This window comes from Rhineura floridana, chromosome 3 (assembly GCF_030035675.1).
Source record: "Rhineura floridana isolate rRhiFlo1 chromosome 3, rRhiFlo1.hap2, whole genome shotgun sequence".
Classification (NCBI taxonomy): domain Eukaryota; kingdom Metazoa; phylum Chordata; class Lepidosauria; order Squamata; family Rhineuridae; genus Rhineura; species Rhineura floridana.
Genome location: NC_084482.1, coordinates 207,019,698 through 207,138,724, shown reverse-complemented (window position 1 = coordinate 207,138,724; position 119,027 = coordinate 207,019,698). Strand labels below are relative to the sequence as shown.

Genomic DNA, 119,027 nt, shown 5'->3' with positions numbered 1-119,027 from the left:
AAAGTGACTCTTAAAACTTATTGCTTGTCCGGCTCATTGCTTCAACTGGCATCTAGCCTGTCACTATACTGTTCTGCATCCTGGGCATCTGCTTGCGCCAGATCCAACATCCAACATTAAGGTCATTTTATTATTCTACCTTGGGTTGGAGAAGGCATGGAAGGGCCTTTCAACAAACAAGCTTCTAAAACCACAATATGCTTTTTTAAAAATTCCTTGATGAAAATAGGGTTAAAATGGAGAAGGGCCATAGCTCAGTGGCAGAGCATCTGCTTTCCATGCGGAAGATCCCAAGTTGAATTCCTGGCATCTCCACGTAGGGCTGGGTGAGACTCCTGCCTGAAACCCTGGAGAGCAGCTGCCAGTCAGTGTAGACAATACTGAGCAAGATGGACCGAGGGTCTGACTCATTATAAGACAGTTTCCTGTCTTCCTATCTATTCTTCCTATTTTGTTGTTATGTGCCTCCAAGTCGACCACAACTTATGGCGACCCTATGAATCAGTGACCTCCAACAGCATCTGCCATACTTGCTTAATTTCTTTAATATACTGAGAAAGAGTTGTCTCAAAATAAATAAAGTTCCCTGTAGTAGTCTCATCTGACAAAGGCAGGCTTGCCTATGAAGTCTATGACCAAAAAAAGCCTATCAGCCATGTAGGGTGCTTTGTCAGAGACTTGATAAAACGACTTTGCAGTTTATATGAAATTACAAAAATGAAGGTTGTGAAATACTTGCAGGCCTCAGTACTTGGCTGGTGAGTGTTGTATGGGGGGGGGGAGGGAGATGATGATCTTGTGGAAGGCCAGTGAGGTAATTTGGGGCTAAGGGAGCGTGGAACCGGGTTGGTTAATCTATGTGTGCTGGTAAATCAAATGGGAAGGGATCTGTCCATGAGGGCTGAGAGGGTGAAAGGTTTTTTTTTAATTGCTGTCTGAGTCAGTTATGCAGGCCCCAATGAGTGTCAGTGGTATAACTAGGGTTGCCAGATTCCTGGCCTGAGACTTATCCTGTATGTTTAGGAGAACAGAAAGTCAGCCAAGTGCAGGTGTTCTTGCAACACCGTAATGGGAAAAACCACAAGGTAGAATTCTCCCTGCCCCCTGCACAAGATACAGAAGACCTCTTGGAGGCTGGGCCTGGCAACCAAGAGGTCTTCTGTATCTTTAAAAGTTGTGCAGGGGGAAGGGAGAATTCCACCTTGTAGTTTTTCTCATTACAGTGTTGCAAGAACACCTGCACTTGGCTGACTTTCTCTTCTCCTAAAGATGCAGGATCAGTCTGAAGCCAGGAACCTGGCAACCTTAGGTATAACCTTAGAAGGGGGTATGGCTGTGGTAGGTGTGGCATGACTCACGAAGGGACCTGCATTTCTCAGTTTGCCACTACACCACTGGTGGGCAGAGGACAATGTTGAATGAAGTGTTTAAAGTAAGAACCTAGTCAGCTTCTGGACATGGAACAGGGGAGCAGCCATCCTGTAGTAGTCAGAGTGTGTCGGATTAGGGGCCTGGGAGAGCTGGGTTCCAATCCCCACTCAGCTGTGAAGATTGCCAGGCAACCTTGGCCCAGTTACTATCCACCTAGCCTAACTCATCGGGTTGTTGTGATGATAATAAAGGGAGGACAGCCATGTTTGCCACCTTGAGCTCTTTAGAGGAAAAGCGGGATATAAATGAATAAAATTAAGAACAGGTTCAAGTGAGAAGAAAAGGAATTTAGCTGCTCAACAGTGAGAAAGGCTGCTGGGAAGGTGGAGGTGACTCATTCTTAAGCTGAGGTTGAATGTCCACCTGAAAGGGATGTTGTAGCAGCTGATTTCCAGCATTAGCAGATTGGGCTAGATGATCGTTGAGGTCTTTGCCAACTCGTGATTCTACGGGAAGGTGGCTTAGCAAGAGGTTGTGACCGATGTGCCTGATACCTGCTCCTTCTAAGGATTTCAAACACAGGATTTTAAGGAGCCTGTCGAGTGCAACCTTAGGCCCAAATATAGAGGCTTTTCCCCTTGCAGAATATCATCAAACTGGGAAGAGTATTTACTAGAGCTTGCAGTCCAGCGACATCTGGAGGGCATCAGGTTCCCCAGCCCTGATTTACAGTGCAATAAAGGACAACACCCTTTGAGAAATGTTTTAACATTTTATTGTTGATTTTAAAAAAAATCCCACACACACTCATTGTCTTGGCAGGCAAATTTGTAAAGAGAGAACGATGTGCAAAGAACAGTTTGCTGCCTTCTTAAATAAATATGAGGTGCATTGAACAGTACATGGTGCTTTAAAAAGGCATGAAAAGTGAGGCCACTATATTTTTATGTATAAGGTGACTATTCCCAAACAAATGCACCTAGAATACTGTTCCCTGTTGGCAATTTAATTGCCTGATGAAGAATCAACAGGATATTTTCAAAAGTGTGTTGTTATCCTCAGTATCTATTCTGCTTTGATTCCAGCTTCCTGAACACACCTGTATAATTTCCAAGATGTATAATCAAGCTTGATTTATCATAACAGCTTTCGCTAAACTGAGCATTTTGAGGAATTCTCAGATGGCTAATAACAGGGTAAAAGTTATGATTTCTCCCTTGTGTGCATTTTTTTATGTGAAGTAAGATGGTCGCTCCGACTGAAGCTCTTTCCACACTCCAAGCATTTATATGGCTTCTCCCCTGTGTGCATTCTCTGATGTATAGTAAGACGGTAACTCCGGCTGAAATTCTTTCCACACTCCAAACATTTATAAGGTTTTTCTCCAGTGTGAATTCTCTGATGTGAGGTAAGGTCTGTGCTCTGACTAAAACTCTTCCCACACTCAACACACATATAAGGTTTCTCCCCTGTGTGTGTCCTTTGATGTAAAGTAAGATGGTCACTCCGGCTGAAGCACTTTCCACACTCTGAGCAGTTGTAAGGTTTCTCTCCTGTGTGGGTTCTTTTATGTGCAGTGAGGTTCGAGACTTGAATGAAGCTCTTTCCACATTCTGAACACTTATAGGGTTTCTCTCCTGTGTGGACTCTCTGATGTGCCTTGAGGCTTGATTTGCAACTGAAGCATTTGCCACACACGGCACACTTATTTGATCTCTTTCCCTTCTGTTGGCTCAGGAATTCATGGAAATTGCCAACCTGAATGGCAACAGATTTATTCCTCCTCTTCTCATTTGGTTCCAAATTTCTTCTCTGCTGCCTGTTTGGTCCACTCTGATCACCAGCATTCTCTTCTTCCTCTTGATGCAGAAGTGTTTGCGAAGGTATCCCGTCTGGTTCCTCCTCATCCTCGCAGTCCCACTCAGCTCCTGCTGGAATAAAGACAGAGACTTAGCAAGAGCCCAAAGGGAGAGACTCTAATTAACAGAGAAAATCATTAACAAATCGATCAGGATGGGACAGTTGTGAGCCTCCAAAGGTTTGGATTATAACTTACATCATGCCTGCCATTGGCAAAAGCAACTGGGGATGACGGGAACATCTTTTGGAGGGTCTCAAGTTCCTCATTCCTGAAGCGGCCTTTTCAGTGATGGTGCCACAGTTGTGGAATCCCGTCCGCATGGAGATCTTAGAGCCTTCTAGTTTACAGCTTTTTGGCAGGCTCTTAAGTCACCATGAGAGCCACTGTGTTGCAGTGGCTTGAGTGGACCCAGGAGTGTAGGGTTCAAACCCTGCTCAGCCATGAAGCTCACTGGGTAGACTATGAGCCAGCCACCATCTCTCTCAGCCCAACCTACCTCACAGGGTTGTTGTGAGGCTACAATCAGAAGAGGGAGAACCATGTTTATATACCACCTTGAGCTGCTTGGAAGAAAGGTGGGATAGAAATGTAATAATAAAATAAAATAAATAAATGTTTGTTCACATAGGCATTTGGAATAGAAATACTTATTTTTGCCTGATTCTTTTATGCCTTTCAGTGTTAGTTTGTTGACAAGTGGGACCTGCAACAAAATGTTGCAGCATGAAGTGCTCTCTGTTCAGGATTCCAGTCACTCCCCTCCCCTCCATTCCCCATTTCTGCCAGCTTATTTTTCTGTTGTTTCCACAAATAAACAAGCTGTCTAAGGGAACAACTGTATGGCAGGAGTTACCCTGTCCTCCTGGTCTGGATGTTGTCACTAGGGTTGCTCCTAGAACTGATCTGTGAAGGTGAAAGTGTTTCAGGGTGGGAAACCACTCTTTATCTTGGCAAAACAGCCAGAACCACCACTGACTTGTTGTAACTTGAAGAACTGGTGTTTGAGCTTGCTTTTTCCTCCTTCCTCTCATTCCTTTTTCCTCATGTGTTGTGTCTTTTTTAGACTCTGAGGGTAGGGACCATCCTAGAACTGATTTTTGTAAGCTGCTTTGAGAGTCATTTTTAGCTAAAGGGGGGTACAAATGCTGTAAATAAACTATCACCATTCCATGGCTGCTGAACATGTTCAGTTCTCAATGGCCTGTTTTTTTTGGGGGGAGGGGGGGTTCAACCCCCAAGATTGGTCACATTGCTCTGACATCACAGAATGTTTACTGAGCATTCAAACTGCTCAGGAATTCTATAAAGAAATGAATTTCTTTATGAAACCGGGACAATGCCCAAGGGAAGAAATTACAGTAATACCTCAATTAATACAGTAATACCTCAATTACAGTAATACCGTAATACCTCAATTAACCAATCCTCCAGGAACCAAGCTCCTTTTAAGAAAGACTTTTTTCAATGTAAAACTGACCATCTTTGCTTTGCTATGGATAAACTTTGAAGCCTGTGCCTTTGCTTTGTTATGGTGAAACTGACAAGCATTTGTGTTTGCTTTAAAGAGATCTCTTGCTTTCTCCCGGGGCAGGGGAGGGAAGGATCCAATAGATTAGGCGAGGGAGGGGGAGCACCCTTTAAAGCCCCTGCTGAAGCTGCCCCCACCATCTACGAGCGAGTGTAGGAACCTATCCCTGTTCTTTCCATGTTATTCCTACCTCTGGTACCAAAGTTTCTGTTAAAGAATTAATGTCCAGGAACGCATCGACTTTGTTAACTGAGGTACTACTGTATTGGGATTTTTGGCAATTCTTTCACCCCACCCCACCCCACCCCACCCACCTCCGGCCTCCCCATTTTGCTTAGAAACAGGGGATTCTAAGGACTGAGCAGCCTCTGAGCTCTCCAAAGAGAGAGAAGGAGCCACAGCAGAGGTCAGCCAAGGAAGCAGCTTCAGAGCACTGCAGAAATCAGGCACAAACAAGGCTTGTCCCTCCTTACCCAACAAGTTGGCCGCCTCCTCATATTCTTGCTTGGTCTCTCTGCACACCTGCCTCTGCTCGACCTCAGGTGGAGCCCATCCTGCCTCAGAGGAACCCAGAGCTGCCTTCTCAAGTACCATCTGTAACAGCAGAGAGGAACCCTTTAAGAACAGAACAACATGAAAAGGGTAAGTACTAGGTATAAGGGCTTAATTCTACCCCCCCCTGTACTTCAGTCCCAAAGGGGGACAAATTAGGGTTGAGTTTCCCTAAGAAATAAAATTCTCCAGTGTCTGTTATTTATTTAGGCAAAATAGCACCATCCGCACACAAAAGGAGGGTTTGTGAGTTCATGCCTCTCCTGGAATCTAAGTTTTGGGAAAGGGCCGTAGCTCAGTGATAGAGCACCTGCTTTGCATGCAGAAGATCCCGGGTTCAATCCCCAGCAGCTCCAAGTAAGGCTGGGAAAGATTCTCTGCCTCCAACCTTGCTACTGCCAGTCAGTGCAGACAAGATTGAGCTAGAAAAATGATCTGACCCTGTTTAAGGCAGTTTCCAATGTAGCTCAGTGGCAGAGCATCTGTCTTGCATGCAGAAGGACCCAGGTTCAATCCCCATCATCTCTGGGTGGGGCTGGGAAGGACCCCTGCCTGGAACCCTGGAGAGCTGCTGCCGGTCAGTGTAGACGATACTGAGCTAGATGGACCAATGGACTGATTCAGTATACGGCAGCTTCCTAGGGTCCTGCGAGTGGAGGGGGCAGCCCCAAAACAGCAGAATTAGGACTAAGTAGAATGCTGATTGACTGTTGGACAGGGAGAACCGGAAAACCATAGGGGAAGGGAAACGGAATGGAGTAGCATTGAGGAGAGCACAGCTGACTGGCTTGCTGAAGCAGTGAACAGGAGGCTTGCAGAAATACAATAAATCTTTTTTGGGGGGGGGATATTGATGGGGAGGTAACCCCAGACACAGCCCAACGAGGACTAAGCACGCTCAGTGGCCACATCATGTTGTCTGACTGGAGAACAGAACACCAGCTGGAGGGGAAATGGAACGGAACGGCTGGCAGCAGGCAACACTCACGGAGGTTGCAAAGCAGGGCCTGTGAAGGGTGTGACATGCGGACAAGGGGTGCGGCTGGAGAGGAGGTATGGCCTGGGAAGGATCCCGATGGTCAGCTAGAGGGGCCAGGAGGACTGCATTCGGTCCCTGGGGGCCTAAGGCCCCCCACCTCCTGGCCTATGGAATGCCCTCACCTCTTCAATCCCCTAACGAAAAGGTGCCAGTTTCCAGCAGTGCCTACCTGTTCAAGGGCAAAAGATCCCTCAGCATGAGTGTCAAGTGTTGGAATGTATGAGGTTCAACTCCAACTTGGTGGGTTGAGGCTGCATGGGGTTAAAAAGGGTAGCTAGGGAGGAGACCTCCTGGTTGCCAGGCTATACCTGTCCTTTGATCCTTGCCGTCTCTCCCCCTCCTGCTAGACTGATATGCAAAGGATGTTGATCCCAGTTCCTTCCCGCCTTCCCAGTTCCTTCTTCTCTCTCGAGAGGGGAGCAGACATCTTTCCTTCATCTCTTCCTCTCAACCAGCATGAGAGCTGCACTGGGACCAGTGCAGACTGCTCCAACATAGCTAGTTTGCTAGATATAGAGAGCTATTGCTAGTCGGGCGGTATATAAATTTAATAAATAAAATAAAAATAAAATAAATAAATATAGGACTCTTTCCTATCAAGCATGTACTTCCAGAATAAAGTAGTTCTTTCTTATTTTACAGCTTAACATCTCTGTCTGACTAATTTACAGGGAAGGTAGAATCTTAGCAAAGATTCAAACACACACACGTAAGCTTCCTCAATACTCTCCGCTCTGCTATGCAACTCAATAGAATTCCGACATCAAGTTGCCCATTTGCTGCCCATTTGCTACCAGGCCAAGTTCAAGGTTCTAGTTTTGGTGTACAATGCCCTATACAGCTTGGGACCAGGATACCTGAAAGACTGTCTTACCCCTTATATACCCAGTCGATCACTGCGCTCTGCAGGTGAGGGCCTCCTGCAGATACCATCGTATCAGGAGGTCCGTTCTGCACAACTTAGGAAACAGGCCTTTAGTGTGGCGGCACCTACCCTGTGGAATTCCCTCCCCTTAAATATTAGACAGGCACCATCTCTGTTATCTTTTCAGCACCTTTTGAAGACATTCCTCTTTCAACAAGCCTTTTAAGTAGCGACCTTATCCCAGTATGCATCTGTGTTGGAATTGCTTTTTAATATGTTCTTAAACCTTTTTTAAAATGTGTTTAATCTTAGAAGATGTTTTGAAAGCTTTTTTAAGAAATGTTTTTAAAGATGTTTTGTTTTTATGTGTTTTAAAGTTTGTTTTTATGATGTTTTAAAGTTTTTAGTGCTTTTGTTTGCCGCCCTCGGCTCCTACTGGGAGGAAGGGAGGGATATAAATAAATAAATAAATAAGTTGGATGTACGAATGGCCATAGAGTCCAGTGCAGGCTGGTCTATGAGGGCGAATGGGGCACGGCCGCACCAACCTCAGTCTGCCCTCACTTGCCCTGCCTTACTGCTTGCAACCAGCTCAGGGGGTGGCCCTGGCCATCAGCTCCTTTCTCCTCCTCAAGTTTCAGTGTTTCCCCTTGCAGAACTCAGCAGGGAGGAGGAGGATGGAGACAAAGCTAGAATTAGTGGCTCTGCCTCTCAATAGGTCTGCCTTCACCTACTGTTTGGGCTCCCCGCCTTCCGCTCCACCAGACCCAAGGGCCACTGCTATAAGCCTTGTACAGGGCAGGGGACACACACACAGAAAATAACAAGGAAAACTCCCTCAGAACTACATAGCCAGTCAGAGCATGTGTTAACTCACTAAAGATCATGCCATTCTGCCTGGTTGCTAAGCAACACCTCCACCACCACCCTCTTGATTGGCTGCCTTATTGATAACAACATTAACCCTTAAGTTACACACTGAATGATCTCTGCTGTTGCATTGTCCACACCATTAACTTCAATGGGTCTCCTCTGAGTAGGACTAGCACTGAATACAACCCTATGATTCAAGAGGAGGCATGAGATTCAGCCCATTGTGGCCCGTGGCTTCCTTTCCCTGTTGTGAAGAGATCTCAACCTCTTGAGCCTGGCAACGAACCCATTCAAAAGGCCTCACCTGGTTTGCTTGCCTCTTGGCTTCTCGTTGTCTCAGCAGGAAATCCTCGGCCAGGGCTACTGCCTGGGAGCAAGTCTCCGGGCCGTGCTCCCTCACCCAGCACTGGATCTCCGGTGGCAAGATGGCCAGGAACTGCTCCAGGATCAGCAGCTCCAGGATCTGCTCCTTGGAGTGCCTCTCCACCTTCAGCCATCGTCGGCAGAGTTCCTGGAGCCGCCTGTAAGCCCCTCTCGGCTCCTCGGCCTCCTGGTAGCAGAAACGCCGGAAGCGTTGGCGATTCTTCTCCCTCTTCACAGCGTCCCCACGCAAGATGGCTGCCTTCACCTTCCCATAATCCTCTCTGTCTCTGGCCTCCAAGCTGATAAAGGCCTGCTCGGCCTCCCCGCAGAGGGCTGGCAAGAGACGGGCTGTCCAGTCTTCCTGGGGCCACCGGCAGGATTTGGCCACTTGCTCGAAGGAGGCCAGGAAGGCCTTGGCATCATCCCACGGGGTGGGCTCTTCTGGCAGGGGTGGGTTTGCCCAGTGTGCTTCGGGGGATTCCACTGTCTTCAGGAACTCCCGCCACTGGGCTTCCCACAGCTGAAGTGAGCCCTCTCCTGGTTCCTGCTTAACCTGTTCCCTTGGCCTCCTTTTCAGATATTCCCCAATACTCCCAGCCTGGAGGACATGAAGGGCTTTTCCTTTTTCTTCTGCTCTCTTCCCTAAGGCAGAGCCCATAAGGTCTTGCTCCTCCATTTTCATACTTGGCAATCTAGAAAAATGGAGCGTGATCTAGACTCAGGTGCTGAGAATCTGCCTGCGGGAAGCGACTGAAAAAGGGGAAAGTTGAATGAACACAAAGAAAAATATTCAGCATCTCGGAAGGCAAGAGGGCATATGAGCTTCTCCCCCTCGTTTTATCCTCACAACAACCCCGTAAGGTAGGTTAGGCTGAAATTATGGCTGTCCATTGGTCACCCCACCAATTGGTCCCAAGGCCACCCCGCTGAGCTTCACTGAGTGGGGTTTGGAATGCTGGTCTTCCGGGTCCTGGTCCCTCTAACCCAGCCTTTCCAAACCTTTGAGTCTCCAGATGTTGTTGGACTACAATTCCCATAACCACAGCCAGCATGACCAATTATGGGAACTGTAGTCCAACAACATCTGGGGACCCAAACATTGGAAAAGGCTGCTCTAACCACTGAGCATGATCAGTGGCCATAGAATGGTTGTTGCAGAGGAAACTACAGAAACCCAAGAAGGGAGTAGAGAAGCCTTTCACAACCAGTGTGCCTCCAGATGTTGCTGGACTACAATTCCCATCTTTCTTGACCATTGGCAATGTTGGCTGAGGCTGATGGGAGTTGCGGTCCAGCAACATCTGGAGGCACACTGGTTGGGAAAGGCTGGAGTAGAGGAATAGAATAGAGTATCCAAGAGGGAGTGGCTGCTGGAACCCTGAAGAGAAGCACTTCAGGCTGCAACATTTTGTTGCAGGTCACACTTGCAAATTAGGAACAGCAAAACTGTCAGTCAGTCTTCTGCGGTGATCATTATTCCACATGGGATGGATCTGGGGTGTGTCTGTCTCAGAAAGAAGCGAGAGCATCCGAGGGGAGCTGCCTCCCGCTAGGCTAGAAGCTGCTTTCCGTAGCGCACTCTCCCTCCCCGATGGAATGCAACCCCCTTTGCCTTGAGACAGAGGTGGGAGTCAGTCCCTGGCCCTCCGGCCCTCTCATTCTGGCCCTCGGAACCCTCCCCAAGCTACAACCCACGGAGATCAGGGAGGGGTGTGGGAGTGCGTGTAGAAACTAGCCCACTCTGTACAAAAGGCGACATTTAGTAGCCCACTTTTGCCTCCGGCCCCGCCCACCACTGGCACGTGTGGCCCCGAGCAGCTTACCCAGAAGGGCATGTGGCCCTCAGGGAAAGAAACTGCAGGGGGTGCGGGCTCTTCCTCTGCCCAGTTAGCCAGGAGCTGGATGAGAAAGACCCTCCTGGAACAAGGCTCCAAAAAAGAGGGGAAGGGGGTGATGGGGGGTTCTCTCTGCACCGGTGTTCTTCCTGCCCACCCGCCTCCTGGAAGCCGCCTCTTCCTGTCCGGCTCACCTGCCCTCCAGGCTGTCTGCAACTGCAGAGGAAGCCAACCACGCCAGAGCATCCCCGCGCCCGCGCGCCTTTCCCCCTTTCCTTCCTCGGCAGGAAAAGGGCTCTTGCTCGCCTTGGCATCTCTTTCCCGCTCTCTCTCTAGGAACGCCAAGCTCGGTCGGCTTAACCCTTTCGAGGAAGCCCCTTTCAGGGTTTTGCGAAATTGTGGACGGGAGGAAGAGGGCTGAGCGGCAAAGCATCCGCCTAGGTTTTTTGTCTCCCCTTTTTGCACGCAATCATACAGTCCCCCTCCGGCACCATCCTTTGAAAAGGAGCACGTAGGAAGGGGCGTAGGAACAGAGGAGGCTGCCTTCTGCTGAGGCGGGCCCTAGCGCAGGGTTGCCCACACGACTGGCAGCAGCTCTCCAAGATTTCAGGCGGGAGTCTCTCCCAGCCCTACTTAGAGAAACGCGGGGACTGAACTTGGGACCTTCTGCTCCACCACTGGGCTATGGCCCTTCCCTTGCTGCTGCTTCTCAGCAAACGGTAACTTAGAGGTAGTCTGCCCCGGAACATGCAGGCTCCATATAAACATCAAGGTAATATCTCTGTTTAGCCCTTACCCTAAAAAAAGAGTGGCAGTCCTATAGGAACATAGGAACCTGCCTTGGTCCCCCTAGCTTAGTATTGTCTACACTGACTGGCAGCAGCTCTCCAAGACTTCAGGCAGGGAGTCTCTCCCAACCCTACCTGGAGATGCTAGGGACCTTCTGCATGCAAGGCAGATGTTCTACCGCTGAATGAAAGATGTGCACAATCGGCATGAGATTTCACTGTCACCCAGCAGTGCTGATTGGTGCTCACTGGGACTGGTAGAGCAGAAGGTAAGGAACCCCCACCTACCTACCTGCCTTCCATGATCCAGCCCAGAGGATGGCACTGACTGTCAGCTTCCTGCTCCTCAGTTTCAGTGCTGCCCCTTTTTAGAACTTGGCTGGGAAGAGGGAAGGAGGCAAAACTAGAATTAGCTGGCTCTGGCTCCACCGACTGTTGGGTCTGTGAGTTTTGTCCACAAGCAGCTGCAGTTTCATCTCATCCAGGACCAGTGTGGTGTAGCGGTTAGAGTGGTTAGACTGGGAGATGGGAGACCAAGGTTCAAATCCCCGTTTGGCCATGAAGCTCATTGGATGACCTTGGGCCAGCTGCTGTTTCTCAGCCTAACCTACCCCACAGGGTTGTTGTGAGGATAAAATCAAGAGTGGGGGAACCACGTTTGTACACCACCTTGACCTCCTTGGAGGAAAGGTGGGAGATATAAATGTAATAAATAAGATATGTCTGTGTTTCTTTATAATGGGAAATATTTCCAGAAAAGGAACAGACTCTGGCACCTAAGAACATAAGAAGAGCCTGCTGGATCATTCCCAACAGCCCATCTGGTTCAGCATCCTGTTCTCACAATGGCCAACCAGATGCCCCAATGGGAAGCCAGGATGCAGGATGTGAGTGCAAGAACACCCTCCCCTCCTGAGGTTTCCAGTAACTGGTATTCAGAAGCACACTGCCTTCGACTGTGGAGACAGAGCATAGCCATCACGGCTAGCAGACAACCTGTTTATTGAACATGCATCCTGATTTGTTTCCAGGGAAATTAGACCACGTTGGCTATTTAATGAACATTCACTTTTGATTTGTTTGTGGGGAGGTTAGATGCCATTGCATCAAAGCAAGTGTTATTCCACACTTTCTGGTGCATTTTTCTGTCACTTCCTTTATCGCAAGAAGTGCAGTCTTTTTGGGGAAGTGGGTTTTCTTTATTATTATTTATTTATTATTTGATTTATATCCCGCCCTTCCTCCCAGCAGGAGCCCAGAGCGGCAAAGCGCTAAAAACATGTGAAAACATCATAAAAGCAGACCTTAAAATACATTAAAACAAAACCACTTTAAAAACATTTTTAAAAGCTTTACAAAATATCTTTTAAAAAAGGGTTAAAAAACATAGTTTTTTAAAAAAAACATATTAAAAAGCAATTCCAACACAGCAGCAGACTCTTCACAGTGTCCCCTTGCAAAACGGTTGCCTTCGCCTTCCCATAATCCTCTCTGTCCCTGGCTTCCAGGCTGATAAAGGCCTGCTCGGCCTCCCCGCCCACAGAGGGTTTGTTGCACAAGACCTCCCAATCAACTGTAACTGCGCAACCTGGATTTGCTGGTATGTGATCGAATCCCAACTGCAAAATAGCAACTGTCTTGCAAGCGCCCAGAATCTGTTGCAGTGAAAAACAGCGAAGAGTCAGCTTGTGGCACCTTAAAGATTAAGGAATGTATTATGGCATAAGCTTCTGTGACCCACAGTCCACTTTATCACATGAGTGGAAATATATAATAAAACATACGAGAGGACACATACCCATAAGTTCAGCAGCAAGCAGAGCAAACAGGTTACATTTATTATTAATTGCAGACTGAAAAGCAACGGTACCCAACACTCCCAGTTTGCATCTTCCAAGCATTGCCCCTCCTCCTCGGTTTCTCTCCTGTATTCATTCGTGCTTCTGACATGGTTACCTGTGTAGCTTCCCTGATATATAATTAGGCCTCATTATAATAAAAGTCCCTGCTATAATCTGTTCTAAGCATTTATGCAGCTTCTCTGCTGCAACAATGCCTCAATGTCCCAAGAGGTGGTGGCTATGATTGTTGGGAAAAGTTGAATTTGTCTCATTCAGGGATAGCTGATGCAGTGCCCTCCAGATATTGTTGACTACAACTCCCATCATCACCAGCCATTGATCAGAGATGATCATCCAAAACATCTGGAGCATGCCACTTTGGCTACCCCTGATCTAGTTTCTCCCAGGTAGATATTTTCATGTGATAAGACCTCCCAGTAGGAGGCTTCCCATACTCCAAGGATGTATACCAGGGTTAGCCAATGTGGTGCCCTCCAGATATTTTCGACTGGCTATCCCTGATGTCTACCAAGATGTAAATATTTATATGCTTAAGAAATTTCTACTCCCTGTTTCCCTAAGACAATCTTCATAAGAAAGGGGGTTAAAAACATATTGTTAAAATATATATATTAAAAAGCAATTCCAACAGACCCAGACTGGGATAGATCTCAACTTAAAAGGCTTGTTGAAAGAGGAAGGTCTTCAATAGGTGCTGAAAAGATAGCAGAGGCGGTGCCTGCCTAATATTTAAGGGGAGGGAATTCCAAAGGGTAGGTGCCACCACACTAAAGGTCCGTTTCCTATATTGTGCAGAACGGACCTCCTGATAAGATGGTATCTGCATTCTAAGCATTTATGTGGTCTTCCTCTAGTGTAAATTCTTTCATGATTTATCACCAAAGCTCTTACTGCAGTCTGAACATTTATATGGCATCTGCCCTGTGTGAATTTGTTGATGTGCACGGAGGCTTGCCCTGTACGAGAATCTCTTGCCACATCCTAAGCATTTGTATGGTTTCTCCCGTGTGTATTCTTTGATGGGAAGTAAGACTTGTGCTGTGATTGAAGGTCTTTCCACACTCTATGCATTTATATGGTTTCTCTCCTCTGTGAATTCTCTTGTGCTTAATAAGACTTGTTTGAACACAATAACTCTTGCTACAGTCGGAGCATTTGTATGGCCTCTCCCCTGTGTGAATGCTTTGATGAGAACTAAGGCTTGCCTTGTAACTGAAGCTCTTTTCACACACCAAGCATTTATATGTGAATTCTTTGATGTGTGTGTAATAAGGTGTACCTTCCGTCTAAAGCTTTTTTCACATTCAAAGCATTTATATGGTTTTTCCTTTGTATGTATCCTCCTGTGTTTAATAAGGCTTGACTGATCACATAAGCCCTTTCCACAGTCCTGGCAGTTATACGGTTTCTCTCCTGTGTGGATTCTTTGGTGTGAAGCAAGGCTTTTGCTGTAATTGAAGCCCTTTCCACACACTGAGCATGTATATGGTTTCTCCTGTGTGTGAGTTCTCTTATCTTCTTGTTGGATTGGGATCCTTACTGACACAAGGAATAGATTTCCTGCTCCTCTCCTCTTGTGCCCTAGGTTCATCTGGACTCCACAGTTTCTCGTTTGACTTCTCGAGGTCAGCTATTTCTGATGATATCCGACATGGTTCTCCTTCATTCTCTCTCTTCCAGCCTCCAGCACCAAAGCACCCAAGAAGATCAGATGCAGCTGAAGAGAATTCCTAGTCTGTACGTCCTGCCGCCTCTTCCAGGTTAGGGGGAAATGTGCTAATAGGGGGACCCCCAAGTTCTGGAGCCGGCACTGAGAACAACAAGGAGTGCCTTGGATGAGGAACAAAATTAGGGGTAGGCTGCTTCTGCCCATGGAGGCCCGGATCTTAGCTAGGCACGTTAACATCTGCTGATCCCAAAATGAATGTTGTGTCCCTACTAGAGATGTGAAGGCCTGGAAAAAATGGGGGGAAAGTCTTCCCCTGTTTTTCCTGATTTTTTCCTGGAAAAAAAACAGAAAAATGGGCAGGGGGAATGCAAAGTCCCCCCCCCATTTTTTTCTGATTTTTTCCCCAGGGCCTTCACAAAGACCCAAATGTACTGGACATCCCACACAGGCAGGACACAGGGCAGGGATGGGGAACCGGTGGCCCTCCAGATGTTGGTGGACTCTAGCTCCCATGACTTATGACCATTGGCTATGCTGGCTTAAGTTGATGGAACTGTGGCCTCCTGTGGTCCCATGGGTTAAGGCTCTGCTTTAAACCAGGGGAGAGGAATCTGTAGACTCCCAACTCCCATCAGTCCAGCAACATCTGGAGGGCTACAGGCTCCCCATCACGCCTATAGGCTTTGTCTCCTCTCGGATGAACCTGGGCACATAGCTGTTCAAGCTGCATTATTTGCCACAGAGGCAGAGAAAATCTGTGCAGGCTTTTTGGATAAATCAGGGCCTAGGTACCTGCGGCCCTCCAGATGTTAGACTCCAACTCCTGGAATCCCTTACCATTGGCTACGCTGGCTGGGGCTGATGGGAGATGGAGTCCAGGAACAGCCAGAGGGCCACATCAGATGCCCCTGGATTACAAAGGCAATTCAGTCATTCCACTAAGCAAGAGGAACCATGGGAAGTTACCATCTGGTTTTTGTTTTTTAAACCATGCTCTGTACGCTAAATGTGACTGGGTAGGTTAACTGAACATGCTGTATGTCGGCATTTTAATAATAATAATAATAATAAATAATAAAATTTTATTTCTAGGCTGCCTATCTGGCCGAATTAACGGCCACTCTAGGCGGCGTACATAGACTAAAATATAACATAGAGTAAAATATAACATATAATACTAAACAAAACCCCAGTAGTCTATAGACATCCCGAGCAGCAGGTTCACACACACATACACACACACGGTCTCTGGCCCCTTCAGCAGTTGCTGCTTTTGTAGCTGGAGAGAGACAGGGCCCCACCCTTCCAGGCCAGGTGGAAATCAGCCAGAAATGCAGGGAGCAGGTCTTGCAGAAACTCACACAGGTAGATAGATAGACATTTCCCCTTTTATCTGTATTTGGCTACAAGCCATAAACATTAGGGATGGCCCATAGCTCACTGGTAGAGCGCCTGCTTTCCATACAGAATGTCCCAGGTTTAAATCCCGGCGTCTCCAGGTAGGGCTGGGAATGTCTCCTGTCTGAAATCCTGGAGAGCCACTGCCAGTCAGTGTAGACAATACTGACCTACATGGACCAATAGTGTGATCCCTTATATGGCAGCTATTTAGCATATTTGTTGGACATATCAACTTTTGTCCTGATAGTATTCATTTATTATTATCCACGGGCCCAGCATTTTCCCTATCTCCTTGCCCTGACAAAGCTCCCACGTTGCCCTAGAACAGCTGCTTCCCCAAACTGGCACCCTCCAGATGTTTCCGACTACAACTCCCATCATCTCTGAGCGTTGGCTGATGGGAGTTGTAGGCCAACAACCAGAGCTTGGAAAAGTTACTTTTTTTAAAACTACAACTCCCATCAGCCCCAGCCAGCATGGCCACTGGATTGGGCTGATGGGAGTTGTAGTTCAAAAAAGTAACTTTTCCAAGCTCTGCCAACAACGCCCAGAGGGGACCAGGTTAGGAAAGGCTGATCGAGTTCAGGGATGGGGAATCTGTGGCCTTCTAGATGTTGCAAGACTGCAGTTCCCATCATCCCCGATCTTTGGCTGGGGGGGGGCTATGGGAGTTGTTGTGCAAAACATCTGGAGGGCACCAGGCTTGCAACAGCTGCCCTAGACAGCACTGCAGTGCTGACCATATATTATGCCTTTATTATCAGAACAGGGCTGGAAATCCTCTCCCTGATGTGGAAGGGGGCCGTGCTGAAACCAGATGCCCCCTGATCAAAGTGGTGATGGTGGTGGACTGCACAAGGAGAGAGGCTTATTGGGTGGTGGCGGGGGGGGGTCTTCTCTCCTCCCAGTTTGCTTCTCAAAATGCATCTCACCTCTCCAGGTGCCCAGAATATCCTCCTCTTTCTCTCTTCTCCTTTGTTTGGTCTGCAGAGGAATTCAAAGCCAGATCCCTCCCCTTAGAAGAGAAAAAAAGAGCTTCCAGGATTTTGACAGCCTCTCTCCCCCCACCCTTTATTTTGCTTTGAACACTCCCTCTAGGAAATTCAGCTCTGTCCATTTAACTCTTTGAATCCTTGCAGGCAAGTTCAGAACACTTCTTTGACTTTGTAGGAAGTGCTTTCGTAGGAAGTGCTCAAAAAGTCGGGGCCGGAGAAAGGCACTGCGGATGGAGATTCATTCTCTGACTAGACTTTTTGACTCCCTGATTCCAGTTGCATGGTGAAGTGAAGGCACTCTGTACATGCTCAGGGAACCTGTCCCTTATAAAACACTATTTATTTTGCCATTTGAAGAGAGGTTGAGGATTAAGGTTATTCTTGCTGTTTACTGCTAAATGTTTTTGGCCTTGTTTTATTAGGGCTGTAACATTTGATCAATTATTTCTCCAATGCATTCCTAAACACCTCTACTCAGAAATAAGTCTAATTTAATTAACTGAGACTTATTCTCAGGGAAGTGTGCACAATATTGTAGTCTTACAGTGGTAGAGCATCTGCCTTGCATGCAGAAGGTCGTAGGTTCAATCCCTGACATTCTGGATTGAATGTCTGAAATGCTGGAGTGCTGCTGCCAGCCACTGTAGACCATAGGTGGCCTTCTAGACGTTGTTGGACTTGAACTCCCATCAGCCCCAGCCACTATGGCCCTGGGAGTAAAGCATGATGGGAGTTGTCATCCAACAACATGTGGAGGGCCACAGGTTCCCCCATCCCTGGCTGGACCAATGGCCTGACTCATTATAAGGCAGTCTCTTGTGTTGTTTGTCCTGAATCTCATTGAGCTCAGTGGGTCTTTCTTGTAAACCAACCTTTCCCAACCAGTGTGCCTCCAGATGTTGTTGGACCACAATTCCCATCTTTCCTGACCATTAGCAATGCTGGCTGAGGCTGATGAGAGTTGTGGTCCAACAGCATCTGGAGGCACACTGGTTGGGAAAGGCTGTTCTAAACAGATCACGGATGGGGAACGTGTGGATCTCTGAATACTGCTGGCCTCCAGCTCCCATCATCCTTTGCCATTGGCCATGTTGACTGGGGTTGATGGAAGTTGGAGTCTGGAGGGATACAGATTCCCTGTCCCTGGCGAAGATGTAAAGGAACATAAGGAGCTGCTTATACTGAATCAGACCATTGATCCATCTAGCTCAGCGTTGTCCACATCAGGTGTGGGAAACCCTCAGCTTTCCAGATGCTGCTGAACCTCAACTCTCATCATCCCGGGCCATTGGCCGTTCTTACTGGGGCTGATGGGAGTTGTAGTTCCATAAGATCTGTAGGCAAAAGGTTCTCCACACCGGGCCTCAAAGTAGGGACAGCCCTCTACATCCTTCTTATTGAAGTATGTTGCCCACCAGTCTTCCAGATATTGCCTGACTGTTGCAGCCTGATGGCTTCCTTTGACTTGGAAATTATGGTTCCCTAGGTTTAGCCAAATCGTCTGCGCATTCTCTACTCCAGACTTCAAAAAACAAAAGGAAAAGGAGCTGGGGAATCCCTCCAACCCCTCCCCCCCGTATGTTATTATTATTTATTATATATACCACTTACATGCCTAGTGGGTTCTGAGTGGTTTATCAATTATAAAATCCACACATGACTGAAACACCCAGTTAAACAATTCCATCAAAGCGCTAAATATACGGCATGGGACCACGATATCTGTTGGAACACCTCTCCCAATATGAACCCGCCCGCTCACTGCGTTCTGCTTCGAAGGCCCTCCTCCGGGTTTCAACTCATAGAGAGGCCCGGAGGGTGGTGACAAGATCTAGGGCCTTCTCAGTGGTGGCCCCCGAACTGTGGAACAGTCTCCCTGAGGAGGTACGCTTGGCGCCGACACTGCTATCCTTTCGGCGCCAAGTTAAAACCTTCCTCTTTCCCAATGCATTTTAACTTAAGCTATTGATTTTTCATTTGTTGTAACTGATTTTAGACTGTTTTATTGTTATATGTTTTTATTGTATTATATTGTGTATCTTAGTATTTTTGTTGTTCACCGCCCAGAGAGCTTCTGCTAGTCGGGCGGTATAAAAGTTTAATAAATAATAATAATAAAAATAATAAAAACATCCATAATTAAAATATACAATAAAGCAAGCCAGTTAAAAATCCTAACAAAAGTTTTAAAAAATCATTAGCTCAGGAAGTTAAAGTTTGGCGGAATGCTTGCCTAAACAAGTGTGTCTAATTCCCTTTTAAAGCCATCCAAGTTGATGGCCATTCCTGCCTCTCGTGGGAGCAAATTCCACAGATTAACTATGGGAGGTGTGAAGGACTTTCTGTTGTCTGTCCTGAATCTTTCAACGTTCAGCTTTACTGGATGTCCACAAGTTCTAGTGTTATGAGAGAGGGAGAAAACCTTTTCTCTATCCACTGTCTCCATGCCATGCATAATTTTATATGCTTCTATCATGTCACCTCTGATTTGCCTTTTCCCTAAACTAAAAAGCCCCAAAGGCTGCAACATTTCCTCATAGGGTCGTCGCTCCATCCCCTTGATCATTCTGGTTGCCCTTTTCTCAACCTTAGACAAATACATTCGACATATTCATGGAGGATAAGGCTCTCAGGGGCGAGCAGCCATGATGGCTATGCTCTGCCTCCACAGTCTGAGGTAGTAGATGCTTCTGAATGCCAGTTACAGGAAACCACAGGAGGGAAGAATGCTCTTGCACTCCTGTCCTGCTTGCGGGCTTCCCTATGGGGCACCTGGTTGGCCACTGTGAGAACAGGATGTTGGACTAGATGGGCCACTGCCTGATCCAGCAGGCCCTTCTTCTGTTGTTATGTTCTTAGGTATGTCTGCAAGAGCTGGCAGAATATTTTGGCCAGAGAGCGTGTTCCACAGCACAGATGCCCCCAGTGAAAGAGCCCACCTCTGCGTTACTACAAGCCGATAATTGTCAGGCTGTGGTAAAACTAACTGGGTTCCATTTGTTGCTCTTGGTGTCCTTATGAGGCAGGGGAGAGGAAGACAGTTTTTCAGGTATCCTGGACCAGTCAGCACTGGTGTGATATGTGCCTGATAAGGTAATCCAAGATTTGCTGTGGTAGCTTCCCATCATTTTGGCAAAACATTCCTCAGCTTCGCCACATTCTTTTTTTCTCCAGATAGCCGCAAAGCCAGTGTGGTATAGTGGTTAGAGTGCTGGACTAGAATCTGGGAGACCAGGGTTCAAATCACCGCTTGGCCTTGAAGCTCCCAGGGTAACGTCAGGCTACCCACCCTCTCTCAGCCTACCCCACCTCACAGGATTATTGTGAGACTAAGATGAGGAGGGGAAGAACCATGTGGAGGAAAGAGGAGATATAAATGCAATTCAAAAAAGGAAAATAATTTTCTTTTTATTTAAATAAATTACATTAATCAACACAATCAGGTCTTGGGAACATCAAACTTTATGCTGGTTCTTAAAGAGGATTACCACGATATGAACTGGGGGGCGGGGAACTAATACACATGTATTTTCAAATAAGGCATTTGATTCCTGTGGTTTTTAAAAACTTCAACTGGGACTCAGCCTACCCTCCTCCTGGATGCAGGTAGGGCTGGGAATATTCCCTGCCTGAAAACCTGGAGAGCTGCTGCCAATCGGTGCAGATAATATGGAGCTGGATGGACTAGTGGTCTGACTCAGTATAAGGCAGCTTCCTATGTTCCTATCTGGAGGGCCAAAGGTTCCCCACACCTGATATAGCCAAATGGCACCATCCCTGCACTACAGGGAGGCATCAGGAAGCTTGGGGGAATGCTAAGGTTTGCAGAACCACAAAACATATTTAGGGGGCTCTTACGAGGAAAGAGGGGAAACCCCAAAAATCACAATGACAACTGAGTATGCTCAATAACCACTGCATGTTGACTGCTGGAGGTGGGGAAAGAAAATAAGGGAGGTGAGGATTGGAATGGAGTATCTTGGAAAAGGGCGTGGCTGGTGGCTGGCTGGAACAAGAGCCTTCCACACTGCAGTATTTTCTTACAGGTCCCACTTGTTTTTCCCATGTGGATACTTTTGCACCAATTTAGAAGTGTGCTTTCACTGAAGCCCTTTCCATATGTCTATATATATACAGTTTTATTATTATTTTCTACACGCAAAATAATAAAATACAATGGAATGATTCACAGCAACCCACTAAAACATAATTAAAACCACCAATGAACGACAAAAAAAGTTTAGCAGAGAGTTCCAGCTAGAACAAAACAGCCAATGGAAAGATTCTGCTTCTTCCAGCTACCTTCCTAACTGTAGAAACCAGGGGATTCTCAAAGTTAGCATCTGTTTACCCACGAATATGCATGTGATGCAGCTCTAGTCCATGAGATCTTACATGCCACAATAAATGTATTTCTAAGATGCCACCAGACTGTTTGTAGGATTTGCTGAAAAAACTAAGACGGCCACACCTGTATCAAGCATATGGGCAGGTTCATGGGGGAGTTTCCCCTCGGTGTGGATTCTCTGGTGTAAAGTCAGGTTGGTGCTCTGGCTGAAGCTTTTTCCGCACTCTGAGCAAGTATATGGTTTCTCCCCAGTGTGGATTCTCTTATGCCTAATAAGGCTCGATTGATCGCGGAAGCTCTTGCTACAGTCAGAGCATGTATATGGCCTCTCCCCTGTGTGCATCCTTTGATGTGCACTAAGGCTCCCCCTGTGACTGAAGCTCTTTCCACATTCCAAGCATTTATAGGGTTTCTCCCCTGTGTGGACTCTCTGATGTTGAATAAGACTTGGTTTGTCAGAGAAGCTCTTGCTACAGTCCAAGCATCTGTGTGGCTTCTCCCCTTTGTGAAGCTTCTGATGTCTAAGGAAGTTTGTGCTCTTGTTGAAGCTCTTTCCGCACTCTAAGCATTGGTATGGCTTTTCCCCAGTGTGGATTATTTGGTGTGAAGCAAGGTGAGCGCTCTGAACGAAGCTTTTCCCACATTCTAAGCACTGATACGGTTTCTCCCCTGTGTGGATTATTTGGTGTGAGGTGAGGTGTGCGCTACGACCGAAGCATTTCCCACACTCCAAGCATTTATACAGCTTCTCCCCTTTTTGGATTCTCGGATGCTTAAGACGGCTGGATTGATCACAAAAGCTCTCGCTCGAATCTGAGCATTTATATTGCCCATCACCTGTGGGGATATCTTGATGCGATCTGAGAGCTGTGCTGTGACTCAAGTTCTCTCCACAGTCCAGGTATATATAAGAGCTCTCCCCTTTTTTGAGTGCTTCAGATTCAGTAAGGTATCTGCTCTCAATGAAGTTCTTTCCAAATGTTAAGATCTTATTTGGTTTCTCTTCTGTGTGGATTCCCCAATGATCACTGGGGCATGCATTCCCTCTTTTTTCTGTTTCGTTTTCCCGCTGGGCTGAGATTTCTCCACCTTGATAAGGCATAGACTTAACCCTCCTCTCCTCCACGTGATTTCTTTCCAGGCTCGCTGATCTACCTTGACTCCAAAAATTATCTTTCAACTCTTCATACTCGATTCTTCCTAAGAAATTCCCACATGGTTCCCCTTCATTCTCTTTTTTCCACACATCACCTGTTGGCATTAAGAGATAAACCCAATAAAGGCCCCAAGAGGGAAAAAACAAAGCCGTCGATCAGTCTCCTAAAGCAGGGCTGGGGAACATGTGGACCTCTCACATGTTGCAGTTCTCCAACAATGCTCTCCCCTCTAAGGTTTGTCTGGCGCAAACTCTTATTGTGTTTCAGCACCAACTTAAAACATACTTACAGTAGGGCCCCGCTTTACGGCGCTTCGCTTTACAGATTCGCTAATACAGCGGTCTCAGTTAGACACAATTAGACCAAAGCCCCACTCATACGGCGCTTGTTCCGCTTTTATGGCGGTTTTCGGGCATCGCGCGCCATTCTATTCAATGAGTTCCGCTTTACAGCAGTTTTCACTTTACAGCGGGGGTCCGGAACGTAACCCGCCGTATGAGTGGGGCCCTACTGTATTTGCTCAGGTATTGGGGGGTTATAAACATAAGAAGAGCCTGGCTGCTGGACCAGCCTATCTAGTCCAGCATCCTGTTCTCACAGTGGTCCGTGAGGGGCTTTGGGGAAGCCTCCAACCAGGACCTGAGTGCAGCAGTGCTCTCCCCACCTGTGACCCCCTTCTGACTAGAATTTATGTTATTTAACACAATGTACTGTATATACCTACCACTGACATGAGGCCCCCAGGAGCTTGCCTGGATGGGAATGCGGCCCTCAGACTGAAAAAAGACCCCTCCACTCCTGCCTTTGATGATCAAAGGTTCTGGAAATTCTGAGAGAGAACAGCCCCACAACTGTCAGGAGGGAGGGAACCAAGGCTGGAGTCAGGCTAGGAAGGAGATTTAGAACAATGGTTCCCAATTCCCCCCCCAGAGACCACTTGAAAATGGCTTAATTATTTTTCTGCCCATTGTAGCAATTGTAACGCGCTGTGCTCGGTGCTGTAGGATTTTTAATTGTATTCTTATTGCTTCATCTTATAGTGTATTTATTTATTTATATGTATCATATATTGATATATAATAAATAATAAATTTAACAGTATTACAATTTGCAGTCCATAGAATTCAAGTTGTAATACAATAAAACCCAGAAGCAATAAAAATACAATTAAAGACATAATTGTAGAAGAAGAAAGATAAGAAGCAATAAAAATACAATTAAAAATCATTGTGAACATTTAATGTGGACATGCCGTGGATGAAGCTCGCGGGCCACTGGTCATCCACAGACCGCAGTCTGGGAACTCCTGCTTTAGAACATCCTAGACCTCACACACACAAACAAAGGGCACATGATTCTCCCTTACCTAATAGGCCGGCGTCCCTGTTATCTTCCTGCTTGGTCTCCACACACAGAGGGTTTTGCTCGATATCGGACACAGCCTGGGCTGCTTCAGGGGAACTTGCCTTCGCCTCTTCAAATGTGACCTGCCACAGGAGAGGGGAACCGTTTCAGAGAGCAAAACGGAAGGGTCTCATCCTCAGGACGGGCTCTAGGTTTCTGGGGGTCCTTGGACACAGGCTATCTGTGGGTGCCTTGCCCCCATGCTTTCCTCCTCAAACCACACTCCTCCTCCCTCTTGGCCTCACCCCTTTAAAGTACAACCAATCTTGACCAACATGGAAACAAAAAAACAATACGGCTTTCTGAGCTTTTGACATGATCAGGCACCAGTTCTTCATCAGTGAATGGGCACACCACTCCCACACATCTAAAATGAACCTTTGGGTCTCTCTGCTATAATCTCATTTCACATTTCTTTTTCTGGAGATATAAACGTGACATGTTTGTGCAGGCCAAGTATGTAAATAAACAATATTTGATATTACAGCAGCATCCATGAGCTGGATCGGCTGAGGCCCCCTCTTAGGTGTTGGGCCCTTGGCCAGTGCCCCACCTGGTCTGCTGCTAGAGCCTGGTTGAAAAGAAAAATTCATATTGCAAAGGCCTGCCGTAGCAATACAGTTTTCCAAAGACTGGGCTGGCTGTTCTACACCTTCTATTCCCTGTTCTACACTTTGTACTGAGCAGCCCCTTTGCCACTTATGGGGAGAGGGGAACAAAGGAGGGCTGACTTCTTTGTTTTAAAAATGCATTTAAACATACGTATGTGCACCTCTAAAAAATAAATAAATCAGTACCTAAGTAACTAAGCTTCATGTGTTTAACTTATCAAATCACTGCCAGTTGCTTGGAATCACAAGTGGGAGGAGTAGTGCTGTTACCCTCTTGTCCTGCTTGTGGGCTTCTCATTGGCCATTGTGAGAAAAGGATTTGATTGGCCATTGTGAGAAAAGGATGCTGGACTAGATGGGCCTTTGGCCTGATCCAGCCGCAGGGCTCTTCTTATTTTCTTATGACATAGTATAACAAAATCTACCATACATTTCTTTACTCGAAAATACTACTGCTAAACAATAATAATTCAAAACCGTTAAAAACTGAGAATAGTCTGAACATCTGACAACTATACTGAATAATTTATAAATGAAATGAATTGCAAGGATTAACATCAAACCTAATTTTCATGAAATTAATAAATAAAATTCTAGTTCTCATAGAAATTATCTTCCCCTTCCCCTTCACATACCACCTCATCAGAAGATCTGTTCCGTATGATACAGGAACTGGGCCTTTAGCGTGGTGGCACTTAACCTTTGAACCTCTCTCCTGCTACATACTAGACAGGTGCCATCTCTATTCTCACTCGCTATTCTCACCTTGTAGTGGTGAGTGGGCTTGAGAGTGAACCCTGTGAGCAATGCCATCGGGAGTCATGTACTCCCAGCAGGGTCACCCATGGCAGTAAGGTCAAGGGAGAGGAACCAGACAAAGAATGATCCAAGAATGTCCTCAACGGCAGAACAGGTGGAGGATAGCAATGTGTATGTTACAATGGCTGTGAAGGCAGATGAAGCCTGCAGCAGATAAAAGACTTCCAATTATACACAACTTATACAACAACTTCATAAGCAAATTGGAAAGATCTGGATGAGGGAGGAGATCCCAGAAGACTTTAGGGATGCTGTAATTATCCCTCTTTTTAAGAAGGGTGATAGAACAGATGGTGGGAACTATCGAGGCATCTCTCTTCTTGCTACCACAGGTAAAATCCTTGCAAGGATCCTCGCAAATCACCTCTTACCTATCTCAGAAGATATCCTCCCTGAATTCCAAAATGGTTTATGCCTTTCCAGGGGGACAGTGGACATGATTTTCACTGCACAATAGCTTCAAGAAAAATGCCGGGAGCAAAACCGACCTTTATATGTGTCGTTTATTGATCTGACTAAGGCCTTTGATACTGTGAATCGGACTGCTCTCTGGACCACCCTTCTGAAAATTGGATGCCCCGATAAATTTTTGAATATTTTGCGACTCCTTCATGACAACATGACGATGACAATTTTGGATAACAATGGCTTTCAGAGCGATCCATTCAGAGTCGGATCAGGCATAGTCTGCATACAAAAATTTATAAAAAACCTACAGATAAAAATACTTATTTAAAATATGACAGTTCACACCCAAAGGTATTAAGAGATAATTTACCCCATGGACAGTTTCTTAGAATAAAACGGAACTGCACTACAGAGGAAGATTTTTTATTGCAATCTTCATCCTTAAAAAAACAGCTATGGAATAGAGCACCTGGTTGGCCACTGTGAGAACAGGATGCTGGACTAGATGGGCCACTGGCCTGATCCAGCAGGCTCTTCTTATGTTCTTATGTTCTTAGAGGATATCCATCCCCTATTATTGAGAATAATTTTAAAAAAGCAGTTAATAAGAAATAAGAAACGGGAGGAACTCTTCATAAAATCATCACAAAAAGAATCTAGCCGAGTAAATTGCATATTAACATTTGATCATATCACTAACAAATTAGAAAATAGTATAAGAAAACATTGGCATATAGTGGAACATCTTAAGGGCTGTCAAGAACCTCCAAGGATCTCTTATAAAAGAACGAGGAATCTTAAGGGCATTTTAGTTCATAGTGATTTAAAAGATGTCACTCAACAAAGACCGAGTTTACTCCCAAGTACATCTTCTCCCCAGGGTCATCATCCCTGTGGCCACTGCATTTTTTGTAAAAACACCAACAGAATGACAGTTTTTATTAATCCTGCTAATCAGAAAAAATATCATTTGAGGCACTTTTCCACTTGTAATACAAGTAGAGTTATCTATATTATACAATGTGGATGTAAAAAACTGTACATAGGACAAACTTCAAGAATGGTGAAAATAAGAATAGGAGAACATTGGAGTAATTTAAGGAATAATAGAAGAGGGGCGCCTCTTGTAGATCATCATAATCAGTGCCCTCACTCTATAACAGAATACAAGTTTTGGGTTTTGGAAAAAGTGTTTGGAAGAAGCATAGATAACTTAGTGCGAAGAGAGTTATACTGGATTTTGGAACTAGATACTATGATTCCTAATGGGTTAAATGAGGAATTCAACTTGTTACCTCTACTTTAATTCAGAACGAACATAATGAACTCAAGTCAGGTATGGTGAAGCAATTATCAAACAGGTTCAACTCATTACAAGTTACAGAGTTTTATATTTCTTTGAGTTTGAGTTTTGGTTTGCTTTACAACAATAAAGAATAGACTAGTTTGTCTTAATACTTCACAGAAGAATTTAATTTTGTAAGTATATTTTGAGAATATTGAAACAACATTGATTGTATTATTATTTTATAATTGTTCTACATTCAGATATGCATTTAAGTTGTTTAATTTTCTTGTAATATATAATGAAATCAATATTTGGCTGCAAGATTTCTGTGGCTGGGTCCTCCCAGAAATGTAAATGAGTGTGTCTAAGTTTTAAGTTGTTGTAAAAATAATGAAAGCAATATTTGATTATTATATTTTTGTAAGTGTAACTGTGTTTTTCTAAAAATGAATGTGTATGTTTAAGTTGTTAGTAAGTTTTTTCATTGTTTTGTATTTTAGCCCCTGATGAAGGCTTGACTGCACAGGCTGAAACGCGTTGGGCTTTGATTTATTTTTACAGAAAATTATTTTTATATGCAAGAAATTATTGGTGCCATTGTGCACAGAATAAAAGCCACATTTTTCCAGCATTCTGGTCTTTGACCTCCTTTTTGTACCTTCGGATCAGGCATACACCCGGGATGCGTCATTGCTCCAACCTTAGTTGTTATTTTCATTGCTATGGTTCTACACCTGACTGAGGGGAAACTTCCAAATGGTGTGGAAATCATACATCGAACAGATGGAAAACTTTTAATCTCAGTAGGCTGAAAGCAAAAAGTAAGGTGATTACAAACTCTGTCACAGAACTTCAGTATGCTGATGATAATGTAGTCTCTGCACATTCAGAGAAAGATCTTCAAACTATCCTAAATGTCTCTGCAGAAACATATGGAAAGCTTGGGCTCTTGCTGAATATAAAAAAAACCAAAGTGCTTCATCAGCAGGTGTGAACTAGTCCCTCTGTAGCACCATCAATCCAGCTTAATGGTGTGACGCTGGAGAATGTTGATCACTTTTCTTATCTCGGCAGGCATTTCTCTGTAAAAGCTGTCATTGATGCTGAAATTCAACCTCATCTGAGCTCTGCGAGTGCTGCATTCTCCTGAATGAAGCGTAGTGTTTGAGGATTGGGATATTCACAGGGAGACCAAAATGCTTATTTATAAAGCCATTGCACTACTGACCTTATTGTACACCTGTGAAACAAGGACCATTTATAAATGCTACTCCCAACTTCTTAAAAGATTCCACCAACGCTGCCTCTGGAAAATTCTGCAAATTACTTGGGAAGATAGACGGACTAATGTTAGTGTTTTGGAAGAAGCAAAGACCACCAGTGTTGAAACAACGATCCTTCAACATCAACTTCACTGGACCGTCCATGTTGTTCAAATGCCTGATTACCATCTTCCAAAGCAGCTACTTGACTCCCAACTTAAGGATGGAAAACAGAATATCAGTGGACAGCAAAAGAGGTTTAAAGATGTTCTTAAAGATAATCTAAACAAATGTAACATGAGCATCAAGAACTGGGAAGCCTTGGCCCATGAGCGTCCCAATTGGAGGTTGGCTATTATCAAAGGTGCTATGGACTTTGAAGAGACACGAGTACAGGGCGAAAGGGACAAACGAACTAAGCGGAAGGCACGTCAAGCAAATCCTCATCGCGACCGACTTCCATTTGGAAACCAATGTCCTCACTGTGGGAGGCTGTGTGGATCCAGAATTGGCCTCCACAGTCACTTACGGATTCACCGCTAAAGACCTTATCTTGGAAGACAACCTTACTCTGTCACAAGTGATCCCCAATGAATGAATTCTGCTTTTGGCACCTACTGAGGACCTTTTCATTTCAACTAGCCTTTTATTTGGAGATTTTTATTCCAGTCTATATCTGTATTGGATCTGAAATTGTTTTTATATAAGGAATTGTTTCTAATTGTATCTAAGGAATTGTTTTTTAACTGTTTTTATTGTTGACGTTTTTACTGTGAAATGGCTCCAAGATATTTTATGGGGAACGATTCATAAATGGAATTCATGAAAACAGATTCATAAACACCACTTAGAAATGCTAATGATTACCTGGCATATAAATTTCTTAAAGAATAAATAGAATAAAATAAAATTTAATAGTCGCAATAAGGATTTTGACAGATTGCGACGTACATTCCATATAGGTTCTTGATGATCTGGCCAAATCTTAGAGGGTTTTGTTAAGCAAGTGTTTCTGAGTTCAGGACTATACGTTTTGTAAAATTTCATTCTGAAATGAGCTTATGGGAAGCAGAAGAATGGCATGGGAGGTATTTTCCATTTAACATGGCGGAATGTGAAAAATCCATGCTGGCTATCATATACGGCCACTCTCGTGGCTGTATAATTTATAGACATATCCCAGCAATATGATTAAAGGACACTTAGGAACAACAGCCCCCTCCCCAGCTTGAGATCCCCAGCAACTGGCATTCAGAGGAATTTACTGCCTCCAACAGTGGCTTGTGGCCACTGACAGCTTTTATCTTCCATGAATTTGTCTGATCCCCTTTTAAAACCATCTCAGCCTAAGAACATAAGAAGAGCCTGGCTGCTGTATCAGGCCAAAGGCCCACGTAGTCTAACATCCTGTTTTCACAGTGGCCAAACCAATGCCTCTGTGGAAAGCTCCCAAGCAGGACCCGAGCACGACAGCCCTCTGCCCTCCTGCCATTTCCTGTAACGGGCATTCAGAAACATACTGCCTCCAACAGTGGAGGTAGAGCATAGGTGTCCTGGCTAGTAGCTACTGGTAGCCTTTTTCTCCATGAATCTTCTTTTAAAGCCATTGAACTTGGTGGCCATTGCTGCCTCAGGTGGGAGCAAATTCCATCATTTAACTCTGCGTTGTGTGAAGAAGTACTTTCTTTGGTCTGTCCTGAATCCTGTAACTTTCAGCTTCGTTGGATGTCTACAAGAATCTTAACCCCACTTACGTGGGAGTAAGGCCTGCAAAATCCAATAGAAATAAGAGCATACAAAGAGCCTGGCTGCTGGCCCAGGCCAGTGGCCCATCTAGTCCAGCATCCTGTTCTCACAGTGGCCAACCAGATGCCTCAATGGGTAGTCCACAAGCAGGACCGGAGCGCAACAGCAACTCTCCCCACTTGTGATTCCTAGCAACTGGCATTCAGGGGCATTTATTCAAACACCATCAAGGCCAGCTCCTTCCCTTCTAAACCCCTGCGTCATCCCAATTGCCTGTAATTCTCACAGGAAATGCCCTTACCTGCTTTGCCTGTCTTTTGGCCTCTTGCTGCCTCAGCAGGAAGTCCTCAGCCAAGGCCACCGCCTGGGAGCAATTTTCCGGGCCGCACTCCCTGACCCAGCAGTGGATCTCTGGTGGCAGGACGGTCAGAAACTGCTCCAGGATCAGCAGATCCAGGATCTCCTCCTTAGCACAGCTCTCGACTTTCAGCCACTGTCGGCAGAGTTCCCGGAGTCGGCTGTGAGCCCCCCTCGGCCCTTCGGCCTCCTGGTAGCAGAAGCGCCTGAAGCGCTGACGCTGCTCCTCCTGCCTCATGACATCCGCTCGCAAGATGGCTGCCTTTACTTTCCCATAATCCTCTCTGTCTCCTGCCTCCAGTCTACCAAAGGCCTGCTCGGCCTCGCCACTCAAAGCTGGCAAGAGTCGGGCTGCCCACTCTTCCTTTGGCCACCGACAAGCTTTAGCCACTTGCTCAAAGGAAGCCAGGAAAGCCTTACTGTTGTCCCACGCCTCCTGCGGCAAGCTAGAGGATGCCCGATCTGAGTGAGGGACTTCCACTGTCTTCAGGAACTCTTGCCACTGGGCTTCCCACTGCTGAAGTGAACCCTCATCCGGTTCCTGCTTAATCTCCTCTGCAGGTGTCCTTTGCAGGTATTCCCCGATAGTCCCAGTCTGGAGGACATGAGGGTCTTTTCTTGTCCCCTCGGACGCCTTCCCCAGCACACGGCTGGTCAAGTCTTGCTCCTCCATTTTCATCCTTGGCTGACCTCACAAAAATGGCGTCACACTCAGGAAAATTCTAGAACGGATGGTAAGTTCTAAACAGTCATGCCAAGGTTCTCCCTGAAGAAAAGAAGAGGCAGAAACAGGAAAGAGTGAATGACCCCTAGTCTCATGACCCAGAATCATGATTTCAGGGGTAGGGAGCCTTTTTCCGCCCACACTTCCCTTCTAGACAACCTTCTCAGGGCCACACAGCAGTGGTGGGCGGGGCCAGAGGGAAAAGTGGGTGGAACAAGGACTGTGAATGTGTACAGCACGCTAGTTTCTACACACACTCACGCACCCCTCTCTTCTCCTCCAGCCAGGCAAGTAAAAGGTGTTCCAGTCAGGCAGAAACACTCAAGGTGTGAAGGAGGCCCAGTGAGGGGGTGTGACCTGGGGACAGTTCCAAGGGCCACACTGAGAGCCCTGGAGGGCTGCATTTGGCCCCCTGGCCAGACATTCCCCGCTCCTGAACTATGCGTTTCTAGAAACAATAGAAACCCCCCATGCAAAGCATATGTAAAATATGTAATGTAAATTAGAAACAGGGTTACACAGAGCATTTCTTGCTCTCCATTTTAATTTTTGAGTAGAAACCATATTTGCATTTAATTCTCTCTCCATCCCCGGTGCTTGGTGCTGTACTACACAGGCCTGTGGCCCTCCAGATGTTGTTGGACTCCAATCCGCATCAACGCCGACCAACTGGACTGTGCTTGCTGGGGCTGATGGGAGCTGGAGTCCAACATCATCTGGAATATCGCATCAGGTTCTGCCATCCCTGTCTTGGAAGACGCTGGCAGGGGCCACATTCACCCCATACATTTATTCCACTTTAAACAGCCACAGCTTCCCCCAAAGAATCCTGGGAATTGTAGTTTGTGAAGGGTGCTGAAAGGAGAGACTCCTTATTCCCTTCACAGAGCTTCAATTCCTGGAGTCCTCTAGTAAGAGGGACTAACTGATAAACCACTTTGGGAATTGTAGCTCTGTGAGGGAATAGGTCATCTCCTAACAACTCTCAGCACCCTTCACAGACTACACTTCCCAGGATTCTTTGGGGGAAAGCCATGACTGTTTAAAGTGGAATAATAGTGGAATAAATTTATAATGTGAATGTAGCCAAGATCCTCCCCTCCCTCCTCAACCGCTGGGACCGTAGATTAAGGAACTTCACTTTCTCCCACTATTTGCCTCAATAAGAACATAAGAACATAAGAAGAGCCTGCTGGATCAGGCCAGTGGCCCATCTAGTCCAGCATCCTGTTCTCACAGTGGCCAACCAGGTGCCTGGGGGAAGCCCGCAAGCAGGACCTGAGTGCAAGAACACTCTCCCCTCCTGAGGCTTCCGGCAACTGGTTTTCAGAAGCATGCTGCCTCTGACTAGGGTGGCAGAGCACAGCCATCATGGCTAGTAGCCATTGATAGCCCTGTCCTCCATGAATTTGTCTAATCTTCTTTTAAAGCCATCCAAGCTGGTGGCCATTACTGCATCTTGTGGGAGCAAATTCCATAGTTTAACTATGCGCTGAGTAAAGAAGTGCTTCCTTTTGTCTGTCCTGAATCTTCCAACATTCAGCTTCTTTGAATGTCCACGAGTTCTAGTATTATGAGAGAGAACTTTTCTCTATCCACTTTCTCAATGCCATGCATAATTTTATACACTTCTATCATGTCTCCTCTGACCCGCCTTTTCTCTAAACTAAAAAGCCCCAAATGCTGCAACCTTTCCTCGTAAGGGAGTCGCTCCATCCCCTTGATCGTTCTGGTTGCCCTCTTCTGAACCTTTTCCAACTCTATAATATCCTTTTTGAGATGAGGCGACCAGAACTGTACACAGTATTCCAAATGCGGCCGCACCATAGATTTATACAACGGCATTATGATATCGGCTCTTGCCGTTTCTCTCTCTCATGAACATTTACTTAGAAGTAAACCCTACTGTGCAATAGGGAATATTCAGTCATACCCAGAATAGACCCATTGAAATGAATAGATTTAAATTACTGACTTCTAGAGGAAGGGCTGTAACACAGGCTGAATACAAACCATAAAGCACATTCCCCTCCTATATATATATAAAATAGAATCCTGCGAACTGTAGTTTACACCTTACAAGGCTACAATTTCCAGCACCCTTAACAAACTACTCGGCGGTAGAGTATCTGCTTTGCACGCAAAAGGGTTCAATTCCCAGCATCTCCAGGTACGGCGGGGAACATCCCCCGTCTGAATCCCTCGAGAGCTGCTGTCAGACAGTGTGGCCAATAATGAGCTTTGCTGTTGTTGTTATGTGCCTTCAAGTCAATTACAACTTATGGTGACCCTATGAATCAGCGACCTCCAAGAGCATCTGTCATGAACCACCCTGTTCAGATCTTGTAAGTTCAGGTCTGTGGCTTTCTTTATAGAATCGATCGTTTGGCTTTCCTCTTTTTCTACTCCCTTCTGTTTTTCCCAGCATTATTGTCTTTTCAAGTGAATCTTCTCATGATGTGTCCAAAGTATGATAACCTCAGTTTCATCATTTTGGCTTCTAGTGATAGTTCTGGTTTAATTTGTTCTAACACCCAATTACTTGTCTTTTTCACAGTCTATGGTATGCGCAAAGCTCTCCTCCAACACCACATTTCAAATGAGTTGATTTTTCTCTTACCCGCTTTTTTCACTGTCCAACTTTCACATCCATACATAGAAATCGGGAATACCATGGTCAGAATGATCCTGACTTTAGTGTTCAGTGATATACCTTTGCATTTGAGGCCTTTTCTAGTTCTCTCATAGCTGCCCTACCCAGTCCTAGCCGCCTTCTGATTTCTTGACTATTGTCTCCATTTTGGTTAAGGACTGTGCCGAGGTATTGATAATCCTTGACAAGTTCAGTGTCCTCATTGTCAACTTTAAAGTTACATAAATCTCCTGTTGTCATTACTTTAATCTTCTTGACATTCAGCTGTAGTCCTGCTTTTGTGCTTTCCTCTTTAACTTTCATCAGCATTTGTTTCAAATCATTACTGGTTTCTGCTAGTAGTATGGAATCGTCTGCATATCTTAAATTATTGATATTTCTCCCTCCAATTTTCACACCTTCATCTTAGTCCAATCCCGCTTTCTGTATATGTTCTGCATATAGATTAAACAAACAGGGTGAGCAGCCCTGGCTCCTGCTGGGAGGAAAGGCGGGATATCAATCAAATAATAAAATAAATAAAATACACCCCGTCTCACACCCTTTCCGATGGGGAACCAATCGGTTTCTCCATATTCTGTCTTTACAGTAGCCTCTTGTCCAGAATATAGGTTGTGCATCGGGACAATCAGATGCTGTGGCACCCCCATTTCTTTTAAAGCATTCCATAGTTTTTCATGATCTACACAATCAAAAGCTGTTTGGGGAATAATGAGCTAAATGGAGCAAAAACCGGACTCAGTATAAGGCAGCGTCATATTAGCTCTGTAGTAGAGCATCAGCTTTGCATGCAGAAGCTTCAGTCCCCGATGGCATCGCCAGGCAGGCCTGGGAGAGGCTCCCTGCCTGAAACCCTGGAGAGCTGCTGCCGGCCAGTGTGGACAACGCTGAGCTAGATGTACCATTGTTCTGAAGTCAGGATAAGGCAGCTTCCTATGTCCTCCTTCCCGATTCTCCTCTTTCAGGCAAGTCAACCATTCCCCTTGGATCAGTGCTTACACCCCCACCCCCGTTCAACTCACCCAGATCTCTCCAAGTTCTTCCTCGATACAGATCACAGAACCGCTGCTTGGAAAAACCCCTTGCCCAGCTCTCACCACCCCCGTCTCTTCCCCAATTCTTTATATTGGGGGTGGGGGTGGAAACATGCCTGCATGTTCAAAAGGCAACTTCCGGGGGAGGAGCCAGAGCAGGAAGCGGCCTATGCCACACAGGGCTTTGCGTGTCTGACTTTCTTTAGCTCCGAATCGTCGGGGTCGTCTGTAGGGAATCCCCCTCCTTTGAGGTTTGACATTGCCTATCGGTGGAGGTTCTTCCCAGGCCCGTAGCCGGGGGGGACGAGGCGACCCCCCTTACAATTTTCCTCCCCTTCAATTTCCCCCCCACAAAAATAAATAATTAAATTTATTATAGAAAAAAATGCCCCCTACTTCTTTTGGTTCTCCCCCCAAACTTAGGCTGGCTACAGGTCTAGTTTTTTCCCCCTTCGGAGTTGGAAAAAAATGAGCCTCACCACACCTGTGTTCCTAAGCATGTTGAGTTTGCATGGAATGGCATATAACTTTGTTTTCAGATTCTCTTCTTCCCTGTATATTCCTGGACCACATCTTGCACATTTGTTTTGGTCGTGTTGCGGCATGCCTGAACCTCACTGTACCCGTTTTCAGTTACTTTCCTGGCCTTTGCTGAAACCTGTGTACCTGTCAAGTTTAGTTTCTTGGTTGGTTTGGAATGGATTGATCCCTTGTCCCTTTTCCCTCCAAGAAAAGTTTTTGAAATTATAAATAAATAAATAAATAAAATAAGAGTGCCATTCACCCAGGACAGCATGCAGCGCCCCTTCCCCACCCCCAAAAAGGATATCTTCCCGTTGTCAAGATCTTGAAGGAACCATACCCAGAAGCCAGTGTGCTGAGAGTTTCAGACTAGGACCTGGGAGACCAGGGCCCCATCTGCATTACACAGATCTGTTCAAACAGCAGTATTATACCACTTTAGAGTGTCGAAGAAGCTGAGAGCAATGCCGTCAGGGGTCTAGACCAAGAGGCTGGACTCCTAGCAGGGGCACCCAAGGCGGAATGGTCAAAGATGAGACACCAGATTAAGATGCATCCAAACTCAGAGGAAGGCAATTGTAAACCACCTTTGAATACCTCTTACCATGAAAAGCTTATGAATAGACTATCCAAAATGCAACATGAGATGAGACCCCCCCCCCAAGTCAGAAGGTACCCACTGAGCTACTGGGGAAGAACAACGGACAAGTCCGAGTAGTGCTGTGACTAATGACGCAGCTGGGTCAAAGCCAAAAGGAAGCCCAGAGGCTGATGTGCACAGATGCGAAAGGAGAGTCCGGAGTTTATTTATTTATTATTATTTATTAAAAATATTTATAAGCCGCTCTATTTTCACAGAAACTCAGAGCGACGAACAACATAATAAAACATGTAGATAAAAGCACAAGTACAGCAATAAAATTACAATCTCTATATTTAGAGGTCACAGTAAGCCCAATCCAATACTTAAAAACTCTAATTATTCATTTAAATTAAATGCAATCCGGAACAAAAACGTTTTAACCAGGCGGCGAAATGACAAAAGCGAAGAGGCAGAACGTATGTCCACAGGTAACGAGTTCCAGAGTCTAGGAGCAACAGCTGAGAATGCTCTATCTCTAGTCCCTGAAAGACGAACTAGTGAAACTGGCGGAATTGTAAGAAGAAAATCATTAGCGGATCTCAAGGACGGGGGGTTCGTAAACATACAATCGATCGGACAGATAGACAGGGCCCAAGCCGTGAAGGGCTTTAAAGGACATCACCAGCACCTTGAAGTGGGTCCGGAAGCAAATTGGCAACCAATGAAGTTGCTGTAACAGGGGAGTTGTGTGAACACGAAAACTAGCCCCGGTCAGCAACCTAGCTGTAGCACATTGAACCAATTTTAGCTTCCGAACAGTCTTCAAGGGCAGCCCAAAGTAGAGTGCGTTGCAGTTGTCCATCCGGGATGTAACCAGGGCGTGTGCCACCTTAGTCAATTCAGGCGTCTCCAGAAACGGATGCAGCTGGCGGACCAGCCTTAGCTGGGCGAAGGCGCTTCTGGAGACCGCTGTGACCTGGGCTTCCAGATTCAAGGCAGAGTCCAGGAGCACCCCCAAGCTGCGAACCTGGGTCTTCAGGGGGAGTGTAACCCCATCCAACATAGGTAAATTCCCCGTTGCCAGATTAGTCCCACGATTGACGTAGAGCATTTCTGTCTTATCTGGATTTAATTTCAACTTGTTTGCCTTCATCCAATCCATCACTGCAGACAGACATTGGTTCAGGGGAAGGACTGCTTCCTTGGCATCAGGCGGGAAGGATAAATAAAGCTGAGTGTCATCAGCATATTGGTGATAACGAACTCCATATCCCCGGATGACATCACCCAGCGGCTTTACATAGATATTAAATAACAGTGGAGATAGGACAGAACCCTGTGGAACCCCACAGGTCAAAGGCCAAGGGGGTGAACAGGAATCTCCTAGTCTTACTCTCTGGAACCGGTCCTCCAGGAAGGAGCGAAGCCAGCACAAAACAGTACCCTCCAGTCCTAACCTGGATAGACGGTCCAGAAGGATACCATGGTCGATGGTATCAAAGGCCGCAGAAAGATCCAAGAGAACCAACAGGGACACACTCCCCCTGTCTAGTTCTCTCCGAAGGTCATCAACCAAGGCCGTTTCAGTCCCGTGGCCAGGCCTGAAACCAGATTGGAATGGATCAAGGTAGTCCGTTTCGATTAGAAACCGTTGGAGTTGAGTAGCCACCACATGCTCCACTATTTTACCCAGAAATGGCAGATTGGAGACTGGCCGATAATTGTTCAAATATAAAGGGTCTAGGGAGGGTTTTTTCAATAAAGGTCTTACACATGCCTCTTTAAGGCAACTTGGGAAGAAGCCCTGTTGCAAGGAGGCATTAACTATTCCGCAGACCCAAGTAGCCAAAGTCCCTCTCGCTTGTTTTACAAGCCACGACGGACAAGGGTCAAGTGGGCAAGTGGTAGGTCTCATCTCTCCTAGTAATTTCTCTATATCTGCATATTGAACAAGTTGAAAGGAATCCATCTTAATAGGACAGACAGAAGCCCGAGGTACATCCTTAGAGACTGCATCAAAATTGGCCTCTAAGTCGGAACGGATCTGATCGACCTTGTTTGCAAAGTAAGAAGCAAATTCTTGACAACGAGATGGAGATGCGTCCATATTCGTATCCAGATGATCAGGACTGAGCAGGCCCTTAACCACACAGAAAAGTTCCGCTGGTTGATTAACGGCCATAGAAATAGACGTGGAAAAGAAGGCCTTTTGTGTAGCTCGTCGTGCATCTGAGTAAATTTTGGTAAATGCTTTAACACAGAAGTCGGTCAGATTCGCTCCGAGTTTTCCGCCAACGACGCTCTAGGCCCCTACGAGTACGCTTCATCGCCATCAGTTCATCAGAAAACCAAGGAACCGATTTTGCTCTGTTGCGCCTGAGGGGCCGCTCAGGAACGATTGTATCTAATGCCCTGCTCATCGAGCTGTTCCAAAGGTCGACCAGGGCATCGATAGGGTCGTTTACTTGAACGACAGGAAGCTCCCCAAGAGCGTTCAGGATACCAATCGGATCCATTAATCTCCTGGGGCAGACCATTCTAATAGGCCCCTTCTCCCTGGGGCGATTACGAGTCGCAATTAATCTAAATTTGACCAAGTAATGGTCAGTCCAAGACAACGGCACTATTGAAGGATCCAACACTCCATGGTCATTATCATCCCTTCCCGCATAAAAGACAAGGCCAAGGGTATGACCAGCTGAATGGGTGGGACCCGATATTAATTGGATCATCCCCATGGTTGTCATAGCAGCCATAAAATCACGGGCATCTCCACGAAGTACAGATTCTGCGTGGACGTTGAAGTCACCGAGAACTAAAAGTCTGGGGGACTCCAACAGCAACTCAGCAATCAGCTTCGTACGTACACAACAGGAACATGGAATATGAGACAAGATCTGAACAGGGTGGTTTATAAGAGATGGTATTGGAAGTCACTCATTCATAGGGTCGCCATAAGTCATAACCGACTTGAAGGCATACAACAACAGCTGCACCCATCGTGGGAAAGGTACAGATAAGGGCAAGCAAGGAAAGGTTTGAGGAAAGCTTACAAGGTTTGGGACTGTTTTGTGAGAGGGAACGTGAGGTAGGGTTAGGTTGAGAGAGAAATCAAGTCTGGCCCAGAGGTGACCCACCAAGCCTCACGGAGGAGTTGCAGATTTGGGTCCTACCACGCAATCCTAAGCATGCAGGTGTACTCAGAGGCATCCTGTTGAGGTTAATGGGACTTACTCCCAGGTATTTTATTTTTTTAAATTTCTCACGGCATTTCTATCCCACCTTCAAGGAGCTCAAACGGATATACAAACATGGTTCTCCCTCTCCTGATTTTGTCCTCACAACAACCCTGCGAGGTAGGTTATGCTGAGAGATAGTGACTGGCTCAAGGTCACCCAGTGAGGTTCATGGCTGAGTGAGGAGTCAAACCCCGGTTTCCTGGGTCCCACTCTGACACTCTAACCATTACACCACACTGGCTAGTAAGCATGTGTGTATATATGGTGATTCCTGCCTTACCCTGACAAATACAACTGGCGACCACGAAAATTATCAATAAAAAATAATCAATAAATAGCAAAGGAGAAGGCTAGGTGAGGTTTCCCAGTTGCTTGTGCTCCAGCCACCCTTAATTACTGGGGGGGGGGAAGGGAAGAGATATTCTGTTTTCTGTTGCTGCTGCTTCATCAATCTTTCTCTACTGTGCACTTTCTAGTAAAATCTAGCAATACCTTTTTCAATCTTTTTTGTTAGCACACGGGCAGACGTGCCTTAGAGTCCCTTCCACTCCCAAGTGTAAAGTGTGCTAAGTGCATTTTGAGATTTAGCCTATACAAGTCTACTCAAAAGGAAGCCCTATTGAGTTCAATGGAACTTACTCCCTGGTGTGTATAGCTGGAATGGGGGAGATGTCGATCCATGGGCCAGAACAGCCCAAGGTACCTTTTGAACATAGGAAAGTGCCTTAACACTGAGTTAGACCATTGGTCCATTTGGCTCAGAAGTGTCTACACTGACTGGCAGCAGTTCTCCAGGGTTTCAGATGGGATGTTTCCAGCCCTGCCTGGAGATGCCAGTGGGGACTGAACCTGGGACCTTCTGCATGCAAAACAGATGCTCTACTCCTGAGCTATGGCCCTTCTCCAATGGACTAGGAACACGGGAAGCCGTCTTATACCAAGTCAGACTGTTGGTTCATCTAGCTCAGTATTATTTACACTGACTGGCAGAAACTCTCCAGGGTTTTAGCCAGAGGTATGGAGATGCTGGGGATTGAATCCAGGACCTTCTGCATTCAAAGCAGATATTCTACAACTGAGCTATGGCCCTTTAGATACAATCTACAGCCTCCCCTCCTTGACATTGCCCTCACCCTTTAAGCACAGCAGTTAAGACTGGGAAGAAAAGCTCCTATTGGCACCAATGGAAGCTCCCCCCCCCAAGGCTAACTGCAGTCAGATGGGATGCAGGAGAGGTAGCAGCATGCGGGGAGGGCAGGGAAACCATTACAATGTGATTCTATAGACAATTGTTCTCTGCGTTGCAGCAAGATATAAGTACCAAATTTTCTACCATTTCTTTGCCTTTAATAGCAGCTTGAGCCGTACACACGAGGTGATCATGTATCTCCCTACTGTGAAAAGCTGCTCCTGGGTTTTCAGTTCTCCAGGACAGGAAGGGACACTTACCCAACTAAATATTTTTTAGAACACACCATAAGTCTTCAAGATTTCCTCTTTCCAAACGGAACCATATCCAGGTCAGCACTGCTTTTGGAACTTCTCACCGCTCAGGGAAGCAGGGAGCACATAACATTGGTGACAGGAGTGGGATCGCATTTCCGCAGACAGAAACGGTACGGTTGTGACTGAACCAAAATGGAGGACGGGGGCAGCAATGCTCCAAGGACAGATGAAGTTGATGTTCCAGCGGCAAATGGGAGACCTTGCAGAGTCAAAACTGATGATCTGATGGTGGAGTCCATCCACCCTAGGGGAAAAGATCTTATTTGAATCCCACCTCGTTAAAAAAAGCGCATTTTCTACACACAGAAGCGTAGTCACTGCCTGCTGCTGCTTCCTTGCAAAACACTGCAGATGTGGTTTTGCTCCCAAGGTGATGTCACATGGGGCTGGGTAAACCTAAAGCCCTCCAAATGTTGTCGGATGCCAACTCCCATCAGCCCCCTCTTGCAAGGCCGAATGAATGGTCTGGGATGATGGCAGTTCGAGTCCAGCAACATGCAGAGGGCTGCAGGCTCCCTATCCCTAATTTATCAATCCCCAATTTTTTTATTCTGTTAAAAATATACCCATGTATATTTGCTGCGATTTGATATTTTTTTCTGGGGCCTAGAGAAGGTCCTCAAATGCAAAGATGTATCACTGAACACTAAAGTCAGGATCATCCAGATCATGGTATTCCCGATCTCTGTGTATGGATATGAAAGTTGGACAGTGGAAAAGGCGGATAAGAGAAAAATCAACTCATTTGAAATGTGGTGTTGGAGGAGAGCTTTGCGGATACCATGGAATGCAAAAAAGACAAATAATTGGGTGTTAGAACAAATTAAACCAGAACTGTCGCTACAAGCTAAAATGATGAAACTGAGGTTATCATACTTTGGACACATCATGAGAAGACCTGATTCACTAGAAAAGACAATAATCCTGGGAAAAACAGAAGGGAGTAGAAAAAAAGGAAGGCCAAACAAGAGATGGACTGATTCCATAAAGGAAGCCACGGACCTGAATTTACAAGATCTGAACAGGGTGGTTCATGACAGATGCTCTTGGAGGTTGCTGATTCATAGGGTCGCCATAAGTCGTAATCGACTTGAAGGCACATAACAACAAGAAGAGAAGACTGTAAGCCAAAACATATTGGACATACTATACATCATAATCAATCTTCATTTTGTAGAGGAAGATTAAGGAATATGTGGCCCTCCAGATGTTGCTGACCTACAACTCCATTCATCCCTGCCACCAGCCAGGCTGACTGGGGCTGATGGAAGTTGGAGTCCAACAGCATCTGGAGGGCACCAGGTTGGCAAAGGCTGCTGCATATAGCTACTGCCCACTGTTAAAACAAAAGGCGTCCTCTGATGCTGGCCTCATCTGTTCAATTATCCAGCATTGTAGTCCTGTATATTTTTATTACATTTTTATCCTGCCCTCTCTTCTCGCAACAATCTTGTGAAGTAAGCAATGCCAAGAGGCACTGGTCCAAACTCACTGCTTGAGCCTGGTAGATGAGCAAGAATGTGAGCGTGTGTCTCCCCAGTTTAAGTCTGCTGATCTAGCCAATCCAGCACATCGACTCGCATTTGTGGATCTTGCGTTTCCAGAAATGGTTTAAGATCTAGCTTTTGTAACAGTAAATACAAATACAGTTCTTTAGGGTCTTTTATAAATCTTATAGAGTAGGTACTGATCACTGTAGGTTGATTTACACTGTCTTCATGCCTTAGGAATATTCCTTTCTTCCTTTTCCTTGTGCATTAATAAATCTGACTGACCAACCAACTTTTTTAAGCCTACCTGGATTCTCTTTTGTCTACCAAGCTTCAGTTTAAGAAAGAATCCTGTCTTATAATCTGGCCATTTACATGGCTTGACCCCGTGTGATGTGCAATAAGGTTCTCCTCATCACTAAAACTTTTCCCACAGTCTAAACACGGATACGTTTTTTCTCCCAAGTGGATGCTCTGATGTCTAGTAAGGCTTGATTCAAAAGCAAAGCTTGCCCTGCAGAGTGGGCATTTGTATCTTTCATCTCCCACATGAACTTTCTGGTGCCTGCAGAGACTTGATTTATAGCTGAAACTTTTCCCACAGTCTGAGCACTTAAAAGGTTGCTCCCCTTTGTGGATCTTCTGATGAACAGTCAAATTTGAGCTCCACCTGAAGCTTTTCCCACACTTGATGCATTTATATGGCTTCTTCCCTCGGTGGAGTCTCTGATGCCTCGCAAAGTTTTGGCTGTGGTTGAAGCTCTTCCCGCACTTGAGACACTCATGAGGTTTTTCTCCTGTGTGGATTCTCTGATGGACAATGAGGCTGGTGCTCCAACGGAACCTTTTCCCACAGTCCGGGCATTTATAGGGCTCCTCTCCTGTGTGGATTCTCTGATGTTGAAGGAGGTTTGATTTGCGGCTGAAGCCTTTCCCACACACATTGCAAGTGCTCTGCTTTTTCTCCAGCCTCAGTTGCTGATGGGCCGAGATCTTGTAGAAGGCCCCAAACTGGCTTAACCGGCTAGCAATTGGTTCCTGGTGCCACTTCTCCATTTGATTTTCCTCCTGCCCCTTGAGGTCATCTTGATTCACAACTTCCTCTTCCTTGTCTCCACTCTCACTTACTTCTGACCACACTATGCATGGTTCCCAATCCTTCTCAGTCCCCCACGTATCACCTGCTGGAATAAAATTACAATTAAGCCATGTATAGATGCATATAGGGTGTGTGTGAGAGAGAGACAGACCATATAGTCCACAGGTGGGGAATCTTTTACATTCTGAGGGCCATATTCCCTTATGGGGAACCTTCTGGGGACTGTATGCCAGGAGTGGGTGAGGTCAGAGGGAAAAGTGGGTAGATCAATGCAGATGACTCTTCCCTTTGAACAGTTAGCCTACATTCTAGCCACACATCAGTCGGAGGTTTCTGCACACCCCTATTCTCCTTACAGAGCTATAATTCCCAGAGCTGTTTAACAATCAATTTCTCTTCCCAGGGAGCTCAGAGAAGTGTAGTTCCATGAGGGGAAAAGGGGTTGCCTAACAAACTCTCCATTCGCAAAAACTACAGTTCCCAGAATGATTTGAGCCAATTCATGACTGTGTGTATAATACCGCTTTCAAATGTGTACTGGAGATGAGGGATTTATTTCTCATTTTTTATTTATCAATTGCATTTATACCCCACCTTTCCTTCAAGGATCTCAAGGTGGTGTTCATGGCACTCCCTCTCCACATTTTTATCCTCACAACCACTCTATGAGGTAGGTTAAGTGGCAAGACAATTGCAATCACCTTGATGTGTTTATTCCTTTTTAATGTGTTTTTTTTCCCTTGCTTGTATTAAAATGGAATAGTGGTGTATAAATATATTTATAAATGATAAATAAATAAGGGCTGGGGAACCTGTGGTGCTCTGGATGTTGTTGGACTCCAACTCTCCATCGGCGCCAGCCAGCATGGCCAATAGTTGGGGAAGATGAGAGTTATTGTTCAGCAACATCATCAGCCCTGCTGAAAGGCCAGCTCCAAGAGGCCTTTCCTCCCTCAGATGTCTCCTGGGAGTAGCCATTCCATCAGGCTATAGCAGATGGAGGAAGAGAAGGGAAGCAGGGCTGCTCCATCGGCTCCGCTGAGAGACCAGCAACTTTTCGCTCCTCCTCTCTTTGAAATGATTTTTTTTCTCCATTCCAGCTGGTCATTGAAACATCTTTGAAACTAAGCAGTAGTGTCTGGGTTTGCTTTTTCCTCCTCCCTCTGAATCCCTTTTCCTTTTGTGCCATGCCTTTCAGATTGTAACCCCGAGGGCAGGGACCATCTTATTACCAATCTTTAAGAACACATAAAAAGAGCCTGCTGGATTGACCAGTGGCCCATCTTGTCCAGCATCCTGTTCTCACACCAGCCAGCCAGATGCCCATGGGAAGCCCGCCAGCAGGACATGAGTGCAAGGGCACTGGTTATCAGAAGCAGAGTGCCTCTGAATATGGTGGCAGAGCACAACCATCGTGGCTAATAGGTATTGATAGCTTTATCCTCCATGAATGTGTCTAATCGTCTTTCAAAGCCGTCCAGCTTTGAAAGCCACACTGGGCAGCTTTTTCAGCTGAAGAGGAGAGTACAAACCCTTCAGATAAGGTAAATAAATATTTGAAATGCCACACAACGGATGCTCACCCAGAGAAATGACATCACTCTCCTGTTTGATCTCCCCACTGAGGAGTCTCTGTCCAGATTCAAATGAAGGCTGTTCTTCTTCTTCTCCAGCATCATTGAGGAATTTCAGGGTTCCCTCTTGAGCCAGCCCTGGCCCCTGAAATAGCAGTGAGTGTTCTTATTTCTCAATGGTCTCTGCCTGCTATCAATCAATCATTTATTATTACGGTCAAAGACCAGCACTATAAAATATTAATATTAAAAGGATAAAATGGTAAAACATCAATATTATACACAGAAGGAAACAAACAGCGGCAGCCTGAGATAATATGGCACTAATGGTGTTGAATAAATACATCAATGGGCAGTAGCCCCCCCCCCGGATTATCTATTATTGTTATTTGCCGTCATCACTCTCCTATAGGTAACAGCTGAAGCACAGAGTCTTGCCACATTAACTGTGACCCGCGGGTTCCTATCTGAGTAAATATTCTAAATAAAATGTGTCAGACCTCCCTGGGATTTTTTGAAGAACTGGGTTAATAAGATCAAATCGGGAGTCTCGATAAAAAGGACCGCAACACATGAGCAGCCGTTTCCACATTTCCCATATCACAGGGGCATAAGCGCTCCTGTGCTGGCACCTTACTAAATCTACCTTCTAAAAGCGCAGAAGGTAAAATCACTGAGTCTAGCAAGCGTGAAAGCTTTTCTATACTTAGGAATTGACAAATTTCTCATATAATTTGTTGTTATAAACTTTCTCGCATAATCTCTATAGTTAGAACTGAGTGCAGCCAAACTCAAATGAGTTTGTAAATCAATGTCCATGATTCGCTGGGAGACAGCCTTTTTGGCTTGAGTATACCCTAATGCCATAATAGCGGGAATGGAAAAACCCAAATACGACAATTTCATTGACAATTCTCTTTTCCAACTAGATTGAAAAGTATCTACCAGAGGCAAAGGAGCTAAACCCACTGGGTCTCTGCCTGCTGAGAGTCTATGGCTCTTCACCAAATTTTAAAAAATTAAGGCACTTACATGCTGCCTTTCAGGGAAGAGTTCACAAAAAGATCGTTAAAATAATATAATAGTTTTTAGAGAAGGAAAACGTACAATCCAGTTACAAAAAGAGCTAATTTTTTTTTAATGGGTCCATTTGAAAGCAAACTACACTCAGGCCACAAGTACTTTTTCTAGGAGAGAGTTCCAAAGATATGGTGGGGTCACCATTAAAAAGGCCCTGTCATAAGAACATAACAGCCTGCCTGCTGGATCAGGCCAAAGGCCCATCTAGTCCAGTATCCGGTTCTCACAGCGGCCAACCAGATGCCCCAACCGCAAAGCCACAAGCAGAATTTGAGCGCAACAACGCTACTCTCCCCATTTGGGATTCCCAGCAGCTGGTATTCAAAGGCATACTGGAAGTAGGACACAGCCATTGATAACTTTATGAATTTGTCTAAGCCTCTTTTAGTGTTATTGTCATTATTACATTTATATCCCACCTTTCCCCCAAGGAGCTCAAGGAGGTCAACATGGTTCTCCTCCTCTTCATTTTATCCTCACAACAACCCTGTGAGGTAGGTTTTAGGCAAAAAGTCTGTGATTGCCCTAACCCAGTGAGCTTCGTGGCTGAGTGGGGATATGAACCCTACTCTCGCAGGTCCTAGTCCAACACTCTCTCACCACTACACCGTGCTGCCTCTGTCCCCCAAATTGGTGGCCTTCGATACATCTGTATGGGAGCGAATTCCGTAGTTTTACCAGGCACTTGTAAAGGAGGACTTCTTCGCTCTAGAGGGCAAGCAGGCCTCACAAGCAGAACTGAAAGCCTAGGGAGGGGGGTTCAAACGAGTGCAGGCTGCCCTTCAAGTAACCTGGTCCAGGAATCCACACAGGGCCCACATCAGCCCTCTCTCACCTGTCCCTCCTGCGTGTCTGCCTCTCTTTGCCCCAGCAGGAAACCCTCGGCCAGGGCCACGGCCTGGGAGCAGGTCTCCGGCCCACCATCCCTGACCCAGCTCTGCATTGCCGGCGGTAGAACAGCCAGGAACTGCTCCAGGACCAGCAGCTCCAGGATCTGCCCCTTGGCACGTTTCTCCGGCTTCAGCCACTGGTGGCAAAGGAACCAGAGGCGGTTGCAGGCCTCGCGGGGACCCTCGGCTTCCTCATAGCGGAACCGCCGGAAACTCTGGCACTGGGCCTCTGAGCCGAAGGCACCCTCGCTCGGGGTGCCTTCCTTCACTTGCCCACATGTTCCCCAGTTCCCTGTCTCCGCTGAGGCCGGTCGGGATGACCTAGGAGGTCCAGATGGGAACCTCTGCTCTCCCGTAGCCTGTTGGCCAACGGAAACAACTCTCCCAGAATGGGGAGGGATGATTTTGCCATCCCCCCACAGCATACTCTCAGGCAGCTGCGGATCAGCCTGGCCCAACATGAGCCTCTGTGAGGCCTTCCAGAATGCCTGCCACTGAGCTTCCCAGCACTGCGACAATGTCCTCTCGGCCAGTTCCCGTTTCATCTGTTCCACTGTCCACCTCAGAAACTGTCCAACTGTGCCCGCCTGGTCGCCTTCCGGCTCTTACTCCATACAGGGAGCAGGGGGCTCTTCCTTCTTGGACATCATCCCCATCAGAAGCCACCGTTCTAGCGCAGCCCAGAACTCGAGAGCAGGGGCTGCAGCCATTTCCACCCGCAGGGCTGATCCAAACTCAGCTCTGTCCCTCCTTGGCAAAAATGGGGTAGGGCAGAACGAAGGCAGGGAAGTGGCTTGTCCTCACTTTAATCGGCGTGAATACAACCGGCGCTGATCTGTGGATTCATCAGGGCTCTTTTGACACCATTTTTGGTGTCTCTCTGGCCAAACGGGGCGGTGCAGAAGCAGACAGCAACTTTCTTCAAACACCGAGAAGCCCTGACTTTTTAAAAAAAGAGCAAGAGAGAAAAAACAGTTTGAGTTAGCTCACTGGCAGGCAACCAGCAGCTCTCCACGCCCTAACAGGCACACTCTCACTCAACAGACCAGTCCTCTGAAAGGACTGAGGGAGAGGCAGTGTCAGAGAGACAGAAAGACAGGCTCACGGGGTGTCAGAGAGAAAGAGAGATGGGGTGTCGGAAAGATAGAGAGAGAGAGAGATGGGGTGTCGGAAAGATAGAGAGAGAGAGATGGGGTATCGCATGCACATGCACACAGAGTAATGTAGTGGCAAATTCAGAAGTGCAGGTCCCTGCATGATAATCACATCCACACATCCTCCCCCCCCCTTTTTTTTCTTTTGCTGCTGGGTTGAGAATGAAATCCTTGTCAATGCCTTCTCCCACAACAACAGACGTCCCCAGCAGCCAATCAGCATGAAAGAGGAGAGTGTTAGCTGCTGAAGAGAGTCTTCTCGGGGGCTGACTCGCCTCCTTTCCACTCTGATTGGCTCCAATCAGCAGGAAAGGACAAGGAAGCAAGTTAGGAAACTTCTCAGTGGCTAACACCCTCCTGTTTCATGCTGATTGGGTCATAGGACACTGGAGACACAGGGACCCAGCTCCCAAAAAAGTAAGGGATCTAAGACCTCCCAAGACCCTGGGTGACTACACCCCTGCACACACACAAGGGGTGTCAGAGTGAGAGAGATGGGATGTTAAAGAGACAGCCAGACATACATACACACACACATGCTATCTTGCAAACTCAGCCCACTTTTGGCTCTGGCTTTGTCCACTCCCCACTCAGGCCCCACAACACCATCAGTAGATCAGATTATCCCCCACACAAACCTGGAATGCAGCCCTTGGCAGGAAATATTTTTCCCCACAGCTAGATTAGCTGGATCAGTTTAGAGCCTGCCTTGCTCCAATAATGCTGACGATGATAATATAAAATGACCAATATTATTTAGTTATTTATTTTGAACCTTTTTTCAAAATTCTGCTTTTCAGAACAGGATTCTCAAAAGAATAAACACAGTGGCATTATACACTTCACCAGGAGCTAAAACCAATTAGAAAGCCATTCATATCCTGGGCTGGAGGTGCAGGAAAGAGAGGTTCCTGCTTGATCAGACCCAGCCTAGCATCCCGTCTCCAACAGTGGTCAGCCAGATGCCTCCAAGAAGCCCCTCCAAAAAAAGAGGGCACAACGCCAACAGCCCTCCCCTGTCGCTTGTCCCCAGCATCTGGCATTCAGAGATATACTGCGTCAGCAAATGGAGGCTCTGTTTAGTTGACCATGTCTGATAGACATGTAGCAGGCAAAGCTTTTCCCATCGTTTTTGTCTCCTTGCCGGGAAAGTGCCTCTCTGTATATGTGAAATTTCTACAGGGTCCGGCTGCTATTAAAAGCACAGGGGAAGGATCAAAAGAAAGAAAAGTGACCACCTAGATTAAAAGGGGTGCAACCCTGGCTGGCATCATTTAGAGAGGACAACCCTGTCACTTTTAGAAATGTAGGAAGCTGCCTTATATCAAGCCAGGCCATTGGTCCATCCAGCTCAGTATTGTCCACACTGACTGGCAGCAGCTCTTCAGGGTTTCAGACACGGAGTCTCTCCCAGCCCTATCTGGAGATTGAACCCGGGCCCTTCTGCATGCAAAGCAGATGCTCCACCGCTGACCTACGGCATTTCCCAAAGGACTAGGAACACAGGGAAGTACCTTATACCGAGTCAGAAAATTGGTCCATCCAGCTCAGTATTACCTACACTGACTGGCAGCAGCTCTCCAGGGTTCTAGGCAGGCAGCCTTTCCCAGCCCCGCCTGGAGATACCAAGGACTGAACCGGAGACCTTCCTGCCTGCAAAGCAGATGCTTTAGCCCTTCAGGCAGCACTTTCCTAACACACACCTCATTCCCGGCACTCCACGGAGCAGCCTCCCGGCAAAGGAAAACTCCCAGCCAGAACAGATCGGCTGCAAAGCAGGACAGGAAATGAACGCCAGGTTGCCATTCGTCCGGCCCTCACCCCTCCCCCTCCGTGTTTTCCTAACTTTTTCTTGCCTCTCTAGGAATCTGGCGCAGCTGCCGATTTAACCATTAAAAAACTAAGCGGAGAGAATGCGATCCGTGCCAGTTGCCATGTCCCGCTGCTGCAACAAGCCGGCTTCTAACCAAGCTGTCGAAAAGCAAGCAGCCGCATATCGCCTCCCTGTGTCATCCTGCGTCCGCTTCCCTCTCCCCTGCGTCCGCTGTGCCCCCCGCAGGCAGGCCCTGGCCAATTTTAGATTGTCACCTCCTTGGGGCAGAGACCTGACCTCTTGTGTGTTGTTAAAGTGCCGAAGGCACTGATGGCACAATAGAAACAAATAAACGAGGAGAAATATCTCTATTACTTCCGGAATTTTTTAAAAAAAGATAATGGAAAGGATCCTGGTGAAATTAAAGGCATTTATTTATAGCCTAATTGGCTATAAATAAATGCCTTTAATAAATTCTAAAAGAATTAATTAAATATATTTTGTTCATTTTATTAAATATGATGCTGCGCTTGCTTTCTTATTATTATATGGATTCTTTTATACTATGAAGATAATTTTTTTTTAAGTAGTAGTACCAATAGTCATGATTACTGTTGCTGCTGATATTAACATTTATTATTGTTGTTGTTATTGTTATTATTAACAACAACAATGATGATGATGATGATCTGGCTGGGAGTTTTCGTTTGCCGGGAGGCTGGTGAATGAGGTATGTGTTAGTAAAGTCCTGCCTGATGGGCTCCTACTGGGAGGAAGGGCAGGATATATTATCTAATAAAACTAATAATAATAATAATAATAAAAAACAACTTCTATTAGATATTAATATTTTTACACATCCCATTCTCTGGAATGAACACATATCACAAAATAACAAGCTTGGTTTTAAAAATACAAAAGGAATAGGGCTACTCAGAGTGGACCCATTGAAGTGAATGGACACGGCTAATTTAGGTTCATTCATTTCAATGGGTCTACTCTGAGTAGAATCAGCTGGTATAGCACAGTGGGGAGGAGAGCCTGGCCGGGAGTCCAGAGTCTGCGAGTTCAAATCCCCACTCGTGTCTCCTGGGCGTCAAGGGCCAGCTAAAGATCACCCCACAGTGAGTGGCTTAGGGGTTACGTGCCCTGCCGCCTGTGCAGCCATGGGCAAGCTGCAGAGTCCTAAGGAGCCCAGTGGCCCCTCAGCTGGCAGTTGCGGACAAGGAAGGGGCTGGCTTGTGCAGCTGTGGCAAGCTGAACAGGCCCTAGCCAGCTGGGGAGGACTAGCCTCAGAGGGAGGCAATGGGAAACCCCTTCTGAGTAACGGTTACCATGAAAGCCCTATTCATAGGGTGGCTATAAGTAGGGATCGACTTGGAGGTAGTCCATTTCCATTTACTCTGAGTAGAACTCAGTTTGGTTTTTTTTGTTTTTTTATCATTAATTTTTATTCAAAGTTTCAAAAAGCAAAACAAAACAAAACACACACACACAAAAACAAATTAATAACTAATACAATAAAATAAAATGTTGACTTCCGATTTGTCGCAGATCAGTTATAGGTCTATAGTATATAACAAACCTGTCTCTTAATATATTACAAAATCACTTTCCTCCAGTAGTTATCTTAATTAATCATCAAATCTCATTAACATCACTTTATTCTTTCCGCAAAAAGTCAAAGAGAGGTTTCCAGTCCTTGAGAAATATATCCATCGATTTTTCTCCAAATAAACATGTCGATTAATCCATCTCATCAAGTCTGCTAGGTCCTCTAGTTTCAATAGCCATTCTTCCATTATCAGTGTTAATTTCGTCTTCCATCTTCCATCCTTGCATCCATAATGATCTTGCTGTCGTAGTCATAGTCATATAATAAGAGTCTGATGGGAATTTGCTTCCTCACAAATATTTCCTTGCCATCAATTCTGAATGTGTTACTGAAATGTTGTTGTAAAGTCATATCACTGTTCCTCTTTTTTACGAAGTGCACTAGCACATCTCTTGAGAGTTTTTCCATTGTCACATATCTGTAATTAATTCTATAGATTTTCTCTATTTCAAGCTCCATCACATCATTCCAGTCCAGAAATTGTTTTGAAACATTGATAGCTTTATCTCTGATATCTTCATCAATTTCTTCAGGGACAACGCTGAATTCCAAACAGTAATCTTTATCTCTAAGGTCCATAACTCCAAATCTTTTTCCAGTTCCACATTTGATATATCTGTTCCAATCTCCAGGACTTGCATCTTCCCTTTAATTTTTCTTTCTTCTTCTATTGCTTGTCTAATTATATGTTTGATCTCATCAACCTCCTCTCTCATAAAATCCCCTATTTCTTTCAGCTCCTGCTTCATTTTGCCAAATTCAATTTTCATCTCTTGTTTGCCATGTCTCAGTTTTTGTTTCGTTATCTCAATCTCATCCATTATTTTCTGAAACATATTTACTTCCAGGGTCTCAGCCACTTTCTTAACTGTCATTTTTAAAACCAAGAAGAAAAAAACCCTTCAATTTCCAATATAGCACTATTCCCAAGCAAAGAGCAATTTATTTCTTTTTCCAGCAACAAAGGAGTTAATATTCCAAACCTGATGACATCATAATGTAGACAGCACAAACTGCCTTATCTCTTATGTGTCCAAGAATGCAAAACAAATTTAGTTCACAGCATCCAAATAGTTAGTGGCATAAAGAACAAGCAGATTCGTCAAAATGAAGTAGACCAGAAAAAATAGTCCCAGACATATAATACTCAAAAGTCCATATAAATCAAAATTTTTCTCCTCAAATTAGATATCTCTCATCCGTTTGTATCTTTATAATGCTCAATTCCAGGCCAGCTTTTTGCAATAAAAACAAAGATAAGCTATTTCGATTTCCTTCCGCCTTAATTCTGTGTATAAAAGAGAAAAGTTATAACTCACCCAGGGATTCTTTACTGCTGACTCTTTTAACAAATCTCTTTTACTGCAGCAATTTAAGCCAAATGATAAGGATAGATAGAAGAATGCTTGCCTGTTAAATCTGTTTTTCTTTGAAGAAAAGAAAAACGTCTCGCTTAATCAGTTTGAGCTTGCTTGAAATTCCTGGCTCCGTCCGACGTTGCTGGCTGGTCCTTCGTTCATAGGCGATCCTAATGAATTCAAGTCCCCCAACAAACACAACGAAGCTTGTGGATAATCTCTTCGTTTCTCCCTTGCCTGGGAGAAAGTATTTACCAGTCAACAAAAACCTTTTGGCTGGTTTTAAAACTGAAAAAGCTTCCTCTGAGACGAGAGCTCGTCTCAGAGGCAGGCACAAGCGAAGCAATCCTTCCCGGAAGTTGAGTAGAACTCAGTGTGGATGCAACTCACAGAGTTCCTCTGCCTGGATCGCTGAAAACCAAAAAAGTGTAATCACATTAAACAGTGGTGGGGAGACTTTTTTAGCTTGAGGGCCACGTTACCTTATGAGGAGCTTTCCAAGGGCCATATGCCAGTGGTGGGCAAGGCCAGAGGCTAAAGTGGGTAGAGTAATTCAGCTTGAATCCTGGCAAGACAGAGGCAGTGCGGGTGAGTGGTTCCCACGTCCAACAAATTGGTCCATTGCCTGCTCTGGACAGGGTTGCATTCCCTCTGAAGGAGCAGGTACATAGTTTGGGGGTGCTTCTGGATCCAGCTCTGTCACTGGAGGCCCAGATTGTCTCAGTGGCTAGTAGTGCCTTTTACCAACTGCACTTGGTGAGACAACTATAACCATTCTTGGGCCGGGATAGCCTGGCCACAGTCGTTCAGGTACTGGTGAGATCTGGAAGGCCACGATGGCCTTTGGGCCAGAGCTTCCTGAGTTTAAAAATGCGAGGGATGGTCGTAGAGTCTCCTGTTACTTTCATAGTTGGGGTGCCTGTAACAAAAGGGTAAAAAAAATGCAGCTCCTGAAATCTGTCTTCTAAAGAAGCACTGAAAGCATACAAGCCCAGATGGCCCCAAATAGAGCTAAAAAGAGGCCACATTCCCATGCACCCTGGCTTTGCATTTGTCTCCGTCTTTCAGATCTCACTGTGCTGAGCCAATGACACAGACAGCAGTTCCTTGCTACACCTTTGCTTTTAGAGAACCGCCATGCTGGATGCAAAAGAAGACACTACGGCACAGCCCCTGTACCACTTGCGTTTGTCTAGAAGAGGGAATTTTGGCTGGTGTGGGTTAAGAAGAGCCCTGCTGGATCAGACCAATGGCCCACCTAAGTCCAGCATCCTCTTTCCCAGAGTGGGCAGCCAGAGAAGATTTATGTAACTTTAAAGTTGACAACGAGGACATTGAACTTGTCAAGGATCTCTGCACAGTCATTAACCAAAATGGAGACAATAGTCAAGAAATCAGAAGAAGGCTAGGACTGGGGAGGGCAGCTATGAGAGAACTAGAAAAGGTCATCAAATGCAAAGATGTATCACTGAACACCAAAGTCAGGATCATTCAGACCATGGTATTCCCAATCTCTATGTATGGATGTGAAAGTTGGACAGTGAAAAAAGCGGATAAGAGAAAAATCAACTCATTTGAAATGTAGTGGTTAAGGTTGGACTACGACCTGGGAGACCAGGGTTCGAATCCCCACATAGCCATGAAGCTCACTGGGTGATCTTGAGCCAGTCACTACCTCTCAGCCTCAGAGGAAGGCAATGGTAACCCCCCTCTGAATACCGCTCACCATGAAAACCCTATTCATGGGGTCACCCATAAGTCGGAATCGACTTGAAGACAGTACATTTCATTTTTTGAAATGTGTTGGAGGAGAGATTTGCGCATACCATGGACTGCGAAAAAGACAAATAATTGGGTTTCAGAACAAATTAAACCAGAACTGTCACTAGAAGCTAAAATGGTGAAACTGAGGTTATCATACTTTGGACACATAATGAGAAGACATGATTCACTAGAAAAGACAATAATGCTGGGAAAAACAGAAAGGAGTAGAAAAAGAGGAAGGCCAAACAAGAGATGGATTGATTCCATAAAGGGAGCCACAGACCTGAACTTACAAGATCTGAACAGGGTGGTTCATGACAGGTGCTCTTGGAGGTTTCTGGTTCATAGGGTCGCCGTAAGTCGTAACTGATTTGAAGACACATAACAACATAGGAGGCTGCCTTACACTGAGCCAGACCATTGGTTCATCTTGTTCAGTATTGTTACCACTGACTGGTAGTGGCTCTCAAGAATTTCAGACAGGGGACATTCCCATCCCTACTTGGATCTGTCTGCATACAAAGGTCCCCAGTAGCTGGAAGCTTGGAGGTAGACTGCCCCGAACATGCAGGTTCCATATAAACATTAAGGTAAAATCTTTATTTTGGACAGAATTTTTAAAAATGCAAAAATAACTCATTCCTTTGTAACGTTTTGAAGGGGGGGCTGGTCCTAACAAAGGTAATGATGCTGTTAACTTCTGGTCTCTGCTTGTCGCTTTTCTGTTTCTCCTTCAAAGGGTTAAATCCACTGAGCTCGGCTTCCTAGAATGGTCCAAAAACTTTGGATGCGGGAAGTAAACAGTGACGACAACTTCCTGGGTCCTTCCTCCTCCTGGCATTAGAAGCTTGCAGAAGACGGACAGGTGAGTGACCGAAGCTTTATCCGTTAAGCTAGGATCATGCATAGAAATATTTTTTTTTCTTTTGTGTAATGCAAAAAGCCATTTAAAAACAGTAACCTCTCCGATGTTGTCTTTCTATAAGGCTACACTCGTAAGCGGACTTGTTAGAGATTAAGACCAATGAGCACAATGGATGGTTCCCACTGTTAGTCATAGAGCCATTGAAATAAATGGATTTAGCAAGATAGGGAGCTGCCTTATAAGGGGTCAGACCATTGGCCCATCTAGCTCAATATTGTCTGCACTGACTGGCAGTGGCTGTATAGAGTTCTGATCTGGACATTCCTAGCCTTACCTGGCGATGCTGGGGGTGGAACTTGGGGCTTTCTGCAATGCAAAGCAGATGCGCTACCAGTGAGCCAGGCCTTTCCCCTATACCTTGATAACATGAAAAATGAAAACAGCTGGTATAGCACAGTGGGGAGGAGAGCCTGCCTGGGAGTCCAGAGTCTGTGAGTTCAAAGCCCTGCTCGTGTCTCCTGGGTGTCAAGGGCCTGCTGCCTTGATAACATAAGCCCACTCATTTCAATGGGTCTACTCTGGATATGGCTAACACTGGATATCACCACTTCTGAGTAAATGTGCGCTGCAAATGTCTTTTATTTTTCAGAGGCACGTTAAAAATTTTGTACTATAAAATTACAGGGAAGAATTTTTTTCTCTTTCTAGCTGTGTGAGCCATCACCTGAAATGATTGTTGCTTACAAATGCTGCTGTAAATAGTCCTTGTTTTGCTTAATTTGCATACATTTAGGCATCAGGAGAATTGTTGTAGGCTGGGAAATATATATACAGGAAGCTGCTTTATACCATTGGTCCATCCGGCTCAGTATTTTCTACACTGGCTGGCAGCAGTGGCTCTCCAGGGTTTCAGATGGGACATCCCAGCCCTACCTGCAGATGTGAGGGATTGAACCTGGGACTTTCTGCATGCAAAGCAGATGCTCTGCCACTGAGCTGCATAGGAAGCTAATTTATACTGTGTCAGATTATTAGTCTAGTTCAATATTGTCTACACTGACTGGCAGTGGCTCTCCAGGATGTTCTACCACTGAGCTGTAGAACTATTTCTTTACCGCCTTCCACTTATAGGAACAAAGGAAGCTTTGCCTTATACTGGGTCAGACCCCTGGTCCATCTAGCTCAGTACTGTCTACACTGACGGGCAGTGGCTCTCCAGGGTTTCAAGGCAGGGGACATTCCCAGCTCTACCTGGAGATGCTGGGGACTGAACCTGGGAACCCACCTACATACAAAGCAGGTTCTCTATCATGGAGTGATGGGTCTTCCCCATATAAGTACATGGGATGCATCCCTATACCAAGTCACAGCATTGGTCCTTCTAGTTCAGTATTGTCTACACTGACCGGCAGCAGCTTAACAGCATTAACTGGTGACAACACGTTATTTGTTGTGATGCTACATGGTGGGAAACTGAAAATAGATTGTTTTCCTGGAGCGGTATGAAAATTCAACATGTATCCCCAAATAAAAGACATTCACAACGCCATCCTATGCACATTTACTCAGAAGTAAATCCTCTTGCATTCAGCGGGGAAATCTGTTTTGAAGTGCAGCCTTACAGGGAGACAGAGGAAAACACTTGCCAGTGTGGGACCCATCAGTGCAATGGTGACCTTGAGGCTTTCCTGTTGTCCATGAAGCCTCTAAGCTTTGTGGAATTTGCTCCCACAAGACATAGGGATGGCCACCAACTTGGATGGCTTTGAAAGAGGATGAGACACATTCATGACTATCAATGGCTACTAGCCAGGACTGCTATGTGCTACACCCACTGTCTGTAACAGTAGGATTCCTGCATTGCGCAGGGGGTTGGACTTGATGGCCTTATAGGCCCCTTTCAACTCTACTATTCTATGATTCTATGAGTATACCTCCAAATGCCAGTTGCTGGGAATCACAGGTGGGGAGGGGCTGTTGCACTGCTGTCCTGCTTGGGGGCTTCCCAGGAGGCATCCGGTTGGCCACTGCGAGAACTGAGTGCTGGACTAGACAGGCCATAAGGCTGAACCAGCAGGCTCTGCTTAACACCGTCCCCCGGCCCCCGTTTACTGCTCCCTTGGTCATGACATGGTGAAGGTAGTTACATTTTTCTCCCTTGAAAAGTGCATAGAACTGAAGGAGGACGTTGGAAGAGTGACTCTCTTTCCCCCTTCCTCTTTCAGCTCTGTGATGAATGTTGAGCCTCAGATTCATCCTACTGGATCCGACTTTTACCCAGATCCCTTGGGAAAAGCTGTGTGTGTTCGTGTGTGCACGATTTCTCTCTTTCTGTCTCTTGACGGGGGAGAGGGGGTGATGCCCATGGCACTCACTTCAAAAATCCCAAAGTGCTCATGGGACAAAAAAAAAAGATAAGGACAACATTGGTTGGAGACATTTTCATCAGGAAAGGTCCCCCTGCTCTATTATCTCTCTGGTTCTCTCTGGCTCCAGCAGGGAAATGGCAACACAGGAATGGAGAACAGGGACCGTTTCCCCAAGTTTCAAGGTCCTGGGAATTAAGACGGAGCAGCTGGACCCAGCAGGACCTGAGCAGCAGGGGGGACTGGAGGGAGCAGAGAAACCCCCTCATGCCATCGAGGCCGAGAGCCTGAGGGAGCGGGCCTCTCCTCAACAGGTGAAGTGGGAACCAGAGGAATGCCTGCCCATTTGCTGGGCTGCCCAGTCTCAGGAGTTTCTGAAGATGGTGCGGCCCTCTCGCTCAGAACAAGGAGACTTCCACCTGAGGAGATCCACGCCGCAGGCTGACACAAAGTCATTTCTGGCTATGGCTGGCCATGGCCAGTGGCCTCTAGAGGGGAGGGGGAGGTGCCTCTTGCCAGGACTTGGTGGAGAAGCCCTCCCGGCCTGCAGCCAAATGGGCTCCAGAGACCAAACGGATCACGGGGATTTCACCAGGACAGAGGCCAGTTTCCAGCACTTCAGGCTCTTCCGCTACGAGGAGGCTAGGGCCCCACAGGAGGCGTGTGGGCGGCTTCGGCAGCTGTGCCATCGATGGCTAGAGCCCGAGAGGCGGACCAAAGAGCAGATCCTGGACCTGGTGGTCCTGGGGCAGTTCCTGAGCATCCTTCCCCGGGAGATGCAGGGCTGGGTCCGGGGACAGAGACCAGCCACCTGTTCCCAAGCAGCAGACCTGGCAGAGGATTTCCTGCAGAGGCGGCTGAACACCGAGAGGCCGGAGGAACAGGTGAGGAAGCATTTCTGTGCAGGGCCGGCCCCAGGGATGCCGGGGCCCTTGGGCACCTTCCTGCCCTGGGCCCTGGCACCCGCATGCATGCACACCCCACCTACCTACCAGGCGGGCAGAGGAGTGGGACGGTGGGCGAGTGAGCAGGCAAGCCAGCGGGGGGAGAGGGCGAGCAGGTGGGGGGGAGGGTGAGTGAGGAGGGAGAGTAAGCGAGGGGGGGTGGGTGGGCTGGAGGGCAGACAGGCATCTCCTTCCCTGCGATCCGTGGCAGGAAGCCTGCCGCAGAAGGGAAGCACTACACCACCATAACGAGGGGCCCTTCAGGGGCCGCTGTGGGCTGCGGAGCCCTTCGCCAGGGCCCCACCTGACCGCCCTTTGGAGCTGGCCCTGTTTCTGTGTCCAAGCCAGAGTATATTTTTATAACAGTATTTCTAGGCTGCTTCTTACTCGTAGGAGCAAAGGAAGCTGCCTTATACTGAGTCAGGCTATTGCTCTGTCTAGCTCAGTACTGTCTACACTGACTGGCAGCAGCTCTCCAAGGATTTTGTATGGAGCTGTCTCCCAGCCCTGCTTGGAGATGCTGAAGATTGAATGTGGGACCTTCTGCCTGCAAAGCAAACATTGTGCCACTGAGCTACGGCCCTCTACTTAAATAGGGACATAGGAAGCCGCTTATACTGAGTCAGACCACTGGTCCATCTAGCTCAGTACTCTCTACACTGACTGGCAGAGGTCCTCCAGGGTTTCAGACAGGCAGAGCTTTTCCTAGCCCTACCTGGAGACACCAGGGATTGGTCCTGAGATCTTCTGCATGCAAAGCAAACCACTGAGCGATGGGTTTTCCCCAAAGGACTAGGTACGAGCATGGCGCGCTTCTCTATACCAAGTCAGACCATTGGTCCATTTTGTGCAGTATTGTCCCAGCTGATTGGCAGCTGGTCTGCAGGGTTTCAGGCAGGGGGTCTATCCCAGCCCTACCTAGAAAAGCCGTTAGGGATTGAATCTGGAGTTTTCTGCATTCATAGCGGATGCTGTTACCACTGAACTATGGTCCTTTGGGAGTACCAAAGCAGTTTACAACAATAAATCATAAAACATAAGTAAAATGTGGACGTCAGTTGGGGTAATCAGTGTGCTAAAATGGCATTAATAACCTTGGGGTGCCTCAGCAAACAGATACATTTTTAAAGTGCACTGGAAGTGCTTAACAGTTGGTGGCGGAGTAGTCTCCAAGAGAGAGGTCATTCCGTAGGGCAGGGGCCACCACAGAGAAGGCTCTTTTCCATACCATCATAAGGTCTGCAGGCGAACTAGCTTGGGGTCCTGGCCAGCTGCCTTTTGCAGAAAAGGGGCCCCTGTCAAGCAAGTGCTGCTGCTGCTGGTGGTTTTCGAAAGTGTGAGAACTTGCAGCTTGGTCTTGAGATCACGTCTGCAGATCAACATGGTGTTTTTAAAAAAGGAGAAAATCAGAAACAAGAGAAGAGGGGGCCTCTAAGCTGCACTAAAATATCATTTATTCCACTCAAAGAAGTTTCAGAAACCCCCTCCCCTTTGTCAGGTGAAATAAAGCAATGCTCTATATTGATCCATTGCTCTGCAATCGAGCACCAAGAAAATTGTACAGCGAGTCACATCGCTTTGCCCAAGCATCCAAGACAAAAAGTGTATTTGAAATGCACTGGGCTGAATAACTGATATTTTAGTGCCCTTTTCGAGGTTCTCTCTGTTAAAGACACTGAACCATGTCAGGGTTTATGTGTAGTGTTGCTTTTCTCTTGATCAGCTGGCAAACTTTAACCTCAGGGTTACCCCAAGTGGTTCTGTAGATGCTGGAATAACTGCATTGTAACAGCCTTGCATTTAAGTAAGAGTCTGACCACCAGAGGTGAGCAGGAATAGAGTGCAAGCGAGCAGGGTGGCAGAGGGATGGAGCACCCTGTCCCTCCACTGGCCCAGCACTGAAACCAAGTGGGTTGCTGTAGGAGAGAAGCCCCTCTATTCTGCACAACCAGCATAGAAATGCAAGCTAGTGGGGGGAAAGCTTTTTTCCCCAAGCTAGTCACTTTTTTGGGATCATTTGCAAGGTTGCATTGCAACAAACCACTTAAAAGTTGAGAAGGGGGCATTTATCCCTCTTGATTGTTCCTGTTCCCCCTTGTTGCCTCAAAAGAAATCCTCTCTGCTCCTTCAGGAATTGGAGCCCTACGAGGAGGTCGCTGTGGATTTCCCCGAGGAAGAGGATGCCCAACAGTGCCCAGAGCAAAGAGGACTCATCTTCAAGGAAGCCAAGCAGGAATGCACTGAGGATGGCATCCAGCAAGGTCAGGATGTGTGTCTAACTGATGTAGTTTATCTGAACTGGGGTAGCCAACGTGGTGCCCTCCAGAGGTCATTGCACTGCAACTCCCATTAACCCCCAGTCAGCATGGCCAATGGTCACGGATGATGGAGGTTGTAGTCCAGCAACACATAAATAAAATCGATACAGTGATTGCAAACTCGCTCTCCGAGTGTGGATCTTTTTGTAGAAATTCAGGCAATCTCTAGCCCTCGTTCTTAATGTTACAACATTCTTACAGTGATGGAAATGATTCAGGGAGGGGAAGGGAGTAGCAGGGGTGTAGTCATCTGGGTCCCAGGGGGGCTTAGACCCCTTCCTTTTTTGGGAGCCAGGTCCCAGCAAGGTCTCCAGCGTCCTACAAGCCAATCACCATGAATGAGGAGTGTGTTAGCCCCTGAGGTGTCTCAATGAGTGTCAATTGCAAGCAAGCCATTATGAGTTCCTGCTTCAAAAAGTCAAAACAAGGTATGGAGAATGACAATTCTGTAATTGCAGAAGACGAGACAGTGAATCCTGAGGATAGCATCCCATCTACATCATCAAGTGTAGGCACTGAACTCAGTAATTCAAGCAAGAGTGAGAAAGGACAGTCAAGTGGTGACAGTGACAGAGAAGCAGAAAGCCGTATTCAAGCCGCCAGATAATTTTATTGGCCCCCACCCCACCATGGCACAGCTTTTGACAGGTGGGTTGGCCTCTCTACCTGTCAAAATCCCTTGCAAAGCAATTTTGCACAGGGAACTCGGTCACACAGCCAATCCAGCAGGCTTGAAGCCTATGGCAAATTTGCTCTGTGCAGAGTGAAACTCTTAGCTTGACTTCCATATAGCAGACACTGAGTCTGGCAATTAAGCTACACCTTGGCTCCTTCTGCTACAGATGCCACTTTTAATCCCCCTCCATATTAGCACACAGAAATGTAAAGTTCAAGGATAAGTGTCAGGCATGGTAAATATATTTATCAAACAGTTAGTTTGGTTACTGTAAACTGCCCAGAGAGCTTCGGCTATGGGATGGTATATAAGTACAATAAATAAATAAATTTAAAAAATAAAATAAATGTGATTAATCAATAACATAGAAGCATTACAAAATAGATTTGATATTGTTACAATTCCAAACTATTGATGCAGATCTGAGAAATGCTATTAAATCATAATTGCCTGAATCAACAAGGCTATCTAGAACGCAAGCAAAGGTGATAGGTGCCTATTAGGAATGACAGATGCTCAAAGGAAGGGGTATTTATACTAAATCTTTCCTTTGAAGAAGATAAATTTATGATGCATTCCTAAACATTTCTACATTGCTAACTTTCTTAATTATCAAAGACAAAGCGTCATTGTACAAAATATCCAGCTACATGAAAGACTTTGATATATCATATCCCAAGGTAACATACATTGCAACTTCGTAACAGTTTTGATTAAACATAGTCTACTATCGTCAAAGAGAAATAATTATAGGCACATCTAATAGAACTTCATGACATACAAGCAATTGCTATTTTATTATCAAAACCCAGATTATATTATATTGTGAACACAGGTTACTTAGCTAATCTACAAATGTGGATTAAGTTTAGCCAAGAGTTTTTTTGTTTGTTTAACAGAAGGAAACGCAAGTGCATGTTCAAGACATGGGAAGTGGTGATGTCCCAGTTTGGCTTATAAATCTGGTTTATAAATTGCAAAAATGGAAAGATGCCTTCTATTCCAAATATAATGCTTTTAATTGGGCTGCATGGGGGTAAGGAAAATCAGCTATGGGGCCTGGTCCATTGTCTCTCGAACCCGTCAAAATGGGTGCAGAACTGGGTATATCTGCCACAAGCTACCAGCCATCACTGATGGGTGGTGAACCTCAACCCTGCTTTCTGCAGGGATTGGCTGTGTGATTGAGTTTTCTATGGGGAACTCAGTCACACAGCTGATCCGCCCTTCCTCTACCTGCCCTTCACCTGGCATCACATATGACATCAGGTGTGGGGCCAGGTGGGCATCATTTGAGGGGAAATATCCTAACAGGTTAGATTTGGCCCTTGGGCTGGAGGTTCCCCATTTCTACTCTAAAGATAGGGCAGGATGTAACAGCCTGTCCATACTGCGATTCTGACGTTTCATGGGAAGTCCAGCCCTGTCCAGAACAGGCAGAACACAACCTTCCAGTCCAGACAAACTGCAGCACCTCTGTCTTACCTAGACTAAGTTTTAGTTTGTTCGTTCCATTCCATTCTGTTCCTGATCTTACCTGTGTCCTTTTATTAAAAAAATATAAATCTTGCAGGTGTTGGTTCTGAGACTGAGGACAAAGAAGAGAGGCGTCATGTAGAAAAGCCCAGGCAACTAGAACCCACCGAGAGCTCTTTGCAAGAAGCGGAAATGAACACTGTACAGATTCAGAGCTATACAAGCGAATTCTTCGAAAGCAGAGGGAGAATCCGCACAGGAGAGAAGCAGTACAAATGCATGGAGTGTGGGAAAAGCTTCATATATGGGTCGGACCTCATTAAACATGAGAGGACACACACGGGGGAGAAACCATTTGCGTGTACAGACTGCGGGAAACGCTTCAATCAGAGCTCACACCTCTTTTCTCACGAGCGGGTCCACACAGGAGAGAAGCCCTACAAGTGCTTGGCCTGCGGGAAAAGCTTTGGCTGGCGATCGGGTCTTGTGAGACATCAGAAAATCCACACAGGGGAGAAGCCCTTTATATGTCCAGACTGCGGGAGGAGCTTCAGCGTGAGCTCGGACCTTATCAGACATCAGAAAATCCACATGGGAGACAAAACCTACAAATGCTCAGGCTGCGGGAGGACATTTAGTGGGAAGTTGCAGATCTCCAGCCACCAGAGATTCTGCACAGTGGGAAATTGCTGAATCCCAAACAGCGCACATACAGAAGTGCATTCTTGGGATTGGACAGGGGGCAGTTTTCTGTGTGATCTGTGGGTTATAAATCCTCAAGGAAGGGGCCATGGTGGTCCATGGCTTGCTCCATTTCCCTGCAAATTCCTGCACTGGCATTGGAGAGCAATTTCTGGTTGTAGTAAATAAAGATGACAGATTTTAAAATATATATACATATGTATATACATATATGACATGGACAGTGTAAGGAGGTATGCATAAAATGGGGTTGTTTTTTCTCAGATTCATCTCAATGGATTACAGCATAAGAATCTATAGTTTGGGTGACCTCTATAATACAGGCCCTGCGTTTGACCCGAAAGTCATGAGATGGTCAGAACTGGTTTGCTAATCTCAGGAAGACATATACCAACAGGATGAACACGTTATACGGAAGGTCCCAAATTCCAGGTGTACTCAGGAATAATCCCTTTAGCTAAACAATGGTCTGTGCCCAGGGTAAAGTTTGAGTCAGCGAAACTCACATAAGATAAAGTTCAGGTTCAATTAACACATATTCAATTTCTACAGAGGCTGCAAGTAAAGGTTTAACTCTGGTAGGGAGAACAATCGTATTACAGGAAATTCTGTCATGTCCAAAGTTGCTCAGTGACCTAAGTCATTCCCCCACCCCAATTTACAGTCAGTCCAATGAAGGCTTAAAGTGTATTTAAACTTAATTTTGAGGGGAGTTGCAGCACCTCTCGGACGGCAGCAACTTCCTCATTCTACACAACACCCCCTAAGATCATCTCAACACACAGCTTGGGACACCGGGTCAGGAAAGGGATACGATTGATATGTTTGGCCGGGTGGTAATATGCAGGAGGAGGAAGAAAGAGCCTGGCTGTCACCAAGCATGTGATCCTTTACCCTGACCTTGTGCCCTGATTTCCTTCAGGAAAGATATGCATATCTCTAGTTCTTTCTCTGGTGTGAATGTATGCAGTCTTGGAAGTAATTGGGAACAGGGGTTTATCTTATGCTATTTAAATTTAAGGAATGAATAATTGGGCTAAGCTAGACGCTGCTTGTATTTAATTGTAGTTGGAGATGCTATATTTTTTTTCCTGTTTCCTCTTTCAATAAACCAACCTTTATTGTATTCTTTGTGTGCTTTATTGGGGTCAAGGGTAAGCTTATACACACATAAGAGTGACATGCGGGTTTAATTCCAGCAAATGGTTCCGCTACACTCTCGGGTGGAGTTTGAAGTCCCAGAGAGTATATACACATGTGTGGATTCACACAGACACATGTAACAGCAGTGTGGGGACAAGCAAATGTGTATAAGCTCAGATTCAGTCGTTCAAATAAAACATAGAGACCCAGAAGGTCCATCTACCCGACAGCTTCTCTGACTGAGGTGGCGGAGGCTGTCTCGGGAGTGGTATTGGAGGAGCCCAGAACGATAGTCCTGGGTGATTTCAATGTCCATGCAGAGGCTGCCTCTAGTGTTCCAGCTTGGGACTTCATGGCCACCATGACGACCATGGGCTGTCTCAAGTTGTCACTGGCCTGACACATAGGGCAGGGTATACCCTCGACTTGGTTTTTGCTACAGAAGGAGTGGCCGAGATGGGGGGGGGTGGATGTCACCCCATTGTCATGGTCAGATCACTTCCTGGTGAAGTTTAGACTTACGGCTCCAATCCTTCCCTGCAGGGGCGGTGGACAGATTAAGATGGCCCACCCCTGGAGATGAATGTAATCTACTGGATTCCTGAATGCCCTGGGGGAGTTCCCAGTAGATAAAGCAGGTGACCCTGTTGAAGCCCTTGTCAAACTGGAATAGCGAGGCGTGTCGGGCTCTTGACACGGTTCCCCCCGAGCACCCTCTCCGGCATTGTGGAGCCCGGTCTGCACCTTGGTACACCAGTAAGCTAAGGGCAATGAAACAGGCTGGACGATGGCTAGAGCGCAAGTGGCGAAAAACATGCTGTGAGGCTGATGGGGCACGAGTAAAACATCATAACCATGCCTACTGTGTGGCAGTGAGGGCGGCGAAGAAGGCCCACTTCTCTGCCTCCATCGCACCCTCAAGTAGCCGTCCGGTGGAGTTTTTCCGTATTGTCGGGTCTGTTGACATCAACTCCAGGAAATTGAGTTTTAGACCCTTCAGAGGCCCACTGTGAATTGTTTGCAAGGCACTTTGAGGGTAAAGTTGCTTGCCTCTGTAGCAGTCTTGATGCCCCATCCACATCTACTGTAGTCCCCAATGAGGTGTCCTGTGCAATGTCTGCTACAACTTGGGAACAGTTTCAGTTCATGCAGTCTGATGACGTAGACAAGGTGCTTACGATGATGCGGCCAGCAACATGTCCTCTCAAACCTTGCCCTTCTTGGCTTATTAAAGCTTGACAAGGGGTTTTTACTGAGTAGACCCAGTGTGTGGTCAACGCATCATTGTGGGAGGGAGTGGTTCCAGCTGCCCTGATAGAAGCGGTCTGTGTTAGAATTGCTTTTTAATATTTTAACCTTTTTTAAAAAAAATACTTTTAACCTTTTTTTAAAAAGATGTCTTGAAAGCTTTTTTGTTTTGTTTTAATGTATTTTAATGTCTGTTTTTATGATGTTTTAAAGTGTTTTTAGCGCTTTTGTTTGCCGCCCTGGGCTCCTGCTGGAAGGAAGAGCGGGATATAAATAAAAAAATAAATAAATCTAAGCCCCTTCAGAAATTTCTCTCAGACCATGGAGGCTGGGACTAAAGGGAATCTGCCTCCTGATTGGGTGCCTGCTCTGAGCCGTGACTCCTATTGGTTTTCCCTGATTCCTGTATGTCACACTTCAGGTTGTTGGGTTACCAGAAATGAGATGCAGACACGAGGTTTGCTTACAAAGTGTTAAAATTTATTGAGTTTACTACAAAGCACACAGCAGGGTGCCCTCAATAAAAGTGGATCAACGATACAGCCCTGCAGAAGCTGGTGTCAGACTGAGCACTCATGCTGGGCACAAGAGACTTTTATAGCATACAGGTTGATGTAGTTACATAAATGATTGATTACTGCAAAGCATTAAATCATTGCATCTTCAACATGTTATTTCATTGATCTTTGATTTAACAAGACAACTTCAAAGAAGCACTAACTGCTAGAAAGCTATATCATGTTGATACAAATAACTGAAGCATCCTGGCATCTTCTCTTGGCAAACTATGCGCTTACCTTACACTCATCTCAAACTTTGCTAGAAAACAACTAATAAGCCACCTGCACTATCTCTTCATTGACCGTACCTTGACTCATCCACCTGCCAAGAACACTGGCAAGCTAAAATTCCTAAAAAATGCTGGGGCCCTGACAAGGATACAAACCTTTCAGGCTAAAAGCAAATATGCTTCCTACATTGGCTTTTAGCTATACATTATATTTTGCTGGTACATGGTATACACTGTACAAGGGGATTAGGCTTGATGCTGTTTCTTTAATATCAGGTATCTCTTTATGACAACAGGCCTATTCAATTGCTGATTTTTTTAAAAAAATGAGCCAGTTATTTTTTTCTGACTATTTTGTATTCTTTTACGGTATTCTAAATTTTACCGTATTTGAATATATTGTTGCGCACCTCTTTTACGTTTGCTATAACAGCAGAATTTAATTACTTTTAGAAGAAACTAAATCTCTACCAGAGATGTAAAAATGAGGCATGAGAACCCCTCCTTCCGTGAAGCCTGGTCCACTAGGGCTACCATGCTCTTATGTGTCCAGCCTCAAATAAACCATTTTTTCTTGTCTATTGGTAGGAATACATTGTTCTTTAATTTAGAGGGGAAAGTGTTTTGGATAATGAAAAGTTTAATTGATTTTAGCGGGAAGGAAAATTACATGCTACATACTACAAACTACATACTATTTATGTAACTTTAAAGTTGACAACGAGGACATTGAACTTGTCAAGGATTGTCAATACCTCGGCACAGTCATTAACCAAAATGGAGACAATAGTCAAGAAATCAGAAGAAGGCTAGGACTGGGGAAGGCAGCTATGAGAGAACTAGAAAAGGTCCTCAAATGCAAAGATGTATCACTGAACACTAAAGTCAGGATCATTCATGGTATTCCTGATCTCTATGTATGGATGTGAAAGTTGGACAGTAAAAAAAAAGCAGATAAGAGAAATATCAATTCATTTGAAATGTGGTGTTGGAGGAGAGCTTTGTGCATACCATGGACTGCGAAAAAGACCAATGATTGGGTGTTAGAACAAATTAAACCAGAACTGTCACTAGAAGCTAAAACGATGAAACTGAGGTTATCATACTTTGGACACATCACGAGAAGACATGATTCACTAGAAAAGACCATAATGATGGGAAAACCAGAAGGGAGTAGAAAAAGAGGAAGGCCAGACAAGAGATGGATTGATTCTATCAAGGAAGCCACAGACCTAAACTTACAAGATCTGAACAGGGCGGTTCATGACAGATGCTCTTGGAGGTCACTGATTCATAGGGTCGCCATAAGTCGTAGTCGACTTGGAGGCACATAACAACAACAACAAAACTACATGCAACTGGAAGCAAATGTTCTTCACATAAAGCTTGTGTGTGTGTGTGTTTAGTCTTTTGGAAATGGATATGCAGGTGTAAACAAAACATGAGTTAAAAAATCTTTTTGAATGTGGTATGGCTTAATTGCTAAGAAAGAGCTATGGAGTTAATCGTGTGAAAATTGATATAGTTTTAGTGAGGTGGCACAAGGCACTCTGCACATATGTAATGGTACACTATCCCAAATAAGTGCTGCACAAGTCCTATTGTGATGAAAATAGCAAAGTTAAAAATTACAGCCTTACCAACTCAAAAATATTATGAGCAGCCACTATCCCGAAGCATTCATAATTGCATTAGTGTGCCTGCCTGCAACAACTTTGAGGATATTCACTAATAGGCAAAAAACCCTTGCGGTTTAAGAACGTACCTATAACCAAGAGATATTTCTATTAAACTTTAAAAAGCAGGGAAATTGGGCAGCTATAGTGAATGCACCAGGGGAGCAGGAGACCTGACCTCCTCTCTGAGATATTGTACTGCCCTACAAACTTGTAAAAAAGCAAACACAATTGCATATGGTGAGCGGAGGCAACATATGCAATCAGCCCAAATAAGAGAAATAAGACGTGCTGTGCCAATCTTGTTTTAGCAGAGAGGAAGCAATAATATTAAGACAATTGACACAGTTCAGATAGTCACTCTGAAAATGTTTGGTTTACTTTGCGATTTTAGTGAAGTTTCCTATGGTAAATTATTTTCTTTTGCTTCTGTTTCTGTGAATATGTGAAGTACGGCAACACTTTGCATAATTTACACTAAAAACTCCAAAAACATCTGGGGAATAATGGCTATTCTGCAGAATAGTCTCCAATGGACATGAAGATAAACCGTTATAGGTAAATCACAAAGTTTTTTTGTCTATTAGTGAATTACTCTGCTTTTTAATCTGTGGGGTAAGAAATGGGATTCTGTGCAAGTTTGCTGAGAATGGATTGATCATTTGCATGCTAATTGAGTTCAATGAGATTTGCATGCTTACTGAGTTCAATGGGATTTATTCCTGTGCAATCATGCAATGGGGGGGAGGAGAAGAGGGAGGGAGGGCTGGAGTAGGGTGGGGAGGGAGTGGGGGAGCAGGGGAGGGGAGAAGGAAAGGGGAGAATGGGTTTGATTATTTGCATTGACTTCAGTGGGATTTACTCCTGTGCAATCATGCTTAAAATGGACTGCCTTCAAGTCGATCCCGACTTATGGTGACCCCGTGAATAGGGTTTTCATGGTGAGCAGTATTCAGAGGGGGTTTAACATTGCCTCCCTCTGAGGCTGAGAGGCAGTGACTGGCGCAGGGCCACCCAGTGAGCTTCATGGCTGTGTGGGGATTCGAACCCTGGTCTCCCAGGTCGTAGTCCAACACCTTAACCACTACACCACACTGGTCCGCTGCGGTTTTCCCCCCGCCTTTGTATTCTACAGCAGACACATGTAGTCTCCCACCCAAATTTAAACCAAAGCTGTCCCTGGCTACGGCTATATAATAACATGTGACCACTACACCAACAGAGACAGTTGCATCAGCCTGGCAGCTTGTCCTCAAGAAATCTGGATCACTACAGCTTTACGCACAGGGAAGATGAGGCAGAAGACACGTTCTCTGCTTGAATGTATGAGTGCATGATAGTCAGAACAGACTCACCCTAATTTGTGCGTGCATCCCTAGCTGGATATAAAATTACCCGGAGATATGTGTGTTGTTGTTCATGTGGTGCCCCAAATCCTGAATGTCAAAGGACAAAGTTATATTCATGTAGTCATACCTTTTCCCTGCATGTCTTGAAATCCTGGCAGATTTTGGAAAGGCCACCAAGTTTATTGAATCAGGATTTCAATTTCCGAATCAGAACAGCACATGAGGCAGTACAGCCCCACTTCTCCCACATTTTTTCTTTATACATAAAAACCCCTGAAAGATACATCAAAAGAAAGTAACCATCTTACCTAAAACAACAAAACAAAAACAGGAATATCGAAATAATGTTTTGGCAACAATACAGATTGTTCACCCTGTCCACCCTATAGCTAACAGATTATTGAAGCTAAACTTTATTAACCTTGCTTAATATAATAATTTATTATTGGACCATAATTTTGGATATATTCAAGAAACTGTTGCCATTTATTAAAAAAACCCTATAATTCCTCCTCCTTCTTTCTTGAAGCCTCATATATTCTATCATTTTCGCTATTACTGAATAATCCCAGACTTTATCTGGGACTTAATCTCCACTTTTCAATTGTTGGCCTCACACTCACTTTCTGGTATTTAGCATATAGTGTTCCTGCAATCACTAAGATATATGAAACTTAATTCCGTATGAATCTGGTATCCTAAGACCTTAGTTCAGTTGTTTCAGTATAACTTTCTAATATTTCTTTGCAACCTCACATCTGCACCATAAGTGGGGGGGAAATCATCTCTCTACTTCTGACATTTCTGGCATACCGGAGAGTAATTCTGATTTATTTTATGAATTTTCATAGAAGTGATGTATCATCTACACATTAACTTGCAACACTTTTCTCTTATAGCCGCATTGAGAGACAACCTAAGTGAAATTTCCCAAAGGAAATACTGATCACCTCAGTATTTTACTGCTTCATTTTGCTGCAGGTGTAAGCCAGGCCCCAGTCAGGCTTAAAGCTAAGCCAAAATGAATTGACCCTTCCAATCACTGCCCCATTTGTGGGGGTTGAAATGGGCTGCATTTGGACTGATTTAACGGAACCGTAGAGGTGAGGACTCAAACTTACCACCTACCTGCAGAGTTCCTTCAGATGGTCATGCCAATTAGTGCTAAGTGAAAATGCCCTTCTTGCTTTTACGGCCCCACTTGTAGGTTATGAAGTCATTTGGGGTGTTTTCAGGGGCAGGTGGGATGAATTTCAAGGGTAAGGGGTGTGACTATTTCTCTCAAGCTCCTCCTCCTCCTGGCTGAGGAGGGAAGGTCCTCAAAGGGGTAATCTTTGGGCCTGGAGCCAAGAACTCCATCGCCTCATCCTAAGTTTCTAGTAGGGTACACTGTCTACCCTACTAGAAACTTAGAACAGTTCCAAGAGCTCAACCTATGCTCTACAACCACAAAACTCCTAATGTTGCTTGAAGCAGGGAACAGAGCCTCAGCGCCAGTGGAGGCTGATCCATGAGGGCAATTGGGGCGTTGCCCCACTACCATCAGTCTGTCTTCAGCCAGCCCTCACTTGTCTGCCTCCTTACTTAGATCTAGTTCAGGGGGTGACCCTGACTGTCAGCTTCCTCCTCCCCAATCTGTGTTGCCCCTTTTAGAACTCAGCTGGGAGGAGGTTGGAGACAAAACTAGAATGAGTTGCCTCTGCCTGTCATTGGCTCTGGCGCCACCTACTGTTGGGCTCCTTGCCTTCTGCCCTATCAGACCCAATGGGTGCCAGCCCCCAGTGTCTGCCCCCTGAATCTCCATGCCAACAAAAGCTGAAAATTCTGCCAGCTGCAATATTTTTAAAGATACAGGAAGCGGGCCAGACATCAGGCAGCAATCCTTTTATTTATTTATTTGCACAGATTACCATGTGACGGCCAGAAGTTACCAAAGCGGCGTACAATGAAAGAAAACAGTGACAAACCTAGTAAACTAAAGGCAATAAAGCAATTTCCACAATTGTACATTTATGATTCCATCAAATGACTTCAGAGAACATCTTCTTAAACAAAAGCGTCTTCCAATAGCCGCCTAAATATCAAGACCCTGGCTAGGTGCTTGTCTGATATCAGATGGTGACCGATTCCAGAGAGCTGGAGACGCAACAGCAAAAGAAAACTGAGGACGGGGGCACACCTGTTAGTTATATCTCTATCCACGACATTGTCTTGCTTTTTGTTTCTTTTTTCTTCTATTTAACTGGTTTATCACTTAACTGTTTTGTTTACTTGGTAATTGCGTAAACCACTCCATTATTTATGGTCTGTTCTTCTTGTGTATTTGCTATTGTCCTGTGCTCTGGCCTTGGCTTGGCATAGATCAGTGATTCTCAAACAGTGCGCCGCAAGAGGTGACTAGGTGTGCTGCGAATATTATGAAAGTATATTTTAAAAATGAGAAGAAACCCATTTGCATAGAGATTTATTACATCCATGATCAGTTAATATATTAATATATATTAATATATTTTTAATTTTGTACATGAAGTGCGTCAGAAATTTTTTGTTTTACAGTGCGTCGCGAACCAAAGAAGTTTGAGAACCATTGGTATAGATAAATGATACATTTCTTATTTTATCAAGGCTGAACGAAAACAAATCATACAAATTAAGAAATGGCAATCCTCCAGTCAGAAGCTCTCCTCTAAAGAATAGGGGTCGAGCCTTATGGGAACCTGCCTCTTGATTGGCTCCCTCCTCCCAGCCCTGTCTCCTATTGGCTAATCCTCTTGAACACAGAAAAGGATTTGGCTTGCCAACGTCCTTTTCAGTCTCACTCCTGCGCTTATAACATCCACCTGACACTTAGAATTGGAAAATGGAAAGTCCTCTACCCCAAGCTATTTATCTCAGTTTTCTTGCAGTTTGGGAAGACATCTCAATTTCAGAAAATGTTTTATATGTCAAAGATTTTGCTCAAGCAGGATGCTTTATTAAAAGATATAAGGGGAGGGACATTTTTTAAAAGCAGGAAATCTAAATTACAGTCTGTTTGTATTACTAATTTTTAATCAAAATGTTATACCATTTTAGGAAATCCACTGAGGGATTTTACAAAATAAATAAATAACTTATGGGGCAGAAGGAAACTGAGGAGATTGAGGGGGCATTATACCAAGGCCTGAACCACAGAATAATACAAAGAACGATGGAGACCCAGAAGTCTTAGCCAGCCTCTCTCCCACAGAATTCCCATCTCAATATGGCTCCTTGCATATATTCAACTTCAAAGAGTAATTAAAAAATAAACTTTTATTATATGAGTCACAAAAACTTCTCTACTGTATGGATCCTTTGATGTACATTAAGATTGGAACTCTGCTTAAAGCTTTTTCCACATTCAAAGCATTTATATGGCTTTTCCCCCTTATGCGACCTTTGATGTGCCTGAAGATTGCCATTCTGACTAAACCTTTTTCCACACTCGAAGCATTTATAAGGTTTGTCCCCTGTATGAGTTCTTTGATGCGAAGTAACAGAGGTACTGTGACTGAAGCTCTTTCCACACTCCAAGCATTTATAAGGTTTGTCGCCTGTGTGAGTTCTTTGATGTGAAGTAAGAGCGCCACTCTCACTGAAGCTCTTTCCACACTCCAAGCATTTATAAGGTTTGTCCCCTGTATGAGTTCTTTGATGTCTAGTAAGGGGGCCACTCTGCCTGAAGCACTTTCCACACTCATAGCATTTATAAGGTTTGTCACCTGTATGAGTTCTTTGATGGAATGTAAGGGAGCTACTGTGACCGAATCTCTTTCCACACTCCAAGCATTTATAGGGTTTGTCCCCCGTATGAGTTCTGTGATGTTTAGTAAGGGTGCAACTGTGACTGAATCTCTTTCCACACTCAAAGCATTTATAAGGTTTGTCCCCTGTATGAGTTCTTTGATGTCTAGTAAGGGTGCCACTGACATTGAAGCTCTTTCCACATTCCAAGCATTTATAGGGCTTGTCCCCTGTATGAGTTCTTTGATGCCTAGTAAGGGATATATCCTGACTGAAGCTCTTTCCACACTCCAAGCATTTATATGGTTTGTCTCCTGTGTGCACTCTCTCATGTACAGAAAGTTTTGACCTATCATAAAATATTTTTCCACACTCAAAGCAATTATAAGGTTTGTCTCCTCTATGAGTTCTTTGATGTGAAATAAGGTAGTTGCTCTGACTGAAGCTCTTTCCACAGTCCAAGCATTTATAGGGTTTGTCGCTTGTATGAGTTCTTTGATGCAAAGAAAGGGAAATATCATGGCCAAAGCTCTTTCCACACTCTAAACATTTATATGGTTTCTCTCGTGTATGCTCTTTCGTATATACATTAACATTTGACTTCTTGCTGAAATGTTCCCCGCGCTCAGGGCATGTATGTGATTTCTCTCCTGTGTGACTCTTCTGATGCCTTGTCAAATTATATCTCTCACTGAAACTTTCTCCACAGTAGGGACATGTATATGGTTTCCCCCCTTTATGACTTTTCTGATGTATAGCCAGTTGATAATCCTGCCTAAAGCTCTTGCCACACTCCAAGCATTTATACGGTTTCTCTGCTGTGTACATTCTCTCATGGCTAACAATCATGGACTGATCAGAACAATTCTTGCCACTGTTGGAGAATTTATATGGCCTCTCCTCTACATGTTTTTTTTGAAGGGAAGCAAGACTTCCACTGTGACTGACACTTTCCCCAGAACTTAAGGATGCATTTGGTTCCTCTCTGGTGTGAACTCTCTGATGTCTAAGGAGGCTTGATGTATCAAAAAATTCCTTCCCACATTTCAAGCATTTGTATGGATTCTCTTGCGTACGCCTTCTCCAATGTGTACTCAGGGATTTTTGGCAACTGAAGAGTTTACTGCATTCAGGAGACATTCCCGTTACCTTTAGGTGATGACTATTCCCTTGAAATTTATTTTTATCACCCTGAGAAGCATTGGATTCATCCCCCAGCTTCTGTGTTTGTCTGTCTTCTTGTCTCCTTGCTCCATCTTGACTCCCTAATTTCCATTCCTCCTTCTGCTCCTCAGCTCTTTCCGGTGACATTTCTGATGGTTCCTCCTCAGCCGTGATCCCCCAGACATCTCCTGATGGAATAAAAAGGAAAGCTGGTAAAGTGCTGTGGTAAAAAGCTGTGTATATCTGTTTATGATTTGTACTTTGAAAAAAATGTTTCTGGGACCTCTCTTGATGTCTGGGTGTAATTGTCAAAAATTCAAGACCTTGCACTATTATTGTGTTACAGATGTGTTTTAGCAGAAGCTGCTTGGCGATAGGTTGTGAAGAAACAGAGGGAGACAGACAATCGCTTTTGATATTTAGAGATAGGGCCTGGATCAGGAAAATACATTTTGATTGGTCTAGGAAACAACAGGTTCTGACTGGCTGGACGTTCTAGAGAGCAGATGACAGGAAGTTAACTGTCAGCTGCTTTTCCTCCACTATCTCTGGACACCTGCCCTGCTGAAGCTGCTTCAAAAGTCCTTGTTAGGGTTCCACTACTTTTCCTACTTTCCTGTGGATCTTTGCTAGCTGAAGCAGAGATCCAAGAAGCCATTTGCAAAGCCTGCAGATCAAAAGAAGGAAGCCAGTGGCTGTGTTAGGCTAAGAGGCTGCCCTCTGTAAAGATCTAACCATGAGGTTGCCTTGTGTAATGATCTTATCAGAGATAGGTTAACACAAGTGGGTTTTTAAGATCAGTTAAACTCTCCAAGCAGCCAGAAGCTTAACCAGAGGAGATTTGGGGTTGAAGGACGATTGACCCCAGTAGCTGGACAGGGCTGTTGGTGAATTTGGATAGGGGGAAATTTTACCCTAAGGTAAAAGCCACTTAGAAGCAGGTGTCTGCAACAGTATATCTTGCATCTTTAGAAACTGTCATCATGTACCTTTAAGACCCCAGTGTAAATATCAGTATTCCCTTATGAACGTAAAATACCTTTAATAAATAATCTTATTTATTCTGTTTCCAATCTCATGCCTAGCCTTCTTGTACAAAGCTGCTAGGAGGTTTTGAAGGCATTCTATGGGAATGGTGGCAGTGGAAAAGGGTCACAATGGGAAAAGTGGCGGAGCCCAAACCTACAACTCCCCACCGGTTCCACCTTGATCTTTGGAATGATTTAATGGTAAGTACCACACACAGACCCTCAATAAGAGACCTGTCTGCTCAGAAAAAAGAGACCTGAGATAAACAAGTCATAGCAGATGTCCCCATTTGCTATGATGGCTCTATTACTACCAGTATTCAAGGCAGTATGGGGATCATAAGTAGGGAGAGTGGTCTGGCACTCATGTCCTGCTAGTGGGCTTCTGATATGCATCTAGCGAGCTGCAGTGAGAACAGGTTGCTCAACTAGATGGGCCATTGGCCTGATCCAGAAGGGCTCTTCTTATATTCTTATATCTAAGTCCATCAACACCCTTCTGTTGATCTAATTGGGATCCTTACCCAAAGAGGTTATCATCTCATGAATCTCCATCAGGACTTCCTTGTAAAGTGCTCTCTGACCAGGATCCAGGAGGACCCATTCCTCCTCCGTGAAATGCAACACCACCTCCTCAAAGGTCAGCAGACCCTAGAATAAGAAAACATACATCTTCCTCAAAAATATTTTTAGGCAAGATATGGAAATCATCTACCTTCCACTCACAACCTGAAGGGAGACATGGCAAATGGGGATTTTTTTCTTCAGTGTTCACAAATCACTGGGTCGAGATTGGATCTACCTAAGGGTAATGTTCTTACAGAAGTCAAATGTAAACTGCTGATCTTCTGCCAAAAATATGTATACTATAATTGAGATTGCCTTTCATACCTGAGGACTGGTAAGTGGCCAATATAATACAATTTTTTTAAAAAGGAACCCAAAGGGCATCTGGGAAATCAGAGGCCAGTTAGCTTAGTACCTCTTTCGGGAAAACAAATGGAAAACGTTATTAAAGAAAGACAACATATACAGTAGATGAACAAGTCTTTCTGGAGAACAGCCAGCACAGCTTCTGCTTTTAAGAACATAAGAACATAAGAACATAAGAAAAGCCTGCTGGATCAGGCCAGTGGCCCATCTAGTCCAGCATCCTGTTCTCACAGTGGCCAACCAGGTGCCTGGGGGAAGCCCGCAAGCACGACCCGGGTGCAAGAACACTCTCCCCTCCTGAGGCTTCCGGCAACTGGTTTTCAGAAGCATGCTGCCTCTGACTAGGGTGGCACAGCACAGCCATCATGGCTAGTAGCCATTGATAGCCCTGTCCTCCATGAATTTGTCTAATCTTCTTTTAAAGCCATCCAAGCTGGTGGCCATTACTGCATCTTGTGGGAGCAAATTCCATAGTTTAACTATGCGCTGAGTAAAGAAGTACTTCCTTTTGTCTGTCCTGAATCTTCCAACATTCAGCTTCTTTGAATGTCCACGAGTTCTAGTATTATGAGAGAGGGAGAAGAACTTTTCTCTATCCACTTTCTCAATGCCATGCATAATTTTATACACTTCTATCATGTCTCCTCTGACCCGCCTTTTCTCTAAACTAAAAAGCCCCAAATGCTGCAACCTTTCCTCGTAAGGGAGTCGCTCCATCCCCTTGATCATTCTGGTTGCCCTCTTCTGAACCTTTTCCAACTCTAGAATATCCTTTTTGAGATGAGGCGACCAGAACTGTACACAGTATTCCAAATGCGGCCGCACCATAGATTTATACAACGGCATTATGATATCGGCTGTTTTATTTTCAATACCTTTCCTAATTATTGCTAGCATGGAATTTGCCTTTTTCACAGCTGCCGCACACTGGGTCGACATTTTCATCGTGCTGTCCACTACAATACTGTGTACAATACTGTGTACAGTTCTCACCTCAAAAAGGATATTGTAGAGCTGTGAAAAGGTTCAGAAAAGGGCCAACCAAAATGATCAAAGCGTTGGAGCAACTCCTCTATGAGGAAAAATGGCAACATTTGGAGTTTTACAGTTTATAGCCAAGATGAGTAGGGAAGGACATGGCAGAGATGTACTTAATTATGCATGGTGTGGAGAAACTGCACAAATAAAAGAATTTCTCCTTCTCTGATACTATAGTCAAGGAGAGTCCAATAAACCGAAATGTTGGCAGCTTCAGGAGAAACAAAAGGGACCACGTTTTCAAAGAGCGCAGAGTAAAATGCTGGAATTCAGTACCACAACATGCACTAATGGCCACCAACTTGGATGGCTTGAAAAGAGGATTAGACAAATCCATGGAGGACAAGGCTATCAATGGCTCCTAGCCATGAGGGCTATGTACTAACCCCACTGTCAGAGGCAATACCACTTCCTGGGAATCAGTGGAAGAGGGCTGTTGGGCTCAGGTTCTGCTGATATGCTGCCCAGAGGCATCTGGTTGGCCGCTGTGAGAATCAGGATGCTGGACTAGAGTGGTCTTGGGCCTGATTCAACAGGGCTGTTCTGTAGTGTTCAAAGTTTCACAGCAAAAACACAGTGGAGCCTCCTTCAGAGGGAGCCTCAGAAGGACAAGGGCAAGAGACAAGGCCCCCTGCAAGTAGTCCCCCTGTAACAAGGATGGACCCACTCTGGCTGCCCCAACTTGTCTTCCCAATGACCTTTCCCCTACCTCAGCCTGCATGGTGGTGGTTTCCTCTCCAGAATGACAGGAAGGTCCAGAATGTTGCTCCGATGCCATTTCACAGCCTGCGAAGGGAGAAAAGGCGGCCCAGTTATTACCTAATTAGTACACAGCCCTTTCTAGTCGAAACCCTCATATCAACACTGAAAATAAGGTTCTTAAATTGCCCCAACGGGTTACAGGATAGTGACTGAACATGGCCCAAGAGGCTAAAATGATTCTGGATTTATTTGAAATACATCAGCAGAAGACCAATTAATGCATTTCAGGTTACAAAAGGTAGGAGCATAATCATATCAAACAGATATCAACAGCACATTGCACATGAATGAATCTCGGGGAAGGGAGATATAAGAATCAGGATCCTGGCCTTTCCATCTCACCTCTCAACTTAAAAATCACAATTCTTTTGAAATGATTTTTTTTAAAGGATGCAGCTTCCTGTCTGAGTGCTCCTCTCCTCCCTTTGCAATAGAAGTCAGACTCCAAAACCCAGCCTTCTCACCCTCTCAGCTGGCGATTGTTCTCTTTCCCCCACCTCCATGTCTCTCCCCACAAAGTCCCTTTTGAGGTGCTGTTGCCAGCCAGGCTCAGTCACTCGCTCAGCGCAGAAAGGGCCAAGCTGAGTTTTGGAGGTCTTTTTCTCCAGCTGCTTTCAGGAAAGGCCACCACCACAGGCCAAATTGCCCAATATTTTGAAGAGCTTTAAGTAAAGGGGGGGAGAGGCATCTAAGTGGCTTGAAAGGCAAGGGGCTGATTTAATGATAGGTGATCTGGACAAGGGAGGAGACTGTCAAATCCTGTTTATATTCTGATAGGCAGATGTATCTATATATCACACCGACTGTCGCTATGGTGTTTTTCCCTGGTCACCAGAACGGCGCACTCAGTGCTCATGCCAAATCCTGCACTCAGACTTGGAGCATGTGCCCAGTTTCAGCAGAACCAGGCAACGGCTACCAAATGGCTAAAAAACATTGTGTTTCAAAGAACCCAAACCCTTTTATCATCTACCTGGCACGAGCAAGGAAGGATCAGTCTTGCCATCTGTTATTTCTGGCCCTGCTCCTGGTAAGTTGATCCCACCAATTTGCATCAATTTCCAGAAAAGCGTCACTTGCTAAGCATTTTTTTGCCTGCTAGGCTGCTTCAAAAAAACATCGAGGGCAGAGCCATATTTTTGCTTTTGTTTGAATGGCAACCTTTCCTCTAGGAGAGAAGGAAACTGACCAGAGCTGGCAAAGAGAGTGTTTTTTTTGTGTGTGTTTTAATCTGGTTATAAAAAATTTCAAGGCTCAGCTAAAGAAGGAAATAAGGAACTTGATGAAGCTGCGTTTTTGGTCCTTCTGGCTCAGTAAGTGATTTCGGAGGAATACTGAAATCTGGCAACTACAGCAAGCTCGGTGATGGTGAGAGAGATGCGGCCCAATAGGGAAGAGCTGGTCTCCACAAGGCAGGATCGCATCCTCAAAACCTACGAATTGGGGGGTACTCAGGGGGATTCCTGGCTTCTCCCAACATCCCCCCTTCTCCCTACCCACCGCCCCAAATTGTGCCCATTGATCTTAGGGCTCCCTCCATGCACCCCCCCCAACATCTCTGCATGCAAAAAGAGACTCACTCACTCATTCCCCGCCTCTCTTTCAGGTAGGCGGGACAGGAAAGGGAAGCCTCTCTTTCCAACCTTCCCTTCTGCTCTAGGAATGGCAGCTCTATTATTGTTATTTACAACGCTTAAAGAGCCCAGTGGCAAAGATCGCTTTCCTGCTTCACACAGAGGTGGTTGGCGCGTGTCTGGACTGTGTGTCACTCTTCTACACACGAGTGTATTTGTTCTTTTCACGAAAAAAAATGGCCTCCCCGGCTTCTCTACCTGCTAGATTTCTGAGCGTAGAGACTTTTGTTGTTGACATGCATGGAGGAACATTCTGGGCTCCTTCTGGGAGGAAGGGCAGGATGTCAATTGAATAAGATAAATAACAAACTATGCCCACATTTATGCCATACATTTAAAGCCCCATGATACAAAATTGGGAGGGATAGCTAATATCCTGGAAGACAGAAACAAAATCCAAAGGGATCTTGATAGGCCGCTAGAGCATTGGGCTGAAAACAACAGAATGAAATTTAACAGGGATAAGTGCAAAGTTCTACACCTAGGAAAAAGAAATCAAATGCACAGCTATAAGGTGTGGGATACTTGGCTCAGCAATACTACATGTGAGAAGGATCTTGGAATTCTTGTTGATCACCAGCTGAATATGAGCCAACAGTGCGATGTGGCTCCAAAAAAGTCAAATACTATCTTAGACTGCATTAATAGAAGTAGTTTCCAAATCACATGAAGTACTAGTTCCCCTCTATTCGGCACTGGTTAGGCCTCATCTTGAGTACACTGTCCAGTTCTGGACACTGCACTTTAAGAAGATTATAGACAAACTGGAACAGGTTCAGAAGAGGACAACAAGGATGATCAGGGGACTGGAAGCAATGCCCTCTGAGGACAGACTGAAAGAACTGGGCATGTTTAGCCTTGAAAAGACTGAGGGGAGATATGATAACACTCTTCAAGTACTTGAAAAGTTGTCACACAGAGGGGGGCAGGGATTTCGATCCTAGAGTGCAGGACCTGAAAAAATGGGCTCAAATTACAAGAAGCCAGATTTCACCTTAACATCAGGAAAATCCCATCTAATTGTTCGAGCAGTACGACAATGCAACTAATGACCTAGGGAGGGAGTGGGCTGCCCAATACGGGGGGGGGGCATTCAAGAGGCAGCTGGATAGCCACCTGTCGGGGACGCTTTAATATGGATTCCTGCACTGACTCAATGGCCTTATAGACCCCTTCCAGCTCTATTATACTATGATCGTATGAGAGAAGGAGGAGAATCATGTAAGCTACCTTGGGTTTCTTGGAGGAAAAAAGGTGGGATATAAAAATAATAAGAAGAAGTCTGATTAGGGTTGGGCTAGATTGCTGCTATTAAGCCCTGCCTATGGTTGCAATTATCTTGCTCAGGCTGTTGTGAAAAAAGGCCATGACTACCAGTAGCGTTTGTTTTCTGATTTTCCCCCCCCCCCATTAGGTTTATGGAGCTCAAATTAGTGGAATCTGGAAAGAAAACAGTTGGCAACAATGCAGTAATGCATTGTCTCTTGGTTGGCTTGCTGCTCATAGTCTTGCTTGTTGTTGGCTTTCCCAGGTGCCTCTGTGAGGGGATTATGCTTGCCTTATCTTGTGTCTTTAATATTAGATGTCTCTTGAAGACTTTTTAATTGTTTATTTTTAAAAAAAAGATGAGCCAGTTATTTTTGTGACTATTTTGTATTGTTTTCTGGTGTTCTGTGTTTTATTGTTTTTGTATAAATTGTTGTGCATCATCTTTAGGTTTTCCATAAATAGGTATATTTATATATATATATATATATATATATATATATATATATATATATATATATATATATATATATATATATATATATATATATATATATATACTTATATATATTTATGTAAGTATATAAATACTTTTGTAAGAAACTAAGTATCTATCAGAGATGTGAAAGTAAGACACAGGGAAATGCCCCCCCAGTGGAGGCTGGTCCACTAGGATTACTGGGGCACAGCCCTCCCAATGAGAATGGCAAGCAATTTTAAACAACACCCCCACAATATCTATGCCAAAGTTGCACACTTTCCTATCCCACCCACAATTTTATCATTTCTTGAGCTTGTTACAGCATTTCTGTCAATCGCCTGTTCTCTGACCAATCACCTTCCCGTTTTCTCATCAGTCAGCTCTCTACATCACTCAACCAATCTTAACCCAAAACTGTAGCTATGGCAAAGAGGTCCCTTCCTAAACTGCCTGCTTGTCAGCCATAACAGGAAGTATCCTACTCAATCTGGTTGTAAGGTTTATACAGCACAGCCAATATAGCAGATTAGGGAGAAATCAAGCCTGCTTCAAGAATAGCCCTATGTGGGAGCCTTAAGCCTCATTCTGAGCATGCTCAGAGCTGTTTCCCTGAAGGCCAGATGTCTTTATTGGTATCCAGAGAAGCAACAGTTTTTCCTGCTTTGAGGAGCTTTCTTGTTTAGTTTCTTATTTGTGTGTGTGAGAGAGACCTTGCTGGACAGGCAGAGGGAGCAAGCAAGCACACAAACGTTTGGACTACTGTAACGCGCTTTACGTAGGGCTACCTTTGAAGACGGTTCGGAAGCTACAGCTAGTGCAAAATGCGGCGGCCAGACTGCTAACAAGAACCAAGCGGTCTGAGCATATAACACCTGTTCTGGCCCGCCTGCACTGGCTTCCAATATGCTTCTGGGCTAGATTCAAAGTGTTGGTACTAACCTATAAAGCCTTATACGGCGCAGGACCACGATATCTGCTGGAACGCCTCTCCCGATACGAACCGGCTCGTACACTACGGTCTACTACGAAGGCCCTCCTCCGGGTCCCGACCCACAGGGAGGCCCGGAGGGTAGTAACAAGATCAAGGGCCTTCTCAGTGGTGGCCCCCGAATTGTGGAACAGTCTCCCCGAGGAGGTACACTTGGAGCCGACACTATTATCCTTTCGGCGCCAAGTTAAGACCTTTCTCTTCTCTGAGGCATTTTAATTTAAGTTAATTTAAGTAAATGTTGTAATTTCATTTTAGATGGGTTTTTATGTATTTGTTATATCAGATCCTGTAATTTTATTGTATATGTTTTTATGTTCACCGCCCAGAGAGCTGCTTGCTAGTCGGGCGGTATATAAGTTTAACAAATAATAATAACAAACAAGCGAAATGAGTTTCTTTCTATAATAAATGTCTTTTTTAAACTTAATCATTTTGCATTTATTTTTGTGAACTGGGGAATTAGGAGGTGAAATAGTGGGTGGTTTGTGTATGCTTTGCAACAAACTCTGTGTTAACCATTTCCCTGCATCCACTCATTAAAAGCTGAGTGGAGCAGGGCTGGTTGATCTGAGGCACTTGCAGTTCCAGAGTATTTTTCAGAATATTTCCAGAAACGTCGTGTGGATTTGGTTCTAACAAGCCCCTCCCCTAGTTTGGTTCACGATGTTTTCCATGTAGAAAAACAGAGGAAAATGTTGGTGCTATTATTTCTAGCTTTATGAGATGTCAGTGATTTCTAAAATCAAACATTTAAGCTCTATGCCTGTCTGGACATGACTCCACATCGTTACCCAAACTTAGAAGATAGTCCCCCTAGTCTCAGACATAATTTCTAAGTAAGATCTACGGATAATTTTCAATCATGTCTGAAAATGGTATGTTTTTAGTGAGGAGACTGGCACTCTGCACATGTGTAATCTTGGAGGTCACTGATTCATAGGGCCGCCATAAGTCGTAATCGACTTGAAGGCACGTAACAGTCTGTGCGTGGCAGCTCTGAAATATGCGATTTCCATGTTAGGGATCATTAAGAAACAAACAGAAAACAGAACGGCCAATATCATAATGCTATTATACATATACTAAGGTGTTACAGTACTTGGAACACTGTCTACAGTTCAGATTGTCTGCCCTCAAAAACAGTATTGTAGCGCTGGCAGAAAAAGGCATCCAAAATGATCAAGGGGATGGAGCATCTCCCCTATGAAGAAAGTTCACTCCATTTGGGGCTTTTTATTTTAGAGAAAACAGAAGTAAGAGGAGACATGAAAGGTGTACGGTCACACCATGCGTTTAAAGCACATTCAGCACACATTTAAAGCACATGGCTTCCCTCAACAAATCCTGGGTATTGTAGTTTACCCCTCACCAAGCTACAGCTACCAGTACGAAGTAAACCAATAAACTACAGCTCCCCGGATTATTTGGGGGATACCATAAGCTTTAAATGTGCATTGAATGTGGATAGCAGGCTCTTACATCTGACATGTAGGAAGAGAGTGTGGGAAGTTGTTCCCACTTTGCAACAATTTCAGGAAAAGTTTCACTTACTAAAAAAATCTGTCTGCCAGGCTACTTTAAAAAGCAGGAGGGCAGGGCCACATTTCGCTTTAGTAGATGAAAGCGCAACCTTAATTCTGGGAGAGAAGGAAACTGAGAAGAGCTGGCAGGAGTAGAGCCATACAACAATGTAACCAATTCCCTAGAGAGGTAGTGGGCTCTCCGACACCCGAGACCTTCAAGGGGCAGCTGGGCAGCCATCTGTCGGGAATGCTTTGATTTGGATTCCAGCATTGAGCAGGGGGTTGGACTTGATGGCCTCATAGGCCCCTTCCAACTCTACTATTTTCCGATTCTATGAATGTCTTAGAATAATAATCTCTTTATTAAAATGTAATCAAGGCTGAACTAAAGAAGGAAACGAAGAACGTGATGAAGCTGCCTTGCACTGAGCAGGCCACTGGTCCATCTGGCTCAGGATTGTCCGCTTAGGGGTTTCTGAGGAATGCTCAAATCTGGCCCCAAAGCAAGGGTGAGGAAAGCAGATGGGACCCGGCAGCAAGGCAGACCTGGGATCCGCAGGGCAGGATTGCATCCTCAAACTGTGGGAGTCTGCTGGGGGGGGTGCTTACACTGAGTGAGAGGGGGGAGTACATGGGCTAGAATGCTGGAGAATGTTGGATGATGATTGGCTGAGTGTTTGAATGGCTGAAGGAATAAATGAGAGGATGACAGTTGAGTTGGTGGGTCCCTGCCTTCTTCTAACATCCCCCTCCTCCCTACCTCAAATTGTACTCCTTGATCATTCTTGGGGCTCCCTCTACGCAGCCCCGCTCCAGCGTCTCTACAAGCAAAAACAGACTCACGCACTCACCCCCTGCCTTTCTTTTTGGTAGGCGGGCCAGGAAAAGGAAGTCCTTCTCTCTTTCGCCATCTCCCCTTCTGCTCTAGGAACAGCTGCTCGGTGGTTGTTGTTAACCATTAAAGAGCGCAGAGACTGAAGCTCCTTGGCTGCTTCACACAGAGAACAAGGGGAGGGTGGTCACTCAGCAATAAAAATCCCATGCACGTTAAAAAGACAAAAAAGGGAAGAGCGGCAGGGAAACGTTTGGGTTAAACAGAAGAGCCTGCTGGATCAGGCCAAAGGGGGCCCATCCAGTCCAGCATCCTCTTATTTATTAATTTGATTATTTTATTTGTATCCTGCCCTTCTTCCCAGCAGGAGCCCAGGGCGGCAAACAAAGCACCAAAACACTTTAAAACATCATAAAAACAGATCTTAAAATACATTAAAACAAGACAGCGTTAAAAACACTCTTCTCACAGTGGCCAGCCAGATGCCCATGGGAAGCCCGCAAGTATGAGCTGAGCGCGTGCGCAGTCTCCCCTCCTGTAGCTTCTAGCAACTGGTTTTCAGAAGCACACGGCCTCGGACTATGGAGGCAGAATATAGCCATCATGGCTAGTAGCCACTGATAGCCCTATCCTGTATACATTTGTCTAAGCCTCCTGTAAAGCCATCCAAGTTGGTGGCCATCACTGCCTTCCATGGGAGTGAATTCGGGAGTTTTAAGGATGCGCTGGGTGAAGGCCTTTCTTTTCTCTGTCCTGAATCTTCCAACTTTCTGCTTCTTTGGAAGGCCCGGAGCTCTAATATTATGAGAGGGAGAACATCTCCCTATCCCGTTTATTGGGGGAGGGTGTTTGTTGTGTAAGACCCATTGAAATTAATGGACTCAAGTTAGTCACTTCCACTAATTTCAATGGGTCTACTCTGAGAAGGACTTGGATACAAACCCTTTGTACTCTGAATGTACTGCCTTCTGCATGGGAAAAAAAGTGTGAGCAGGAACTGAGGATCCTCTCCAGCAATGGAGTTCTCAACTTCTTCCTCCTTCTGCCTGGCTGGCGGAGGGTGAGCCAGTCAGCTTTCAGCCCCTGCATCTCTTTCGCTTCCATAATCAGTAACCCTTTTTCTTTCCTTTTATTGCCCTTCTTTAATCCCCCACCCCACTCCTGGCCTTTCCACATCTCTCTACTCAAAATGATCATCCATTTCAAATGATTTTTTAAAAAAAGGATCCACCTTCCTGTCTGGCTGCCGTTTCTCCACAACGGAAGCCATGCTCCAATACCCAACATTGTCTCCCTTTCTGTGGCTTTCCCTGGTCACCAGACTCACTCAGTGCTCAGAGCAAAGCCAAATTATGCACATAGTCTTGGGGCACATGCCAAGTTCCAGTTGAACCAGGCTATGGGTGTCAAATGACCAAAAAACACCATAGCTGTTTTTATTTTTTAACAAGCCTTCTGGGCTACCCGACAATTTGTGTCCAAGAGCTAGTATTTGGGACTACATCAGCCTTCGCCAACCTGGTGCTCTTTAGATTTTTGGGACTACAACTCCCATCAGCCCCAGTCAGCATGTCTGTGCTCCCATTCATCCCAACAACATACAGCCATGCTGGGTAGGACTGATGGGAGTTATAGTCAAAACATCTAGCATCCAGAATTATGTCCTCCCTCCCCAACAAAGCCAGAAACATCAGTCCCACTTAGTACACATACTTGGTCAGCGCATGGACAGTAAGGAGCCAGTGTTGCTCATCTGAGGCCAGCATTGGTTGCCATTCCAGATAGGTTCAGGGACACATATATCCCCCACAGGGCCCAGGGGCCAAGTGCAGCACTCCAAGGCTGTCTCACTGGATTTCAGGCCTTTCCTCAGGCACTACTCTCTCCTAAGTCCCACCCCCTCTCCTCAGGCCACACCCCTCACTGGCCCTGCTTTCCATCCTCCTTGAACGCTTTTCTCTGGTGGGAACATTTCCTTGAACTCCAACAATGCTTTTTCCTTGCCTGGATGAAAGAAGGGAAAAAAATGGGTGTGTGTGTGGGTGAGTAGAAACTAGCCCCCTGTACAAAAGTAAAATGTATGCCTGCCTTTGCCTGTGGCCACCTACCCTGGCACGCCACATGGACCCCGGAAGGTTGTCCAGAAGGGAGTGTGGCCCTTGGGTCAAAAAAGTTCCCCATCACTGTCATTCATGTATGGGATATGACATCATGGACTATATCTGACTGCAAGATCTGGGCTGCTGTTTTTGCCAGAGATTCCAAAAAAGATTTTCAATATATGCACTGCAAGTCTCCCAAATAGCGAAATTATGTCAGACCATAAAAAAGCAACTTATCTGTGGGAACGAACCTTTTTTCATGTTAGGCATGCTTTTGTCCACTCAGATTTCAAATGATGCCTACTGAATATCTGGCAGGCAACTCTCGCCCCGCTCCTGGACTCAGGCCAAGTATTTACCGAGGTGGTGAACTTGGTTGAGAGCCAAGAGCAGCTTACCTGATGGGGTGGAGCTGCAGCGTCTCCTGCCAGTGCAGCCCCGCAGCCCCAAGCTCTCCGCCATGTTGTCCCTCCACATGGGAAGCAGTATTGATGCTCCATCCCATTCGACAAGCTGCTTCTCACCTGTTCTGTACCTGTGCAGCTGGGGGGTGGGGAGGGTCACATGGAGTTATATCCAACTAAGTTTGAGTGCGAGTAGACCCACAGAAATGAATCAACTTAAGTTAGTCATGTCTATTAATCACAATGGGTCTACTCTGAGTAAGACAAGCAGGAGATACAAGCCATGAGCCAATTTTCCATAACGAACAATTCTCTCCACATAGAAAACACAGGAGTGTAGGGATGCATTTATTTATCTTAGCAGAGAGGGGTATTCAATCTTATGGGCCCCTAGGTCAGTGCCCAGACACAGCTTTACTACCTCATGGAGACTGAGATCTAGACTTACCCTGGAAAGTTCTTCGGAGTCATATATAGGTTGCTTCCCTATGGAGAATTTTTGAGATGTCAGAAGATTTACTCTTGAACTGGGACTTTTCCACACCAGATTTTAATGATATGAAGCCATTTGTGTATTTTTGCATGTGTAAAATCTACACATCCTCCTCTTCTAAGTGGCACCCTCCCTGCTAAATTAAGATTTTGCCAATCAGTAGATAATCCAGTAAGGGAAGAAAATCCCACCAAAAAGGGCATGTTACCTTACTGTGGAGAGATTGAAGCGCATCATGTGACTGTTGTTTTACTTGTGTGATGGTGTTTCGCTGGGTGCTGCCTATCATCACACCCCCTACTCCCATTTTGTTTGAATCAAGCAAAGGAAAGGAGGCAGCCTGCCTTTCTTCACTGGATGCTGCAGAAGGAAAAGGGGAGGAAAGAAGGCAGCAGCCTTCACCGAAGTGACTCCAAATCGTTGCATGGCTTGGAATGACATACATAATTTAAAAATTTTAAATGCGCTTTTGTGCAAATCTGGCACATCAAAATGTATTTTTTTAAAAAAGAAAATTTTTAAGGTGTATGTGTAAAGGTAAAAAAAATACCTGTGTGCATTCCTGCAAGAGACTTCAGGTTTCTTAGCACAGAACTGTAGGACGTATTTTTTTTTTAAAATGTGACTCTTCTTTTATGTGAATCCAGTATATCTAAAATCTTGCATGCCTACAGGTAAACAAGTAACTGCATGCATGTACACAATGGACTTCATATTTCAAGAACTTAGAATCACAGAATAGTAGAGTTGGAAGGGGCGTATAAGACCATCAAGTCTAACCCCCGCTCAAGGCAGGAATCCAACTAAAGCATAGAATAGTAGAGTGGAAGGGACCTACAAATACTAATTGAGGGGAGGGGCAACAACACACAGCACAAATACATCCCATCAAGCACTGCCCACTTACATGGAAAGGCAACAGTGGGACAGACTTTGGCGGAATGAAATTGAAGGCATTCATATGTGGATGAAGGCACACAAACACACATACAGAAACAGGGACCCACATGCATATTAATACCCTCGTATGCACAAAGCCTGGAAAATTAATACACCTTCTAAACTCTTCCTTGACTAGGCCGTGAGGTTTCTGATGCATATTTTTAAATAGCATTCAGGCATAAGCAGCTAAAACATATTCACCCCAGACTCTGACAAACATTCAAATAAAGATCAAAATGTTGCAAAACCCCCCCCCTAAAACTATTAAAAGAGATCAACAGAGCTATCCAATAGCGAACACATTTTCCCCCCGAGTTGGAAACCAAAAATATTTTAACGGGTCAATTTATTGTGTACATATCCATCAATTCTATGAGGGACAGAGACTCTGTGGCCCATCAGATGTTGCTGGAATATCCCTCCCATCATCTCTGAACACTGGCCATGCTGACAGGGGCTGTTGGGAGGGATATTCCAGCAACATCTGAAGGGCCACAGTCTCCATCCCTCATAGAATTGATGGATATGTACATAATTAATTGACCCGTTAAAAATGTTTTTGGTTTCCAACTTGGGGGGGGTAAAGTGTTCGCTATATGATAGCTCTGTTGATCTCTTTTAAACATTTTGATAGCTGAGCAACAACATCTGTAGGGCTGCAGGTTCCAGAATTAGGTGGGGAAGAAAGTCATCAAGCTCTGACACTGACACTGACTAGACCCTGCTCCTCACATCCTGGCTCTGATGGTAGTGGAACCACATTTCTCATTTTTGTCAGGAGACACTCTATCCCAACAGGAAGGACTTCCACCTGAAGATTCCCTTGCCTGGAATAGTGATACAGTTCAGCTCCTGTCCTCCAGGAGTCCTGTCATCACGGAAAAGGGGCTATCTGAAAGGCTATAGTCCATTTGGAAAGATGTACTTTAAATACATCAGCAGAATGCTAGTGAATGCATTTTAGTCTATGAAAGATAGTATCAAAGAGAAATTCACAGCACATTATTGAATTTTGGGTAAAGGAGAAACGAGGATCACAGCTATTGCAAATAATAATTATGAATTGAAAACCTAGTAATAATGCTATTCGATTTTCATTTACCCCCTTCCACCAGTCCAAACTAGTTAAAAGTATTGCTATGTTGCAGCTATACAGTCAGTTACCCTACAAACTGAAAGAAAAGAAAGAATATGATGGCTCCCTATCCAAGCAAGGATTCATAGGAAACAGCTGAATGTAGGGTCCTACGGATAGGATTCAGAAGAACAGAGATGAAGGGAAAAGGTTGGAAAAATCAAATGGTGAAATATAAACCTCACCAGGGAATAAGCAAATATGTGAAAACAAGAAACATATGTCTCTCTCTCATACAAAGGTTTTGATGAGTATCTAAGGTAGTGTCTATAACTGAAGTTGTTTCACTCACTCAGCATTTTATGGTTTCTTCGTTTTAAAGAACCTGTGATGTGAACAAAGAACGGCAATTTGATTAAAGCTGTTTCATGTGAATTATTTGATGAGAGATACAAGAGGTAAGCTGAATGAAAACCTTTCCACACTCTGGACAGTTAGATGGTTTTCTCCTAGTGTGATTTTTTTTGTATGTGTAGCAAGGGTGCAACCCTGACTGAAGCTCTTTCAACATTCCAGACATTTATACTTCTTCTCCCCTGTATGGATCCTTTGATGGAAATTAAGACTGGAACCATACTTAAAACTTTTTCCACACTCCAAGCATTTATAAGGTTTGTCCCGTGTATGAGTTCTTTGATGTGAAGTAACAGAGCTGCTCCGATTGAAACGCTTTCCACACTCCAAGCATTTATAAGGTTTTTCCCCTGTATGGGTTCTTTGATGCGCAGTAAGGGAGCTACTCTGACTGAAGCTCTTTCCACACTCCAGACATTTATAAGGTTTGACCCCTGTATGAGTTCTTTGATGTTTAGTAAGACTGCTACTCCAACTGAAGTCCTTTCCACACTCTAGGCACTTATAAGGTTTAGCCACAATATGAGTTTTTTGATGTGAAGTAAGGTGGTGATGCTGACTGAAGCTCTTTCCACACACCAAGCATTTAAAAGGTTTCTCCCCTGTATGAGTTCTTTGATGTCTAGTAAGGAAGTAAGGGTAACTGAAACTCTTTCCACACTGTAGGCATTTATACCGTTTCTCTCTTGTATGCCATCTCTGATGTGTACTTGGGGATTTTTGGCAATTGAAGAGTTTACTGCATTCAGGAGACATTTTCATTTCCTTTAGGTGATGAGTACTTCCTCGTATTTTATTTTTACCATCCTCAGAGCCACAGGATTTAACCTCCAGTTTCTGCATTTGTGTCCCCTCTTCTCTCTTTGCTCTATTTTGACTCCCCAATTTCCATTCCGCCTTCTGCTCCTCAGCTCTTTCCAGTGACGCTTCTGATGGTTCCCCCTCAGCCATGATCCCCCATACATCTCCTGATGGAATAAAAAGGAAAGCTGGTAAAGCACTCTCCAGAAAACCTGTGTATATATCTGCCTGTTTATAATCTGGACTTTGAAAAAAATATTCCTGGGACCTCACTTTATGTCAGGGCTTGGAGGTACAGGGGTAAAAAGGATACATGGTCAAGCATGTGGCCACCAGCACCTTGTCCACATCAGCTGACTGCATAAGCTGAAACGGATCCCACAAAACATCACTAACTCCAGCACTGGGTACCTCATCTTAAACCGCAACAACAGCAGAGTCAAGGTCACTCTGAGGGTCAGCAGTGTGTAGCAGCTGGTTCTAGAATGATCCATAGGCCTTACAATGGAGTCAGTAACCTCCAAACTGTTTGAAATAACTCTGCTGGCTGGAGTTAAAAAATTAAAGAGGCATAAATACCTTAACTAGTGTTTATACAAAGTGAAGCTGGGGGAACTAATTTTGTATAGGTGGTTGCACCCGATTCCTTACAACTGAAACGCAAGACAAACGTTTGGGCAGCAAATTTGTTGCTGTAGGGGATGTCAGTACTTTAAAGTAACAATGACAATTTCTTTTGTTTTAATGCACCTTCAAAAGAGTGAGAGAAGGGACAGAGCCTGAGCAAGAATGGTATGAACGAGACTTATTTTAATCACCAAAGATGGAAGACTGGTAAGATGGAAAGGTTGTCAGAAGTCATTTCCAAACTGTGTGCCACAGGGAAATTGATTCAGTGATTATACTGTTTATTTTTAAAAAATACAGGTTGCCTTTTAGGGTGAAATGTCCTCCCATGATGTGTTAGATAAAATTAAAAGGTATTAAACACAGTTTCAATAATGTACCATAATTTAAATCAGTAGTTAACCAACTAAAAAATACCAAGCTAATCAGTCCCTAAATTTAACCAAGCCATTAAGAACACAGTTTAAACCAGCAAAAGGTAATCATCAACAAACCAGCACCAGAACTCAAAGCAGGTTGAAATGCCTGGATCTTCAAAGCCTGTTGAGCAATGAAACAAAGCCAGCCGTACGTACCTCTTGGGAGGGATACCCAAGTGTTCCACTAGTGAGGGGCCATCACAGAAAAGGCCCTGTCTCTAACATCTGTCAGTCTATCATTTCATTATATAGACAGCTTTGAGATTAGGCGGTCTATAAATCTCTCGTAATATACGCTATTAAATAAAATCCTAACCAGCACACAGGAGACCCCTTCAACTTTCTGTTTCCATTCCAACTCATTTGGAGAACCTGAGGCGTTTGCTCCTGGAAGGTATCAAGGGAATTATGAGATGCAAGAACACCCAAGAGTACCTGAATCCTGCTACACCAGCATCCTTCAATCAGTAGGCCAGAACCCACCTGTCTCAGGTGTGTCTCAGATCCATAGCCGGCCCAATGCCTCCTCACTTGCCTGCCTCATCCCCTAGTCATGCCATATCCTTTTGGTTGGATCAATGCCAGCACCAGCAACTCTTGCACGCTGAGTAACAGCAGCCAAAATACAGAGAAGTTCAAGGGTAGAGAGGAAGAGAAGATGATCTCCTTGCTGTGAGGGAAAAGGGCCCAAAGAGGTGTCAAAGGAAATTAGAAAGTGAGATAAAAGGTTAAATATGTATTACAAGCAAACTAACTAGGAATAGAATGGGAGAATAGAGGAAAGTTGTTACAGGAGGAGGAAGTGAAAGTAAAAGGACCGGGTGTCGGGAATGAAGAAAACTGGCTTGGGTGGAGGTGGGAGACTGGATACAATTGGAGTGTGTAAAGAGATGGGGAGAAGAGATTACAGAAGATGGGTAAAAATATGTTGAGAAGCATGTAGGAATGGGAAGGGGGAAATGTAAATAAAAAGCCTTCTCCACTTAGAGCCTCTGAAACAGCAAATTCTTCCTAAAAGGGGGAGGCTGAGTCACAAATATCCAGACAAATGTCTGTGCTTAGCTTGAGGAAAGCTGAACTATACAACTGCTTGCACAAGGTAAACACTGTTGCAAACTATACATCACTCTGCAAAGATGGACTAGGTTATTAATAGAAAATGTCACTAATTGTTAGGTGATTCTGTCTTCTTTTGCTTCCATCTGCCACCATTTTGAGACTGGCTCTACACCTGCACCACCATTTTGAGACTGGTGGGCTTCTGTAATGTTCAGTTGTCTTGAGTGAGCACTGGGGGTAGAAACCCAATGTCCTTTTTGAAACAGAAAACATACACACATCAGTCTGCCTTAAACACAGCCAGTCTACTGATTTTCCTGGGAGCAGGTGGCTGGAAAGGGCAGCTCTATGCACCTGGTCTCCTAGCGGTGGTGTCCCTGCCACGTACCTTGAGGGAAAGGGGCAGCAGCAAGGCGACAGAGAGGTCTGGGCTGTGTGGCTAAACTGGCAGAGCCATTAAGGTGCTCCACACAGCCTGAATGTACACCTCCCCACTGGCTGCTCCGCATTCTATCCAGCTTACTACTCTGTACTCTAAAAGAATGCTAAGTCCCACCCACCACCAATAAAAGACCTGTCCAGCTAGAGAAAAAACAGACTTAAGATAAATAAGTCATCGCAGATGTGCCCATTTGCTATGATGGCTCTATTACCACCAGCATCTCAGGCAGTGTGGGGATCACAACTGGGAGAGTGCTGCTGCACTCATGTCCTATTTGTGGAATTCCCATAGACATCTGGTTGTCCAATCTGTGTACAGAATCTTGGACTTGATCGGCCTTTGGCCTTGACCCAGCAGGGCTCTTGTTCTTGTCCAGGGTAAGTCCATCAACACCCTTCTAGTGATCTAGTTGGGATCCTTACCCAGAGAGGTTATCATCTTCTGAATCTCCAGCAGGACCTCCTCACAAAGAGCTCTCTGACTAGGATCCAGCAGGACCCATTCCTCCTCCGTGAAATGCACGGCCACCTCCTCAAACATCACAGGCCACTAGAATAAGAAAACAAACACCTTCCTCATAAACACTCTCAGACAAGGGGTGGAAATCATCTACCCGGCACTTCAATCTGAAGGGAGATGTGGCAAGTGGGGATTTTCCCTTCAGTGGCATCTACCCAAGGGTAAAGTTCTTAAAGAACTCAAATGTGAAATTGTTGATCTTCCAACAAAAATATGTATCTTGTCCCTGAGATTGCCTTCCATATCCGAGGACAGGTAAGTGGCCAACGTTTAAAGAAAGAAAAAATTAAAAGGGTATCCAAAGCGTATCTGGGAAATTAACAGGCTGGTTAGTTTAATATTTCTTTCATGAAAACTAGTGGAAAACATTACTAAAAAAAGAATTACCATACATATAGAAGAACAAAACTTTCTGAAGCAGAACCAGCATGGCTTCCACCCTCAAAATACTGTACACAGTTTTGGTTGCCTCACCTCAAAAAGGATATTGTTGAGCTGTAAAAAGGTTCAGAAAAAGACAACCAAAATGATCAAGGGGACGGAGCAACTGCCTTGCGCTTCCCAGAGGCATCTAGTTGCACCACTGCAAGAATTAGGATGCTAGTCCAGATTAGTCTTGGGCCTGATTCAGCAGGGCTGTTCTTGTGTATGTTCACAGTTTCATGGGAAAAACAGTGGAGGCAAGAACCTCCCTCAGAGGCAGCACCAAGAGTCCAAGGATAAGAGACAAGGCCCCATGCAACTAGTTCTTCTATAACAAGGACGGACCATGTCTGGCTGTCCCCAACTTGTCTCCCCAATTATCTTTCCCCTACCTGAGCTGGCCGCATGGTGGATGTTTCCTCTCCAGGGTAAAAGGGGGAGAATGCAGAATGTTGCTCAGATGCCATTTCACAGCCTGTGAAGGGTGAAAAGGTGGCCCAGTTATTACCTAATTGGTAGACAGCCCTATTTATTTATTGGTTTATTTATTAAATGTATATTCTGCTCTTCCTCACAGAAGGAGTGCAGGGCTGCAAACAGGCAATAAAACACTAAAAATATCTTTAAAAACATAGTATCTTAAAAACATCTTTTAAAAAATCCTTACATCTTTTAAAACCATTCCAACACAGAAGCAGACTATTTAGTCAAAACCCTCATGTCAAAATTGAAAATGAGGTTCGGCACCTGCCCCAGTGGGTGAGAGGGTGGTGACCAAGTGGGACCCAGGAGGCTAAAATGTGTTTGGAAAGATTTTAAATAAACCAGCAGAAGATCAGTGAATGCATTTCAGCTTATGAAAGATACAAGTGTAGTCATATTAAGCAAAAATCAACAGCACATTACAAATGAATGAATCTTGGGAAAGGGAGAGATAAGAAATAGTATATGTAAATACTGATTATACAGAAAAACAAAATAGAGTATGAATTTACTCAGAAAAAGAATATGCATGCTTAAAATTAACTACAATTTAACTGTTGCTGAGTCATACATTGGCCCACCTAAACTCCATCAGCTCTCTAGTTCAAGCTTCCTACATTATTCCAGTCTGCATCTGTGTTGGAACTGCTTTTTAAGATGTAATATGTTTTTAAATATGTTTTGTTTTAATATGCTTTAAAATGCTTTTAGTGTTTTTGTTGGCGGCCCTGAAGGCCTGGCTGGGAGTCCAGAGTCTGTGAGTTCAAATCTGCACTCATGTCTCTTGGGTGTCAAGGGCCAGCTAAAGATCACCCCCACAGGGAGTGGCTCAGGGGTTACGTGCCCTGCCACCTGTGCAGCCATGGGCAAGCTGCAGAGTCCCAAGGGGCCCAGTTGCCCCCCAGCTGGCAGTTGCGGACAAGGAAGGGGCTGGCTTGTGCAGCTGTGGCAAGCTGAGCAGGCCCTAGCCAGCTGGGGAGGACGAGCCTCAGAGGGAGGCAATGGGAAAACGCCTCTGAATACCGCTTACCATGAAATCCTTATTCATAGGGTTGCCATAAGTCGAGATTGACTTGAAGGCAGTCCATTTCCATTTTAGCTCACGGAGGGAGGAGAGGGGTTTTTAGTGGCTTTCCCTGGTCACCGAAATGACTCATTCAGTGCTCACAACAAAGGCAAATCCTGCACAGTCTTGGGGCATGTGCCAAGTAAAATCCTTTTAACATTGTGATCTGCACAATTGTGGATCAGTCTTGCAAACTTTTATTCTCCCCACACACACACTTTTGACATCCATCTGGCACCTAGGAAAAGAGAGTGGGAAGCAGTTCCCACCAACTTGCATGTCTCAGGAAAACTTTTACTTGCTAAACATTTTGCCTGCCAGGCTACACTAAAAACCATGAGGGCAGACCCACCTTTTTACTGTTATAAATTAAATGGCAGCCTTAATTCTGGGGGAGGAGAAATATAGATATACCAACTGACACTATGGAGAGCTGGCAAGAAGGCATTTCAACAATAATCTCTTATTAAAATATTAAGCCTCAACTAAAGAAGTAAGGAACATGAAGAAGCTGCATTATATCATATCACACCACCAGTCCTTTTAGCTGAATACTGTCCTCTTATTTATTTATTACCTTTCTTTTCCTGATAGAAACCCAAGGTGGCTTACATATGGTTCCTAAGCAGTCTCCCATCCAGGCACTGACCAGACCTGACCCTGCTTAGTTTCAGCAAGGGTGCCGGCCTCATGTGCCTTCAGACCAAAGCCTGGGACCAACTTAGATGTATTTTAACTAATTTCACATGAATATATCAAAAGTTTAGATACATTTATGATCAATTTCCAGGCAAAATAAGAACACCCCTGCGCTTTAGAACAACTGGGCTCGCTTGCTATTTACGTATGTCATTTATTCATTACCGAAAATGGAGAAGTTCCTGAAGAATGCTCAGATCTGCCTCCCCCAAACACAGCAACCTGGGGAGGGGGAAGGAGACAGCAGTAGGGCAGAGCTGGGATCTCCAGGGCAAGATTGCATCCCCAAACTCTGGGAATAGGCGGAGGGGGTGTTTAAAAGGCGGTTGCCGCTTTCTCCCATCATCCCCCTCCTTCCTACCCACCGCCCCAAATTGTGCACTTTGACCTTGGAGCTTCCTCCAAGCAGCCCCCTTCCAACATCTCCGCAAACAAAAATAGACTCACCGACACACTCGCTGCAAAGTTCTCAAGTAGGCGGGACAGGAAAGGGAACTCCCTCTGTCCGATCTGCTCTAGGAACAGCTGCTCTATAGTTGATGTTAACCATTAAAGAGCCTGGTGAGAGAAATTACTTGCCTACTTCACACGGAGGCGGAGGCGGTGTGTGTGCCGCTCTTCTCTGACCTGGGTGCCACTCTTACATGTAGGAGTTTCCTAAAAAGTAGTCTATGCATATTGGAACAAAAGGCGGGAAGTTCTGGCTGGTGATCCGTTGAGAGTCATTATTTTTTTCCTCCCTTTCCTTTCTCTCAACTGACATGCTTAATTATTTCTCAAATTGCTTTTTCTTTTAAGCGTTGTTATATGCTCAAGTCAAATCCCGACTTAAGGCAACGCAACCCTATGAATCCTTTTTTTGTTGTATTGATAGGGTTTTCATGGTAAGAGGTATTCAGAGGGGGTTGCCCATTGCCTCCCTCTGAAGCTAGTCCTCCCCAGCTGGCCAGGGCCTGCTCAGCTTGCCACAGCTGCACAAGCCAGCCCCTTCCTTGCTTGCAACTGCCAGCTGGGCTCCTTGGGACTATGCAGCTCGCCCACGGCTGCACAGGTGGCAGGGCGCATAACCCCTGAGCCACTCGTTGTGGGGGTGATCTTTAGGTGGCCCTTCACCCAGGAGACACAAGCAGGGATTTGAACTCACAGACTCTGGCTATTCATTCATTGGCGATCACTCATGGCCAAGTAGATCGTCTTCCAAGGTTTGGTTGGAAGACGCCTGTACGTGAATTTGTTTTATGTGGGGAGATCGGCACACAATGATCAACACACAATCTTGACAGAAAAAGGCTTTGATCCAATGGCATGGATACGACGATTGGAGGTCTTTTATCTGCTGCAGCCTTCATCCGCCTTCACAACTGTTGTAACACACATTGTTATCCTCCGCCTGTTCTGCCGTTGAGGACTTTCTTGGATCGTTCTTTGTCTGGTTCCTCTCCCTTGACCTTACCGCCATGGGTGACCCTGCTGGGAGTACATGACTCCAGACAGCATCGCTCACAGGTTCATTGGAACACACAAATCCACTCACCACTACAAGGTGACGATCCAGTGAGGGGTCTCTGGCTATATGAAGGCTAATAGTGAGTGAATGGATCCCACACCTAGTCATTCCCCACACACACACATTTGACTTTGCCTCTCTGATTTCTTTGGCAGATTTTTTACTCTGCTGTGGGATGGTTAAATTGTGTGGAATTAATCTTGAACAGAAAACAGCCAAACCACAAAATCGCCATAGCAATAGTTTCTTCTTGGAGCTTAACTGCCAGTGAAGGCAGTAAGAACTTCTGTTTTTGTAGTTCTGGGGGTGTAGTTCTACTTCTGCACTAGAGATGTAAAATTTCCAGAAATTTTGAAGCCATGGGGGGGGGGGAGTGTTTTTGGGGTGGTTTCTTTTGGAAAAAACAGATTTTTTAAAAAAATGGAAAAAACAATACTTTTTACAGCATGAAAGTCACTTTGTTACTTCAGGAACATCAAATGTAATTATGTACAAGCTGGTCTAGCATAAAATTGTCACATTTGGTATATTAAAAGTACATTTTATTCAAACAATTATTACAAATTGAATTTACTTTTTTAAATTTTTACTTTTTTTTGGTAACAAATGGAGCTACAAGCTCCTGAACAGTAAGGAAAACCTGAACTGTAAGGAACCTCTTTGGTTTTGCCAGTTTATTAAGAGCAGGCAAAAAACAATTTAACAACAACAAGAAACCATCAACAACAGTAACAAAGAAAACTATGTCTCCACTAGTCCTCCACAGTGTCAAGTGTCAAGCAGACATAAAGGACCCATTCTCATAAAAAGAACTGAGAAAAAGGAGAAACCAAGATTCAGTGAATATGCATGAAATTTAATCAGACTCATTTTCTGAGCTATAGCTATCACTATCCGTTTCAGTCTCTGCTTCTGCTTTATGTTTGTCATCATCATAGTTATCATGGGTTTCTAAAAAGCCCATGAGGTTTGCCCAGATTGAAACAAGCTTCTCTACCCTTTCACATGTCAGTTTATTTCTCGGTTTGGTGTGAGTGTTTCCAAACATAGAGCAGTTTCTTTCACATGCTGCAGAAGATGGAGGAATCTGAAGAAGGCGAGGAGTCAGAAGCTGTGTTGTGTAAAGACCTTGCCACCATGTTGCAGGAGGGATATGTCTGGCAGAATCCCAGACTGCATTCCTGGACCAAATCCCTGAAGATGTTCTGTATTCTGCAACATTTGAACGTACCTTTCCAACATCAAGTCGGGTGGGATATAAATCAAATAATAATAAAGTCCTAAGTGTGATGCTTGTGTTGTAATCCAATCACATGCAGTAGCAGTGCTATCAGGCAGGCTTTTGGGGTTGGCTAGATTTTATCTTCATTGTTTTTAGATTTTTAATGTCTAGGTATTGTATGCCTATTTTGTACGTCGTCCAGAGTTGCTGGACAGCCAGCCAGATGGGCGACTAATTCAATAAATAAAATAATAAATAAATATCATCACTTACATTCCGCCTTTGAATCTTGGATCCAACAGATTTGCAGCAGCATGAATTGGATGGCCAAATTCTTTCCTTTTTAAAATAAAATCTTTCACTTTACTTTCTTCTGTTGTTGTACTTGGAGATACACTGAGATTCTCAAAAACAGTTGTTTTTATTTTGGCCATTTAGTAAGGAATTTCTGATAAAAGTGCACTGTCTGATTCAGATGCAGTGTTTGCTGAAGAAATTGGCTTTATAATCTTCAAGGAATTCTGCAGCTGAACTCAGAAGACATCCGCATCAAGTAGAGTGATCCTCACACTCCTGGGTACTTTAAGATCCTCAACTATAACTGTTTCTTGAAGAGCTTTTTTTTTTAGTAAACTTTCAAAGGAGATCACCACTCCACCACACCAAGTTTTACTACAGAGCTTCCTTTTTGCTATTTTATTCTTTGCATTTTTTCTTCTTCTGCAGCTGCAATATGAGTAGCTTTTACATGTTTTATAACTTCCTTTGCTCTTCTATAGATCCTTATGAAATTTTATAATATCATTAAGAAGCAAGCGTAGCCCATGAGATGCACATCCTATTGCAGTAATATGTGGATACTTACCCATTATGATCTCCCATGCTGCTTTCCTAATACTTGCGTTGTCAGTCAGCAAAGCAAATACTTTACCACTCCCAATTTTCTGTAGGACTTCACATATTTTACAACTGATATACTCTGCAGTATGTCTGTTCTCTCCCGTTTCAATGCTTCTGTAAAAAACTGGTTGAGGTGTTGTTATTACAAAATTTGTAATTCCTTCTCTCACATTTGTCCATCCATCCCTGAGTACTGCAAGACACAGTGCTTCGTTTATTTTTCCTTGCTCAGATTCCATTACGAGTTTGTATTCTGACTCTGAAAGAGGCTTGCTCAAAGAATGTCTGCTGGGCAAACAGCGTGATGGTCTTAGTAATTTAAAAGCTTCCTGCCAGTATGTATTTTCTGTTCTTGACAATGGGGTTCCAGAAGAATTTTGTTGCGTGCCTCCCCAATCTCCGAGCGGTGAGATTTCAAGGGTCCCTGCGCTTCTCCAGGCTTTGGTTTCCTTTGGGAAGAAGGTCAGCAGAGACTGCAGTGTCTTTATGAAATATGGTTTATTTATTTACACACATTCTAACCTGAGCTTAGGATGGAGGGGGTTCAAGGCATCAGGAGGGGGGGGGAAGGCTCCCCATAAGAATTTCAATGACAAAAGGATCTTCCTGGCTCATTCATCAGTTACTGGGCACCTAATAGGCCCATTAACTACCTGGCCACTCTATTTGTTTAACAAAAGAAATTCATCTGGCTAGCAGAGCCAGCCCCAAGGAACAGGCTTCCAAATCAGAGGCTGGAAAGGGGACCCACAGGAATTCATCCATTCCAACCCCCATGCTCATAACACTATATTTCTCTTGCAAGAGCTTGGTCATTTTTTTCCTGATCTTCAGGTGTCATCTTGTCTACAAATGAAGCTATTATTTTTGGATGCAGCTGTTTTCAATATTTGTTTACTTGAAGATGCTGCTGATGGGACAACACTTTGTGATGATGCTGATGTTACAGATGGAGCAGAAAGAGGACTTCTTGAACGTCAGGGAAAGCTACATGTATGTTCATCATTATGGTCCTCCTCACTTAGATTCATGAAGGATTTTGTTAATATCTACAGGACACTTGTTATATACAAGGATGTGTTTTGTCATCCTAGTAGCATTTGGCAATTTCATAGTTCGTTTGACAGTATTTGCATATCACATTTTTTTCTCAGAAGAACTTGTAGTGTGGAAATGCCTCCATACGCTAGATGCTGATCTCACCATTTTTCTCGGGGGGGGAGGGAAGAAAAAATAATTTAGTGGCCAGTTTGCAAGTAAACACTAAACTATGGTTGGGGGGACAATAAAGCATCAGATTAGTAGGAATTAAATTATGATTTACATAAGGGTTATGAAGATAAACTAAAGCAGTTAAAATATGGTTCAATTTTCTGAAATCAGATAAATTTAAACTCTTACCGTTCCATTAAGTATACGTTCAGCTCCTTTTTGTTGCTCTGCACTTTCTTCCAGTCCTTTGAGGGAGGACAGAACAAAGCTGATCCACCCACAAGCAAAAAATAAACAGAAACCCTTTTCCTTCTCGTGTGACAACGGCAGTGCCCCCGGAAGCAGAAATGCATCTTGCGCTTGCATTTGAGAGTTGTAGTCTTAGTTTGCATCCTACGACTTGCTTGTCCTCAGTGCACAGCATTTGTAATAATGTACTGTACGTAGTTTTTAAACATCATTTGGATAAGTAAATATATTAACACCTTGACTTAAACATTTTATTCATCATGCTAAAATAAAATATTCCATAATCAATTTTTTCAGTTTTTTTTAAAAAAACAAAAAAAACTTTGGGGGGGGGGAACAACAAAGTTTTCCCCAAAATTTTACCGTTTTTTCCCCAGGCCTTCACATCTCTAACCCTGCCTGGTTGCTATGGTTACATAACATGTAACTGCATAACATGTTTTTGTTCCAAAGCACAAAATGTACTGGCACATTAACAACAGGTGGTTATTTTCCATTACCTCTGTGCCACAGTGTGACCTTCTGTCCGTGCCCAGCTATGCTTCTACTAAGGCTAACTTAAGATCAGTCATGTCAGTGCCTAAGAAAACCTATGCTAATTCCCGACAAGGCCTACTAGGACAACTTTATAATGTTCTAAAAATCCTCACAGCTGGAGTAAGGAGTGTGTGTGTGTATGGTGTTTGAGGAGACCAGAGGGGAGCAGGGGTGTAGTTATCTGGGGTTCTAGTGGGGTGTCTAAGACCTCTTACCCTTTGGGGAGCAGGGTCCCTGTGTTTCCAACATCCTACAAGCCAATCAGCATGAAAGGTGAGTGTATTAGCCATTGAGAAGGGTCTTCTAACAAGCTTCCTTGTCCTTTCCAGCTGATTGGAGCCAACCCTTAACAAACTACACTTCCCAGGATTCTTCATGACTGTTAAAGTGCTATAAAGTTCTGTACTTGTAAAACATTGTTCTTTTACTGTAGCAGCACCTGTTCTTTGGAACTCCTTGCCTGTTGACATCAGGAAGGCACATTCACTGTTTTGCAGTAAGTGCCTGCTTAAAACTTTTTGTTTAGGCAAGCCTAAACAAGCCTGCAGATCTTAATAACTTCCGGCCAGTCTCTAACGTTCCCTTTCTTGGCAAGGTGATTGAGAGGGTGGTGGTGGCCCAACTCCAAGTTTTCCTGGATGAATAGGATTACCTAGAGTCCTAGACCCTTTTCGATCAGGTTTCAGGCCTGGTTGTGGGACAGAGTCTGCTCTGATTGCTCTGCTTGATGACCTTCGCCGGGCATTGGATAGGGGGAGTGCATCCCTGTTGGTGCTGTTGGACCTTTTGGCGGCCTTTGATACCATCGATCATGGTATCCTTCTGAGCTGTCTTGCTGGGATGGGCCTAGGAGGCACTGTTTTACAGTGGCTCTGTTCCTACCTGACGGACAGGACCCAGAAAGTGGTGCTGGGAGACTATTGCTCAACCCCCTAGGTGGTGGCCTACCGGGTACCTCAGGGTTCCATTCTGTCTCCCATGCTCTTAGCATTTATATGAAACCTCTGGGAGAAGTCATCCGGAGAGTGCAATGTCATCAATATGCTGATGACACTCAACTCTATCTCTCCCTTCCATCTAATGGCAAGGTGGGACAGCTCATCCTAAACCAGTGCCTGGAGGCTGTGAAGGGCTGGATGTGGGTGAACAAACTGAAACTTAATCCAGACAAGACGGTGTTGTATGCTCAGAAGCAATGTATTTCCACAAGGACAGTAAAACAGGCAATTGTGGGGTTAAGCCAGCTATGTGTTCGTGCCAAGGCCAAACTGCAGATGTTGCTGAGCAAGGGCACGGAATGAGATAAAAGCGCTCGGCAAACCGAAAACAAGTGTGGGGGTTGTTTTTGGCGCTTGTGATTCTTGTAGCTGTATGTCTTTTGGAATAAAGACTCTTAAACCTATTAACACATCTGAATCTCTACCGGACCTGAAATCCTTTAACCGGGATACTCTCAGCAATCTCTTGTGCCAACTGGGTTCGCTGCATCACACAGAACAACAGGGGTTATGGGCCCAGCCTACGCAGCGTAACACAGAGGTTGCAGGTTCGAGAAGACGTATAAAGATTGTGGCCGAGTGTTGGAGAGGTGAACAGAAGTGTGCTGATGAGTATGGCTGTGGCAATGTCAGCAGGGTTACCTCTGGAGCGGCTAACAGAGAAGAATTACAGTAGCTGGAAACTACGGATGAAAGCATTTTTGACTAAAGAAGACCTCTGGGATGTAATTGATACAGCCCCACCGGCAGCTCCGCAGAATGAATGGCTCCACAAAGATGATAAGGCAAGAGCGTTTATTATTCTGTCATTGTCAGACTCTCAATTGCTATATGTGCAGAATGAGCCCACTACTAAAAGGATGTGGACAGTGTTAAATGGGATCCATGTGAGACAGACAGCGAGATCTAAGATATTTCTGGCTCGGAAGTTATATCAGATGAGACTGGAAGAAGGCTGTTCCATGTCTGAGCATCTGACGGAATTCAGACGGCTGTTCGCAGAATTAGAGGAGAGAAACGTGGCACATTCTAGGCTTCAAAGAGTGTTTATAATCTTGTCGTCTCTTGATAAATCCTGGGATTCCCTTGTGACGTCGATCGAAGCGATGCCTGAAGCCGGTCTTAATGAGGAAAATATTACGTCTAAACTTCTTCAGGAATGGCAGAGAAGAGAAGAATTAGCCAAGACGGAGCAAGAAAGAAGCAAGAAGCAGAACTTCAAAGACACAGTGAATGGGCAGAAAGCATGTTATTCCTGTGGAGCTACAACGCACTTACAGCGAGACTGTGCAGCCAAGCGTGGCAGACGAGGCTGGCAGCAATCTAGCGTTAAACTGGTGAGTGAAAGAGCTCATAAATCAGAACCATGTGAGTGGATTTGTGATTCGGGAGCGTCTCATTGTTTAATAAAAGATCCAGAACTGTTTCATACATCAAGATCCGTGTCAGAGACTGTGGTGTTAGCCGATGGCTCAAGAAGAGACGTATTGGCTAGAGGAACATTGAAAGTAGGTTTGCTGACAACAATAATTACAGATGTATTGTTTGTTCCGCAATTGGATTGTAATATATTATCTGTCAAGAAACTGAATGAAATGGGTTATTCTGTGTTATTTCACAAAGGGAAATGTAAAGTGATTAAGAACAATGAGGTCTGTATGGAGGGGTGCCTTAAAGACGCTCAATATGTGATTCAAACCAAACATGCAGGGTGTGCAGCACTAAAAGCAAACAGGCAAACACATGAGAGTTGCGTGCACACATGGCACAGGAATCTAGGGCATGCTAATTATGAAACCATTATGAAAACTCCAAAACACAGTGAAGATTTGAAAAGTCAGGAGTGTGAGCAATTTGTAGATTGCAAAGCATGTCACAAAGCTAAAGACACTGTTGCACCAAAGAACAGAGAGGCTGAGTGTAGCACTGACGCACCATACCAATTAATACATGTAGACTTGTCAGGACCATTTCAAAGTTCAAAAGGAGGTGCGAAATACTTTATGGTGATTGTTGATGACTTTACGAGGTATTGCAATGTTTATTTGCTGAAGAGCAAAGACGAGGCAGAGAAGAAACTGCATTTGTTCATTGAGAAAGTGAAAGTGCAACATGGTGTCATCATTAGGAGAATACGCTCAGATCAGGGGGGTGAGTTCACTGGAAAAGCATTAAAGGAATACCTAGAGAGTAAAGGAATAGAGCAAAACTTTACTGCCCCATTTTCCGCGTTTCAGAACGGGGTAGCAGAGAGGAAAAACAGGTCCCTTCAGGAGGCCACGAGGGCCATGCTGGGGGATTCTGAGCTGGGAAACATGTTTTGGGGAGAATGCATCATATATGCTGCTTACATCCAGAACAGGTTGATACATAGAGCCCTTGGTGTATCTCCATATGAGAAGCTAACAGGGAAGAAGCCAAGGGTGGCTCACATTAAACAATTTGGGGCAAAGTGCTGGGTGCACATAGATAAAGGGAAACAACATGGAAAGTTAGCCCCAAGAGCTCAGAAAGGAAATGTTCTTGGATTTGAGAATACATATTACAGAGTATGGGTTACAGAGCAAAGACAAGTTGTTTTGAGTAGAAGTGTAAGGGTTCCAGAGCAAGAGTGGGAACAAAACACATTGGTTTTCTTAAATGGTTCACAAGTAAATGAACAGGTTAAAGAAGAAGAGGATGATCTATCTAGCTCAAATGGCACTAGTTCAAATAGTGAAAATACAGAGGAAGAGGAGCCCGTACCACCAGTGAGGCGATCTACAAGAGCTAATTTAGGGAAGCCTCCAGTGCGATTTACAGTGAGCAAAGTCATGGGCCAAGGCTCACAAACAAGCACATTAACAGATGAGGATACTTTATACATGACATGTATGGAACCTAAATTCATGTGAATAAAGAAACCGAGTGTGTGTAAACTACTGAAATTGAAACGAACTGAAATGAAATGTAATGTGATGTAATGTAAAAATGTTTACTGTCTTGTGGGGTGGGGGCTGTTGTATGCTCAGAAGCAATGTATTTCCACAAAGACAGTAAAACAGGCAATTGTGGGGTTAAGCCAGCTATGTGTTCGTGCCAAGGCCAAACTGCAGATGTTGCTGAGCAAGGGCACGGAATGAGATAAAAGCGCTCGGCAAACCGAAAACAAGTGTGGGGGTTGTTTTTGGCGCTTGTGATTCTTGTAGCTGTATGTCTTTTGGAATAAAGACTCTTAAACCTATTAACGCGTCTGAATCTCTACCGGACCTGAAATCCTTTAACCGGGATACTCTCAGCAATCTCTTGTGCCAACTGGGTTCGCTGCATCACACAGAACAATAGACGGAAGTGTTGCTGGCCAAGGGAAAAACTGCCCCAGGGATAGGGTTGCAACCTGTTCTGGATGGGGTTGCACTCCCCTTGAAAGAGCAGGTCCACAGTCTGGGAGTTCTTCTGGATCCTGCCCTGCTGCTGGAATATCAGGTGGCTGCGGTAGCCAGGGGTGCTTTTGGACATCTCAGAATGGTCTACCAGCTGCGTCCGTTCCTGGAAGCAGCTGACTTGGCCACAGTGACACATGCATTGGTGACATCGAGGCTTGATTACTGTAACACACTCTACGTGGGGCTGCCTTTGAAAACGATTGGGAAACTACAGTTGGTCCAAAATGCAGCAGCCAGAATGTTAACTGGAGCACGGCACAGGGAGCATATCACCCCTGTGCTTTATCGACTCCACTGGCTCCCAATTTGTTTCAGAGCCCAATTCAAAGTGCTGGTTTTGACCTTTAGAGCCCTAAATGGCCTTGGACCAGTGTATTTAAGGGACCGCTTACGTCCATATGTTCCTAGCCTGGATTTAAGATCATCTGCCTCTGGTCTCCTCTGCGTGCCTGGAATGAAAGGAGTTAGATTGACAGGCATGTGGGAGAGAGGCTTTTCAATTGTGGCTCCCAGACTTTGGAATTCCCTGCCCCGAGAAGCCCACTTTGTTCCCTTCCTGATGGTCTTCCTGAAACTTGTAAAAACTATTGTTATGAGCATGGGGGTTGGGATGGATGATTCCTGTGGGTCCCCTTCCCCACTTCCAGCTTTCTGCTGTCTTCCCCACTGGTAGGCTCCTGGACAATCACAGCTTCTTCCTTCTCCGCTACTGACTGTAACTCCTCACAGTCCAATCCCTCCAGCTGCCCATCCACTTTCTGGATCTCTTTAGCCACCCCAGTCTGGGCGCTCTGCAGCTGGATTCCTAGGTCATTCTTAACCCCTTGCAGCAGCTGATCAGGCAGGGCTCTCACCTCCTCACATGGGGTCTCCTTTTCCTCTTCAAAGGTACTTCCCAATATCTTACTCATTCATTGCCAGTGCTCCTGGCGCTCTCGTTGCCTTTGCTCCCGTTCCTCTTGGCGCTCTCGTTGCCTCTGCTGCTAGTCCTCCTGGCGCTCTCGTTGCCTTTGTTGCTGGTATATCAATTTTATCTGTCCCAGGAGGGTTGCTGTTATCTCCTCCATCTTGACTCAGGCACACCTTGCTCCCAATGCTTCTCCCGGGAAACTCAATCCCACTGTTAACACCAGTGGTCAGCGGAGACTGCGGTGCCTTTATGAAAAATTGTTTGTTTATTTACACACATTCCAACCTGAGCCTAAGATGGAGGGGTTCAAGGCATCAGCAGTCCAATATCCAGCTTTTCCATCTGGGTTGCAGGAGGCACCCCAAATGCCATGGTGCAGAGAGCCAGTCTCTCTGCCTGCCTTCAGTCTCCAAACATTCTCTAGAAGACACACCCAAACTACAAGCCTCTGCTGGGCTCCAGGAAGGGGGGGATGCTCCCCAGAAGAGTTTCAATGACAAAAGGGTCTTCCTGGCCCATTCACCATTGCTGGGCAACTGATAGGCCCATTATCTTACCTGGAGACTCTATTTGTTTAACAAAGGAAATTCATCTGATAGTCACCAGAGCCAGCCCCAAGGCATAGGATTCCAAATCAGAGGCTGGGAAGGGGACCCACAGGAATCATCCATCCCAACACCCATGCTCATAACACTATTTTGTTCCAGAGAGCTTTGGGACTGACAGGTCAGCCTGACACTGTTTTAAGTTTTTTATCTTTTATTTTTATCTTTTAAGTTCTTTTATTCTCACTTTCTTATATGTGTATGCACATATATACATGTTTGTATGTGTATGCATAATGCATTTTATGTATGTATGTGCATAATGCATTTTATGTACTTTAATCGTATTTTATACATTTTAATTTACTGTAATGTTTTATGTCTTATTGTGTATTTTCTTGTGTATTTTATTATATATGTGTGTGATTTTATTGTAGCTGCCCTGAGTGCCCTATTGTAGGGTAGAAGTGCGGGATAGAAATATTTTAAATAAATAATAAATAAAATACGACGCTGAAGTTGGTTCCTAGTTCCCAGTTCCCAGTTCCTTATTTGTGTGAAATTTCAGTCACTAACAAAGAAGAAAAGTTGACAGCTACAGCAACGTCAAGCCAAATTTAAAATGCCCCTGAACCCCAAAATAAATAATGGGGTACCCTGTATGATATATCGCTGTAATCAGGAGACTCTCCCCGTCAAGACCGACAATAAATATACACAATCAAAATCATCAGGATTCCGATATTATCATAAATACATAATGATGTCATAAAATCATAAATCATAAGTAACTGGGGATACACACCCCAAAATCTGCTCTGGACCAGGACAAATCATATACCCCCGGAAAGGGGAGGGTGTCCCCTATGAGATGCCACTGCGTCCCGCCTGGCCCAGAGCCTCTGCTGGGTGCAGAGCACATGGGAGGGCATCTATCCAAAATCAAACTGGACAAAAACTTACAGGAAAAAATAAGTAACTGGGGGTACACGCCCCAAAATCTGCTCTGGGCCAGGACAAATCATATACCCCAGGAAAGGGGAGGGTGTCCCCTACGAGATGCCACTGAGTCCTGTCTGGCCCAGAGCTTCTGCTGGGCACCAGGCACTGATGAGGGCATCTATGCAAAACCAAAGCAGACAAAAACATGCAGGAAAAAATAAGTAACTGGGGGTACATGCCCCAAAATCTGCTCTGGGCCAGGACAAATCATATACCCCAGGAAAGGGGAGGGTGTCCCCTACGAGATGCCACTGCGTCCCGCCTGGCCCAGAGCCTCTGCTGGGTGCAGGGCACATGGGAGGGTATCTATCCAAAATCAAACTGGACAAAAACTTACAGGAAAAAATAAGTAACTGGGGGTACACGCCCCAAAATCTGCTCTGGGCCAGGACAAATCATATACTCCAGGAAAGGGGAGGGAGTCCCCTATGAGATGCCACTGCGTCCCACCTGGCCCAGAGCTTCTGCTGGACACAGGTCACATGGGAGGGCATCTATCCAAAACCAAAGCAGACAAAAACATACAGGAAAAAATAAGTAACTGGGGGTACATGCCCCAAAAACCGCTCTGGGCCAGGACAAATCATATACCCCAGGAAAAAAGATGGTGTACTCTATGACATGCATGTCTTTCCCAGCTAAAATAATGAAGAGTAAATATGGCAAAACTGGTACAGAACGGGGCGGCGCGCCTGATTAAAAGCAGCTGCTGGTGAGATCATATCACTCCAGTGCTAAAAGAGCTGCACTGGTTACCAGTTGCTTACCAGGCCCAATTCAAGGTGTTAGTTTTGACCTTTAAAACCCTATACGGTTTCGGCCCAGTCTATCTAAAGGAACGCCTCCAGCAACATCAGCTATGCCGCCCAACAAGATCAGCCTCAAAAGACCTTCTCTCCATCCCATCAGTCAAAACAGCCAAACTGGTGAGTATGAGAGAGAGGGCTTTTTCAATTGTGGCCCCCACCCTGTGGAACTCCCTCCCAAATGATCTCCGCCATGTCCCTTCTGTGATGAGCTTCCGCTGGGCCTTGAAGACCGGGCTCTTCAGGCAGGCTTTTGGGGTGGGCTAGATTTTATCTTCATTGTTTTTAGATTTTCAATGTCTAGGTATTATATGCCTATGTTGTATGTCACCCAGAGTGGCTGGACAGCCAGCCAGATGGGCGACTAATAAATTCTATAAATAAATAAATAAATAAATAAATAAATAAATAAATAAATAAATAAATTGTGGTGACCACTACAAAATCTTCTGTGGGCTATGAAAAATCATTCACTTGAGCAAAGTGAATAGTGTCCTCCGCGAGATGCCACTGCATCCTGCCTGGCATGGTTTGTGGTCATACGGAACAGGTATCGACATCTATGCACAACAACAATAATCAAGCTATGTAAAAAATACATAAGGAACTGTGGGATTCCACCATCAAACATGCTTTGGGCACTGCAGGTCATACACCCATGCATTCTGGAGAAGGTTCCCACCCAATTCAGAATTTCTTGTATCTGTATGGCACAGACAAGGGCATATATGTATTAGAAAATATAGCAAATATGTACAGGAAAAGAATAAGGAAATGAGGTGCCCATCACAAAATATGGTTTGGGGCACCATAAAACATACTACATTGCACCTGGAAGAGTGTCTTCTCTGAGATGCCATCCATGAATGCTTTTGAGTGTCAATTATGAAATTACATCTTCAAGAAATCATTGTTGTTTCACCTGCCACGTTTCCTTCTGTCGCCAATACCAATGGCTTTTTGAAATAATAATATTTGAGCTGTAACAAGGTGAGTAAGAGGGTAGACCGATACAAAAATTAAACATAAGAAAATCCCATCTTTCAACAACCCTTTTAAGGAGAGACCTTGTCCCAGTGTGCATCTGTATTGGAATTATATTCAAGATGTTTTCAACAATGTTTTGTAATTTTCAAAAGGTGTTTTTCAATGTTTTGTATTTGATTTTGTAAAGATCTTTTGTTTTAAAGATGTTTTTAAAAGACTTGGGGGGGTATCACTTTTTTGCCACCCTGGGCAAATGTGGTGATATTTGTGCAACAAATGAGTTGTTCCAAGACTTCACAAAGAAAAATAGTACTCCAAGTCATATTGTAGCAACGAGGCTATAAAGGACCAAACAATAACGATGATGTGCAATGTGCAGTTTAGAAGGTCCTCTTCTAAATCTACTGCTGTTTCAGAGATGTTTGAAAACCAGGAGATTATTTCAAATGGGTGAAATTGTTTAATTCCAGCCCATGTGAAATGGTGTTGATTTTGTAAACTGCAAAAATGTTCTAATATATTTCTAAGCAAAATGTTTTTTACCGTTTTACCAGTTCTGATAAATGTGACTTCCTTATTTGTTTTTTAAATTAAGTCTGCACTTGTTTATATGTTCATTTGTATACTTGGTTCTTACCTGTTGGAGAAATATAATATATATGTGTAGTAATTTATTTAGAGATATAATAAATCAAATGCACAACAATTCTTCTCACAGTATGACTCTATGTTATCTGGTGCCATGGCAGATGGAAACTTGGCCGGATCACCAGACAACGATTCACTCAAGAAGCATAAAGATGTAATTTCATAGATGAGACTCTAAACTATGCATGGATGGCATCTAATAGAAGACAGTATCCCTGATGTGTGGAACTATGATTCGTGGTGCCCCAAATCATAATTTGGAATGGGCATCCAAGTTTCTTATAATGTTTCCTATAGATTTTGGCTATTCTTCTGATACATAAATTAATGTTGTTGGTGTTGTTTAGATTTATTCCCTGCAGTTAACTAAAACGTTTCGGGCGGATCACAAAAGTTATAAAATGCATAATTAAATACAGTTCAAAACACTCTAAAATCAGAAATGATAAATGACCTTGTCTGAGCTATAACTGAACAAAAAGCTCTGACCTGGGTTGGAACCAATGCCATCTTGTAGAGGACCCTGTCCTGTATGAATATGTGTATGGATCGTCACCTTGCAGTGGTGAGTGGCTTGCGTGTTCCAATGAAACCTGTGAGTGATGCCGTCGGGAGTCATGTACTCCCAGCGGGGTCATCCATGGCCGTAAGGTCAAGGGAGAGGAACCAGACAAAGAACAATCAAAGAAAGTCCTCAACAGCAGAACAAGCGGAGGATAACAATGTGTATGTTACAACGGCTGTGAAGGCAGATGAAGGCTGCAGCAGATAAAAGACTTCCAATCAACGAGGTATCCATGCCATTGGATCAAAGCCTTTTTCTATCAAGATTGTGTGTTGATCGTCGTGCACTGATCTCCCCACATAAAACAAATTCACGCACAGGCGTCTTCCAACCAAACCAAACCAAAAGTCACATGGCGATCGGCGGATGGCAACGGGGGCAGGACTGTGAAATCTGAAAGCCGCTAGTCATGGACCGGCACATGGGCAGTGGATACAGACTCAGTAGTCCTGGCTCAAGGACCGAGGCAGTTGAGTTGTTCGGCAGCTGTATCCATGACTGAGCATTCCGATTCAGGATCCACTCTGCTCACCCCTTATGGGGAAGGTGCTAGAAAAGGTGCTCTAAATATAGTCTGCCTCATCTCTCTCCCTGACTGGATTACCACGTCCAGTGGGGTCACCACTTAGCAGTCGCAAAAGACAAATGAACTTTGGAACGTGGAATATACGAACATTGCTGGACAATACAGATAGTGAATGTCCTGAACGCAGAACTGCCATCATTGAGAGGGAGTTGAGATGTTTTGGTATTGACATAGCAGCACTCCAAGAAACTCGAAGAGCAGGAGAGGGACAACTGAAGGAAGAAAAAGGTGGTTACACCTTCTTCTGGAAAGGACTGCCTGAACAAGAACGACGAATACATGGAGTAGGCTTTGCTATTAAAAATGATCTTGTGAAGCTCTTGTCAGAAGTTCCTACTGGCATTAATGAACAACTCTCAACTCTCTAATTAAAACTTGCCAAAAACCAGCAGGCAACTATTGTAAGTGCTTATGCACCAACATTAGATGCTGATGAAGACATCAAGGAAAATTTTTATACCCAGCTGGACACCATCTTATCAGAGATACCTAAGGAGGACAAAATTATCCTCCTGGGCGATTTCAATGCAAGAGTTGGGCGTGATTTTGATTTATGGCCAGAAATCTTTGGGAAAGAAGGAGTTGGCAATAGCAACCTGAATGGAACTCTACTTCTGAGTTAATGTTCAGAGCATAATCTTGTTATCACAAACACTCTTTCGACAGAAATATAAATTTAAAGCATCATGGAAGCACCCTCGGTCGAAGCACTGGCATCTCCTGGATTACATAATTGTCCGTGCCAGAGATCGTCGTGATGTACTCCTCACCAGGGCCATGATGAGCGCCGATGACTGCTGGACAGATCACCGATTAATTCAATCCACTATGGCCATTAATATTGTTCCTCAACGTAGGCTCCAAGGAAGAAAACCAAGGCATAAAATGAACACCCATGCCCTTCAAGATCCTATTAAGCGAGCTTGCTTTCAAAGAACTCTCAAGAAACATCTACTGACGGAACTCCCTGAAAATGTCGAGGAACACTGGATTAAACTGAAGACATCCATTATTGCAGCATGTGAACAAACTATTGGATACCAAACTAAGAAACATCAGGACTGGTTTGATGAGAATGATAGTGAGATTGAACATATCATTGACAAGAAAAGGAAAGCCTTCCAGATATGGCAAAAAGACATTAACTGTGCTGCTAAGAAAAAAATCTATGCTAGTGCAAAGGCTGAGGTCCAAAGAAGAACTAGAGAAGAACGCCCAGTGGATAAAGAAAGCTCAAGAAATCCAGCATTTTGCAGATGCTCATGATGCACGGGGCTTTTTTAATGCCACAAAGGCCATCTACGGACCAACAAATTATGGTACAAATCCCTTACGTTCAATAGATGGTACCAAACTTCTAAAGGACAAACAGTCTATTGCACTGCATTGGAAAGAGCATTACCACGATCTCCTTAATCATAACTCTATTGTGGCTGATGAGGTCTTTTCGCAAATCCCACAACAACAAATTAGAGATGAGCTTGCAGTATCCCCTAATTTGGATGAAGTCAGTAAAGCCATTAATCAAATGAAAAATAACAAAGCTAGTGGACCTGATGGGATTCCTGCTGAAGTCTTTAAAAAAGGTGGGCCTGAACTTACACAACAACTTAATAAGCTCATCGAAAAAATCTGGATGAGGGAGGAGATCCCAGAAGACTTTAGGGGTGCCATAATTATCACTCTTTTCAAGAAGGGTGATAGAACAGATTGTGGGAACTACCGAGGCATCTCTCTTCTTGCTACCGCAGGTCAAATCCTTGCAAGGATCCTTGCAAATTGCCTCCTACCTATTTCAGAAGACATTCTCCCTGAATCCCAAAATGGTTTCCACCCTTCCAGGCGGACAGTGGACATGATCTTCACTGCACAACAGCTTCAAGAAAAATGCAGGGAGCAAAACCGACCTCTGTATATGGCATTTATTGATCTGACTAAGGCCTTTGATACTGTAAATCGAACTGCCCTCTGGACCATCCTTCTGAAAATTGGATGCCCTGATAAATTTGTGAATGTTTTGCGACTCCTCCATGACGACACGAGGGCAACAATTTTGGATAACAGTGGCTGTCAAAGTGATCCATTCAAAGTGGGATCAGGCGTCAAACAGGGATGTGTCATTGCTCGGACCTTATTTGCTATTTTTATCGCCATGATTCTACACCTTGTTGAGGGGAAACTTCCCACTGTCGTGGAAATCACATATCGAACCGATGGAAAGCTTTTTAATCTCAGTAGGCTGAAAGCAAAAAGTAAGGTAATTACAACCTCTGTCATAGAACTTCAATATGCCGATGATAATGTAGTCTCCACACATTCAGAGGAAGATCTTCAAACTATCCTAAATGTCTTTGCAGAAGCATATGAAAAGCTTGGCCTCTCGCTTAACATAAAAACCCCCAAAGCGCTTCATCAGCAAGTGCGAACCAATCCCTCTGTAGCACCGTCAATCCAGTTTAATGGTGCAATGCTGGAGAATGTCGATCAATTTTCTTACCTTGGCAGCCATCTCTCTGTAAAAGCTGACATTGATGCTGAAATTCAGCATCATCTGAGCTCTGCAAGTGCCGCATTCTCCCGAATGAAACGTAGAGTGTATGAGGATTGGGATATTCGCAGGGAGACCAAAATGCTTATTTACAAAGCCATTGTACTACTGACCTTACCGTACGCCTGTGAAACATGGACCATCTATAAACGCCACTCCCAACTTCTTGAAAGATTCCACCAACGCTGCCTCCAGAAAATTCTGCAAATTACTTGGGAAGATAGGCGGACTAATGTTAGCGTATTGGAAGAAGCAAAGACCACCAGTGTTGAAGCAATGATCCTTCAACCGCAACTTCGCTGGACCAGCCATGTGGTTCGAACGCCTGATCGCTGTCTTCCAAAGCAGGTACTTTGCTCCCAACTTAAGGATGGAAAAAGGAATATCAGTGGACAGCAAAAGAGGTTTAAAGATGTTATCAAAGCTAATCTTAAAAGATGTAACATGCATTAAGAACTGGGAAGCCTTGGCCCATGAACGTCCCAAATGGAGGTCGGCCATTATCAAAGGTGCTATGGACTTTGAAGAAGCACGAGTAGAGGGCAAAAGGGACAAGCGAGCTAAGCGGAAGGCACGCCAAGCAAATCCTCATCGTGACCATCTTCCATCTGGAAACCTATGTCCTCACTGTGGGAGGCTGTGTGGATCCAGAATTGGCCTCTACAGTCACTTATGGACCCACCGCTAAAGACCTTACAGTCTTACTCGGCCACGAGTGATCGCCAATGAATGAATGAATGAAATGAATGAATGAATGATATATAATACTTCAAATAAAGTTTTAGGGTGGGCACCACCAGATCCTTTTTCCCCCTACCTAATTTAAACATTTGGGTATGTATAGTTGCTCAGATCCACTCCTTCTGCACACAAGAAATTCTGGGCAAGTCAGGAAGCCACGGATTCTTGTAGAGAATGTTTTTGTCCATTTTAGTTGTGAGTACATGCCATCATACACGCCCTGCGGCCTCCACAACCTCTGGGCTAAGCAGGACGCACTGGAATGTTATAGAGGACACCCTCCCCTTTCCTGGAGTGTATGATTTGTCCTGGCCCAGAGCAGATTTTGGGGCGTGTACCCCCAGTTACTTATTTTTTCCTGTATGTTTTTGTCTGCTTTGGTTTTGGATAGATGCCCTCTCATGTACCCTGCGCCCAGCAGAACCTCTGGGCCAGGCGGGACGCAGTGGCATCTCGTAGGGGACACTCTCCCCTTTCCGGGGATATACGATTTGTCCTGGCCCAGAGCAGATTTGGGGGCGTGTACCCCCAGTTAATTATTTTTTCCTGTAAGTTTTTGTCCAGTTTGATTTTGGATAGATACCCTCCCATGTGCCCTGAACCCAGCAGAGGTTCTGGGCCGGACGGGACGCAATGTAATCTTGTAGGGGACACCCTCCCCTTTCCGGGGGTATATGATTTGTCCTGGCCCAGAGCAGATTTTGGGGCATGTACCCCCAGTTACTTATTTTTTCCTGTATGTTTTTGTCCAGTTCGATTTTGCATAGATGCCCTCGTGAGTGTCTGGTGCCCAGCAGAAGCTCTGGGCCGGACAGGACTCAGTGGCATCTCGTAGGGGACACCCTCCCCTTTCCTGGGGTATATGATTTGTCCTGGCCCAGAGCAGATTTTGGGGCGTGTACCCCCAGTTACTTATTTTTTCCTGTATGTTTTTGTCCAGTTCGATTTTGCATAGATGCCCTCGTGAGTGTCTGGTGCCCAGCAGAAGCTCTGGGTTGGACAGGACTCAGTGGCATCTAGTAGGGGACACCCTCCCCTTTCCTGGGGTATATGATTTGTCCTGGCCCAGAGCAGATTTTGGGACGTGTACCCCCAGTTACTTATTTTTTCCTGTATGTTTTTGTCCAGTTCGATTTTGCATAGATGCCCTCGTGAGTGTCTGGTGCCCAGCAGAAGCTCTGGGTCGGACAGGACTCAGTGGCATCTCGTAGGGGACACCCTCCCCTTTCCTGGGGTATATGATTTGTCCTGGCCCAGAGCATATTTTGGGGCGTGTACCCCCAGTTACTTATTTTTTCCTGTAAGTTTTTGTCCAGTTTGATTTTGGATAGATGCCCTCCCATGTGCCCTGCACCCAGCAGAGGCTCTGGGCCAGGCGGGACGCAGTGGAATCTTGTAGGGGACAGCCTCCCCTTTCCGGGGGTATACAATTTGTCCTGGCCCAGAGCAGATTTGGGGGCGTGTACCCCGAGTTACTTATTTTTTCCTGTAAGTTTTTGTCCGGTTTGATTTTGGATAGGTGCCCTCCCATGTGCCCTGCACCCAGCAGAGGCTCTGGGCCGGACGGGACTCAGTGGCATCTCGTAGGGGACACCCTCCCCTTTACTGGGGTATATGATTTGTCCTGGCCCAGAACAGATTTTGGGGCGTGTACCCCCAGTTACTTATTTTTTCCTGTAAGTTTTTGTCTGCTTTGGTTTTGGATAGATGCCCTGCCATGCGCCATGCGCCCAGCAGAGGCTCTGGGCCAGGTGGGACGCAGTGGCATCTCGTAGGGGACACCCTCCCCTTTCCTGGAGTATATGATTTGTCCTGGCCCAGAGCAGAGTTTGGGGTGTGTACCCCCAGTTACTTATTTTTTTCTGCGTGTTTTTGTCCAGTTTGATTTTGCATAGATGCCCTCGTGAGTGTCTGGTGCCCAGCAGAAGCTCTGGGCTGGACAGGACGCAGTGGCATCTCGTAGGGGACACCCTCCCCTTTCCTGGAGTATATGATTTGTCCTGGCCCAGAGCAGATTTGGGGGCGTGTACCCCCAGTTACTTATTTTTTTCTGCATGTTTTTGTCCAGTTTGATTTTGCATAGATGCCCTCGTGAGTGCCTGGTGCCCAGTAGAGGCTCTGGGCCGGGCGGGACGCAGTGGCATCTTGTAGGGGACACCCTCCCCTTTCCCGGAGTATATGATTTGTCCTGGCCCAGAGCA

The 119,027-nt window shown here is 44.9% G+C and overlaps 5 protein-coding genes across 11 annotated transcripts; 1 reads left to right on the top strand and 4 right to left on the bottom strand.

The window, feature by feature from the left end:
- Nucleotides 1–2,486: 2,486 nt before the first annotated feature.
- Nucleotides 2,487–34,922, bottom strand: LOC133378898 (uncharacterized). Its single transcript, XM_061613513.1, has 11 exons — nucleotides 34,802–34,922; nucleotides 30,347–31,168; nucleotides 23,874–23,994; nucleotides 21,420–22,601; nucleotides 14,217–14,452; nucleotides 13,913–14,157; nucleotides 11,368–11,454; nucleotides 10,276–10,369; nucleotides 8,394–9,164; nucleotides 5,234–5,375; nucleotides 2,487–3,302 (listed from the first exon to the last, which is right to left on the bottom strand). Exons 2-11 carry the CDS (start codon nucleotides 31,079–31,081, stop codon nucleotides 2,575–2,577), a joined length of 4,341 nt encoding a protein of 1,446 aa, XP_061469497.1. The 5' UTR covers nucleotides 31,082–31,168; nucleotides 34,802–34,922; the 3' UTR covers nucleotides 2,487–2,574.
- Nucleotides 34,923–41,968: 7,046 nt separating this feature from the next.
- LOC133381312 (zinc finger protein 397-like) lies at nucleotides 41,969–49,771 on the bottom strand. 3 transcript variants are annotated; one of them, XM_061620286.1, is made up of 4 exons: nucleotides 49,654–49,771; nucleotides 46,742–47,738; nucleotides 44,836–44,971; nucleotides 41,969–43,334 (listed from the first exon to the last, which is right to left on the bottom strand). In XM_061620286.1, the coding sequence occupies exons 2-4, from the start codon at nucleotides 47,339–47,341 to the stop codon at nucleotides 42,487–42,489; spliced, it is 1,584 nt and encodes a 527-aa protein (XP_061476270.1). In that variant the 5' UTR covers nucleotides 47,342–47,738; nucleotides 49,654–49,771; the 3' UTR covers nucleotides 41,969–42,486. The 3 variants fall into 3 exon arrangements, with proteins under 3 accessions (XP_061476270.1, XP_061476268.1, XP_061476269.1); XM_061620284.1 differs by having other exon boundaries at nucleotides 41,970–43,337; XM_061620285.1 differs by having other exon boundaries at nucleotides 41,970–43,337; nucleotides 46,742–47,734.
- Nucleotides 49,772–55,302: 5,531 nt separating this feature from the next.
- LOC133381320 (zinc finger and SCAN domain-containing protein 16-like) lies at nucleotides 55,303–64,973 on the top strand. The gene is made up of 4 exons (XM_061620305.1): nucleotides 55,303–55,365; nucleotides 57,862–58,615; nucleotides 60,807–60,936; nucleotides 63,243–64,973. Exons 2-4 carry the CDS (start codon nucleotides 57,869–57,871, stop codon nucleotides 63,836–63,838), a joined length of 1,473 nt encoding a protein of 490 aa, XP_061476289.1. The 5' UTR covers nucleotides 55,303–55,365; nucleotides 57,862–57,868; the 3' UTR covers nucleotides 63,839–64,973.
- A 6,968-nt stretch (nucleotides 64,974–71,941) lies between these two features.
- On the bottom strand, nucleotides 71,942–85,494 carry LOC133381298 (zinc finger protein 883-like). Of its 4 annotated transcripts, none has more exons than XM_061620248.1 (4): nucleotides 85,399–85,494; nucleotides 78,691–78,767; nucleotides 76,535–76,661; nucleotides 71,942–75,170 (listed from the first exon to the last, which is right to left on the bottom strand). In XM_061620248.1, exons 2-4 carry the CDS (start codon nucleotides 78,757–78,759, stop codon nucleotides 73,360–73,362), a joined length of 2,007 nt encoding a protein of 668 aa, XP_061476232.1. In that variant the 5' UTR covers nucleotides 78,760–78,767; nucleotides 85,399–85,494; the 3' UTR covers nucleotides 71,942–73,359. The 4 variants fall into 4 exon arrangements, with proteins under 4 accessions (XP_061476232.1, XP_061476231.1, XP_061476230.1 ...); XM_061620247.1 differs by lacking the exon at nucleotides 85,399–85,494 and adding an exon at nucleotides 80,324–80,392; XM_061620246.1 differs by lacking the exon at nucleotides 85,399–85,494 and adding an exon at nucleotides 80,328–80,378.
- Nucleotides 85,495–88,311: 2,817 nt separating this feature from the next.
- On the bottom strand, nucleotides 88,312–97,960 carry LOC133381328 (zinc finger protein 154-like). 2 transcript variants are annotated; one of them, XM_061620321.1, is made up of 4 exons: nucleotides 97,886–97,960; nucleotides 95,583–95,665; nucleotides 94,671–94,797; nucleotides 88,312–91,868 (listed from the first exon to the last, which is right to left on the bottom strand). In XM_061620321.1, the coding sequence occupies exons 2-4, from the start codon at nucleotides 95,655–95,657 to the stop codon at nucleotides 91,051–91,053; spliced, it is 1,020 nt and encodes a 339-aa protein (XP_061476305.1). In that variant the 5' UTR covers nucleotides 95,658–95,665; nucleotides 97,886–97,960; the 3' UTR covers nucleotides 88,312–91,050. The 2 variants fall into 2 exon arrangements, with proteins under 2 accessions (XP_061476305.1, XP_061476304.1); XM_061620320.1 differs by lacking the exon at nucleotides 97,886–97,960 and adding an exon at nucleotides 97,604–97,857.
- Nucleotides 97,961–119,027: the final 21,067 nt, after the last annotated feature.

Excerpts from the sequence above, each read along its gene's own strand:
- LOC133378898 (XM_061613513.1), bottom strand. The coding sequence starts at position 31,081 with ATGAAAATGGAGGAGCAAGACTTGACCAGCCGTGTGCTGGGGAAGGCG. Across the intron at positions 10,370-11,367 it reads GGCTGGATCATGGAAGGCAG|GAGGGTCTTTCTCATCCAGC; the intron begins GTAGGTAGGTGG and ends GCCTTGTTCCAG. Across the intron at positions 3,303-5,233 it reads GGAGGCGGCCAACTTGTTGG|CAGGAGCTGAGTGGGACTGC; the intron begins GTAAGGAGGGAC and ends TCTTTATTCCAG.
- LOC133381312 (XM_061620284.1), bottom strand. The coding sequence starts at position 47,341 with ATGAAACGGGAACTGGCCGAGAGGACATTGTCGCAGTGCTGGGAAGCT. Across the intron at positions 44,972-46,741 it reads CAGACACGCAGGAGGGACAG|GGGCCAGGGCTGGCTCAAGA; the intron begins GTGAGAGAGGGC and ends CTGCTATTTCAG. Across the intron at positions 43,338-44,835 it reads GAGTGATGTCATTTCTCTGG|CAGGTGATACGTGGGGGACT; the intron begins GTGAGCATCCGT and ends ATTTTATTCCAG.
- LOC133381320 (XM_061620305.1), top strand. The coding sequence starts at position 57,869 with ATGGCAACACAGGAATGGAGAACAGGGACCGTTTCCCCAAGTTTCAAG. Across the intron at positions 58,616-60,806 it reads CCGAGAGGCCGGAGGAACAG|GAATTGGAGCCCTACGAGGA; the intron begins GTGAGGAAGCAT and ends CTGCTCCTTCAG. Across the intron at positions 60,937-63,242 it reads TGAGGATGGCATCCAGCAAG|GTGTTGGTTCTGAGACTGAG; the intron begins GTCAGGATGTGT and ends TAAATCTTGCAG.
- LOC133381298 (XM_061620245.1), bottom strand. The coding sequence starts at position 79,798 with ATGCAAATTGGTGGGATCAACTTACCAGGAGCAGGGCCAGAAATAACA. Across the intron at positions 76,662-78,690 it reads CCACCACCATGCAGGCTGAG|GGTCTGCTGACCTTTGAGGA; the intron begins GTAGGGGAAAGG and ends TTCTTATTCTAG. Across the intron at positions 75,171-76,534 it reads TGAGATGATAACCTCTTTGG|GAGATGTCTGGGGGATCACG; the intron begins GTAAGGATCCCA and ends TTATTCCATCAG.
- LOC133381328 (XM_061620321.1), bottom strand. The coding sequence starts at position 95,657 with ATGGCATCTGAGCAACATTCTGCATTCTCCCCCTTTTACCCTGGAGAG. Across the intron at positions 94,798-95,582 it reads CCACCATGCGGCCAGCTCAG|TGGCCTGTGATGTTTGAGGA; the intron begins GTAGGGGAAAGA and ends TTCTTATTCTAG. Across the intron at positions 91,869-94,670 it reads GAAGATGATAACCTCTCTGG|GAGATGTATGGGGGATCATG; the intron begins GTAAGGATCCCA and ends TTATTCCATCAG.